At 38.9% G+C, this 144179-nt stretch overlaps 2 protein-coding genes across 9 annotated transcripts; both read right to left on the bottom strand.

The window, feature by feature from the left end:
- Positions 1–27413: 27413 nt before the first annotated feature.
- YAP1 (Yes1 associated transcriptional regulator) lies at positions 27414–116179 on the bottom strand. 3 transcript variants are annotated; one of them, XM_066544735.1, is made up of 9 exons: positions 115856–116179; positions 112689–112936; positions 66471–66586; positions 58098–58211; positions 45688–45869; positions 44127–44174; positions 36909–37039; positions 32808–32920; positions 27414–32203 (listed from the first exon to the last, which is right to left on the bottom strand). In XM_066544735.1, the coding sequence occupies exons 1-9, from the start codon at positions 116177–116179 to the stop codon at positions 31965–31967; spliced, it is 1515 nt and encodes a 504-aa protein (XP_066400832.1). In that variant the 3' UTR covers positions 27414–31964. The 3 variants fall into 3 exon arrangements, with proteins under 3 accessions (XP_066400832.1, XP_066400834.1, XP_066400835.1); XM_066544737.1 differs by lacking the exon at positions 44127–44174 and having other exon boundaries at positions 45676–45869; XM_066544738.1 differs by lacking the exon at positions 44127–44174.
- A 756-nt stretch (positions 116180–116935) lies between these two features.
- On the bottom strand, positions 116936–137950 carry CFAP300 (cilia and flagella associated protein 300). 6 transcript variants are annotated; one of them, XM_066570695.1, is made up of 9 exons: positions 137667–137774; positions 137333–137462; positions 137155–137236; positions 135920–136000; positions 135516–135588; positions 130097–130263; positions 127708–127880; positions 122283–122349; positions 116936–117315 (listed from the first exon to the last, which is right to left on the bottom strand). In XM_066570695.1, the coding sequence occupies exons 3-9, from the start codon at positions 137230–137232 to the stop codon at positions 117184–117186; spliced, it is 771 nt and encodes a 256-aa protein (XP_066426792.1). In that variant the 5' UTR covers positions 137233–137236; positions 137333–137462; positions 137667–137774; the 3' UTR covers positions 116936–117183. The 6 variants fall into 6 exon arrangements, with proteins under 6 accessions (XP_066426792.1, XP_066426774.1, XP_066426810.1 ...); XM_066570677.1 differs by lacking the exon at positions 137333–137462 and having other exon boundaries at positions 137667–137797; XM_066570713.1 differs by lacking the exon at positions 135920–136000.
- Between the last annotated feature and the right edge of the window lie 6229 nt (positions 137951–144179).

The following is a 144179-nucleotide window of genomic DNA, read 5'->3' as shown; positions in this document are numbered from 1 at the left end:
CTGAGAGAAGCTGAGCTTTCCATTTTTGTATTCTGCTGCACAGTACTACATTTTGAAAGAACAGAAGAGAAATAAGAGGAATCATAGTTGAACTGAAAATGGTTTCACTTTCACTTCTTAGGACTTACAGGAATAAATAAATTAAAAGTAATGTAGCATGCACTACTGAAAAAAAAAAGTTTCTTTTCGGCATTAAATTGTAATACTTTCATGAGAATATATTAGAGGAAAAACAGTGAAAACCGAAAAAGAGTGACGTGTCTTTGATAAGGGGTATTTTTTTATATTGATGTATTTTTATATTTGATTTGATATATTTTGATAGGGATACTAGCTTTATAAGCTAGTATTTTTTGGCCAGTAGCTCCAAATTGATTATGAACTTACATATCATGTTACATGGATACATGTAACAGGGAGGGGATTTGGGTGAGGAACAAGTGCCAATTGAGTGAATATAAATGGCTATTTATGACAAGGTTAGAAGACTGGGTTTGTAGAAGCTGGAATGTGCTGTCAAATTTTGACAGATTTGCTGTTGAATTGTTCAAAGAATTGAAAAGTTATTGGGGTGGAGCAGACAGACAGGTACTTTCTTATACAGAAAAAAAAACTAAAAAAGATTTCATAAATGAGATGCCAAAATCAGACTAAAATGACATGAGATGTCATTCTGAATACTCACTTGGTGGTTTTTAGTGGACTAGCTAGAAAAACTGCTCTGTTCCTGGTATACTTATTCAGAAGGACCACCTCAGACTCAGAAAACAGAGAGTATACTGACAGGGCTTAATTCAGCATCAACCAGTGGCTGCACTGACCTAAAATCCATCTATCCCAGTACCAGCCAGTACCAGACGTCCCTGGTATCAGCTAATCTCTTTCTGTAATGAAAACCGTCTCAGCCTTTAGTACAATAATCTGGGCCTATTATCTGAAGGTCAATGTTACTAATTGGGATAATCCAAAAGGTCACTCCAGTCCTTATGAACAAAGATTTTTTGGGAAAAAGAAGTTTGCATGCAAATTGAAACATTCTTGGGTCAGGAATTCAGAGTGGCAGTGAGCACAGCTGGCTTGAGAAACAGGAGTTAGATTCTGTGTTCATTACCCCACAGTGTTGCTGAGACAGAGGGTACAGTAGCCTTGGAGAAGCAAAGGGTCCTTTGTTTCTCTGCTGAGTTATTTCTAGCGAGAAAGACCTTTTTCCTCTGAAAAAGCACTGTCCTAAAAATCACTGAGATCAAAGAATGTGAAAAAGGCAGAGGTAAGATTCTTGTGCAAGACTCAAGAAACAGCACCCCTTCCTAAAACACGAAACAATAAGAACATGATTTGAACAAAAAGAAAAAGCCTGATAAAATGTGCTTGTACAGCATCTGGAAAATTAAGCTCCAGCCTTTGAGGCTTTAAGTCTCTACTTTAAAAATCATTGATGTCTTATGTTGACATGAGATGGATTTTATCCTGCTCTGAGAATAAAGTACATATTTAAAACAGACTAGACCATCAGTTCTGAGACACAAGGTGCTGTGCTCCCTTCAGGCTCTGGATTAGTGGAGATTAAATTACCATCTAAGGGCTGGCACAGAAGAAGTCTCAATATCAAATGTGTTCAAGCCTTAGGCACACAGCATAATTTCTAGCATCACCTGCATGTTGAGAAATACAAATGCAAGGGTCTGAATAAAGTACCAGTGTCTTGAGGCTTGATACTGGCCTCTTGCCACTTCCTTATGACTTCCTTAGTTTGATTTTAAGGAGAACTACTTTTTATCCTGTCTCAAAGCTCTTCCTAATAGAGTTTTGAATGTATATCTAGCTAGGAACATCTTTGTGTCTGAACTTTGTCAAACACAAACTGTAGGTCTCCAGAACACTGTCTCTTTCACTTGGCCACACAGTTATAAGCACAAAACAAGCTACTGTGAGAACATTTCCAAAATTAAGCAGGTTATCTTCCTTTGAAATTATACACAAAAGTTTGGCATTGGCCCAGGACTGTAGGAGTTTCTGGTTTTTGTGTTTCTGTTTTTCTTATGTGGAAACAATAGTGGTATTCATGCCTAGGCAGTTCATGAGGTTACAGCTTCTGAGGCTGTGTTTTTCAATACGCAGCATTCGCTATAAAAGATGCAGCATACTTCAGTGTTACCACAGTGACTTCCCTTCTGCTGGCTCCTGTGGAGTAATTTTAAAATGTATGTGTTTTAAAGTGAAACATTGCTTATACATACGAAGCTACTCAATCCTGCATCCAGACATGTAGGCCTGTAGGCCAAGACTTGGTAGACTGGAATACATGTACTTTGTTTTTGTGAGCGCTATTCTTTTGTTTCTTGTCCTTTCAAATCTCTTTCCCCCTCCAGTCAACTCCTTTCTACTCAATGCTAATCTCCTGCACACAGAAAATGAGTGCATTTATACAATATCCTGTTTGTCAAACGTTGTTTTGTCCCTTTAGTTATTACATACAAGCACTCTTCAGCTGACAAGTTGTCAGCTGCATTGTTCGCAGGTTGTCAGGCCTCCCACATTACAGTGTATTTGCCCAGCCTCAGAGAGAAAGACTATGGCTTTTTCATAGACAAAAATAAGCAAAAAAATTCATTGCAAACCAATTTCTTCTGTTCAATAAATAGTTGAACAAAAGACAAGTGTCTGCAAAGTGATGTGTGTTTGTCTTATGTAACATAACACTATGGCAGGCACTGCAGTGAGCTGGGGAAGGCAGACATGCCACAGCAGCTCTGATAAAAAAAAGATCTGCTGACCAACAAAACTCTGGTGAAACACCAAAAAAGGGTGCAGAATCTGAATGTCAGGAAAGAGAGGGACAAAGGTTACAATGATGCAATTGCCAAGAGAGAATCATCTAGTAAAATGTGTAAGGGCTATAAAATAGATATTTGTATCTGAGCTGGTCAGTCTTTACAGTCAAACGAAAAGAAGAACATGCCTTTAGGGTGCATTTTTGTATTAAATCCTAGAATAGACATTTCAAAGGGATTACATGCATCACCCCAAAGTGCATTTTTCTTTCTGTTGATTGCTAAGGAGGTGAGAGTTTTAAGGCACTAGGGAGGTTGTTCCAAGGTCTTGCATTTTTGTAACATCATTAGGAGGCAAACATAACTAAAATCAGAGGACAAGGGAAAATGATAAACGAGTCAATGGTTGTTCCAGATATGTCTTTTAGTGCATGGTTTATGTAGCAAAGGCAGGAACCCAACAGTTGTTCTCATGAACCAGACCTGTGATCTGCTGTCATTTCTAGGAACCACAGAAAATACAAGAAATTCTATAGCAGGAAATTATGAGTAAAGACAGCAGCTCTTCAGATACTTTTTGTTTCTGTCCCTTTTTCACTTTTTCAAAAACTTTTTTTCACCTGACAGAATTTAATTAAAAACTGCAGAAAAACAAAACTAAAATTCTTCCTTTTGAGGCATGAGATCAGAACAAGAGTTAGTTTGTTTTTGGTTTCTGTTTTAAAGCACTGTTTTGGAGTGGGGTTTTTTAGAAGCTAATCAGGAAAGGGTCATTGTTTTACTGGTGCAATTACATATAACGAGCTATGGCAATAACGTATTCCTAGGAGGACACTATCTGCAGGTGTCCTTTGGCAGGCCTCAGCTCATATAACACCAGCCCAGGAGGCCTAGGCTGGGCAGCCACCTGTACTGGTCCCAAAAAGCCTTATCTGAGCAGCAAGCACCTTCTCTTGGGTTGGCCTACAGTAAGGGCACTGTCCCATTGCCCCCACTGCCACATTTGAACATGAAAATCCAGGTACTCACCAGCCATAGCAGCTGCATTTCACATTGCAGCAGTTCAGCCATCTCATCCTCATTCTGTATGTTCAGCAGATAAAATAAAATGCAGGAAGTGACTGCTGCTGGGGCAGCCAGAGAGAAGAGAGGAGCACAGGATTAACAGCTAATTGGGAGAGTGGTCCTGCAAAAGAGCACAGCAGTGCATTTCACACATCAGAATTTTGGAAAGCTGAGCAGTCCAGAGGCGGGTTCAGGCACATAGAAACTTTTGACATACTTACAAAGTGTGGCATGGGGCCAAATTTCACAAACAAGTAGTCAAGATAATCAGAATTATCTGGCTGCTCCCACCAAGGGCTGTGCTTTCCAGAGTGTGATCTATCATGCAGTGTGTCAGTGGTATTTTATTGCCAAAGAGGCTTCAGTGGAATCCTCAGTGAGGTTTCAGATTGGTTTCTGGGAAATGAACTTTCCAGAGGGCAGGATATTTGACAGCATTACCCTCAAAATTTGTGGGAATTGCCTTTGAGTCTGAAGGGATGTGAGAGTTCATGGATTGAATATGGAATTCCCCAGTCCATGGAGCCAAGGACTCAGAGGAGCGATGCACATCACTGCTGCAGGGCTGGAGTGTTTCTATGGTGAATATCTGCCGTTCCAGCAGAAGTGTGTGCAGCAGGCACAGTCCATCCCTGAGGTTCCTTGGGGTAGCTGCAGTCACCCTAAGAGCTGCAGCCCACACACCTCAAAGGAAGGCTGTTGTGAAGAGAGGGAAGCAACACAGCCAAACTATCTCACCTTCCCCTTGACATTCCCCATCACCTCCTGCACCCAGCCACTGCTGAGCCCACAAGGCTGTGCTTCCCCATCTGTGCCCCAAAAGGGAGCTGCAAACAGCTGTCTCTGCCCCTCAAAGAGAACTTACAGGACCTTGTTGACTTGCAGCACAGGAGAAGCCAGGATTCAGGTAAAATCTGTGCTTCCTGGGCATCCTGTGAATTGGAAGAGATCCAGCGTGGGCAGAGCACAGACACTGGCACGGACTCAGTGTTACCCACATGCATCCAGTTCAAAGGACAACCAGGGCAGGTCATGTCCTGCCACGTGGCCACATTCCTGGAGCAGGAGGTGGTTCTTGGGCTTTTCACACAGAATTTGGTTAAGAGGTCTATGCAAATCAGCAGGTCATAGGCTGTGACTTAGGCAGTGAACCTCCAAGGCTGCTTCTGGTCATAGGAAGTTAATGAGGTAAAAATTAATATAAATAGAAAGAACAAAGTACAGCATTGTCTGCAAGGATTTAACCTCTGTGTGCCAAGTGCTGAGGACACGTGGAATTTTTTTATCATACCAGAGTTTAGAGGTCCTATTGCACTTTTCTATACAGAGCTCTGTTACGTGACTTCATAGAATTATAGAAAGGCTTAGGCTGGAAGGGATCTTAAAGATTATTTAGTTTCAGCCCCACTACCATGGGGAAGGACACCTTCCACTAGACCAGGTTGCTCCAACCACCACTAACCCAGCTTTGAATGCTGCCAGGGATGGGTCATCCACAACTTTTCTGGGCAACCTGTTTCAGTGTCTCACCATACTCACGGGAAAGAATTTGTTCCTAATGTCCAAGCCCACCTTCTATAGTCACATCACATGCCATAAAGGTTTTTCCTCAATAATTTTAACTTCAGATAATCCTCTCCTTCTTACTTGCCATTTTTCGAGTGTTGACTCTGAAAATTTTTTGGGTGTTGACTCTGTCAGCCACTTGCCATTTTTTGAGTGTTGACTCTGAAAATTAGGGCGAGGAAACATTCCTGGCAGTTCAAATGCCAATCCTTCTCATAGTGTGCTACTCTACACAGTGGGATCTCTGCTGAATGCTGAGATTTGGCTCAGCTACATGTTAGTTTAAAAGAAATTGAACCTGAAGGGAACTGGGTATCAAAGACTAAACTTCAGGAGTTTTTAATTTTTTTGTTTGTTTGTTTTAATCAGTTGGTTAGGAGAAAAAGAAAAAAAAATCCCCCCAATTCTGCCTAGCAGAGTCAATTCTTCTCTGTCAACTCTTTTTGAAAACAAAAGTAGTGACCATGCTTCATTCACTCTCTCTAAAATTAACACAAAATCCCAAATTAATTAAATTATGATAAACATTAGAGAAAAATATCATGCATTTGCTAATCTTATCCTATGTAATTAGGTATGACAAGTCTTACCTCTGTTCCATTGGAAACGTAGCAACGGGTACAAAGCAGAGACCCAGGGAGCTAATTTTGTTTCCTGACCTCGGATTTGCAGAGGTATCTTGCTAAAGCAGTGACTTGAACATCACACAGAGCACAGACAGTCTGCCTGCCACAGGATGAGGAAATGCCAAAAGGGGGCTGGTGGTGTTTTAGCACCACCGGGTGGACAAATAAGGGAAAAAAAGTTCATTTTTGAGACTGAATGCATGGGTGTCCTGGCAGGCAATAGTCCCACCTCGAAGCAGGAGCCCTGAGCAGTGTTCCAACCTCACCTGTGCTGTTCTTCTGATTGACAAGTATCTCAGGAAGTTCTCCCACATCCCTTCACCAAACTAGGCATTTCTGTCACACTGTATGTGATCCCACAGTCTGGAAAGTCTTCCCAGAAAACATCAGATTTGCAAATACAAACATAGTATCTGTAATAAATATGACCACAATAGAAAACAAACACAATCTATAATTTTTAATTCAGAATTTCAGTTACCTCAGAAATAGCTCAGATATTGCTCAGCTACTTCTCCAGTGTTTTCTGCCAGTTTTGTTTCTGCCTTGAAATCTGTGCCTGGTAGATAAATTCCTTTAAATCACAGGAAAAAACCCCGCTTTATGTAGTGTTTCAAAGTGCTTCTTACACCTTGACTGTTCTCTGGGCTTTTGGACAGTAATTGTTGTGGGTGGCTGGCCTTGGACAGCTTTGAATGCTGCTCACAGCAGATATATGAAGACATGTAGCAGCTGTAGCCAGGTAGGAACTGCTTTCCACTGGCACCAGATAAGACAGTTTGTTGAATTAAGTGGAAAAGCGCTCTCACCCTCCCACCTATATCCTATGTGCTTTACTGGCACACTTCCGCCGAAAGCTTTGGCTAGCTCTGTGCCCTGTGACTTATCTGTTATGGACCTGTTCTTTGGATTACACTGCAGCCCAGAGAGCCCTTTGTGCCACTCCAGGAAAGCACATGCTGTCTCTGTATGGGGCACTTACCTTTGGTTGACAAGAGCCAGGGAGGAAGTGAAAGCACGGGGCATTCTGGCAGCAGGACCCCCGCCCTGGCCCTGTGCCCCCTCACCAGGCTGGTGGAAAGCAGGCAGAAATGGCTCCTTTCCAAGAGGGGATCTTCAAGTTGATGCGGGAGACAAGGAGTTGCAAAGCTCCCAAAATGCATCCTATAAAAGGGTAACAGTTTGGTGACTGGTGAGTATCCTTTTGGGTACTTGACCTCAGTGCTGTAGCCAGGAGATCTCTCCTGGCAGCAGCTCCAGGGCATACTGCACACACCCTTTCTGCAAATTCCACATTTAACAGCACGTTTGCTACTTGCTTATCACACACAGCCCGCCTGCTTAAAATAGAAGCATTTGAGCTGACGCCTCAGGTCCTCTCAGCTTTGAATGAAGGAGGAAAAAAAATCCCCTTCAGGGATTCAAAGTGTACAAATTGTAGTTCTTGCTAATCTGTGTCATGTACTTCTCCTCTGTCCTGCTCACACAGCTCTGAGCGTCAAGTGAACCGCTCAGTCAGGTCAGGTAGATTTCTTTATAAGACATCAGAATACTTGAATCCAAAACAATGCAGCCAAAGACAACTAGTCATGTGCCTAAAGAAAGTGAGAAGGACTCTGACTAGTATTTTGTATGTCGAGGTAGTTTGGTGCAAGAAAATCCACCTCCTACCTACCTGCCACTGTACCATACCAGACATGGCATTTACATCTTCAGCCTCAGCACTCTATAATCCTTGGCTGCTTGACAGTCGAAGCATCTGTAGGAAGACTGGCAAATCGTGGCATTATTGCAAGTTATCTGCTACCCAGACATGTTGGTTGTACTCGTTTAACATTTCAGAGTAAGGAGGGAATTCACAGCAGCTCCTCTGCAGCCTGGGCACATGGGCTGTGCAGCAGGCTACCAGGCCAGGGGGGCTCAGCCTGGTGGCCCAGGTGCCAGGGCTGGCTCATCCTCTCAGCTGATGGCACACAAATGCAGCCACTAGAGCACCAGTCCTCACCTGCTCCTGGCCACTGCACAACTCAGGGGGCTGGAGACCTGAACACACTGGGACTCTGAAATTACTCAAAATCAGCAGGGATGGGCAATCAGTGTATTAGAGCCTGTGCAATATTCCCTATCACGACAACATCAACCACATTTTCTCTTCTGAAACAAATAAGTTGCAAAGAGCTGGGCTGAAGGGAAGCCTCTGAGCTATGGACTTAAGTAAAACAAGGCAATGAAATCCCTCAAAGGTAGTATTTTAACAAATATGTGTCCCTAGAACTTCTTGCCAGTTTATTCCAAGAAACTTCCCTACTCTTGCTTGGCTTTGCTTTAAAAGTTGGCATTTTTGGATCATTTGAGTCCTCCTAAATGTTGCCTACAGGGAAGGTGGGTGCCTAACATAGGGTCCAGCCTCCATTTGGAATAGGAAGATCCTTAAACATCTGACTCTCAACATCTGGGAGATCTATTATAGAGCTTTTTAGAAAGCACACTTGATCTTGGTTCTGGCTGGAGCAGAGGGCCTGGATTTTGTCTCTCCTCACCGCGCACTGCCCAGCTGTTTGTGTACCAGCTTTCTGTGTAAACAGGGCTGCTGCTGCCAGGTTCACTCAGCAGTTTCACAGGCCAGCATCTGTGACCTTGCAGTTCCCAGGCCTCCTTTGGAAGGAGGCTGATTAAAGAGGGAATTGTGCTCTCTCACAACTGTCCTGGTACCTCACAGAAATAGGAAAAGATATGAATGGACCACAAATGCATTTGAATACAATGACATTATTGTTCCTGCTCACCCAGCTGTGGCAATGACTTTGGAAAGCAAAGACTTTGTGCCCTGATTTTCACACTAGGAGTACAAGGGCTTTAAAAAGCACAGATAGAGTATATGAGTCAGGTCTCTCTTACCCCTCTTGCCACGTGGCTGGCACAAACCCTCAGGCTCTCTCACTTTCTGCAGAGCTGTGGCAACGTGTTTTATTTCCCAACTGAACTTCCATGGAAATGCAACCCAGAGACCTGGGCCTGACTTAACAGCACTCACCATTTCCCTGCCTCTTCCCTTCCTGGAGACCAACCAGCTTCTCACTCTGTCGCCCACCCCGACCATCTGATCCTCCCCAGGAGGCATCAGTAAGCAATTGACGTTCTCATTCTGAGCTTGTTTCTCACAAATGCCATTCCATAATGGGGTAACAGAAAACAAACATGGAAAGGAAACAGGACAAAACCCAGCCACAAGTTCTCACACCCCACACACTGTGCCACACTGCACCACATCCCTCTGGTCTGTGGTGCTACCTACCAAACCATCCGATTACATGCTCCTTTTCCAGAAGACAGTGAAGGAAGAAACCAGAAAGGCAAAGCATGTAAATAGAGGCTGAAATCATAGAACCCAGTTCTGATTTTCTGTCTTGGTCTCCTTTCTGACAATGTCTGCAAACATCTTCAGAGCAGGATCCAGCAGCTGTGCAAAGCAGTCACCTCATCAATGCAGTGTGCTCCCTTTGCTCCAAGTGAGCGGGAAAGGAGGTTTGCACTCACAGAAAACCCAGGGACTTGCATTGATTAGCACAGACTGAAGATTAGTTTAACAGCAAATAGTGTAAAGGAACATGCTACTGAAATGTAATTGGCTATTTTTGAATCAAACGTTCTTGTTCCACCATTGCAGCTGGTGGAAAGGTCCTCATCCCAACGGAGATGTCCATTTGTACCACAATGATTAAACTGCTGGGGTTACCCAGCATCTGGGTAGCTCCACATCACAAGGATTCATCACCATTAAGCAGGCATCAATGATTTAGGTAACTCCCAAGTTACCTTCACAGTTAATCTGAGAGCATTATAGATGCAAAACCTGGGGGCTCATATCTGGGGCTCAGTGTGAGAAGTACTTAGAGCTACCATAAAACAGTGCCTGGGTGTTGCTTTTTCATGAACATGATGGTCTAGTTGAGTAAACATCAATCCAGGGAAGCCCCACCTGTGTTATGCTAGATATCAGATCAGATAACAATGAATATGTCTCCTGGATTTGCAGCTGTGAAATGGCTGAATCCTTTCTACAACTGACTGGGCAGACTCAACCCTCTGGGAATCCAAAGTAGAGCTGGCTAACCAAGTTGTCCTGTAGATAGTTTATCCTGTGTCATTGGTGAGCAACAAATCTCCTAAATATGCCACTTGTATCTTATTTTTGAGCTTGTATCTGAAGATGATATAAAAGAGATTCAAACAGCATCGGTCGATGGGTGTTATAGACTATCAAGTTTTTTAGTTGCCTTTATCTGAAGCTCATTCATGTGCAAAATTGTAAGTCAATATTTCTTCCTTGCTTCTCACATGCAGATTTTTCTCAGCATTAGGAATTTTAAAAATCATTACAAAATAGGCAGGGACTGAAATGAAGCATTCATTAATATTTCTGATTTTGGGAAGAAACTGGATTTTACTAATAGTGCATCATTAAAATAGAGCTACTCTAATCTAAAATGTCCATGGCTTCCTCACTGATTTTTTGCCTTCTTCCTTTAAATAATAGTTCATGATCTGGAAGCAGCTTTACATAAATTGCCCAATGAAACTCAGTATCATAATTGCTAATGTAGTCAGGATCACATGAATTTGTAGATTTGCCTCCTTTTCATAACCCTTTTTTAAAATGAACCCCAAATATTCTCAGCTGAGTTAAGCAAACTTTTTCATCTTTCATCTTTTCAGAGATGAATATTAGCAGAATGAGGAGAAAAGAGCAAAAGACAAGAGATCTGAGATACAAATGCCACCCAAAGCTGGCATTTGAGAGCTGATAGGAGAGTACAAGGAGCTGCAGAGGAGGAAGAGCACCGCTGCGGGAAGTGATGAAGGGAAGCCAGTGATAGATGAAGGAGGATCAGAACCAGCCACTCCAAGACATGCATCCAATTCTTCAGGTTATATAAAATTATTTTTACCATTTATGCACTTCCCTCCTTTTCTGGGTGCTGCACATTGCAGATAGAGCTGGTAGCAGTGCTTGCAATTACCGCTGCCTGGCAGTTCTTGTTACGAGCTCCTGCTTTCAGTTGTTCGATGTTACCCATCCAGGCTGAAATGTCTTCTGCCAAGGCTTGGCCTCGGGCTGATTCTTTCCCTTTCCATTTTCTTTTGGGAGGAGGAAAGGGGAAGGCAGTTTCAGTAAAAATGGTTATGTAGTTTCCAGGGCAAGATTAGGCAACTGTTTATTTGAGCAAGAGCTTGAAATTTGGCAAAATGGGGGTAGGTCGCCCCAATGCCAGAAGATGTAGCCAAGTCATAAATGCATTTTCAAAAAGTCTCCAGTCATGTAGCTTAGCAGAGACTTGTCAGCTTGGCAGATGAATTTTCAGAGGGTTGTGTCAGCACAGGGCACAGTGGGTCCCCTGCCAATTTCCAGGCCCTCACAGGACTGTCCCCAGCAGACACAGATGATGCCTGCCTCCAGTGCAGCCACAGGCCCTGAGCAGGGCAGGAACTGCCTCTGCCCCTGCCTTGGGGGGCTCAAGGCTGGAGGTGGGTGTGAGCAGGGAAGTGGGGCTGAGGTACCAAGGTAAGAAGGCACTTGGATAACAAACCATGGAGAATCAGACTGTGATGAGACAAGGAACTGGAATGGTAACTACTAATGACCCAGCCTAGCAAAGAGCCCAGCACCTGAAGCAGGGTGACTGGTGGGACAAGGGGTGCAGGGTGGGCAGGAGGATGAGGAGGAAAGACATCTTGGTGATAGCTACCCTGTCTATTCCAGAGCCCAGAGCAGAGCTGAGGTCACCTCCAACAGAAATCTGGAAGCCAACTGGCATGGGTGATTTTTCCTGCTTGCTCACAGGGTCTTCTGCACTGGCTGAAAACCTGTAGGCTTTTAGGTCTAAAGCTTCAATTCTCCAGCAGAGAGATGGATTAGCACTTCTCATTGGAGCACCTCAGCTTGGGATCAGGGCAAACATCTCTGCCATCTGTCATGCCCACTCTCCCCTAATGCTGCAGAGGGGATGAGGAGTGAGAAGTGGTACAGAGCCAGACTCGCTGTCTGTGCTCCCTTCTTTGCTGCTGGGTGAGGAGAGAAGAGCAGCTGTCCCTCAGCTGGGCTGCACAGAGGTGACAAAAGGCCCTAAGGCCAGGCCCAGGCCTTGCTTCCAGCCCTGAAACACAGCACAGAGCAGTTATGGAGGAGCAATTGAAGAAAGGCCAGAAACCATGCCATTAACACTTTCCTTACTCCTGAGTCCTAATGATCTCTTTCTTCCTCAGCCAAGTCCACAGGCAGTGTTCTCTCACAACCTGCCCATCTCCTCGCCCCAATATTTTCAATCAAGATAAAGCTAAAACTCCGTCCCCATCACGCCAGCATGTCTTTGTTCTGCACCTTAGCATCTTCCCAATGCCACTGCCTCCAGTGACCATTATCCCTCAGGCCTCAGCCCCAGTATCATCTGAATATCCCAGCACCCTCCTGATAACTCAAATCCAGTGACAGCCTTCTGGACCCCTTCTGGCTCTTGCATTAAACCCTGTTACTCTGTAGCCTCCATACACACACACTTTAGTCATCCCCACATCCCCACTGACCCTGCTCCAACAACCCCCCATCCCTGCTGCTACCCAAGACTCCAAGGTCTAGTTCCCAGTGCCACCCTGAGCCCTTCTCCAGCCACCTCCTCCCCTTCATGCAGGGGGAGGTGGACACAGAGACCTCACCAGCAAAGCAGCACAACACTCATCTGACTTCTCTAGATACAGCCACTGTCCCCAGGGTTGGGGCTCCTGCCAGCTGACCTTGGACACCTGCATTCAGTCCATGGGTATCTGTTTCCTTCACAGTGATGAATGGAGATAGCTGGATACTTTTAGGGTACCACTGACCTACCTCACTTTAGATATTTACTTGGACTGCCCCAAAAGCCTCATTACCTCTTGAATCACTCTAGGTGGAGAGAAGAATTACCTCAGTTTAGATGTGCCTTTTGCTCATAACACAGTCAGGCACAGAAATGCCAGGGTGGTAAGTTACTGAAAAGCAGAAATAAGGAAAAGTTCCAGGAATGATTTCTCTACCAATTCCACCCTTGTTCCTAGATTCTTGGTGAGGTGTTTTTTAGAACACATTTAAGTGGTATCTTTTGTTAAGGTAAGTATGTTCCAGTTTGATCAGCTTGACCAGAAAAGTTGGTTGAAATTTATAGAGACTGGAGAATGGAGGAGACAGCAACATCATGCACTGGACAACTCCTGGTTGGGCTCATGTCTGTAATTCTCTTATCAGTTTTCTGTGTTGAAAATGATAGTGTAGGAATGGAAAGGCTTCAAGAAGGGATGCAAGGGCTTGTAGGATTGGGAACAATTTCACACAAGGAGTACTTGAATGAGCAACAGTATTTCTGCTCAAGAATAGGGAGAACTAAGGGAAAAAAGATGAAATATAAATAGGAATAAAGTGAACAGGAAATTACTCCTCACCCTTTCTCGTTACAAAAATAACCCCACTAAAATCAGACAACATCAAATGAAATTTGTAGAGAACAAGTTCAAGACAAGTAAGATACAATGGCTATTTTCACCAGAGTTCATCAGGCAAAGAGGTGTGTGGCTCCTTGCCACATGATGTAGTGAGTACTGAAATGCTCACCATCTGTCAGGAGAGCATTCAGAGCTCCTACACCTCACTCACAGTGTGCAGTGTGTGACAGTGCTCCTGTACTCTGGCCTTCAAACAGATGTGTGTGCTGTGTGACTCCCAGTGCTTCCAGCCTCTCTGCTCTTGGCCACAGCTGGCAAGGGAGTACCTGCCTCGGCAGAGCTTTGCCCTAGGCTTTTCTAGGAGAAAAAGATAGAATTTAAACATGAAAATTCAGAAATGAAAGCACAGTGCACAAATAAGTAGATAAATATATTTAAGATTTTTTTTCAGTTGATTCAAACAGTTGTTTTCAAAGTTTTCCAATAGGAAATCTGATTTTTTTTGGTGCGTGTGTATTGAAACAAGAAAATCTGAAGTAACATTGTCTTTCAAAAATTAGTCTCAGCTCCAAGATTCTTTTGCATAGCATAGGCTGGTTGCTCATTCACTGAATATTTTCATTATGTGTGTAGGGAAGTAAATTCGTAGCCATATTCACCTGAAGACTATATTACAATGAATAAGCATAAATAATGTATGTTTGAAGGCAAGATAGAATTGCCTGGCAGCCTTCAATCTGTCATTCCTTTGACTGCTAACTTGGCAATTTGTGTGGGACAAGTTATAAACCAAATACTCCTGAGGTAAAGCTTTCATTGCCTACACAGTGCTGAATGTATTTATTTTTTAATTCCATTCAGGTCCCAAGTGCTGTCAAAATGCTAGCGTTTTAGTCAATATGATTTTTCATACTGCAAAATCTTCTTTGTTTAGTTTAAAATGGAGCTGTTAAGTCTCTTGTGATGACTGGGGCAATGTTATTTTACAAAGATATCAAAAACTATTGAAACTTTTCAAGGTCTCCTGAAAGCTTCTACACAAGATAAAGTTGTTGAGCCTCCAGACTGTGAGTTGTCAGTCACAGTCTGGAGGCTGACTGAGAACCTTGTGATCTCTTGAGGTTTTCCTCTCTCTTCTCTTTAGTAGGGTGACATGGTGCCCAGAAAGAGCTGCTTGCTCCTTTGAACACTTTTACTGATGGTGATTCTACCACTTCCCCAGGCAGCCTGTTCCAATGCCTGACCACCCTTTCAGTGGAGAATTTTTCCCTAATATCCAATCTGACCCCCCTGAGGCCATTTCCCCTTGTCACTGGGTCCCTGTGAAAAAGCATCACCTGAAACTTAAGGCTCTGCAGGTTCCCCTCAAAGTGCCTCTGCAGCAACACTGAGTAGGGAAAACTCCTAATGGCATCTCAGCAGCACCCCACTGCCTTGGAGGAACAGTGTCCTCAATGCACATCACCCACTTTCCACTTTCCTCAATGCACATCGCCCAAGTTCCAAGGGACTTGCAAAGGCTTCTTCTCCCTTTATGAAGGGGCAGGCAGTGGTTTGCCTGCGTTGGCAGAGAAGAAAATCTCCTAATGCTCTCCAGCTCATTCCCTCCTTCTTCTTCAAATACAAGTGAAAGGGAGAATGAAGGAGGAAACTGAGCTTGCTTCTGGGGATGAAGCAGCTGAAGATCCAGTTAAAGCTGCCAGAGAGATTTCTTCTTTATTTACTACTGCAAAGCAGAATACAATTGCCAAGGATTCAGTTAATCTATCATCAAAAAATCAATTGACCTAGAAGGCTGATGCTTTTCTTTGTACCACTACAAATGACACATCCTTTTGCTGTTTCAACATTGGTGGCATGAAAGTTTAACAATTAACAAAAAAAGCTAAAGGAACCACATTAAATTTGTAAGTATGCACTGTGAACAACATAAAAATAGCTTAGGATGCTTGAATCGTTCCAAACCAAACACAACCTAAAAATAATGAAGTTAAATTTAACAGAAATCAAATATATTTAAGATCCAGGAAATGTTGAGCTAAAATAGAGTCACTTTGCTCTGACTCTAAAAAGTTATTTCAGGATCATAAACACTACTCAGTTTTTTACCAAGCTAGGATTTTCTTGAGGTTTCATCTATATATTTTCTTCTGTTTGAGATTCTGGCCTTTACAAATGTTTAGCATCAGGCATTCAAGAAGCTATTTAGCATTTAGAAATGGACTGTTATGTCTTGAGCATTTTTCAGGAGGCAAAGGATTGAGGACAAAGGAAATTCTCCAATTTAAGACATAACAATTTCAGAAGTTAAGCACTGCTCTGCATAAGAGAATTTTGCTTGAATAATGTTTTTTAAAGAAAACCAACAGACTGCCATTTACGTCACACTTCATAAAAACATCATTCAGTTGCATAACTAATGTAATCTATGATGAGAATCTCTTCTGATTTTCAAAACATCAACAAGCTGATACTCAGGTTGTATATTTGGGGTCCATGCTTATATCTTACCTTTTTTAAATGAGTGTGGTTCCTACCAACACTTATCCATAAAAAAGACTCAAAGCTTCTGAATTAAGTAACACTATGTAGGATACATTTCCTTTCTCTTTTTCTTCTTTTATGTAAGCAGCTGGTGCAAACTCCATCTCTTTAAAAATTAGTTGTCAAGTGTTTTTTTCTTTCCTGGGAGATAGTTTTTATTTATCTCAATTTTCCATAAAGTGGGTTGAGTTGCCATTCTGTTTGGGAGAAGGAGGGGAAAGACTACTGCTTCATATAGGACTGGCTGTATCAGTTTCAAATTCCTTTGGGTTGGAAAAAGTAGCAGAATTATACCAGGAGAAAAACTGAGAAGGGACAAAAAGCAAATTTTAAAACATCATTTATAATTTGTAGACTACTCATTTATTATGAAGGAGAAGAAGAGATGAAGTCCTAGGTTTCTGTGTCTGTCAGTGAAAAACTGAGATTCTCCTGGCTGGTAACACAGCAAAATTCATCCCAAGTTTGATGTTTATGAGCTCTCTCTCCCAGAAAACCAAAAACTAATCACATAAATATCACAAAATACAGAAAGTCAGCTTCAGCTGGAGACCAACAGCCCTCAGGCAGTTTCAACATCAAGAGTGTCACAAGGACCATCTCCCCTGCTGGAGTAACTTGGTGGCTTCTCCAAGCTGGTTAAGCCAAATCTCTCAGCACACACTTCCTAAAGCTATATGGATACATTAAAAAATTCCCTTGCTCAGAGATAGCACTGCCACAGAAGCCCAGCTTTTTGAGGGGATCCCTGTTGTTAGTGAATTTAATGGGTTAATCCCATCATCACAGGATTTTTCGTGGATGGGTGGACTTTGGAGGACTTGCTCAGGCAAGGATGCTGGTGCCTGAGTCACTGAACTACTGGAGATCCCAGACTTCTATGGGTAGCTCCCTGTGGTTTGGGGGGATGTGTGCTGAGAGAGGCACAGTGCACAGAAGGGGCTGTTGGAATATCTGACACCCCCTGGCAGGAACACAGATGGTTCAAACCAGATTGGACATTGTAGCATTTGGATCACTTTTCAATTCCTCCCAGATCTTTTAAAGGAAAGGTGGAATTTACCCTGTAAAGGGAAGGTTAAATCATGGAAGTATTCATCAAGGAAAACTGGATTCAGTTGTTGTTGTTGAAGGTCCTGCACACAGATCTGTGATTTACTGTAGGCTGGAAGCAACGTTTAGAGTTCCCTGTCAGAGCTCTTAATTATGTTGTGCAGAGCTCCAAGCTTATTTAAAGTTGCAGCAGACAAGTATGATTTGTGTGTTTAGGATCAGGGTGATTCACTCAGACACATGAAAACCCGTGGCCTGTACTGGCAGGGGGACAGCCCAAGGACAGCTCAAGGTCTGCTGAGGGTGGGCTCTGCTGGTATCAACTGTAGTTATTCTCTTGCTTTATTTAAAGGCAAAAAGAAGAAGCAATTTGAAGGTAGAAGTTTTAAAAGAATTACTATTATAAATCAGGGGAAAAAATCCAGCTAAATGGAGAAATCTCTTTTAGGGGCTGCATCTCCTACTGCCCCATCAGCTGTGTTTCATTTTTTTTTTTCCCCAGACAGAAAAACAAGATAGGATACCTAAATCAACAATCCCATTATTAACTTGCAATTTATGGCATAGCACAGCTGTCCAAAAGGATGCTGGATGACTGGCTCTGTTTACTTTTATCTGTCCACATTCTGGAATGATTCACTTAATTCAGTATTTCTTACGTTTTAACTGTGGTCATGCTTTGATAATTGAACTACACCCTGGGAACAGGATACATTTCTGACACCTGGCTATCACACCCTCCACTAAAAAAACACAGCAAGGGTGACATCATGATTTTTTTGGTAAATGATGTAGAGACTCCATACCTACTGAATGGATGAATCAAGCAATTCACCTTTCATCAAAAACTCTTTAAGATAGCTTTACAGGATTAGTAAACTTCATGGGAAATAACAGATGAAGGGTAAATGTGCCCTCATTTAAGTCAATTGCACTGGCTATGACTGCATCATTACTGGCACCTTTGCAACCACTTTTGTCAGTCCTGAGACTGACTACAGTTTCCTGTTCCCCTCTCCTGGCCAGACAGAATGGCATTAACAGGTCTGTATCAAACAGTGAATGCAGCTCAAAAACATCCCAGAATTTTCCAGGGTCCTAACTACCTGTGGTAACTTGCTTCTACACATGTGATTTGACTTGCTAGCATTTTGATCTTGCTTTTCATAAAAAAATCTATGCAGCTTCTAAAATATCGCCGAGTTCATGAACCCTCTGGTACAAATGAGAGATGAAAGCCTGGCCAGGGCAGTTTTCTGGCATCCCAGGGTTTCATGGCAGGTGTAATCATTGCTAAGTGCAACCAGATGACACTGTAGATGAGCTAGGCTCCCAGAGAAGGCACTTGCACTTTCAGAAAATATTTGGGGAGTTCTTAACCCTATATATTTTTTCGTAGATGCCTTTCAAGAATGACTTGTTAGCTTGTAACATGAAAGAAACCTTGAAATGTCTTGATAAAGCTAGTTACTTTCACAGTGATAAATTACCTATACCCGTTTCACCCATTAATACAGACATGTGAGGGGAGGAGGTTTGTCAGAAGTCTGTGCTCTGTTACAGTTCAGGGTTTGGTTTGTGATCCTGTGTAATACCCCAGCCCATCCACTCACAGTCAGAACTTCACTAGTCAGAAGTATCAAATGACTGGTTTTTCCTTTGCCCTTCCATAGAAAGCAAACTAGAAGAACTTGCTTGTACAAAATGGCTATATTATTAATATCTTATTTTCCATATCAGGCAATCAAGAGAATTACTGCATTTTGTACATCAGGCATCCTGATTGCTGGCATCAGCTGCAGTTAATAACCTCAGAAAGATGGCGTGGTGTCTTTTGTACAAGCTGGACACGTACGGTGCTAAGGAGGTCTCTGCTAACTGGACTCAAACACTACTTGAAGAGAACAAAGTGTTCCCAACCCTCTTTCCAAAAATAGAAAAGGGAGAGACAATACTCCTTAAGGCATTTGCCAAAATGATACGGGAGATGAACAAAAACCACTCCCAGCAATACTTCAAGCTCACCAGAATGCTGCTTTACCTATTCCAGTGCTGACACTGCCAATCCCGAACTCTCGGCAGTCCCATCCCACCTGTGCAGGGCAGCAAGCAAGAAACAGCAACATTATCTTGCCTGAATTTTGAAATAAAACATTTGAGAGGGAAAAAATGTGAGTGAACTTCTGTAGGAAGTGACAGGCTCTTTGATGGTATCACCTACGTAGGCATGCCTGGGCCTGAAACCCCACCTCTCACATGTTGTTGGCTGTACATTTAGGTCACTGAAGTACATCTCCAGGGAGGGGCTGTCTCCTGAAAGCTTCAAGATACATTGCTTCCTGTCTCCCTAATCAGCTGTGCAACAGGGTAAATTTAGAAACAAAAGGCAGCACAGCAGTGCTGGCAAATGCGTTAAATGCACATTAAAACCTGTTCTGGAGAAGTCAGAACAGGTTGTGCATGTCTTCAACTCAGGCTCTGAGCAAAATAATAAATGACTTGCATACATTTAGCACCTTTCATCCTGAGAGAGCCTGCAGTATTTTACATAATAGGAGTTATCACCTACCCACCCATGAGCAGGCACCTGTGGAAGGCAGGGCAGGCTGCACGGGCCAGATGGGGCACAAGCGTGGTGAAGAGGCAAGAGAAGATGATCATCTCTATTCAAGCACACAGGAGGAATTCAGGTGGGCACATGAAATAGTCAGGTTGGAATTTAGCCAGGAAAACAGTGTATGAAGCAGTGCTTGCTTGGCAGCAAGTACAGTGAATTATTTAATGACCGTGAGCCAAACACAGCATTTCATCTTAACTTACTGAAATTGCTCCCAAACATGTTTATATTCCACAAAGTTCTCTTTCAAGTCTTCTGAAGCTTATTTATTCAAGGGTAGAAGTGCAAATAGCAGAAAGCTACAAGGAAGACCTTCCTCAGTTGGGAAAAAAAGAAAAAAAATGCTGTATAATGAAAGTTTTGAGGTGAAGGGGGTGGGAAATATGCCACTCCCTTAAGGGAAATACATACCAGTAAACAAATGATGTGTAAGTCTGCAGGCCATCATTTTTACCACACTGCTCTACACCAGAGAACGTGCAAAAAAGACTGTTCCTTTAGAAAAGACCACACACTTCTTTGGCTGGATTTTTTCCCCTCTTACCCAGTTTGATGCTTTTGTTTTTGCCAAGACTGGTATCTGGGCTTAGCTTCAAGCTCATCAGTACTTCTCCCCTAGAGTTTCAGCCAAAAATACATCTTTTCCACAAAGGCTGGATGATTTTCAGGATGATTTTACTTCTCTGCAGGAGGTTTTTCTCCTACTAAGTGGGAGCTGTGCTCAATCTATTGTATCTTGGCCACACTCAAACTTGTCTTGCTGGTTTAATTCACAGACAAATTGCACACATGCAGTACATTTAGTCAGAAGACAGATAGCAATAAAGCACCCCTTACCACAGTGGAAACATTCTGTCCAGTTTATTAAAGCAGCTGACCTTATTTAAAGCATGCAAATATTTTCAGTAGAAGAACAGAGGAGGTACCAAACGACATCTTAAGCAGAGAAATAATCAAAGCTGGACAAATGGAAAGTTTTATCAACTTATTTAGCAAATAAGATTTTCTTTATGTAATTTTTTGCATTTTTGTGCTATCAGTATAATTGCAGGAGCGACAAGGGTTACTAGCTGATATAAGGAAAGGGCCCAATGATCTGAAACTCTAGGAACCTGCACTTTCTAACCTAGTCCTTGAGCTCTAGCAGTGGCCCCAGCTCTTTGGCTTGGTGCTGAGGAGTGGACCTCAGAGGTCAGCTCGATCTTTCAGCCACCCCAAGGCTGGGTCAGCTCCATCCCATTTCTGAGGGATGCTCATCAAACTTGTTCTTTGAATGCTGCCACAAGAGAGCTACTACAGCCTCCTCAGGCACTGCAACCAAACAGCCAGAAGAATAAGAGAAGGTTTTCCTAACCTAAAGTTACTTTACTTTCCTAACCTAAAGTTACTTTACTCCAATGTAACTTCTCACCCTTTACTCCATGGATAATAGATTCATCGTAGCACTTGCCTTTTACACAAAGTTCATCTTTTCCCATTTAGTCAGCTTTTCTCTAGAAAAACAGCCTAGCTACTCTGATCTTCCTCTCTCACATTTTCCTCATCATCACTGCTTGCCTCTGGACTATGTTCAGTGCCTGTCTTTCATCAAGTGCTGTACCCAAAAGCCTGACCAGCACTCCAGCTGCTCACTGATATGAACCAGTGCAGGATTCCCTTCTGCCTGTTCTATTGGCATTTGTGCATCCCATGAGAGCATAGAGAACATATACATTTATTTGTCAGTTAAATAACAGGTCAATAATTTTGTGTCAATCTCCTGAGCCACAAAAGCAATTTTATCTATTGAGCTAGTAGGTCCTAATTTAAGATTCCTGTAGCTGACTATTTAGTACATATGTGCATATCTGTCTCAATTGGTTTGTCTCCATTTTTTCTCCAAACACTTCATTGTCTGATCTTGTCTTATGGCACACTCAAAGCCCCTCTAAATTTTGTGTATTTCTAACTACGGTTCCCAAATATGTGCAAAGTATTAGTTCATATAAATGCATAAAATGTAAACATCTCATCTGAGATCTGAGTATTTGGATAACATAGAAAGTATACCATCCATTTTTACAGATGACACAATGAGAAAAAAAAAAACAAAAGAAAAGCCTAAGATAGTGCCCCTGGAGTCAGCTCTAGAAGCAGCCAGAGTACTGTTTGACTATTATGGGATATAAAAATCTCCTGTTTGTTTCAGTAGCAAGCTAGGCCCAGTACAAGCACAGCATGGAGTCCAAAGGGCTGATTCAAGATCTAAGGTCACATAATCATAGAATCATTATGGCTGGAAAAGACCTCCAAGATCACTGAGTCCAACCTTTGATTGAGCACCCCCTTGTCAACTAGACCATGGCACTGAGTGCTATGTCCAGCCATTTCTGGTACACCTCCATAGATAGTGCCTCCACTGCTTCCCTGGGTGCTGAGGGGGCACTCCATCCTCTCATCCAGATCATTGATAAATACATAAAACAGGTCTGGCCCCAGTACTGAGCCCTGGGGAGTGAGGGACTGAGTCCCACTTGTGACTGGCCCCCAGCTGGATGTGACTCCAGTCACCAACTCTGGTCCTCTCTGGGCTTGGCCATCCAGCCAGTTCTTCAGCAGCCAGCAAGGAGTGCACCTGTCCAAGCCGTGAGCAGCCAGCTCCTCCAGGAGAATGCTGTGGGAAATGGTTCAAAGGCTTTACCACAGCCCAGGCACACAACATCCACAGCCTTCCCCTCATCCACAGGCAGGTCAGGTCACCTGGTCATAAAAGGAGATTAGGTTGATCAAGCAGGACCTGCCTTTCCTAATCCCAGGCTTCCCAGACTTCTGGCTTCAAAAGTATCCTGAGTCTGCTTCAAATGCCTGGACATCTACTAGGCATTTTATATTCCAGTGCTGCTGCTCTAACAAAGACATACCTAGCAACAAAGTCAGAGCACAGAAGTAGCTACACTCAAGTGCAGAGTAAATCCATGTTAATACATTTTAAAACAGTCTAGGCCCACCCATGGAGGCATCTTAAATCTTTAAAACCAAAACAAAGCCCAGCAACTTCATGGGCTCTTGGGGATAGGGAAGTAATAAAAAAAAGTTCCCAATCTCTATTTAAAGAGAATAGCTCCAGCAAGTAGCACAGTGTGTGCTGTGTGTATCAGTGGAACATGGCACTCCATTGTATTAGGCACTCATTAGGGGTTAATCCTTGCTATGAGTAAACTCTTTGCTCTCTAATGTACCAGTTCGTGTCCTGATAGCCACACACACACCTCTCTTTGTGACTGTGCAGTGACAAAATGCACACATACTAAGGTGCAAAGCATGGATTATGCATTAAATGTGAAGGTAAACATCAGTGTAGACAAATCTGACCTGCAGCCAACCTCCCTTCTGTCCTAGCTTAAAAGCAAAACATGCTCTCTCATAGGGAGCAGAGACTGGCAACCCAACTTCTCTTACCCCAGCTCTTTGCTTTGAGGTTGTGTGCAAGGTGCCTTCAAGTCCCCAGAAGCTGACTACTCAAGACTGGTTTCTTGAGAGGCAGCACAATGGAATAACACGTGTTCATATTCTCTCATTATTCATTCTGGTTTTCTGATTGAAATGATTCTGTGTCACATCTAAAACCCTTACTTAAAAATAAGCAACAACCATGCAGACTTTGTAACTGGGATGACACTTTAACTGTTTTTTTTTCCTTGTGAAGCCTAGAACAAATATAATGCTCATGAGAAACTGAGTTGTCTTTAGGCAGGAAATTAGTGCTTATATATAGAATATCTATATATAGATACACACACATGTAACAATACTCTATGCCTGTATATATGTATAATGATGCAAGACTTCCCCCCCTTACATTCGTGATCATTCAATGTACTTCCACACCTAAAGGGTCACTCTGGCTTCCCAGAAGCAACAAGAAAGCTCAACCTAAAAAATAACTAAAAGCTTAAGGACTTAGGCACAAAAGTTTTCAGGAAAGGAAGAACTGGTGTACGTTAATGTGTCAGTGGTGACTGCACTCTTTTTCTACCAAACAGAAGGGAATTGAAGCTAACTGGTGAGCAGCATAGGAGGGCTAACTGGAGTCAGTTCACCCTTCCTATTGAGTGTTCACATGCCAGTAGAAAGCATCATTTGATATGCATGAATGTATGACCTTCCTATAATACATTTGTGAGTTTAAACTTGTAGAATCAGATGCATACCTTATTGCAAAGATTATATTCATATGTGGTGATGTCACTGAGTAGAAGCCCCAGAATAGCACAGCTTGAGAATGAATTAATAGGAAGCACTTAATGCTTAACCCTCAAAGCATTTTGCAAACATTAACATTTCAGTGCTCCCAGGACACAAGTAAAACCATGCACACAGCTTTCCTGGGAAATGGCAAAATGCCTCACCCAAAGGCTCAGCAGGAAGTCAGATGTGCCATTACAAGGAGGGAACTGTCTTTATCCAGGGCAGTGTGTACCCAGGTAGAGTGTACCTGACTACATTTTAAAAAACATCTTTACCTTGTTTCAGATGTCGCCAGTGCAATCACTTCAATAATGTGGTCATCTGTTAGATGTTAGTGACATTGAAAATAAAATGCAAGCAAATGTGAAGCGCCAAGACCACCAGATGTCTTCAAAGTGAGACATTTCCAAAAGGAGGTCAGAAACACAGCCCTCATGCTGCAGCAGTACATGCCTGCTTCCTTCCTTTTTTCATGAACCTCACCAGGCTCCATTACTTTCTTTTCAAGGTGATGATAAAGTAAAATCCACATATTGCAATGGCAAATTTCACCAGCAGAGATGACAGTTGTGAGGAACCTGAGCCTTACTGCAGTCATGGATCTTCATGTAAAACCAGCTTGGTTTCCAAACCATTGCTTGCATATGGATGAGAAGAACTTGGATGCAGATACTACTGTTTGGGTGAAAGATTTTCTAGCATTCTTGCCACTAAGCTGCAAAGAGAAATTTCTATTTCTTATAGGAATTATAACATTAGTATTAATTAGAAAAATCTATATCCACAGAAAGATGACCAGATCCTGAAAGGCTGTTCACAGGAACAAAGACCTTTAAAAGGAGAGCCATGTTTTAAGTGAAATACAAATATTTGAAAAATAAAGGAAGTCACAGTTTCACACACTGGCAAATACAAATCTAAATCCTAGTGCTCTAGAGCAGTTGCTTGAATCACCTGCAGGCAGGGATGAAGGGGGTGGCAGGTACAGGCTGCATTGATAGGGGGGCTTTAATCAGCCCAGCACCTGTCACCTTCTGTAGCACTTTTCCCAACCACAGACTGAATCTCACCTGTATGGCAAGAGCCATGCTGCCCCACAGGCTTTGCTTTTGCCAGCAACTTCTTGGACTACACAGCCACTGAAAACCACTTTCAGGCTGAACCCCTGGCTAAACCAGAAGGTACCTCACAGTTACTGCCATTTACTGTGAGATATCACCACCTAAGTCACACAATTTTTTAGCACTGTGGGTTTGGGATTTTGTCAAATACAAATACAACCAGTTACCTCGTTTCCACTGTAGACTCTGACAGTCCAGGATTGCAGCTGAACCTCTCCAAGGTCTCTGGGTCACACTTCAACAGCAGATGATGGGTATGAAAGGGTTACATCGCTGGGCAAAGCCTGAAAATGGCCCCTTGTCAGTCAAGAGAGCTGAGACAATTGTATTGCATACCTAACAATGAAACTGTGAAAGACTGAATTACTCAGCTTAAAAAACCCATCATGGCTAACATCAGGTTAAATGCTGGGTAGGAGTACTCCTACCCAGGAGGACTGTTGTCCCTGCTCCTGCTAGGACAGCTGGCTGCAGAAGTCAAAGCAATGACACAGCCAAACTTTTCCAACCTCAAAAAAGAAGAGGAATCCACCATGCTTCAAAAAAATCACGCTTGCCCATAACCATCCTGTACCAGAAGTTGGGCAGCATCACGTTTGGAGTCGGACTGTAATTCTGTGCTATATTACAGACTTCAAACATGATGGCAGCTGGATTTCAGAACTCTGCTCTCCCTGGGGACAAACTGCACTTAGTATTACAGTCCAGTCGATAGGTGTTAGGAAAGCAGAACTCACAGATGGTAAATACAATAAATAATTTAGGACACACTAGAGCAGCTCAGAATCGACATGTATGAGAGGAGGAGAAAGAGCATTTCAGGTGAGATTGAATGTAGCATTTATATGGAGCTTAGTTTGGTGTTGGAGAACAGTGAAAAAGAAGCCTCTTGGGCTGCTCCTGATCGCTCCCCTTAAAAAGAAACCTAAACCAAACAACCCCCTCCCGACCCAATCACACTTGCTAATAGACAGGAAAATCCCATAAAACCACTTTGCCTCTCATATTCTAAGTGGAGACAATTTAATATAGAAAATTCTATCATTAGAGTGACCAACTGTATTTCCACATAAAGAAAATAAAACCAGTCTGTGACAGCCTAGATCTATAGCATTCACTGTTACAACCTCTGCATTAAAGACAGAGTATGTCTGGAGAAGTAAAAACCACGAGTTTTCCACAAAATCTGTTAGGCAGCTTTGTCAGATGTGTCAGTATTTATGTGTTTCTCACTCAACATGCTCCCTCAGTGCCTGGAGAAGAACATATTGGCTGTTTTATTTAAGAGGCATTCAGCACTGGGTATGGTAGCTGGTACAAAGCTCTACCCTCTGTTCTAAAGACAATTTGATTTTTCAGTTTAAGAGCTGGATTCACCATTTCATGGCAACCAAGATCTCTCATCCTGTATCGACATCTTCCTATCTTGATGACATCTAAGTTTAGAGGGTGCTAACAGATAACCACTTCTTAATGCTAACAGATAAGCCCTGTTAGCATTAAGAAGTGGTGACAACAAAGATCAAGAAGCCCACCTTTACTCTTCAGAAGGAACATATACACTCTGGATGCTGATACTGTAAACAAAATCAGTGGCCCTGGTTTATCTCTGAATGAACCTCCAAAACAGGAGGTGCTATACAGATCATAGCCTTATTCTGTTGATGATCCAATATGAAAAATGCTTTCTTTGGCTGATAACTGGCACTTGCTTCCTTGGAAGCCTATTATTTCTGGCTTACTGAAACAAATACTTTTTATTTTTAACTAAGTGTTGAAAATATTTCAAAGAGAATTGCAAAGTGAGCCTGTAATACCTGGACCAAATATCCTGTTTTGCAGTAATACAGTCTATTTAGGGCTACCTCAGAAGGTCACTCATACTTCAACTACTGCAATATGTCACCACCTTATAAACGAGAGTGATATCAGCAAACAAAATTGGTACCTTATCATTCCCTGGTACTGGCCACCTACTCCCAGGTGGAAGGTGTGATGTTACATTTAAATTTAAAGGATTTGGGTGACTAAAGCTGGCTATGAACTCAGAAGTACAAGACAAACTGATAAATCCATCAAGGGCTGTACCCTTAACCAAGAAAACATACAAATTTGCTGAATTCCACAGGGTTAGGGCATTTGGTGCTGAGCCATAACAACTCTGGGACTGCTAAAATGCAAACAGCGTATGACTTTGGCCTTTCCAAATTGCACTACATTTAAAAAAATCCCATCTTTCAGACTGTTATACAGAAGGTCAAAATTAATGAAACCTGTCAAGATATTTTAAACTTAAATCTTCAGGCACTTTCAAGGTATATCATTACATATTTCACAATTCATAAGTCAAAACTTGGAAATGAAAATAGTGTGTCTTTATTGATAGTCTGCCACAAATTAATGCATAAACTTAAGAGTTAGCCAAAAATGTATCTGCCATCCGAACATGGCAAGCATTATCTGCAAAAAGTGGATGCTTTCTTCTAGTAGATACCCAGATGTTCTGTTACCAGGTCTCACTACAGTGCCATTTGCAATTAAAGTATTGTTTTACACAAGCTGCATGATGCTCACCAGAGTCACTGTCTCTTCATTCCTGCAAGCACACAGACATGTACACTTTAATGTTAAGCCTTTACTGAAGCCAGTGGAACTCATTTGTCTCTCAGGCGAGCTTGCACACCGTATTTGCAGAACTGGAGTTTACAACTACAAAAGCAATGACAAGGGGGACAAGAACAGACGCACTACAGTAGGCATTCCAACAATTCAATGCATCTATCTTACTGAAGGAAATCACATCTTTACATACTATTGAATGTTAAAAATGAACAAAGATGTTTAAGCACAAAGTATATATTTATACCAAATAAAACAACTGAAAAAGTATTACATAAAGAAAAATAATGTAACAGAATGTACTTAAGTACCTAGCTTACAGTCATGCTCATATCTAAAAATAACATTGTTAAGTAATATATATAATTTTGGACATAATTCTCTAACATACAACATGATTCTGTGATTCTAAATGTGGAGAGTACTTTTTCCATGATACAGAACACAAATTGTTTTATACAAGCACACCTGCTAATTTGTATAAAAAACATGCTTGTAAGTGAAAAGGTCACTGTAGTACTAATTTACCATGTAGTGTTAATCATGTTGAAATTGTCTCTTCTCCTTTTGCATTGGTGAGCGCCAACACTGAATGGTACAATATTTGATCCATATGGTTCACTGACACTGCAACCTGTTCCCAAGCAGCAGCCCTAGCCGGGTGTTAACAGTACAGCTCTGTACAGCTCCATCTGTCTGCATATAGTGTATTTAAAACTAACAGCTATTACAATTATTACAATGATTTCTGTTTCAATATATACATCAGTATAAAATACTACCAAAAACACTTTTGCATTTCAAACAATTTTAACCACTTCATCAAACAATGCATTTGTAGAATTAAAAAAAAAAATCCGAATTAATATTGATTGCCAACAGTACAGCATCTCTATGGTATGTTTCCTAATAAGTGAGAGAACGGAAATGTCTTAATTAAAATAAGTATCACAAAACATAATTAACGTTAGAGCTGTTCAAGGATTCCCAGTTTGTCAGTATCTACCCTAAGCCATGCTATCCAAATACAGTATAAGCCATTTAGTGTTTCTACAATGAGAATAAAACATTCAAATATTAAAGCTGTGACAAACACACAAAAGCAAGGAAAAACAATTTGTTCTGTACTCATTTCTGTTGTCGTGAGGTACAGCATGTCAGGACTTTGCACTCAGTGCATCAGATCTGGTTCTGTGCAAGGACTGGGGAATGAGATGCTGCAGAGAGGGACCTGGGGGTCCTGGTCTGTGGCAAGCTGAACATGAGCCAGCAGTGCCCTGGCAGCCAGGAGGGCCAACCCTGTCCTGGGGGCATCAGGCACAGCATGGCCAGCTGGGCAAGGGAGGGGATTGTCCTGCTCTGCTCTGCTCTGGGGCAGCCTCACCTCCAGTGCTGGGGGCAGCTCTGGGTGCCACAGCATAAAAAAGACATTAAACTACTGGAGAGTGTCCAAAGGAAGGTGAAGGGCCTTGAGGGGAAGCCACTCTTCATGGCTGAGGTCACTTGGTGTGTTCAGCCTGGAGGAGACAAGGGGAGACCTCATTGCAGCCTGCAGCTTCCTCATGAGAGAAGAGGAGGGACAAGTAAGATCTCTTCACTCTCAAGACCAGTGACAGACCCAAGGGACTGGCCTGAGGCTGAGTCAGGGGAGGTTTAGGTTGGATGTCAGGAAAAGGTTCTTCACCCAGAGGGTGGTTGGGCACTGGAACAGGCTCCCCAGGGAAGTGGTGACAGCACCAGCCTGACAGAGTTCAAGAAGCGTTTGGGCAGCACTCTCAGGCAGGTGGTGTGAAGCTTGCCTCTGTCTGGTGCAGGGGCAGGAGCTAGACTTGATAATTCTGATGGGTCCCTTCCAACTCAGCTTATTCTGTGATTCTCTATGTGCTATGATACCTGGATACAACTGTGGAAGACAGCTGAAATAAAATCAACTCTGAATTTCCTTGCTGTTGTGGTTTTATGTCAGATTGTTCAAGTTAGGAAAACTTAGTGTGTTTTTCTTTTCCTGAAGGGAGGGAGAGAGAGGAATTCATAATGAAATTTAAAAAATGCTACTAAAATCCCTACCTTGGACACAATAACACTGCTTTAGGAGCTACTGTGTCATTGCACAATATAAGTGGCCTATTAATCGCTGAATTATTGGTGTAGCAGAATACATATAATTGTGAATGTGTTTTAAAAATTATTAAAACTTGCCTGTATCCCATAACAAGCCATAAAATTTTGTGTTTTTCAAACACTAATACATTTATGTAAAGTATTAAATGTACATTTCTAGTGGCAAATTTCAAATCTCTGCCTCTGCTGCTTCAGTTTTTAAAATAGGATTTGGTTAAGAGTTTTCATTCTTTACATCATCCTAAACCAGAATTATTTCTGAAGCATAAAAGAAATCCAAACTGCAATAGTAATATCATGGGGTTTTTTATTTGTTTTGCTGATTTGTTCCTAGCTTAAAAAATAATCAGTGTCTTGAAAAAAAATGCAAAACAGTAAACCCCAAAAAAATCTCTCCTCAGAGAAGTCCCTGCTAACTGAGAGTTTTTTTCCAAAACTAAGTTTCACACTTACAGTATCTTTATAGTCATGTTATACACCCTTGAAAATAAAGGCTCACTGTTGAGAATGGTGACAGGCCCTTAATTATAGAGGTGTTAACTGGTGACACTATTTTTCATCAGAAAAAAACCCAAAAGCCCCACAAAAATTCTTAGCTTATATTGAAAGTTTGATTCACGCTCATTTTGTTCATTTAAAAATACTCTTTGGAAACTTGTGTCAACTCCTGCAGACAACTTAGTGATACATCTTTTCCTGTTAAAATAAAAATGATTCATATTCACCTCTACCCCATGCTAAGCTCTACTACTAATATACACTTCATTACCTGCTCATGTCACCATCTAACACATATCTTTACATTCTTCTATATATAGTGTCCAGGGCTTATTTTTCACCAAACAGAACTTGACAACTATTACACTTAGAAGTTTTCATCGAGAAGTTTTTTGGTGTTCTAGCCTTTTCATTGCAACACATAGTGATATTAATAGTTCAGAATTTTTGTCCCTGTTAACTTAAGAGAAACTTTTCATAATTTTTTTCCCCATTAAGGATTTTAAAATCTGAACTCACTCAGAGATCAAAACTGAAAACCAGAAGCGAGATTAGATGTAATTTTAAAATGGTTCTGCTACTTTAACCTGCACTTAAAATTTGTACACATGACAAAAGACTCTTAACTTTTACATTGCTGTAATCAGATTCTAATTCAACGTCTCACAAATACACATGAAAAATAAGCCACTGGTCATGAAATCTAATGATTACATTCAAAGCTAGCCTTTAAAAAATAAAAAAGTTACAGGCAAAACATACTGGTTTATGTACTCACTAGCTTATCAGGCTACAATAGGCATGGTTTAAGTATAAAAAAAAAGCAGACAATTTAGAATTAAATAAGACTGTGTGAAATCAGAAAAAAAACCCCTTAGATTTCACTATTAAAAAAACCACCCAGAACACCTATAATTACTTCCCATCCTACAGCTACAGTTAAACCAACTAACAAAAATAATCAAAGTATTTTTGAAAAATGGAAGTTAGGCTAGAGTATGTGGCAACAATCAAAGTTCATATATGTTTCTATGTAAAATGACTCATGATTTACTATAACATAAAATACAAACAAGAGCACTTTGTGGCTAATGCAAGAGCTACTAGTAGGAACACTTAATGCCAAACAGTCTCTTCAGCCCTCCTTTACGTCTTATCTCCAAATCAGTATTGACTTCTTTTGACCAGATACATCATTTTTGGCTTGTCACCCCAGTATGTCATGTTTTACCACTTGCCACAGGCAGCAGAAGACAACTAGCTGAGCAAACTACAAGCAGTGACATGCAGAAATTAACTCTCAAATCAGAGTACTTAGATAAAATGATACGCAAGCGCACACTAGGACAAAAGGAATGGCATTCGTCATCCAAAATAGGCTCATCATCCCTCCCCACCCCCCTCCAACAGTAGTTGCAACAGCAATAGAAAAAGATCAAGAAGATGTCTGTTCTTCAGAGTCAACTGTGAAAAAAAGTCAGCAATATATAACAGCAGCGATGGACAAGGAAGAGCAAACCCAAACAAACTTGCTGAGTATTTGTTCATTTACTTTTTCTGAACACAAGCCAAAGTGCATCACACTGGCTTGTTCTGAACTTCAGATACAGATGTCCTAATCTCCTTAGATCCTTCACAGATTTAGAATTCAGTCTCCCTGAGGCCCCTATAACCAAGTAAGAAAACTCTCTTTATCTAGCTTGGTGGCTGCCAAGACAGATTCCATGTCATTAAGGATGTCAGAGCTCAAAGCCTCTTGCAGACTTGGCATCAGTTCTTCTCCTTCTATATTCATTCCATCTCCTTCCAGTGTCCCAAGGTCCACATTTGTCCCTGGAATGGCTTCAAGGTAGTCTGGGAAACGGTTCTGATGGGATGGTATGTTACTTTGGCCGATACTGTCACCTAGTTATAACACAAAGATGGATATTAAGTATACTGGAAGTACCAAGCCTACAATTTATCAGGACAACTGGTTAAAGGTTAATCATGTACCTCTTGCATCATACAAGCAGTGTGACTCATAGAAATCCATCACAAAACCCCAAAGATAACTTGGCTGCATGCAGATGTACAAAGAACATGCCTTTGTTTCCAACTTGCACCTACTGACCCAAATCTTACAGATCTTTGATGGCATTTAGCACAATTCAATTTTGACACTTGAAGGAAAAAGACAATACTGAGTCAAATATAGTTTTGGAGTAGTATTAACAACTCTGGATGAGGTACTATTCTTAGCCCTGAACGACATTACTTCAAAAAGCAAACACACTTAAATTCCTTATAAAAACAGGAGTGATACTACTTACAAGCAATTTCCCCATCCTCCCAATACACTTGATTACAAATATATTTTTTCCTAAATCTAATGTTTCTATCAGAGAAATAGGGGAAATAGGAAAAAACAATGCAAAAATATCAGAGCTTTTCAGAACTGCTTGCTTTCATTGCAAATGGATACAAGTGTATTTGGAAAACATGCATTAAAAATGTACACAAACCAGACCTGTATCCATTTCATCAACACTGTTCAGGAAGTCATCTGGGGTTCTGGGTACACTGTAACTGCTCATGCTAAGTCCACTATCTGTGCTTTCATCTCTGGAGTGATATGTTCCACTGTAACAGAAGATAAGGAGGAAAAAAAGTGAGGGTAGAGCACTGAAAAAGAATAAAATAGATGCTTGTTTTCAACTAATTTATGGGCTTTGAAAACATTGCTACCATGAGAAATCCCCTATTCTAATAAAAAATTGAAGCATTTGTTTGCATGAGACACCTGGGTTTTATTTTATGCAGACCTTTTCCAATTAAAACTGTATTATTTACATTCAATTAAACTTAATGAGAACATATGTAAGCAGCTTTAAGAAATGGCCTACTTGTGTTGTGCATAATTTTAGTCTTTTCACACCCACCCAGCTAAAACCTTTCAAAGCATATCAGACAATCCATAATGATTATAAAAATAATAGGAATTATGGTGCACCCTTTTATGTTTCCATAAGGATAAAAAATACTTCTAAGTAATGTTCCCATGTTTAATCAACCACTGAAGTGTATTTTTAGGTCACTGCTGTTATAAATAGTTCGAACTCCTTTAGCAATTCTTCAATTGCTTCCCACTGCTGCATTATTGCTTGTTCAGTCACACATGTCAAGGCAAGAGAGCACCCAAATATAAATCAAACCCTGGTACAGAAGCCATCCTATAAACAAACCCTGCTCAGAATGATCTTGCTGACAGAACAGTTAACCAAACTGATGGCATGGGGCCTTACATGCCTTCACTTTCTTACTTGCCAGCGCAGCAAGCAAGAGCAAGAGAGCCACAGTGGAAAATGTGGGAAGGGGAGGGGAAGCAGGCCACTGTGTTGAGATTATATAGCCTGGTTTTGGCAGCAGGGGTCTGCAGGGATCACTGTGTGACACAGCAGGAGGAGCTGATTCCATGTCAGCCAGCTGCTTCCAGGTGTCTCCAAAGTGGTCCAGCTGCCCAAAGCTGAGCCCATCAGTGACAATGGTGGTACCTTTGTCATAACATATTTAAGAAGAGGGGAAAAATGCTGAACAGCAGATGGGAGAGAAGAGTGAGAATATGTAAGGGGAACAGCCTGCAGACCCCAGGGTTGGGGCAGAAGGAGGGGCAGGAGGTGCTCCAGGCACCAGAGCAGAGATTCCCCTGCAGCCCTTGGTGGACAGACCATGGTGAAGCGGCTATGCCCCTGCAGCCTGTGGAGATGCCAGGGGGAGCAGAGATCCACCTGCAGCCCGTGGAGGATCCATGCCAGAGCAGGGAGATGCCTGAAGGAGGCTGTGACCCCATTGCAAGTCTGTGCTGGAGCGGGCTGACAGCACCTGCAGCCCCATGGTGAGAGGAGCCCATGCTGGAGCAGCTTTGCTGGCAGGAGCTGTGGCCTGCATAAGCAGTTGTTGAAGGTCATCGTTACCTCCCTCCCCCTGCATCCTCTAATATTCAGTATTCACAAAATATTTTCAAAATCTGTATTTCTTCAGGTTATGTATTCCGAGATTCACTGAGAATCCTTACCGATTTTCCATCTGGCATCCTCAATGAACATCAACTTGATTTACTGTTCAAATTATCATTTGAAGACATACTAATCCTCCTCATGATGTACTTGTGAAGTATATAGTATATGCCTTTTTGTCAGGTATGAAGACCAAAAAAAATTATGAACAGCTATTCAACATCAGATGCCAGAAGAATGCCTTCAGCAGCTATGTATATAAATATATATATATTTGATTCCATGAAGGCAACAAGAAAGGAACCTAACATTTCTTTATAGATAAATCATAAATACTTCTCTTTTTTTAGACTGATTTAAGAACAGAATCACCAAACATTCGATACAATCCTAGTAATTAAACTTAAACAATTTAGAACTCCTGTGAACAAAAATCTGGTTTACTTTATGGGACAAAATACTAAAAACAGAACTGAGCCTATGCTGAACTAAATCACTCCAGTGAAGAAGGCTTTTTGGCTGTTGGTCTCACACTTGGAATATCCAGCACTTCTCTTCAAATTGCTCCTTAATACACATTTCCTTTCTTCAGCATGGATTTGTTCATTTAGTAGTCACACCACCCAAAATTACCACATGCAACTAAACAGCATTACCCAAAATAGAGTGGATTCTTCTTCAAATAATCATTGTTAAAATATGTGAATACAAAAGAAGAAATACCAATTTAGGAGTTAAACAGAGAACTACCATCACTACCAGTATAAATCTAATCGACAAAAATACATAAACAAGTGTGGCAAATCAAAAGGTGAAATAGTCTAATGAAGTCTGCATTGATGAATATCAAATTAAAAAAAAAATCCAATATACCATAATGATGGTAAGTACTGAAGACAGCAGGCAGATTTGATTATGCATTTTAAACCACTACTGAGCATTATCTCAAATTGCTCCAATGTAGTGATTCTCTGAGATTTTTTAATGCTTCTATTATATAGGCAGCAGAAAATATCAAACAACCTAAACTCTGAATAGATAACTCCGGGGCCTAAATTTAGTACTGTCTCATGAGGAACTTTATATACACCCTGTAAAGATAGAAAGGAGCATTTCTTAAAGTCTGAACTTTAAGTTAAGGAGTATCAACAAGACCTTTAGGTTATAGTCCGAAACTACTGGACTGCTTCCTGAGACAGCAATGCATATTCACAGAAATATCTCCTTTCTTAAAAATCCCTTTCCCACACCCATATGGCAGAATTAAGTGCGGTGCCACACATACACCTGCCTAGAAGGGGACAAATTTTCGGACCAAAACACAAATTAAGATAATCAACTCAAGCCAAATACAGATTTGCAGTATTTTGTATGGGGTAAGGGCTACATTAAAAAAAAAAAAAAAACTAAACCCAAACATATATGCAATCAGGCAAGCAGTATCTTTTTGCACTTTGCAGTAAATATCAATCTGCCATAAAATTACAGAATGCATATTTGCCCTTTTTCTAGCTTTGTTCTCTGTTTCTAGTTAATGGCAAAGATCCATCACTTTATATTTTATGTGTGTAGACTCACAATGGATAAACTGCATCAGTCCACTGCCATGGCCATTTGAAACCTAAAGATGCACTTCCTTCAGGTCAGAAGACAGGTTTTGAAGATGTGAGGACCTGTATGATGTACGATGGCACAGCGTTCCAGCAGTTCAAGCTAGAATTTTACTACACCACATTGATACCATCCCCTATCTACAGAGGCTTCCCATACAAGAGCAAGTCAGGTTTAAATTGTCTTGTCTCTTTTATTTCATAAGACAAAGCCAGCACAGTCAAGGCTCACCCAAGAACACCCTACAGGATGAATTCCATGTAGGATTATCCCTCCAAAAAACATCAAGTTTTCTAATCATAATTGTCTGTGTAGGAGATAAATCTTCCCAAAGGGATTACCCAAAATACAGATATCACTTATCTCAAGCTGCAGCAGTGTCTCTAAAGTTGTAATGTTTGGTGGAAAGCATTTGCAAGCTGAAATTTGAACAGTATTTCCAACAAAATAAACACTTCAAGTCAGAGGGATTTAGGAAAAAGTTTTATGAAAGACTAGTCTATATTGTAAGATTCTAAATCTTGAATGAAAATACCCACTTCAAAATAATACAGCATTTAAAATGAAACATGCCACTATTTGTAGACCTAACATTAGCAGAGTAAAAATACTGCTAAATACCTGAAGTGGAAGGGAGGGGTGAATGGAGAAACCTTAAAATGAACCTCAAGCTGTAATCCTAAATGTGCCTCACAGTTCATTTGATCTCACAGTGAGCTATTCACAAATTGAGTCAGTAATTCGAAATGACTGTTAGTCAACAGATTATGCAGAGGCAAACATGTTATGACTTTGAATAAAAACCTTCCTACAAGTCTGAACAGACTACTTCCTCCCACAGGAGACAGCTTTTAATCTTCAGCGTTTACTAGACTTGCCATTTAAGGAAAGATTCATTTACAGCTGTGGCTCTTGGCACGGACAGATGTTCAAAATAAACTATTACATGTACCAAACAGAATTTTAAATCAAATTTCTTTCCTCTAGTAACTATTTCTACAAACCTGTTAAGAAAGGGATCAGAACTATTTGTAGTCATTGTTCTCAGTTCCTGAGACATTCCAGGAGATGACACAGGGTTTTGAGATCCACCGTCTTGTTCCATTGTTGGAAGCTGGCTACGGAGAGCCAATTCCTAGAACAGCAGGAGAGGGAGAAAGAGAGATCGTGTTAGGCATTTGAATGCACTTTCTGGATACATAAACACATGACATTTTAAATAATTGATGCTTTTACTGCTTCCAGTTACAAGAGTTAAATGAAATGAAACTCAAGTTTCTGAGGACAAAGCAAGAATCTGTACTGGCTTCAATGAAAATGCAAGTTCCAGCAGCCATGATCACCATTACAGAGATTGCACTGTACATGTATTTATGAATATAAATATCTGTATGCTTACACAAAGATTTTCTAGTTCACTTCAGTATCTTTCTGCTAAGTTTATACTTAAACCAAGACAAGAATTGTTAATACTATCTGAGCCCTAATATAACCTGTATAGCTCTGCTAAATAGCATTTTATCCAGATTTCTTTTAAATTCTGATTTAGTTCCTAGCTTCCTTTGTACCTTTCTTGTTTCAGTCAGCAAACTTTCAAGTCTTTCCCTAAAAGTTTCCATTCATTCTTCCGGTTTGAGGCATGCACTTGAAATTTCTGACTGATCAAATCAGTGATTAGTTCCCTATGTAAATTCCAAAGCTCCTCAAATTCGGAGTAATTTCTTAGTAAGGCCTAGACACTGCACTTCTGAAGCTACAAACCTAATTGCATATAATTTTTACCCATCTGAATGTTCACCAGCTTGAATCAAACCATTCATTAAGCTTGTAATTACTAATTGATGAAAGCGTTAACATAAAATACATCACATTAAGGGCAGATGGAAATAAGCAACGTTTGATGTAATTTCCAGTGACCCCTCTCCCCTTTTTTAACAAGTAATCCACGAGTTACACATGTGAAAATACAGTCATTTTCTTCAAGCAACTCTATTCAAACATCATCAATGTCCCACCAAGACTGAGCTTTGTTATTGCAGAGACTGATAAATCTATTGACTATCCTGTCACCATTGCTGGTAGTATGTGATTTCCAGGCTGTGCCTGGGAAGATAATCTCAGGCAAAACCAATTCTGTCAATCTTGACAATACTTAATATTTCTCACTTTTAAAATGAGATCTTCATCCATTTTCAATGATAAGCTTAAGGACTACTATACTGTAGTCTCTTAGTATATAAAATTAACTTTGCCCCAATTCTTTTTCCAAGTGATTTCTTTCTAAGAAATTTAAGATTATTTCATTTTATTTCCAGCAGACTGTGTATTGAAGCTTCCCTGCTGACAGGTTTTTTTTTTCTTTTCTAATCTTCATATGCTTCACTCTTATTCCTGTGGATTACTATTCTACATATTCTTTTAGGCTTTATGTCTTGCACTAGAAAATTTTCTCACTACAGCTAATTAGATCTCTGCAGAAAGTGTACAAGCATACCATTGGTTTCTGTGTTCACCACACCCAATTACTACTTCAAGTAAACCTAGTCCTCTGCTCATCACCACTTATCTGGCCACTGTTCTAACAAACAGTAATAATGCTCCATCCCCATTTTCAGATCACAGGACATTAAACATCTTTTAATAATTTCTAAAGGCTTATCCACATGATTTTCAACTGGTTATGTAATAAAACCAAATGTAAAGCCTACATAATGACCTCTTACTTCACAACTAAGTTTGCAGCCATGTATCAGTGAGAAGTTACCTGATATACAGGTAGACTCATCCATATCTAAAAAAGAAAGAAAGAAGCGTTCTTTCCTGGAATTTCCCGAACACTGATCTGAAGAAGGCAGAAGGTCTTAGACCAGCTATCCCAGAGACAGCTCAAGAACTGCTCACCCATGTGCTGTGTCCTTTTCCCCTTCCCTCTTGGTTTGATCTGTATATTACATCTTTATTTCCTTGGGCTGCAGTCCCTGATTTGGATGAAGAGGAGGAGCCAAAAGTGCCAGCAGAGTGCAGAAGCAGCTTCATCACACACCAGTGCCACAAAGAGTGGTAACAAGGCAAAGTCTACATGGAGTCATTTCTGTATATGAACTAAAGTGACATTTTATCTCCTTTGTGTGGCCTTTCTGGAACTGGAACTGCCTCCTGATTCAATAGTTGTGAGGAAGAGAAGAAATCCAGATGTCCCCTTTTCAAGAGCTACTGACACCAGGAAAGAAAAAAACCCACAATTTTTCTTCTGTTACTATAAGAAAAAAAGTCAGTACAAAGCCACAAAAAACTCAGAAAATAGTGAAATTACCTTTGTATTTTTCTAAATCCTCAGAGTGTAGATTGAAGTTTCATCAATACATAAACTCAAATAGTACGGTAAAAATAAATGTAGCTCAAGACGCTAGCCAGCTAAAATAAAAAAAATCTCATTTCTCTAAAGGCCCACTATAGAGATGTATTAAATCAGGAGAGAGAATTATATTTTGCCTATTCTTTGGCATGTACTACGTAGTGAAACTAGTATTTTTAAAATTAGTACTGCTTTTATCTTTGTTTTAACATCGCTAAAAAATGGAAAACTGCAACTATTTTTAACTATTTATAAGTAGCATTACTGCTACTTTTACAGGAGTCAGAAGCACTTTCCCTTCAAAAGAATGTTATTACTCATCTAAGTAATAAATTTATGTCATTCTGGGAGTCTGAAAGAGAAAGGAATTACCAAAAAAGACAAGCTATTGAGAAACAAATACAGGGCAATTTTTAATAATTTTGTAAGACAAGCAGAGTTTCCTAAAGGCCTAAAGACTATTTTTCCTAAAAGGTATAAAAAATGGAAGCTGAAGTTGTGTTGCTAAAGAACAGTCTTTTCATTTCTCCTTCATTATAAACCTGTTTTGCAATAAAAAAACGTTGTAGGTTTTCTATACTTAAAAAAATGTATGGGAGTGTCCAAGTCTCTCCCAGCTCCAAAACAGAGCAATGTGAACTCAAGGCTTTTAATTCATGCTTTGAAATATGTGCTTTATTAGAACTATTTAAAGTCTGAAGGCAAAAATAAAACTATGACAAAATCCTGGCTTAGATTTCTATGAATTGATCGCATCCTATTTTTTAAGTATGTCAAACTTGTTTTAAGTACCTCTGGGAAAAGAAAAAAAAGTATCATTCCTATTGTTAGCACAAAAGCTGAATTTTAGTTATTACACACACCAAAACGATCTGTCATCTCCTTAAATAATTTTAAAAATAAGGTCAGCACTGTGTAATTTATCTGGCTGACCTCATGCACATTTTTTTTTCATAATTCCAGACAGATTAAGTTTTACATTAAGTTACAGGTCATTCACACCATGTTCAAATTAACTTTATATAACTACCCTTTTAAGAGCATTTTTATCTTCACTGGCTTTTGAGGAAAGGCAGATGACTTGTGCAACTCATTTATATTCTTACTGTATTAAACCTATGATATGCTACTCAATTTTCCTTGATATATCCTGATAATTGGTTTTGCAAATTTACTTTAAAAGTGCCAATTTTAACATTTCTGCCCCCAACCATCACCTGACTTTCAAATGATCCACAGGCTTTCCTGGGATGAGACAGAAGTTTTAGGGGAAAGAGAAGACCACAACACTTACGGGCAGACTTACAGCACAAGTTGCTTCTTCAGATTAAGTGCCTGCATTTTTGTGAGGGCCACAAAGTTACAGCACACAAAAGAAACAGGGAAGACACGGGGACTGATGGAAGACAAATGAACTCAGCAATGAGGAGTTGGGCAATTTGTGAGGGCTGAGCAGGAAATGGACCATTCACTGCTTCAGTCACAACAACCAGCACAGCCAGTGAATGCAGTTCTGATTTACTATACAGACTTTTAAACAAAGTATTTATCCATAAAGATCTACACACATGAGCAAGCAATACAATTATTTTGTTGATCTGTAAAGCTTAGAAACAAGCTAGAAACAAGCAGCAGATACAGGATCAGCAAGCATATACAGAGGAACTTATCTCATAAATATGTAGTATGCTGATCTTATTAGCAAATACTCTAATATTAGCAGCAAATAAATAAGAAATCTTCCATTCTCAGCACAAGAAAATAATCTGCACAACAACCAAGAATAATGCCATCAGTACCTCGACATTATTTGCCTCTATTTCTTTCCACAGCACACTGTAAGGGAAGAAATCTGTTATGTAACTTCCTGTTCAATTTTGTGACATATACAAAACTTGATTGACATCTGCTCTACATTAGAAATTGTTGACAATCAGATGCTAACTGCAGGAAAATGGAAAGAGAGCTAGTGGGGATGGAGTGAAAGTCAAGTCATGCAATCTCTTTATTAAGACAGACATTTTTAAGGTTTCACAAATAACTGATGATGATAAGCACAAGTAACTGAACAGATGCTTGGTGTTTTTAAATATCCTGGATGTATCAACAGTTCTTGCTGATAAACAGTAAGTCTGAAAGTTGTAATTTTTGCTACAGGTACCTTTGGCATTTTTAGAATTTCAGTAAAATACATCCTCATTCAAACAAGAAGAGTCTCTTACAGTGCTTTCTATAAAAAATTAAGCTGAGCAATTATTTGCTCTTTCCAGAAGGTAAGGCTTCCATACACAACACTTGGAATGTTAGTGTCACCACAGGATACTGCAGTTCCATGGCAGAGCAACCACAACCTGGCAGGAACACTATGGTTACCCAGTACCAAAAAAACCTGATCATAGATTTAAATACAACCACGGTACTGTATCCAGGCTACATAGGGAATAAATGTCAAGAAGGATCAGGATGTTGGGCTAGATGACCTCCACCAGTCCCTTCTAACCTAGTGATTGTGTGACATGAAAAGTTCAGATACAGTTAAAAGTTAAGGAACATTTCTCAGATGTTTTAATCCATCTATAGAAGAGATTTCATTGGATGCAAGCTTCAAGAATGCCAGTGTAACATAATTTCTTTACAAACAAAAGACCTTGGCAATCCCTCTCTAAAATAGACTTAGCTGTCCCAGAATTAAGAGCACTGGATATATGAAGATTTAATTTTTATTATTTCTTAAAAGAATATATAGAAGTTGGCAAGAGAAAAAATTACTCTGCCACCAAGCACAGCTTTATCATTAGGGAAGCAGGTAATTCCTCCAAACTTCATTAATTTTATTCAAAAAGAAATAAAGACCTGTCTGCAAGAAAAAGTTGAACAAATAAATTTTAATTCTTTCTTTACATTTTTCAGATTAACTAGGTCAGCTGTGATCTGATCAGATGTACAGACTGGGACATCAATAGCAGCAGCATCAGAGAAGACAGACTACATTTGCCTCAAGAAGCATTTAGAGAACCAGAACCCTGAAGCAGTTCTCTAAGCACTTTCTTCCACCTGTGGCTATTCATTACTTTACTGAGGTGATATGAAAACACAAAAAGTACATTTAGATGGTGTGACACGAATAGTCTAGTATTACAGGACTTTAAAGGTGACATGATTGTCCACTCTTCTACCCAACAGATCACTCACACACACCTTGACTCATTAGCAAGTGCAGACTAATAAAACTGATCCCAGGCAGGAGGTACAGTAGGAAGCAAGTTTAAATATAAATAGAATCCTGATTTTTGTATGACTCCTTTCATCAGTTTCCACTCCAAACAGAGCAGAGTGACCGGTACATATACATTTAATGAATTAGCAGTATTATCAGTCCCTTTGAGTTTTCGCTGTTTTGTAGGATTTAAAGCCATAATTTCAAGAAGTTCCAAAAACTGCATCTTGCAGAGTACAGTATGAAACTGATAACAAACTTCTCCATTTCCTGTATTTTTTTGAGTTGGCAACAGGAAGAAATTAGTGGAAGAGTGAACAATGACAGGGCTTCAGACACAGAAGAAAACACAGAATAGACTTTTGGCATTCTGTAAGAAAAACATCCCCTATGAATGACCTAATTATGCCAGAAGATAAGGTATTTTACTCCACTACTGTGGAGTAGTTCTCCTTTGTTTATTCTCTTGTATACCCATTATTCTTGAGGACTTTTTTTTCTCCTCCAGAATAGAATCTAATATTGATTGATAAGATCATTATGTGGCTAATGCTTTGTTAATTAATCAAATTACTACATCTCAATTAAAATGCTTCTGTTTGAGAGTGGCTCTGGTATTGCCAAACAAGAAAGTATTTATTCCAGGGTGTCAGCACTAAGGTCTGAGGTTTCTGTATCTCAGAACTAGTAACATACAAGGTTGTGGTACTCTTCAGAATGCAACAGTACATCAGTACTCATGGCTTCCAAACAGAGGATACTTTCATTTATTCTGTTTTTCTTGCCTAGTGCATACAGAGGTTTTTCTTAAAAAACAAAGAACAGTACAAGCTAATATAAATATTGGTACTAAGAATCAGTAGATTAAAATACTGTAAACATTAGTAGACATAAAGTTCTCTGAATATATCCATAAATCCACCCTTCCAGATATTCATTCTATGTTCAACTTCTTTAGCAACTGAAAGAAGACTACATTAAGCTGTTTATTATGCTTCACATTTTGAACAATTTTATTTTGGTCTGAGCTTTTCATAATTGTTGTTTCCTATACAGAAAATGTATGTGTGCAAGAGCCAGTTAAACGTCCAAATGGAAAAACTATACTGCATAGCAATTATTTTGTTCATCTAATCTATTAAGTAGTTCTGTTATACTATGCATGCTTAAAAATCATAACTATTTCAAGTGACTCTTCATTAACTGATAACAGATATCCTTCTCTAAGATCATACCTGCTTTAATGAACTGATAAGAACATTCATATGAACAGTACTTAAAAGTCACCAACTACTACCTTAGATAGTTTGCTTCAAACAAACATCTTGATGACATCAGGACTGGAACAGCAGTATCCTCAAGAATGCTAAACAAGAAGGCTGATTTCAATGTAAAAAAATGTGCAATGAATTCCTCATTTGCTCTTAAATATTGATATAAAGTTGTGGTAATGCAGCACTCCTAAAAACAGTGTTAGGGCTGTGACCAGAAAAGTGATTCAAAAATGTGCATGGCAGAGGCTGGTTTTTTGTTTGTTGTTTTTTTTTTTCTTCTTTTTTAGAATGTTTTCATGTAGCAAAAAGTTCCCTGCTAGCCTAATTTAATGCTTTCATTTTTCTAATTACGCTGAAACATCAGTTTAGAGCCTACCTGATGTTTTGGAGAATTTGCTGTGCTGGGATTGATATTCCGCAATGCCTAAGAGTAAAAATAAGATGGATAAAAATTACTTTAGCTGCACGGTTTACCTATGCAGGCTGTCTTATAAACACCATCTTGTAGTATCAAGCCCCCAAGACAGGCCAGATGAGACAGGATAAGGGAGTTAAGAACTGTGAAAATCATGACACAGTGAAACGAAACTCACAGATTTACCAAGGATGCATATTTGACAGACAAGCTTAACGACTAAGGAGACCAACATGAAGAGAATCGGTTGTCACCTGCTCCAAAGTTAGTCAGGTTCTCAATGACAACTGAGGCAAGAAGACAATTAGAAGGCCTACCTAGAAGCATGCTAGCACAGGGTAAAATGTCTGTTTGTGGATTAATTGCAAAGCAGAAAGAGCAGAAGCCCAGGTGCTTAAGCAGAGAGAAAGTCCTGATGCCACCTTTGCAATGTATTCTTACCTAGAGTACTATAAAAAGTAATGGCTGTAAAGATGACCCATCTTACACCAAGAGATGCTGAAGATTCCTACAAAATAGTCCTTGACTACAAAGGGGATAACGGAAGTCAGATTCCAGGACAGAATACTGCAGGTGATGAAGAAAGAGAAAAGCTGTCTTTGAAGACATTAAGATGTTATCCTCTTCTGATACAAGACCCATCACCCAAAGTGAAAAGGGAAAGATTTTAGAAGGTTTACCTCAAAGAAAAAATTAGTGCTTTTTCTGCCAGTGTCAAAAACCCAAAGAAATATCTTAAGTATCTAGCACAGATAGTTGTAACTATTAAAACACTCAGATTGAACAATCAAAGCAGAAGGCTTAGAGTCAAAAGGAGATCAAGCCCAAATTCCAATCCAGAGATTGCAAAGTCCAGCCCTACACTTTAATATTTGCTACAGCCATATCCATATAGTAGAAAACACTGAAAGGCATAGTTTGCAGCCTTATTATGAAGTTTGAAATTCTTCAGGATAAGAAAGCCACAGGTTCAAAATGCAGCACAAGTTATTCAATTATTTCATGCTCACTCTACTATTGAACAGGTAAGATTTTGGCAACAAGGCATCTCCTCAATGTATCTTATATAAGATAACTTTGAAAATACTTCAAAATCCTATAGACTGCAACAGGTTCTAAAACTGAAGACTTTCCTCCACTTTAAAGGGAGAACTAAAGTAATTGTGGGAAATAACTTTTTGCATGACTTGGAACTCAATGAATAAGAAATATATTATCAGGAGGAATATCCAATCATATCAACAGTCCACACTGTCATCTTTATAGTTTGTGAAGCCTGCTCTTAAAGAGTTTTGTTAGAGGGAGGAATGAGGGAGGAAAGCAAAATTCTTCAGTCTAAAAAAATCAAACACTTTCACCACCAAGCTGATATCATTAAGAGAATGAATTCAGACCTTTTTAGATCTCAAAGCTTTTTGTATGGTCACTGGTCTCTAGGACTCGCTGAAACAACAACTTGGAAAAATCAAAACATAACATACAAAAGAAATAGTGGAAGTAGGTGTCTAACCTGTGGCCTCACCTGCCGAAGCAGTTCTTGATGCTTCAGTCTCAGCCTTTCTTTCTCCATCTGTAGCTGCTGAAGTCTCATCTGTTGCTGCTGATTGGAGCTACTCCCTCCCATCACACCACCCTGGGGACTCTGAGGAGCCAGAGGAGGTGGCTGTTTGACTGGAGCACTTTGGCTGATTCGCTGATTCATGGCTAAGGAACCAAAACAATAAACATTTAAAAATAAATTCAAACAAATACATGCAAGGAAAGTAGTATTCATGAAAGGTATACATTAAAAAATATACAAAATTACAAGGCATGACAGTACAAAACATGCAGCTACATTAATATTCAGAGTGTGAAACATATGCTTATGCGTGAGCAATTGATGTGTGCAAAATTAACGCAACAGTCTCATGGTTAAGACCATGTACTTATTCTAAAAGCTTCTAAAAACAGTTTAATGGGCAAACTGGTGAAAAATTCAAAAGTGGTAGTAAAAAATATTTCAAGTTGAATTAGAAAAATCTCTCTTCCTTCTAATAAACTATTCTCACTACAGACACAAATAGTAAATAACTTGTTTTATTCATGTGGAATCACAGGTACATTTAACTTGAGAACACACAGAATGACAAAATGGATCATTTCACTTTTACCAAAAACAATTAAAGGCTACCTGTTGTGGTGCAAGGTCATGCAACCAGCATTCACATCCTTGTCACATCACTATTTTAGTGTTAGAGACTTCATTTAGAGCTTCTTGATATGCAAAATTACAGTTGGTACAGAAATGACAGATGAATTATACAGCCATAAATATGGACATCAACATAGAAAACATTTTGCTAGTGCTTAATTTTCTTTTATCCCCCAGAATTATGCATTGCATTTTTCCTGGGGAGCGGAGACTAAAAATGGAGCTTTGAAAGATAATGCACAATGAGAACCCATCCTCCCTTCCCCTATAAAAGCAAGGCCTAAGACAATTTTATTTTATAAAATAATACATAACTGGGACGCATGAGGCCTGATTTCTCCCTCACATGACACCAATATGGTTAAAGTCAACAGAGCACTAGAGTTGCCAGAGTGAAAGAGAGGGTGGGAAAAGCTAACTGTATTGCAAGGGCACTATTTTCAGGGGCTTTCAGCTTGGAATTAGCTCTCCATCTCCATCGTGTTCCCTGTAACAGACTGAATCTGTTAACACTCAGTATTCTGCAGAATGCATTTGCTGAAGCAATGATGGGAGAATGGCAGGGATTTTTTTTTTCTGGAAATGAGGATTATGGTTTACAGAAACTAAGAAAAAAAGAGAGAGGTTCTTTTAGGATGACAGGGTGAAGTGGGGAAAAAAAAATCTGCAGAATTAGTCTGAATTAATGTTTTCATCATATAGAGGATTCCTGGAATACTAACATTTCTAACTACCATAAGAAAGGAGAATTCTCTCATAAAAAATCTGTATAATCTTTTCACTGAAAAGCCCTTCAGCCTCCACTGTCTTTTGAGTGTTCAATTTAAGGTAACGTAGTGCTGTTCTTCTGTTCCAAGAAAGCCAACATATATTTATCACATAATACTAAACCAATTAGAGACCCAACCCTGCAGTCTACCCTTTCAACTAATCCACTGGTCCAGCACAGACTCAGTCTAATGGGCAGAAGGGTCATATTTTCATGAGTCCAGCCAACATAAAATGCTGTAAAATAATTTACAGTAATTTTAAACAGTATTTCATGCAGTTACTAGTTAAAGAGCTTCATACATATAATTGCTAATATGATAGAAGTTCCTGTAAGGTAAGTGAACCTGTGAAGTAGGATACAAACTGGATCCCAGTACCAAGTAGAAACAACTAGGGCTGCAGTTCAGTTCCAACCTACAAGTCTCATCCTGATGCAGCATGAAAAAAGAACAGTGGGAAAACGACATTCCTGTGGATCAAAGCCTAAAATCAAGCAGTTGATGTTACAAGACATCCAGCACCACTTCACCATCAGAACTGAACTTCAGGACAGAAGGTGACCAGAGCAAGCCAATTAACCAGCTTTGCCATGCATGCTGTGGTTTCTGGGCCAGTGGCAGGAAGAATAGCCCAAGACACTACCTAGAAACTGTTAAGCAAAAGTCCTAACACCATCAACAGCTGTCCTGTAAGGATGTGGGCAGTGAACATTTAACTACAAGCACCAGGAGCTCCACTGGGCAATATCTGCTGGAAGCTTGACAGCAATTACTCAACCTTCATTTATCAAAGTAGAAGCAAAGTTGAAGCTGGAGAAAACAACGCAAAAAGCAAGGCAGCCCATCTAGCAGCTTTAGATAAGCTAGACAAGATATTGCTGGAGTGGGGAATAGATCTCCTCCTTTCTCTCTTTTCAAATCTGGAACCAGGACCATGCCTTTTGCTCTGTATATCTTACTCTCTTTCACAGAATAAGCAGAAATGAAGTTAATAGGGGACAACAGAAAACAGCATTCTCCTGCTGTTAGTTAATTCTGCAACCCTATCCAAAGTCTGTGCTACCTCTCAGAAGTTCCAGGATCCAAACCTTGCTAATAAACAAGATGGAAGGTCAATTACAGTGTAAAGTCAAAAGGGAGAAAAATTCAAAAATTACAATCACCTGAAATGAGCACATTTAAGTTAAAAGCAAACTAGCTTGTAGAATTTAAGTACCCAAAGCTGAAAAATATCAATTTTCTTTTGGTTAAAACCACTCCCTTTATAGTCTAGTCCCCAGTTATATAATCATGGTTTCAGAGTCCTACCTCAATGCAGTTCACAGCCAAGTCATGTTACGGCTAACCTCATAAAAATTTAATAGTGTCTAACCTTAGTTAAACACTTCAGTGCAGTATCACTAACATTCCTTTAACATGTTATGAATTTGTTTTTCCTGCAGGCACCATACAAGTATCTCTTTTCCTCAAAGAGGCAGCTTTGTATTTCCTGCTCATGCCACTTTCTGCTCTTTTTATTTCTGACAGCTGCTTGTATTATTCCTGTTCTCTCTGACCACTGTTTGCCCCATTCTTCTCATCTACTGACTTTGCAACTTTAAGAAAGAAATCATGTTTCTCTGATGTTTTCCATTTTATTCCCTCATCCTAGATCCCCCAAATGTCTTCTAATGTCCATTTTGAAAGTTTTTCTAAGAAAAAGCATATCTAAAGCAGGAATATCGTGAGATATTGAGACTTTGGTGCATACTTAAAATTCATCAATAAATATTAGGGGATCACTTAATTATATGATTTGGTAATTATTTGGAAACTGAATCTAAAATTCCATTTTCTATATTATTATTATTATTAACACATCATTGAAAGGATGTTTCTGAACATTTTATTATTTCGGGAAAGTGCAAAAGACTTCTAATTGATAAAATTTTAAACTGTCCTCAGATTTTTTATATGAGCGAACTCTTTTTAGCTGTGAAATTCAACTAAAAGTCAGGATATTAGAAGATGCTGCTAACTGAATTTTACTGACTTAACATATCCAAGTGAAAAAACCACAACAATAGTATCAATGATTTTCATACACCTTGGTGATTACACAAGCATGCTATCTTCAAGGGAAACTCAAAGAAGAATGTAATTATCTATAATTTCCAACACAGTATTTAATGAAAAGGTGGGGGGGGGGGGGGGGAAACACATCTTGTTTCAAGTGACAGGAGAAAACAGAGGGTTTTAAAGCTTTTTGTTTTTGATTTGGGTTGAGGTACTTTTGCTTGCTTGTTTTGTTGGTGAGCTTTTTTATCTTTTTACATTCCCAATTCCCCATTACTTACCAGGACACAACTGCAGAAATCTGCACTCTAAAGAATATGTTTATTAATGTGATCTCAGATAGCAGATTTTATTTTTTCTATACCTCATGTATTTGTAATGATCCTGACATGCACAGCTCTTATCAAGTACTTCAAATTCAAAGGTGAAGAGCTTCATTTTATCTGTTAGCTAGGACTTATGAGTTTCTAATACATTTTGTTCCTTACCTTCCATGGCTATGGAAAGCATTTAAATAAGGGGCTCTGCACCCACACAGCGGAGGATGCAAAGACCTCACAGGCAGAGCAGGAACAAACAAGTCTTTGTTTCTAGAAGAGGGTGATTTGAGGGAGGAGGAGGGGCAAACAAGTTAAAAAACATGGGCAACTTAAGACAATAAAAAAGATCTTGTCCTAAAATACGGCTTCACAATCTGCAGAATACAGTCAACTGCAATTGCTGCAATATGTTTTTGAGAAAATTACTGGTCTTTAAATGCTACACATTAAATGTTCTACTGTCAGCAGCAGAAATGCCTCTTCTGTACTATACCGGACAATACCTGACAATTCCTGAAAAAAGTTTAGACTGCTGTTGACATACATGAAAAAAACCAAACAACCAAAACCCAAAAAAAAAAGGACGAAGAGAGAGAACCAATTACCAGGCATTGGTGTTAGAGAGAAAAGGCCAACAAATTTTCAACAACTCAAGCATAAAAGGCTAATTTCTCTCCCAAGTCCTCTGTCAGCTGAAAATCCCAAGTCCCAGGGCAGTGACAGTTTGCAATAACACAGCACCTCTCTCCTATGCAGAATTACATGCAGAGATTGCACCCTTAGTGATTAGGAGACACAGCTGAATGTTGTTGTTTTTTTCCTACTTATAATTCCACCCTTCAAAGCTAAACCCAATTTTAATCAGCCAATTCAGAGATACTATTTAGCTGAACAAACAACAACAAAAAAAGCTCAGGATGAGAGCACGCTATAGCTGAGTGTCCTTACTAATAAGAATCAATGTTTTCATTGGGGGAACTAGAGAACTTGTCCCCTTCAGCTGCATTTTGAAACTAGATATTTTGAAAATATTGTGCATAATTTTTGGCTGTAGTCAGGTTTTAACCTGGTGCTAGTTTGCAACACTTCAACAAAGGCAAAAGTCCTCTTTGATTACATTTAAAAGAGCAGTGAAGAAAAAAAAAATACCAGTAGGATCTGAAAGAGTCTCTGAAGTAATAAAAAACATGTTCCAAGGGGCTTTTAAAGAAAGGCTTTCTAAAACAATTTGTTGTTTAATCAGGATGTAAGTCATGTTTCTGCATTGTATTCTTTATAATATATTGCTATGTTACTCTAAGGAAATCCCACTCACAGTTTCATAATGCTGCTGTTATGAAACAACCTAAAAATTAGCACAATAAAATACTGCATTGCTTTCAGTCTCTGATTAATCTGACAATCCTGGATCTTAGAATATGGGGGAAACCACAAATAGACTGTTCTCTGGGCTCATTTTGCTGCTTTAAGTGTACAAACAAATCTTAGTGTCTTAGGCAAATAGAAATATTCACAGACTCCTGAGGTGAACTTTTCATTAAGCAAGATATATCCAATGAAAATACTATTACAGAATCATGTCCAAACTACAGACTGGTTACTCTCCACTTATCAAATAGTTTCATTCAAATTAAATTAGTATTTTTCTTTTTGTTTTAGTACCACTATCACACCTGCTGGTTAAAACAATATGAATTAAGTTCCTTTTTCTTTGATAAATCTGCCATTGTTTTTGAAGTGTTTCTGTATTGTCAAATGTGGATTTGACAATAAGACTCTACAGCATGCACAGACTCTTGAATTGTCAAATGTGGATTTGAGCATTAAGACTCTACAGCATGCACAGACTCTTGAATCACTGGTAACTGGAGTAAAAAGCTGTGTCAGTTCTTTTCCCCCCACAGCAGTAAACAGCAGTATTTATAAACCACTTTCACTCAATGTATGCCAGTTTCAGAAGAACCAAAATATTCTGGCCAGCCAGAAAAGCAAATATAAATTATATTCAGCAGTAAAGTAAGTAGCTTTTAGGAACTTCAGTGCACACATATAAAACAAAACTCTTTAAATAACAGGCTCTTATAATTCTCTTTTAACTCTCTACATAACTCTTTTTCACTTTTCTAAAAAAAAATCAATTTTAATTTTGGAAGGCTAAACAAGTTTTAAATTACTTTACTTACAGAACACAACTGACACTGTAACTATCAGCACTACAGAACTATATAAGACACAGTGCACTGGACAGATTATGAGAAGAAACCTGAACTAATGTTGTTTAAATTTAAATTTTATGTATGAAACACTGAAGACTACAGGAAGTGCAGGAATCTGAGCTAACCAAGGCCTCATATGCCTGTCCAATGACTCTCTGGCAAAATATATTTAATGAAAGCTAGTCCACATGTTAGACCAAAGTTTAATCAGCAAAGAGTCTACATAAGGCTATTAGCTGTGAACAGGTTCGCTGTTTAATCACCACATAATACTTCCTGGGTTAACTAACCAAAAGACAAGCTTCTTTACAATTTCTTATAAAATAATGTGATAACTTTTTAAAATGCAGGTTTCCTTTAATTTGAGTGGAACAAACCCTGTATATATGCATCTGCACATCTTCATCTTTTTTTTAATTTGTCATATGCCCATTAGAAATAATTAAACAGAAATCACAAAATCAAGTAAAAACTACTGCAAAAACAAAATCAACAGTATACTGTCAAGAAACACTTCTATATAAAAGAAACTACCATCATGTTTCAACACGACTGAATTCAAAGACAAAAAGCCTGATGTCTTTGAATTTAAGATCATATATGATTAGATATAGACTATATAATTACTGGGGGTACATATATTTAGATTACAGATAATGAATCATGTTCAAAATGATCCACCTTCAACTTTTAACACAGTATGCTCATTAACAGGAAAGTGCAAACTGCTGTGTTAGAAGGATATGAAGGAAAAAGTGTCCCTGTTAGCAGTGCAGTTTCCTTTCATTATCACAGCTGCTTAGCACAACACTGCAAGCATGCATTATTTTTACTGGCACCCAGACATCATTAGCAATAAATCTCCTTTCCCAAACAGGATTCAATTACTCTGAAAACAGAACAAACCACAAAACAGGTGTAAACTTACATAAACCTACTGTCCTGATAAATTCTTAAGAAAAGTGGGGGTTTCTCTCTCTTTCATAGTCTAGAAATATTCTATATAAAGTAGGTAACTGCATCCTGACACAACACTTGTGGACAGATTTAGTGATTTCTTCAGTGAACTTCAGTTAAGAGGTATAAATATATCCTGCTTTCAAACAAACCCAGATTTCACTTTCTGGTATAATCATACACAACAAATAATTATTTATTGTCATTACCATAAGGCAGCACCTGCCTTTTACAAAGGGATGCTTACCAGTGAAATTTCACCTGCCTCTGCAGATTTGCAGCAGGCTTTGACAGAAGTCACTGGTTCACTGAAAACTGATGCTGCTTCATCTGTAAACATTTCTGACACACATAGCAAAATACAGAAGTCTTTACCCCATCCTAAGTGATCTCCTGAAACTGTTCTTCTGGAAAAACAGAGACAGGCAAGTGAAAAAATCTAACACCACTGGACCTTTTTTAGATGGAGTCAAATCCTCCTTTGTTTTACAGGGTATATAAAGAGGATATGCCATTGCATTTGCAGACCAAAGCCACTTGTGGTCATGCTCTGCTTTTTGTGCAAAAAACTGAAGGCAGATCTGGAACTTAACAAGTCTTAAATGCTACTATGATCAGACACAAAGTCTGGGCTTTTTTTTTTTTTGACTAGACAAAGGCCAAACCCCAGTTTTCCAATCTAGAGCTCCAGTTCTATCCTGTCCAAAAATCTGCATCTTGAAAAGCATCTACAAACTAATTTGAAGGAATTTATTTTAAACAAAGTGCTAGATAGGTAAGGAATAAGAAAGCAACACTACGGAATACCTCCTTTTAATTTCTGATACTTAAAAATTAGCAGATGCTCTGAAGCTTAAGCTTTAATTGAATTTCAACCTTGTGTGTTTGCTTGTTTTTTCTTTAAACAGAAATGATAAATATATGTTTCAATTAAATGTACACTTTACTACAGTGTTTCTGAACAAGCTCTTTTTCACTTTTTCAAAGACAGTTTTTATACTACAAAAAAAAGGAAGCAGAAAAACCTGGTGTACCTTCTCTGTAATCATACTATCATCAACACTTTTATTTCATTTTCTAATTATGCAGTCAAGCAGCTACTGTACGGAGGGCCCCTATGGCACTTTTCCTAATGATATTAAACATTGTTTTGCCTTACTCTCCCCCTCATCCAAAATTCATGCAGAACTTCAAAGAACATTATCTCTAAGTGGGAGTGATAAAGTCGTGGCAGTGATTTCAACATGAGGTCACATATTTTGCTTCATATCCCATTATCACAGCTCCAAGAATTGGAAAACCAGAAGGAAAGAAACTGGGAGTGTGCAACATTGGTATGACCATAAGTTACAAGCCTTTAAAACCCAAGAAAACTCAAACAATATCTTGTTTTACTCCAATCCCTACAGACACTTGTCTGACTACTCTACTGGAGTAGTAAGGTCTCCACACCAAACTTAAACCAGCAGAAATCAACTGCCAGTTTTCCAGTGTTTTCCCACTTCAACTTCATCTTTGAATTTAATATATTAAGGACCCTCAAAGGCCAAAGTATTTAAGGTTGCATTTCAAAACAAAGTCCTATCATTGGCAAACATAAATAAGACTTAAAATCCCTTTAATGGTATTTGATACAAAAGCCAATTTTTGGAAACTTACAGCAAAAAACTAAACAATTTTAAACCTCAACTGGTTCTAGGAAATTTGATTTTATAGGAAAAACAGATGTTCTTCTACCTCACCGACTCCAGCCACTCCGAATTCATAGCTGACCTGCTTCCTAACCAGATGTCTGAATATCCAGAAAATGCATTATGTTATCTGAAAGGCTCAAAAATCCAGTAGGATTTGTGAAGAATGAACATTGTGACCAATGAACAACAGCAGAAAAGACAAAACAGTCCAAAAGACAAGTTCAACCCGATAGTCCAATTCCATTAAGGAAAAAAACCCTCTTCTAAATAAAATTAAAAACCAAGGCAATTTGAGGCCTCTTACTTAGAGGCCTGCAAAGGCACTGAGAAGGTAGGACAGCATGTTTTTACCAGATGCTCCATCAGACAAGAATCCCGCTGACACAAGCCCAAGGACCAACCCCCTCCCATCTCCCTACTCCTTTGATCCCATGTCATCATTATGACTGCCTGTGCTTGGGATCAGAAGACCCTCCTTTCATACTTAGTTCTTTCCTAGATATTAAAGTTTGTGAATTACCCTAACACAAAACTGTTTTAAAGTTGTATTTGTAGACTTGGAGGATGAAAGTCTGAGCCACAGGACTTCACTGACACTTAAATGGTGTAGCTGAAGACCTCTAACCCATTTCAAAGATGTTACACTTGAGTCTTGGAATGAAGTTCTTATCTTCAACTTGGAGCACTCAGGTTTGAGACCCAGCCTACCCTACAGCTATTCTGACAGAGGCTCTTTTTTGATGCATTATTTCTAAAAGCCTGGTCCAAGAAAGAATACATACTAATTACACTCCTTTATCTTTTGTTTAAAAGCATGAATGCTATACCAGAATGCTCCACACCAAGTCAGTCCACCTAAAATAATTTTTCCAACTGATTTTCCTTCCACTCACTCTTTTCTAGCCACAATAATGGAAAATTCCAAGCACTATTTAAAAAAGAGCTATATCCACACCTACTAGAGAAAATAAAGATGAATGCAAACCTTCCATCTGATGAGGAACATACAGAGACATAAAGGCTGTCTCCCTGGAAGCTGGGAATTCAGAAGCAATAAGGGCAAAAACTCTTCATACCTTCTGCTTCTGAATACTGGAACAGAGGAGTATGTTTGCACATACCATTGAACAGATTTGTTTTCCTCAATGGTTCTTACGATTGGTGAAAGTGGCAGAGAGAGACATTAATTCCTTCTTCATTTTCAATTAGCATTACCATTAGCATCACTGTAATAACCAAAAGCTTCAACAAGACAAAGATGAATTTATCCTGCTTCCGGAAGTATTAGTAGTCACAAATATTGAAAACCAAACACTTATATTAAAGCACAGTGATAAAAAAGGGTATGGTCATCCTCAGGGGAAAAATACAAACAGAAGTTTCAACCTATATTAAGCACAGAAAGGTAAACTTCTGAGTCATTCACATGCTATTTATTTAGGGTCACAGCACATATTTGTTGAGGATCTCCACATAGTAAATAAATGCAAGCTCAGTAATTTAACTCTGTCAAAGAGATTTTTTTTTTCTTGACTGGAGTGACTTAAGGAGGTCACAAGTAAGAAAGCAACAGGAATAGAATTTTGAATTTTCTTGGCTCAAATTATAAAAACATAAGCCACAATACAATGTGTACAACTTAGGTTTTCAAGGAAAACTCCTTCAAGCTCAACAGCAGCTAGCAGCTTGTCTCTATTTGCCGTCACTCTAGATCAGAAGAGCCCACATGCTTTTTTTTTTCCTTTCCTGCCCCTTTCAGTTACACTTGAGCTCTTTGACTGAAAAGGTCTGGAACAGATTAAAAGTTCGACCACAAAATAAAGAGCCTTGGCATGTACTCAAGCCTGTCTGGGATACACATACACAGTGGGCCCAAAAAGGGAAGCTATGCAGCAAGAAACCCTTAATCAGTCTTCTGGACATTTCTAACTTCTTTCAGTTTAACTGCACAGCCTTAACATTTGATATAGTTTCAGTACGCACAAGACAAGCAGCTTTTGCCCTTACAGTTGGACTACTCTATTTACCGGAATACAAAATAGTTGTGAAAAACAAGATTCATCTCACTCACAACCTCTGTCCATTAAGGCATTTTCCACACCCCTTTTTAATTTCAGTTAATCTTTAGAAATGACAAAGTAATGCATGTAAAGGAAAAAAAGATACCCTGCAAGATTACCTGAGTAAATGTAATTGCAAAAGGCAACAGTGATTTTCAAAATGACTGCTTCCTTTTCAGCCTTACTCACATACTAAGTAATTGTGAAGTTGCAAATTACCCACACACTCCTCTTGCAACGTGCAAACAGGTCGGTAGCTCTGGCTGGTGTTAAAGCCAGCATGGACATTTGCCAAAGCTGACACCCCACCTTTGGGCTCAAGTTGCATAGTGGTTCAACCTGTCTACAAACTGGTGAGCAGTTTATAAACAAAGCATGACAATCTGGTGCTCTCCATAAGTGTAAACGGATGTTGTAAGTAAGCACTCATGCCTACAAACCAAAATGCAGAATTTCTAGCAGACATTTCAGAAAACAAAACAGAACAGTGATTGTTGAGTTTTGTAGCTCTGTATTTATATGGCATTCATGGAGTTAATGCCTCTCCCAGAAGGGGCCCACAGTTGTTGTTAGGTCAACCCCTGTAAAGCTTCAAAGGTTTTGCATCCCCTCAGCCTGACCTACTCAGTGATCTGCACACTGTTTTCATTTAGCTGCACTGAGTCCAAAAGTAAAGCCTGAAAACCACAATGATCTCTTCTTTTTTTTTTTTTACTCCTACTGTTTTTCCATGGCTCTGGAAAAATAACTAAAATCCAAAGGAGTTGAAAATAGTAAGTTATTGGGAAAACAAATCAAGGGCAAGCTAATAAGGCTGACACCCACAGGTCATGGCTTTACAAAAAACCAGAAATTTTAACGCCATACTAAATACATCTTGGATAATCTATGAAAGTAGTTTAGAGTCTTCATATTATATGTGATTTCTATTCACAGTCATCAGTGCCAATACTTTATTGAAAAGCTTGCAGTTCTGCTCTTCATATAGATCAAAAATATAATTGAAAAAAATTACATAAAAGTTCTGTTTTGTTTAATTTCTCCATCCAGACTTTGTGATCGTTAAGTTACTATTTCTATTTCCAATATTAAATAGTCTTTATCCCACAAAAAGGTTATTTCCTTTTATAGTAGGAACAACAAAACTAATAATTCCTCATCATATTGTTTAATACAGAAAGTTTTGTCATGATAATCACTGTGACAAGCTGGAATTATAAGCTGGTATAAGTTTCAAGTGTATTTAAACAGCATGAACTATTATTTGACAATGCCCTCTTAAGATAGCACAAAGGAAAGTAAATATTTGTTTGGGAATTAAAAGATTATTCTGCAGTAAAGTTTTGCTAATTTAAAGGGACGAGTGAGCTTGACTGAAACCATCTCAATAAGTAATTTCTGAATGTCACCACTTTGGGGAACTGTATGGATCATGTGGCAAAATATCAACCCGTAGCATTAGAAACTTGGGTAACATACAGTCCTGGACGATATAAGCTAATAGTATTTATCTTAGAAAAAAAAAGAAAAAAGTTATTTAAATAAGGCCTCTACAACTCAAAATATATTTTAATCATACTATATAAAGTTTTCAAAATATGCCTGCAAAATTAAAGCTGAGTGAACTGAAGCAAATCAAGAATTCTGAATTGAGATGAACTTTTACCAAAGCGTGGGTCAAGCCTTGGGTCTAGCCAAGATGTGGTCTTGTTCTTATGGTTTATGTAGTAAATTTCTCCATCCTGGGTCATAGCTTGTTCCCATCCATCGGGGAGTGGGCCTGCAATATAGAAGGAAGGAGTTGATGGCGGGCTCTTGCTTGCTCCACCTGAAATTGATCTAAAAATATTTTAACATTCTACATATATAACAATATATGAAACAGAAGAGTTTCAAGCTCAATTCTGGGATTAAGGGCAAAGAAGTGCTGGGTGGGAAACCAAGGAACAGGAAACACTTCTATCATTTTAATTTAGGATTTGGACTTTAACTTTCAAGCTTGTTTGCCTTTCATATGCTTTTGACATATCATTTTGCTATACCATTCTAGTATGAAACCAGCAATAAGTCAAGCCTGCCAGAATGAAACCAGCACGTGCACCAGGAAAAAGAAGCATAGAATAATTCTACCTCTCACAGAAAAGTTCATCTAGTGATTAAGACACAGAGTAGCAGCAACAAGCTAACACTGAGGAGAGCCTGAAATGATCCTGTCTTTCACAAACAATTAAAAAAATAAGTGAACAAAACCAATTTCCTCTTTACTTCATACTCTAACTTTCGGTGAAAGCATTCAAAGCTTAAGCAGACAAAAATGCAAACCTGAAGAACAAGGCGGGCAAACAAGCAATGACACAGCAAAGGCAAGGAAACACCACGAGCAGTCACAAAGACACAGGGCTATGAACAGCAGTGCAATGTCTCCACAAGCAGAAAGGCACACACAGGAAAAACTACTTCTAGAAAATGGTCAAAGGGAAGTACATAATGATGTTGTAGAGTCCATAGTTGATGTCTGAACACAGCCGGAGGAATGGTTCCCATATGCTCCCATCAGCAGCTTTCAAGAAACTACCTTTCATTCCTATACAGATCTTAAACCCCTCGTTCCCATCTCTATATGATCACATACATTCACCAATACTTTGCTCAGACTAAAAACTATTTAAAAAAATATATATCTCATCTTATCTGGAAGATGCTTCACAAATACATGGTTTTGAATTTTTATGCTCACATTGACATGAACCTTTAAAAATGTCTAAATTAGATAGAGGATGATCTTCCCTGTATTTTAGATTTAAGTACAATCCTCAAATTATACAACAAAAGATTCACTACACATGTTAAGAATGTAAAGAAATTAGAACAAACCTGCTGTAGCAGCAAGCCATTGTATTTCAAGTTCTTCTACTCTTAGTCAGTGTAATACAATAGTAAAACAGCAGAAGCCATCTGGCTGTTAAACTTGGACTAACAGATTATTCCGTATAATGTAAGATACACTAAGTATACACAAATATCATTATTTCACACATGAGATTCAGGTATACCAAAAAATATGTGCCCATCCTGTAAATGTCTACTACATCCATCTTCGAACTACATTAGCTCTTGACTGTAACTTTGTCCCAAAGTCATGCTCCTGCTGAAGAAGTCAGTCTAAAGCTGGGAGAAGAGGTAGGGAGGATAGATTAGTTTGCTTAATCTCAAAAGATGTTCTTGGAGAAATGTCAAAATGAGTAAAAAAATAATTTAATTGCATTCCAGCAATATCCCAAGGCATAATCAGGACAAGACTTTCTTACTGTGGTCTTTGAAGATCCCTTGCAAACTACATTTCTAATTTAAATTTTCATTTTGGCTCAGAAAACAAAGCCCTTCTCTAACAACTTCACTACTCCATCATTAGTGCTACAGATGAATTTCAAGTGAGGAAAAACAGTGAACACTAGCTATTTTCTTCCCACCTCTACTGCTCTAAATATTGCCTACAAGTAACGAATACCTCAGTTTTATCAGAAGCTAGTGAACACAACAGGCAAGAAAGAGTGAAAATACTGCAAATGATGCTTAAAGCCTAAGATACTCACTGTAGAAAAGATTTTGATGGAGAAATGAGAGCTCCAGTGCAAAGAATGCTGTATTTTGTTACCATACCCGAAGACCAGCCAGCTAACCAGTGAGGTGTTTTTTTACATAGCTGGAGCACAGGAGCACAGCAACATGCCCCCCATCATCCAAATGCAGAAGTCAATGAAGAACCAAACCCACTCCTTTACTGCTGAGCCAGCATGCTAGCCATGCAGGCAGACCTCACTACCACTCTCCTCAGAGTCCTGCTAAGCCATACATGCCTTGGAGAAACCCAGCAAGAAATTCTTTGTGAACTGCAAAGCCAGAAAAACCCTCTTTGGCTTTAGGAAAAACAAAACCAGCCTTGGGGTGTCAGTCCTGCTGAGCACTGAAATCTCTACTGGTCCAGCATGTTCCTTTGTAGCAAGTATGAACAAAATGCCTTTGAAGAAGGCTGCCAGGAGCTGATCAGTCCATCCACCTGGTGGAATAATGCTACTTAAGAGATTCGGTGATCTGATGAGTACTAGATTACTACTAGAGACAAACCTGGACAAGATTCTCTTTCTAAATAAAATGCACAGCTGTGGAACAGGACAAAAAGGTCCATCCATCTGCTCACCTGGCTATCACAGCAGCAAGCCTTCCTTGCTAAGTGCTATAAATGACTGTAGAAGCAGAGCTTTTATCTCTGGAAACTTTTGGCATTAATAATGTAGCTTGCTTCCTTTGCACAACAAACTGCTCTCATGTTTCTGCTGTCATCGTTACATATTGAAAAGGCAGTTCAAAAATTGAAATTATTCTCTTCTGTAATTCCTGTTTGGTTTTGTGAGTAATCGTGGAACTAGAAGACATGTCTGATTTTCTAAAGGGTCACTTGACAAACTCTGTATTTGAGGCAACTACCAGAGGAAAGAACTAAACCCATGCTGAGGAACAGGAGACACATTCACCCAGGGCATCTAGGAAAAGTCCTTTGCAATTACATGCCCATTTGCCCCCAAAAGGCTGAATAGGAACAGAATTTTTAGCGTTAGATAACCTAGGTCACAACAGCTGAGTCCTATAGATTGCTGCTATTCAGACCTTCTCAGTAAAATTTCCATAGTTACTGTAGCTCATGTTGTATAGAAACAGCAATACTGGGTCTAACCAAAAGTCCAATTAGTCCAGACATCTAGCCTGGGGTGATGGACAGATCTTGTTGGCTGCTGAAAGTAGCCCATTTAGGGACTGTCACACACTCTATAAACTTTTAAATAAAGCACCAAATACATAAAGAGACCTAAAAGGTATAGAGGATATGAATAGTCACTTGGCCTCACAAGTATGTTGGGCACTGGAACAGGCTCCTCAGGGACATGGTCACAGCCTCAAACCTGACAGATCTCACGAAGTGTTTGGACAATGCTCTCAATGGTGTGACTCTTGGGGGTGCCCTACACAGGGCCAGGAGTTGGACTCGACGATCCTTGTAGGTCCTATCCAAATCAGGATATTCTGTGATTCTATCAGAAGTTATTCCTTGGGCCAGTTTCTGTCTGCTTACTAAGTGCCAAAATATCTCTCAAGTACTTCTCCAGTCTCCCCTCCAACTTTTGTAAATATTTAGCACAAACAATACCCCTGTGACATGGTCCCCCTACTAGTTCTGTTTGGTGCCTCCTATGACAGCTGAACCCTATCCCAACTGTAAGTTTAGAATTCTGTGAAATAATTTGCACAGGGAGATACAACCCTTCTAGGCAGGGAACTCAGCCTGCACTGTGGTACTTTTTGAGGACAAAGATACAAAAAATTAAATTCTAATTTCCAAATGTAAGCCAGCTTTCCAAAACTACTGGTAAGCCATACCTCTGTAACTAAATATTTATATAATGGTGTAACTTCATATAAATAACATGCAATTTTAAAAGCCTGTGTGCATGTCTCTTTGGTGCATGTCTCCACTTTTTGTGAGTGGTTTTTGGTTTTTTTTAACTTTCTCATATGCCATGGAACCTGGAATGCAAAGTAGAGCTTGCTGCTGGCAGATAGAAAGCAACTGGAAGAGTAACAAAAGCAAAAATGTAGTAGAGATTCAACCTATGCTGGGATAAGAAGTGAATCTTGCAAGACTCTACTGTTCCTAAAATTTATTTTTAAAATAAATGTAAACAAAGCCATATTTTATCAACAGGTCAATGCATATAAGAGGACATCTGTATCTATCTACCAACTGACTATGCATGGACAACCTAGGAACTAGAATACCTATGTTCAACCACAGGATTCACCTTCACCTCATACAAACACTGATCTCCAAGATTTTTCCCAATCTTTCTCCGTGAAAGCTGAACTTCTTCCCTTCAGTCATTGTGGTTCTTAAGCTTCCAAAAATTGTATCAAAGTCTACAACATTTACTTTAAGTACACCTTTATCCTGTCAAATTAGTATAAAAAGACACTATTTAAAAAGGGGTGGTTTTTGCAGATGAAGAAAGAAATTAACATTATTGTCATGCAGATACTTAGAAACTCGAGTTTCAGAAGAGATCATAGTGCTAACTGTACACAAAACAGAATTTTGTAATATGACTGGCTACACAGACACAATCTGCAACTGAAGTGAGCAAGAACCTACGAGAAGAGCTAGAACTTGTTTTAGTTATTGGTATATTCCTTCCTACCCACCTGTCCCCTGAGAGTTATGAATTCAAGTGTCCATTTCCTTACCAACATTTAACGTGGCACTACAGCCTTACCTTAAGAGACAATGGAATTACACTAGGTCTACAAACTTTCACTGGGAAACTCAATTCAAAATTGCCACATAAGAATGAAGACAAAAGAGGACAAAGACACAATCTGCTCCAAAGCTCATTATCGAAGGTCTATGTGCAAGCGGAAAAGGCTAAAGCATGCAGTCCTGTCAAGCCTGATTCAAGCATGATTCAGAAAGTAAAAGTATCTGAAGAACAGAAATACACTAATACAATTATACCATCTCTGTTGTATCAACTGTAATTGTATATGAAACAGCCACTGTTTATTTTCAAATGTATAACTTTACCTCAGTAGGAAATGTATAGGAGATGCTCCTAAGAATAGCATACCATTATTACTATCTTTTTGTTTGTTTGTTTTAAATCAAGGCAGAAGAAACTATGGTTTTCTGTTCTTTCTGTTTTCCTTTAAGGAAAAATGGTTAGAAACATAATGCAAAAAAATGAGAACAGTTACAATGGCTTTTTATATACATGTGGCATATTTACAAATAAGAGGCTTGTTTCCTTTCTACTACTGAAGATGCAATCCTATTTCACATGTTAACCAACAGATGCCATCTAACAGAGCACTGTGCTTCTTCCCTGCATACATATGGCCCAAACTATTTTAGTTGATTACTTGTAGCAACTAAGTTAAGAAAGACAGACATAAACCCCCTCACTTTTCACACACTGATGACTTCCTATAAAGGATGTAGCTAACTAACACTCATAGAATAACTCATTCACAAAAGTCATGCCTGGAACAGATAAAACTGGTTCAGATGTCCATTAACTTCCTTGAAGAAATCTAATTTGCAGCAAGATACCCAAGTGCCTCAAGAGACAGAATTTCTTATGACAGATAACCTTAAGATTGCAATCTCATGCTAAACTACATCTTCCCCATTTTTATATTTTAACAATCTTTTGACTTGCCCTCATCACGTCTTTCCTGAGTTCTTCTTCCCCTATTTATCCAAAAAGATAACAGGTTTATCTCCAATATGTACACATCAGCTTTCACAGTTCTCTTCTCTCTGCATCTTCAGTTTGTTTTCCTGTTCATAATTCTTGCTAATGTCAAGAACTTTAATTCTGACTAAATGGTTAAAGCTTCTAAAGGCTGTCACAACAGCTCCCAGAAATCTCTCCTATGTTTCAGCACAGTAACTTGACTTACAGGCTCCTGAGGCAGTACACTAGAACTTGGACAGTAACTTTAAGGGCTAAAATTAATGAGCATCATACAAGGTCTATACAGAAAGGAAAATATTCTCCTTTGTGGCATTTCAGACACTTTTTTGCAAGTCAGTGATCTCCAGCTGTCACAATACTTACACTCGTTTTTTCCCAATATCTTTCATGAAAGGCTCTCATGCACTAGGGTATGTTTCACTGCCAGCAATATTTCATAACAGGAAACTTCTGTCTTTAAGGCCTCAACTTGATTTCTCGAGGATGAATGCCCAAATTAGAACATTAAGTAGTCTTAAATCTGAGTGCCAACATCATGACTGTAAGTTCCACTGTGCTGAAGTGGTACATAGTTACTTGACTTTTCCATTTCTCTCAAAGATTATTTGAGAGGCTACCAAGGAAGCATAAGCTACCATGAACTCAGTAATAAAAAGTAACAAAGCTAGGTATAAGAGACTTTAGTAAAAACAAATAAACAGTCATAATTTAAAGTTTGTACATAAACATTTGCCAGATCAAGTATCAGAATCACATCCAATAAATGCAGATTTGGTATTATTTAATTCAAAGGAGACTTTTGTTAATAGCAAATAAGGGTAATAAGCAAGTGCATCCAAAGAGCCAGTTCCAAGTCATACTACCTCAACTGACTTAAGCTTAAAAAAACCTAACTCCACATAACATATGATGTAATCCAGTATACACAGGAGTTCTGAGTCCTTCATGCACTATTATCAGACTCAGAACACTTGGGGAAAAAAAGCTTCACGGGATTTTCAGTTGATATTCAACACAGTATCATCTGTGAAATTAAAAATAAATGTTCAATGAACTTGTATCCAAGTAAGTACTTTCTCAAATCACAAGACAACCCACTTGCACTTTTCAACTGTTCTTTACTGCATGAACAACAATATCTATGCAACCTCACTCTCTCACACAATTACATCAAGCAAATACATGTAAATGTTCTTTAAAAAATAATCCTTGTGTCCAGATTGCTAGCTTCTTTTCTATTTGTTACCACCCTGTTACAATTTAACAGTATTTTTTTTGCTAAGAACCCTTCATTTCTAAGTACATAAAGTGATTCCTATTTTACTATCAATATTTTTTCCTGTGAATTCTTGGTACAGTGGAAGGTTTGAGGAGTTATCTTAAAATATGTCAATATTGAAACAGCAAGCATCTAGTTTTAGCACAAATAAGCAAAAAGGCAGGACAGACCAAGGGAATTGTTTCCTTTCTCCTATTCTCCCTCCTTTAGAAGTGTCCCTACAAAAACATGCCACCTCTATTGCTGCAGGTTTCCTGGGATAAATTTACACAGAAAATAATCACACTGTTTTATTTTCACATCAGAGCCTGAGACCTTAATTGCTGTGAATCACGACTTCCTGAACTTGAACAGGACTCATTTGTTTCAGGATAATCCAGCCTCCTGGCCTAGCCAGCAAAAAGTTTGATTAACTTCCCCTCTAATACTCAGTCATGAACAGCACAGTTTGGTCACGCCTGTTAATCTTTTGGTATTGTCTGCAGCACATGAATTGCAGCATGAAACAAAGCTGTCTAAACAGACCACAAAAAGCAGCACCAGAGAATAACCCTTGGGAAGTACAGGAACAGCAGACACACACAAAATACAGTCAGACTGTGAGAAAATAAATATAACATGAACCTCAGTGACAGACAGGAGGTGACAAAGCCAGGGCAAGACCAAGCACTCAAACAAGCATGGTACCAAATTTATCTGCTTGCTCTCTGCATAATCAGATGAGAGAGGTCTGAAAACACACAGTAGATTCTATAGCAAGAACAAGAACATTTTACTGCTGTCTAGTGAGAGCCCTCCCGCACCCCTGCCCCCAGCCAGCTGAAAAACAATTCTATATTCCGGGAAAAGACAACAGACTTCCTCCAGTTAGAGCAATAATGACCATGATACTGGATTTTGGAAGTAAGAGAAACACGAGAGGAAAACAAAAACATCTCTGCTTCTAAACAAGACTTTCAAGGTATTTGCTTGATCCATTTAGGGAGGACAGGAAAAAATTTTATGTTCATATTAAATGTAGGAAATGTAAATAAATGGTGGTATAACATGTCTAGTCAGTGAGCAAATGGAAGCAGAAGAACGCTGTGGAGCACAAAAGCTTTAATGTAAGTTGATATTAATTGAATGGAAATTCTGGTCTTCATCAATTTAACAGCATTTTGTGGTCAGAAGAAAATAGAGAAAAATTCTGCTTCCTTACAACTTTGAACCATTCATTTGAAAAAATAAATACATAAATCAAAGAACAGTGTTCTTTTTATTGACAACATAAATATACAAATTCTCTTATTTCAACTACCAGCCTCTTGCTTGATGAATCAGGCATCAACAAATTTAAAGTTTCAAACCAGGATAAGTAGAAGAACATTTATTAAATCTAGACTCCCTCTTCCCTGATTAGAATAGCTTGTGGTTTACTTGTACGATCTTTTCCATAAATGCAAATTTTGCTTACCTGATGCTGAGTTCATGATGTTCTGCTGCACAGAAGGACTGGTGGGAGCTGTAACATTCATCTGGGAAAGCATAGCCTTCCTAGGATCTTGCCATGTTGTTGTTTGATCAATGTGACTAGGACAAAACAAAGCAAGAGTTAGGACAGTCATGCATTCACAACAATGACCTGCTAGCACAGAAAGTTTAACAACAAAAGGTTAAGTTTGCCAACAACAGCTACATTCAAAACCAAACAAGAACTTTTTGGATTCTCTCCAAGCATCATCACTGTATGTCAGATTCTCAAACCCTCGCCCTGGCCACCACCATTTTCCCAACCAACATTTGCTTCCTTCTCTCTTTGATCACTTATTTGCCATTTTTAAATGTGACTTCACAGATTTTCAAACCAAGCCAGTTATGTCTGGAATCTCAAGCACAGTCCAGTACCTCGGCATGATGAGTTCATATCCAGGGCCTAGGGAGTGGTAAGGAACTGGCTAGTATGTAATCATTAGTGTTCCCAAACTTTCTGTGCATAGACCACATCCTCAGATTATCGGGCAGACTACTCTCCTCCCCACTGACACCTGAACAATCCCTCTGTGGAAGCTGAAGTAACCAGTCACAGTAAAGCAGTAATATGAAAGGAATGTGCAGCTGCCTTTCAACTTCAAGCAAAAAGATGAGGACAGTAAGACTGTCAAGTAACCTACCCAGTCCTCTGCAAAAGTTTGGAAGCTTAGTTTCTCTGTTTTGAAAAATGGCAAGTACATTCACGACTGTCATTCATGGAAGTATTCAATTCAACAGAAATACAAAAGTGTAATGAATCATTATTTTTCTTTTGGAGTATATGATTAGCATGCTATGCTAATGAGCAACAGATGCAGTCTATTCATAACAAGCATCAATATTATCTTGATGCCATTAAGCAACACTGCTCTGAGACGTACATGGAGACAAAGATACAACTCCAAATGCACATGAACACTGACAACAAAATTTGTTATCTGATCATTTAGAACCGGTACAAATTAAAAATCATATTCAGATAGTATTGTTATAAATTAGAATCCAATGCATTATTAACTTGGTACCATTCATACTTTAAATAAATTATCCTTAAAATTATGCTCTTCTGGATTACATGGAATGCCCATTTTCATATTCTTCAGCAAAACCACAACAAGTAACAAATTCAGAAGAACCTAAGTGAAGCAGTAGTCAGCAAAATAATTACTTATGTCAAACTACTCACATTCTAATCCTCTGTTACAAGGTAGATGTACCACAAACTAGCCTTTAAAGAAGTTTTAAGATATGTACATTAACACTCTCTAACCATGCACATAAGCTATTTCTGACCAAAGAGTTACAGACACACCGCAGTAGCTCATTTAATACAGTATGTGCTGGTTTTGTCTGGGGTAGAGGTTATTTTCTTCACCATGGCTAGTACTGGGCTATGTTTTGGATGAATCTGGCCTCCCTCTGATCATCACACCAATAAATTATGTTTGATGGCTCGGGTTAAACCTTAACAAGATACTATTAAGCACACTGCATCTTTGGTAGCACAGGTTTTCAAATATTCAGCTTCACTGAGAAACATGCTACATACAGCAAGACTTCTTTATTTCTTTTTAAAGCCTATTTATTTATAAAACATAATGCAACATAGTAAAGACTGCCCTATATATACTAGACTATATATAAACCTTCATACTGGGGAACAATTTTTCACTTTTCTGCTGGTCAGTTTTGCAAAGCAATGAAAACAGGTAAAGATAATACAGATGTAAAAACACTGCAATGTAATGCTTCACAGACCGTGTGTTTAAATTACTGTACCAGCATGTGCTACTCCTCCCTTACATTTCTGATTTGTTATATTTGCTCAACTCAGTTCTGGCAATAGTGGAAACTGGGAAAACATGACTGTACCCATAATAACACATTCATCTATTTCTATTTAACTCTTATAAAAATCCATGTAACGCTACGAACTAATAAAATGCAAGGTACATAATTTATAGCCTTTGTTTTTATATGCTATTTGAGTGCAGTGCAAGAAATAGAAGGAAAAATGTTTTCTCCCTGCATTACAGAACCATTTCTACAGTTAACTGTAGTAACGCACTGAAACAACATTCATCAATTTTTCAAAACACATCAGAACATGGGACAGATGAATGGACTATGGAAGAAGCAGTTTTAGATGTACCTGCAATTTTGAGCACAAGGACAGCCGTATTGATTCCTCAAGACAGCTTAAGCATACCACACAACGTACAGTTAATGTTCATATGGAGTTGTTAACAAGGGTAGCTATTTTAGGCAGTAGCAGCTTCCAGCTTTTCCCTAGCTCAGTATCACTTGAGAAAAGTCAGCATGCTCCTTACGTGACCAGCTGAACTACAATCAGCAGTCTTAGAGCCAAGAGCCATGGAGAAAAATCTTCAAAGTAAGCAAGCTGATTATATTAATATCATACTGACTGTATGACTGGTTCAATAAGGCAAACTTTTTTCCCCTCCCACTCAGCTCAGTGCTTCATGACCTACATATCCATTTCCTCCATACCTTCCCTCAAAACTTTTCTCCTCAAACTCCATAAAATCACAGTCCTCATACTTTACCTGGTCCATATGCTCAGTGTTTTAGCACCCAAAACACTTCACAACAGATCAGTTCTTTCGTATAAATTCCAAATAATGCTCAGCTGATGGAATACAAAGTAGGCAAGCCCCCACTTATATGGATGAAATGTTTAAATAAATCCTAGTACTACATGGAGGAATATAGGAATTTATTTTGTTCCTGTTCACAGCACGTGGACCAGGGTAACTTACTATAAACACCATGTATTTTTAATTATCAAATTAAGTATTGAAACAGGACATTCTACACAAGTAAAGATCTTTCCCTCTGTTTTGAACAGCAGCACAGAAAAGGTCGCAATGGACATTACAAGAACTGACATCAACATTGCATTATCTTTCCCTGCATTAAGTAGATTTTTTTCTCATAGTAGCTGAATTTAATGAAAACTGCCCCAATCCTTACATTAAAGATCTTCAATTTTACATGAGGTTTACCATATCTCAATAAGCAACTAGTGTCAACACAAATAAAAGATTAAAAAATATCAGCAAATGATATGAAATCAATGTAACCTATAAATCAGCCAGTATATGTAGCATGTATTATCAAATTATAGCTTAAAATTCTACCTACTCAGGAATGAGAAACATAGCTCTGTACTGTGTGAACACAACAAAGTGAGTAAATATTCCTGGAATTAAGTCAACATCTCTAGGATAATCAAGCAATGTAAGACGTTTTATTTCACATAATGAATTCTCAAATATAACATCTATCTATCTGGCACTATTTATTATTGTTCATTTATGACATGGAGAAGCAAAACTTTAGTAAACTGGACAAGCAGAGTATAAACGAAGGAAATCAGACTGTACCATAAATGTAGGTCTGTGGTAACAGGCCTTAGAAAAACAGAACTAAAACACCCACCACATGCTAAGCATTTGTTAGCAAACTTATGTGAATTCTAGTATCAAGAAGAGTGACTGTTCCAAGACACACCACCCACCATCCTCCACCAAAAAAGACCTTCAAAGTGCTGTGCATTATGAAGAGCACAAACTGCATCTCCTCACCCATCTTCAACTTCTACAGCCAAATACAAATGATTTGCATTTTAACAAGAACAACTTAAAAGAAAAGAAAAATGTTCTAATTTTATGGACACAAAGAGAATTTCTGCAGTTACTAAGAATCAGAATTTAATTGAAAGAAATCTTTACTGGCATTAAACACTATCACATGCCTAAAGATTTGTCAGATTCAAATTCTAACCTAATTTTAGAGTTTAAGGTCTGGGTTTGTTGTAGTGGTGGTTTCTTTTTTTTTTTTTTTTTTTTTTTGAGGGAGAAGGGTGTTGAAGATTTTGGTTTGAATTTTTGTTTGTGTTTTTTTTATTTTAAAGTACATTGGAAAAGAAGTAGGATATCTAGAGATCTAAAAAAGAAAAGGAAATTTACTTTTTATTTTAAGAACCCTTTGGATCCCAGTAGACTAATAAAATAACACCATTCTAAAAACAAAGCCCTTGTACAAAGTGTAATATACCTTCCCATTCATTGTCCAGTTGCTGCACTAAAAAGACAAGTACTGTTTTGTTAAAAGCCATGCCAGAATCAAACTAACACAAAAAAGACACTCAAAGAATTACTTAAATTCTTCAAGAAAGGCTTTTCTAAGATGCTTTCAGTTTTGACATTCTGTAGTATGTACTGCAACTACAGTGTCCCCATTGGCAAGTGCATTTTCCAGGGTATGCTGAGAACTTCATTTGTGTAACAGAATTTCCAGTCATTACAAAATTATGTCTTTCTCACCCTTTCTGCCTTTATTAGCATAGAGTCACCCTATATATGCCACATCATTTATAATTAGAACTTCCCTTTCACAAAAACAGATCTTAGTATAGACATTATTAACATAAGCAGGTCAGAACTGCAAGACTATTTTACCGGCGTGTGCAATAGAAATGTAATGTTAGTAAGAAAAGCCAAAGAGAATGAACAGACATTCTAATCCTCAATACAGATGATCATACTGCATGACATTTCAGCAACAACAAAAAAAATAAGAGGTCTGATTGACACAAAAAAATAGGTAAGAATAAATAAACCATGGCTTCTCAGTACATTTGGATATGGCTCTTCCTGAAAGGACATTTCAAAAATTTAGTCTCAAACACACAGAAGGACAAGTTTTTCCTAAGTATAAAAGCATCACTCTAAAAAACTATGCAAACATCTCGCCATAATGTAGTGCTTGTGTTTTAACAATCTAGACAAGACTTATATTTTATGTCTGTGAGAAAGTTATTTTCAGTCTCTAGTGAACTTGAGATAACTAACCCTGGATTTTAGTTTTCAGATTTTTGGGACTGTTAAGAATTCACTGGAAATCACATTTTATGAAAAGCAAAACAGGAACACATACCACTGACCACATCATGACAGACCTCCCAAGGGTGTTGACATGGCATTGAGTACTTTTTGTTCTGGTGATAGCTAGGAACATCTTTGTGTAACATAAGCAAGTGCACAAATGAAACTAAACCTAATTATGCTCTATTTTCAGTGTGAAATTAAAACTTTTCACTAAATCCCAAATGTCAGCTGCTCCATTGACAAGCATGTCACCTATGATTCTTTTTACGTTAAATGAATGAGATATAGATTTTACTCTTTCATTTTTTCTTTGTTTTCCTAACCAACCAGCTTCTTTAATCCACATAATGCATCCCGTTCTGAAAGGTTTTCTCTTTTTATTTATATTTGTCTATTAACTTTAAGGACTAGTAAAGAGAAAGTGTCTCCTCATAAAAGCCAGAATTATTTTAGAGCTCTCATCAGTACATTTCAGCCCGTCAGGTCTTGATGTGTATACTGAAAGTTAGCTTTCCTGGTGATTGCAGGAGAAACTGTATATTTCTGCTCTTGAAACTATCACAAATTGTCAAAAAAAATCAACTAACCTCTTTACCAAATCTTATACAAACTTGTCCTGTGCAGAGGCAGTGTAGGGTACCTCCAAGATACCCACTTATCTATCATTTTAGCAGGCAGGGAAGAAATCAGAATATCTACTTCTGCAGAGGCCTGAGCTCTACAGCAGAATACCAGTGTGGTGGTCTGACCATAGGGCAGCTGTCAAAGTGGCAGTATCCACTAATTCAAAAATAGAACTGGATGTATTCTCCTAAGAAAGTGACAATAGCTGGAAGGCCTAGATCAGTTTGGCAGATGAGCTAGGTAAATTTTCCATAGCTGCATTTAGAAATGGGATGAAAAAGAGTGTTTTGAGTATAAGGAGCCTCGACATGAACTGGTCTAATTACCACTCTCAAAAACTGGAGTGCAGCATGCAGAGACTTTTGGGTTATGGCTGCTGATGATCTTAGGATATTTACACACAATGGAGTGGATTCAGCTTTGCCTGAGGACAGAAGGCGTGACATTCTTTGTGCATGCACCCTTTTTTATCCTATTCAGGGGATTTTCAGAATTGGAAAGGATTAAAACATGAATCTAAGTCTTCAGATATATGGGCCATTTTTAATTAGCATAGCTGACTTTGCAGGTGCTGTAACAAAATTACAGATTTATACTTTAAATACATAATTTGAGATTATTTCAATTCCAAGCAGCAATAGTACAGAGAAAAGCCTGAAGGGGAGATGAGACAGCTCATTACCTCTACCCTTAGTTCAGTCCTCCACAAACATTTCCCTGAATTTGCACCATTCTTAGACAAGGATACACTCTTAAACTGACTGTAAACCCTTTAAAGACTTTTCAACTGGCTTTGTAAAAAAAAAAAAAAAAAAAAAAAAAAATCCAACAATATCCAGCAAAAGAAAAGGCTGGTTACAGAGCAATGAAAATCCCATCTGCTGAGAGATTATATTCCACCCATTGCTGGGGAAAGCACTGTTTCTCCACTTGTGTAGTCCATTTATTTGCAATATTTCCTTAGGTTTCAGGACTGTTACAGCCTAATTTCTACAAAAGTACATGGCAGTAAAATTCAGAACTTCCTAATCTCAGTGTTTCCAAAAAGCATCAGGAAAAGCCCCTAAAATTTGCAACAGTTTATCTCTTAAGGATGGTAATGTCTCCAGGCATGGTCTAATTGCCTGAAAGAAACAGGAACATGGATACAATTTTCTGAATATTCCTGCAATACATAAAATGGCTGTATTTTTGAGTTTTCCTTATTCTTCCTTCTGCTTGGCAGCCTTAATGCATTACCTAAACAAAGCTTGTATTGGACTACTCCATCTACACCACTGATCCATGTTCTCACCAAACTGCACCACAGGCATATAATGCCAGAGAGTACACCAGTAAAATGACAACAGACATTTCTAACCTTCATTCAGCTTGCAGAAGCATAGCTTAAAATTGACATTCAAGTGCTCAGTGTGCAATCCTGTGGTGCCACAGCTGTGATTTCATTAATTGTGAAATAGAACAAAAAGAAAAAAGTAAGAGAATGGCGGGCACAAGCATCCTGTTGACCAGGTGGGAAGAGCCTGTCAGAGCTTAAGTTCCTTAACCTTAGTATGAAATAAAACCACATGCTATCCCATGAAATTACAGTCCTAGGCAGCAGAAATTCTTCCAGCAAATTAATGGTTTGAATCTGAACTAGAACAATGCAATAAGGGAAACTTAAATGCATCTGACAAAGTTTAATTCATCAAGAAACAGATTTTGCACACAGTCATTACTAGTCAGACAAGTTCTTCAACAAATCTCTCTGGAATTTATTCCTAAGGTGGTTGAATATTGCAAGATACTAAGAGGTACCAGAAATTCCAGAAAGCATGGCCCACAAAGCTGTGGACACTGATCCACAAAATAAAGAGCTTTTAGAGATACACAAAACACAGTATTTAGTATTAAGGTATTCAAAGGCAGCTTTCATTAGCACTGGCCTGCCTGCAGACAGTGCACAATACATACACCAAGGACTTAAAAACTAAGCTTCCTGTTCTGATTATAAACACCATGCTGTTTTGAAGCTGCAGAACAGCACTGTACTTCTTAGGAAGCATTCGCAGACAGGTCCTCACTTCAGAGTGTGTAATGCTAAAATGGATGTGAGGGCAGTAGGCAGCCTGACCACACATGCACGATTAAGAGGTGAATGCATGATATGATGTTCAAAGATTTGCCAAGGTAGCCCCACTTTTATTATAATGTGCTCTTGAAACAACTACCTTTTCTCAAAGCCAAAATGGAAGCAATAACATGCTTACTTTTGCACTTATTATTCTTTTCCTCCTGCCCCTTTTCCTGCCCTGTATTTAAGGACCTCATACAGAAAAGTAGGGCTGGCATCACAATGCTTACAAGTTTTAAAATTGATTCCCAGAAGTATTATTCTTGGATACCACTGTGGATTTCCCAAATAAAATAATTTTCCGAGTTTCAGGAACAAATAAGGAGTAAAAGGACATTTTCATTTCCAGAGCTTTTTCCATTACTTTGAAAACTGTAAGACATAGCAGTATTATAGAGAGTGAAAAGTCCTTGTTTTGCAGTCTTTTTACCAGTTCAATTAATTTCCAAAGTCTATAAAGGATTAAATGCTTTGATCACATTCTCTGTCATCAGATTTATTTGAACTTCCCCTCTCAGTTCCCCAGCAGAAAAAAAAAAGAGGCTACTTTTAATGGAAACCTCCCTTTCTTTCTACCCTACCCCCAAAGTTAAGAAGTTTGCTTTTTATAGCTAAGTCATTCAGCAAATGAAGAATTCATCTTTTTTTCTCTCCTTAATTTTCAATGAAAGAGATAAAGATACATCACCATGGAGGGCAAGTCTAAAGGAAGAACTGTCTCTGCTGCTATTTCAAGTGAAATTACGATATTTGTTTGACTTTACAGATACCCTCCTACACTCCTGCTTAGCAAATGCAGAAGGCCTCCCCAAGATGCCGTCTGTAACACTAAAGACAAGATTACACAAACACTAGCTTTCACATTTATTAAGGGAATGCAGATGATTTTCAGAAGTGATGGGCCACGGAATACTTTATCACTTTTGTGTACTTTTATCTCTGAGAGTCTATCTCATTTCTCTCTCTTAAAAGAAAGCAATAGGGAAATCAAATGCTTCTTTGCATGAAGAGAAGCCAGGCAATTTTACGCCCCTCTCAAAACACCCTGCTTTTGTTGCCTGAAGGTTTTCAAGTCAGAGAGGCTTGCCTAAGCATGCTGCAATAAAAGCTGCTATAGCCAGCTGCCTTAGTATCTATAGGGGGCTGTTCCTCGCAATCCTGTCAATTAACCCTGAGGCTAACCACCACTAAGGAAAACAAAATATGAAGATAAAAAAGATTCTTTAGGTTGTTTCCTTATTGCTCTAAGTAGGAAGTCTCAGAGGGCAGTGCAAACTGGTTGCTTTAGTGTTCAGACAATGATCACTCCCAGATGGCCTTGACAGGATGAGCTGACTCTTAGGGAACCATTAGGTAGGACCTACTGGAAATGAAGGCACAGCTTTCTGCTACAAAATGAACCTGTTTTTATTGCCATTAAAATCATTAATATTGACTTTTCTTTTTAACTTATGTTTCAGAGCTCACACTTCACACCTTAAGTTGATCATCTGTTCAGATGTTCTCGGTTTAACTCATAAAAATAGTCTTATGGACTATCGTTTCCCTCATTTGAGGGCTGCACTTTATTCATAAAATACCCAAGTCATCTGTTTCCTTCTTATGACTCTGTTTCAGGGAGAGCTTATTATTTTTACAATTCAGACAACCAACACGTGCTGCTGAGGTAGGAGGCAATTATTCCTATCCCTAAAGACTCTGCAGCATGCTAAGTAAAACAAAGAAGAGAATCTTCCAACAGCAAGTTGCTGCCTGAGTCAGTACTTGTAAGATACCTGCTCAGTCAACCCTAGGCAATCTTGTATACTGTTTTTGCCAGCAGAATATTCTTTTTCCTCCCCCACCCTTCAACCCCCTGAAGACAGATTTCACAAGTTGCAATCCACCAGAGGCAACAGATTTCTTGACCGCAGATACACCATATTGTCTGAAGGCTATGCTTTGAAAAGTTATTTTTATTTACACATTTAACCTAGAGTAGCAAAGAAAATACAGAGTAAAAGCCTGAGAAGAAACTAAACTACTTAGTGTATAATTTTAATTATCATTTAAATGTACAGTATTCTTAAATATAATAGCTATTACATTTATCTTTAAAAATGACCTTAAAATGTTTTTGACCTGAGGCTTTTAAAGTTGCAGGTTCTACATTTCTCTTCACCATTCAGAAAGAGTTTAAGAAGCATCAGTTTAAACAGTATTCAAAGGCCCATTGTAAAATAAGCAAAGGAAACGAAAACTAATTTTGAACTCAAATTTCACTGTATGTTTCAGAAGTTATAAACTGGAAATATTAATTTACTTTTTGGTTTATTATTAAGAATTTGGATATTCACAGAAATGGAAAGTTTGAAGGGATTACTGGAGGTCATCCAGTCCAACCGCCCTCCTTGAGCAAGTAACAGAGTTATAGCAGAGTCCAGGATCGAACAGAAACTAGAAGTTTGACTGTAAAATCAGCAGCAAAACAAACGATAGCTTTCTAGCAATTAAAGTCTTAATTTATTTCATTAAATCATCATAATAAATACCAATACCTCAGCATTTATGTATTTGATTTGTAGTAATTTAATTTACTTCCTGAGTATCTTCTGGAACAGAGGGAAATACAAATAGGGATGACAAAATATGCCAAGCACATGATTTTATCTAAAAGCATATCACTTACATTACTAACAGTTCTTAAAGTACTAACAGTTTAGTCTTTGCCAAAATTAGCAACTACCACGCTTTACTTATAAACATAGTGAAGTATTATTTAGAAGTTGTTCAACCCTTAGATACAAAGCAAAAATCACAGATATCCTAATTTCACCGAATTTCAGCAGAATTGTAAGTGTTGAGGTTGCAAATGAAGCCTATATAACTTAAAGTTATCACCTTATCTTAGTATAAATTAATCCCAAATTTATAATCCCTGCAGTCTTCATCTACTAGTTATGAAAATCAGCATTTGTCATTGGGGGAGTGGGATGTTGAAGGGATTGTGCTGCTGCCATGAGAGAGGGGGATAAACACTGTTTTTAATTATTGTCATACATTTTTAAAAAACATGTACTCACTAGACTCATATGTCTAGTATTTAAAATCATGCTTACTAGTAACAGGCCTCTCTAAAGAGATGAATACATCCTACTCAAGACAAGAGATCGGACTACAGGTCACATACTAATGATTACTACTAACTTCAGTCTCAGAAGACAATTGCGTGGGTTTTTTAATGGCTAACATCATTATAATCAAGCTTTCTTTCTAGCATTGCCCCTCCCCACTTTCTAACAGTTGAGTTTAGAGACCTCCCCAGCCCAAATTTTATGCTTGGATAATATAGTTTATTTTTCTTCAGGAAGTGAGATCAGTTCTCAATACAAGAACTCCCCTACAGTGTTTGCTCACCATTAGTCAGCACTTCCCTATGACCCATCCCTTTCCTCCACTCCCTTTCAGTTCCAAAAGCTGCCATTATCGGCTTCCAGCTTTTTAGGATTTTTGCCTGCAAATTCACAAACTATTTTAGAAATCCCCTGGAGGGTGAAGCAGCTTTTTTTCCTGTGAGTATTGTCACTTTGAACTCTTGGACAAACTGAGTTCCTTTAATCTCTTCTATAAAATAGACTTCCTATAGCCAAGTGTCTTATCACCATCCTATAGGACAACTTTTGTCCATCAGCTAGGCAGCCAAAATTGTTTTGAAACTTTCAATTAAATCAAAGTTCTAACTGCAAGCTCTGGAGGTTGTCTAGGTTTTGTCTATTTGCTTGGGTTTAGCTCATTCAGTCCTTAGCATATAAAATTCCAAAGACAAAACATATTTGTTTCACAACCCATGTTTGGAAAATATAATGCTCCTGATGTCAGAAGAGCAAATGTGCATATCACATATCAGTAATTTCAACACATGAGTAATAAGACACAGCTTTTCTGAAATTTAAGCAGTAGATTAGAGAACACAGTTAATGGAACCGTATTGATGCCAGTTTTATGCCAAGCTCCCAGGAAGCAAGCCTGTATAAAGGTTACCTGATACACACCTGCTGGGGCAAGGTGCCTAAACTGCACATGAACAATTACAACACTTAGTGATTCACTGTCACTGCAAACTGCAGCATATATCCACTCTTGTCCTTGAAACTCACTACTCTAAACTGTAATCTTCCGATCAGAGGATGCAAACAGTACCTGAAGGCAAAAGATGAAGGATATATAAAGAGGAGATTGAAATTCCCAATATATTTTTTAATTCATAATATTTCTTAGATATCCACACTTAGCTTGCTAAAATTGAACACCAAGCTAATATAATCCTTTTGGTCTGCCCCATTCCAATAATCTTTGATATTCCTATAAAATGTCTGAACTGTATTTATCAAGGTGAATCAATTGCTTCTAGTCACCATCAAAAGAAAGCTTATTGTAACAGATGTCTTTTTTTCCCACATAATTTTTACATTCTAAATTATGGAAGAAGAAAACAAACCACTCTGCTCTTCAGCTCCAAGTTTCTTAGTTTTGAACTAAGATGCTTGAATAAACCAAAAAGTAAACATTCACTTGGCTAATGCTTTCTAAGTTGTGGTTTAACACTTCATAGTTCCAGGTACTTACACAGCAACTTCCTTCCAGAATTTATCACTCAAGGTTCAGTAGCAAACATTCACTGTTTCATGTTATCTTAAAATTTATTTTGCAATCACTTCATTATCACTGCACAGGTCATAATTTTAAACTTTATCTCAAAACCTTTTAAAAGTAAACTGTACAGTAAAAAGAAAAAAATCTATTCCTAGATACTGTGATTCTAGTTGTATAAACTGGGACATTAAACATTCTGGTCACTCTTCTCTGACATCTTATTATCCTTTAAATATATTTTCAGAAATCTATTCCTTTAGAAAATTGTTACAAAATATTTATGTTCAAATGAGACCAGAAAGGACTGTTACATGTCTGACAACATAACCTGCTTCTTTACAAGCAATCTACTTACATTTTTATGTATATCAAGAACAACAAAATTTAAGAGTACACCAAGAGCAAAGAATATACTGTAGAAGACATATGAAAGAAAGTCAACCAAGCCCTGGAGTTGACTGGATGTATTTCAGAGTCCCATGTCTTCATGCTACATTTCTCCTCATCTCTGACTTGACTACTCATATACGCTGAGCTTGTCAGGATTGCAATCTTAAGTAACTTGCACTAGTCCTGTAATCTTGCAGTCTGTCTGGTAACTCTCCTACTCTACTACAGGGAACAGCTGCTTGGAAAGCAAGCATCACTCAAGCAGCCAAATATCCCCTTCTGTGCTAGAGCATGCATGGAGCTGGCTGGAAGCTGCAGCTGCCAACGCTGCTCCCACATGTGGGAGGAGCAGGGCCTGGGGCACTCTCGCCCCGCTCACAGAGCAGCCAAAACTGTTCTTTGCTGATTCTGCCCATGCAATCAGTGGGGGATTTGTCCCTTAAGTACAGTAACTGTAGTGAGACCATATCAGTGTCAGTACACAGAAGACAAATTAAATCTGCTGACAGACTCATGCTGCTACAATATACTTAGAAAATCATCTGAGATGAGGGATTTCAAATGAATCAATTTCCTGAATATCTTCATGAGATGTTATCTAGCACCTTATCTGAAAATCACTGGATATGTTAAAGTAAAAATGTCCCGCAGGTGAAAGCTGCTGAAGAGCAGTTTGCACTAAAATAAATCACAGCCATTAAAAATTAATTTGCGTCCTATCCAGAACTGTGCAAAGATCTAATAAACTGCTTAACTACTGAACACCGGTAGCTATTTTGTGAGATAATGACACTCAATTTCTGTACTTTCATAAAATTGAAGAGGACTACACTTCAAAACAGCAGATGTCGAAACATGGTTTACCTGATTCTGTAACTGCTATTTATTTATTTATTTATTTATTTATGGTCATGTAAAAAAACCAACATCACTGTGAACACTTCAGCACAGTACTGGAGGTGATTAATTAGGGAGTGGCAGACGAAAGGATGAAACATCAAAAGAAAGTGAATACTGTAAGCATAAAAGAAGAAACGTCTTGCAGAGGGATCTGGCAATCTTGCAATATCAACTTCTCCCAAGGAGTCAAGCTGCATGAAGAGATGCTGAAGTAGCCAAGGAAGGAGGTGAAAATCTGCAAATTTACAAACCACAGGAAGAATTCTTGCCAAGAATGAACCAACTGTTGAATCCACTGGACAGAAATATACTGGTCTGGGAGATTAAACCGGGAGGCAGACTCTCACCAGACTTCACCAGGAAGTACTGAATAAAAACATTATGAACCCTCTCCTAACTTGCAGGCAGAGGAAGAACACAGACCACTTCATCTCAGGTGGGAGAATGAACCCAATTTGTTGAGCAGAAAACTACCACAGATGAGCAACACAACTTATCAGAATACCAAGAGTAACAGAAGGACACAGAGGCATCTGTGTATCAGCAGCAGAAGAACAGTGAATGAACATAATGGAGAAGAAACACTAAAAGCTGATTTAAAATTCTCCCAATGTTAAGAACAGATTCGATTTTCAATCTGTACAAGCCAAAACATACTTGCAAAGCAAAACTACAATTCTTTCTTTAAGCATGTATCTGAAATTCACTGTAAGCATCAACTGAGAAATGAAAAAAACATAATCATCAAAAGCTGCAAAGCAGTAAGTTTTACAGTAAAAATATATGCCAGCTGCATATAAGAAATGATCGCTTCCCAATGTTAGACTTATTCTTTTAGCATTGTGCAATGCTCTTTTGAAAATACTGACCTCCCAGAAATAAAAAAGAAAAGTTTCCTCACTCTCACATTGCAAATTATTAGATTAAATGCTTTTAGTTCACCATAACTGGTAAAAACCAAGATTTTCCCTTAGTTTTGAACTGAAGGGTTTTCTAAATATGCAACAAATATTCCAGTATCCTGTAGAAATGTGCACATACTCTATATAAGGTGGTAACACTGTTCTCAGCACAGAGAATGCCAGTACTGACTTAGCAGTTTTTTGCACAAAGCTGCCCATTTGCTCCTTGCTCTCCTTGTTTTTGCTTTGCTGATCAAAGGAGTTGCCAAGTTTTTTCTTTACCATTACAAGCCAGGAAAAATGGCTCTCCTCAGAGAGGCCCCTTGTGAAGGTCACAAAGGTTAGCTCCACGAGACCTGGAGTCTGCTCTGATGCTGGAGCGATTGGCTGGCTTCCCTGCAGTTAACCTGCATTTCCCCTCCTTCACAATACTGCACTGGTTATGGAAACTAAATATGAAAGAACTTGGTGGGGGAGGAAAGAATTTCTATGGAGACACATTCTAAAACACTCCCAAGTTCTACTTGTTTTAGCAGCCTGAAAACCTAGCATTCGAAAACAGTTGATTTCTTTCTGGAGAACTCAAAAATTTCAGCCTGCAAGCCTCTCTATTTTGAAAGGAAAATCCAAAAATTTTGGGGTTTTTTGGCATTCAAATACATAGACACTACTCTGCCTTGGTCAGGAAAAAGTTTAAGATGTTTCCTTGCCCCATCTCTGGACTTAAACAAGAGGAACCCACATGTCACACCATCTTAATGAAGACTAAAATGAAGCCAACTAATCCAGATTCAGATTTGTAGCACTTTCCAGCTCCAGAGCAATATCACACCCAAGACACTTTTTTACTTCTAGGTCCTAAAGTTAAGTCATGAAGACATTTTGAGATACAAAACAATCATTGTGTTTTAGATGGCTGATTAAATACACTTCCCATTTTTCATAAATTCAAACCTACCAATCCCCAGGTAGCCACAATTATTCAGGTTTTTCTTATACATAAAAAATTTAACCCATAGTGTATACACTGAAAGCTCTAAGCCACTTCAAAGCATCTACTTCCAGAAAACTGATTCAGTGTTGCTCCGAGTAGGGGAAAGTAGTACAAATTTTGTATCTTGAAGAATCAACTTTCTGAGGCCTCATATTTTGGGGACACAATTTCATACCACTTTACAAATAAAACTTTGATTCTTAGCGTTGCTCAAAAAGCTTTCTTACCACCCCGAAAGTCAAGCCAGGCTCTTTCCTCTCTATATAACTATAGGTGTGAAGTTCTGTCTGCAGTGCCATCACCCATATGTTTGGACACATGAAGCCAATTAGAATTCAGCCAATGTGTCTGATGCTGAATCTACCTCTGCAGCTGTTTTGAGTTCATTATGTTACCAGGAGTCAAAACTACTTCCAGAATAGTCAAGATGTACAGCCCCACTAACTAGGTATTTCAAGCTGTTTAAGTACTCTCAAGATTTAACAATACCTAGTAAGAGAGAGGCTCATACTACAGTTTTATCTTCCTAGGTGGAATCAATAGGCTCCCTCTTCTTAACCAGTTGCCTCTGTTCACAAAACATTAAGGAAAACAAACTTCTCTATTGGGATGCAACAACAAAATACTGAGAATGCCAGAATCCTAAGCTGAAAACAATAAAACATATAATTAAAGAAGGAATATTATAGTTCATATAAAAGCACAGAAATGGAAGTGGGATTTTGACCTTGTTCACCTGTAAAAAGATGTAACAAAAGTAGAGACACCTCACGAGGTCTCCAGAACTACTTCAACAAGTCTAAATGTAGATGTAAGGAGAAATCCATACAATAGCCATATTGTAATAAAAAGCAAAAAGTGTATACTTTAGGAAAAAAGTGTATACTGTAGGAAAGAGCTGCATCTGATCATCATCAATATTTACTGGAGAAACTTTTAAAGAGGTACAAAAACACAATACCAAATTCCTTTTCTCCTCATTTGCAGGAGAGCTTTTACCACCAACACTTGTCATTTTTTGTCAGCAGGTATAATGAGGCATAGCACACTTCTGACAAAAAGCTTTATCAAACTTCTCAAGCCTCTTTAGGGATGGGCCACAAAGGTCAGCACACTTAACACCTACCAAACCCAAGCCTTCCTCCATTCTCATACAATTGTTGGGTACACAATGTGCTGGCCCGCAGAAAGCACAGACACCAGATCACCTGAGACATTTGCAACACCAAAACATTGAAAGTTCGCTTAACTTTCGAACTTGCCATGACAATAAAACCCCAGAGGAGAAAGAATTGGGTCAAGAGTCCATAACACATGCTATTTTGCTACCAGGCAGATCTTTGACCCTCTCAGTACAGAACAGAAATTCTTATCCTTCTGACTGATGTTGCTATGCAGACAAGAAGCCTCCCATGGTACATGTTGTGGAAACATTAAGGCATTTCTCCTGCTTTTGTCATTCAGACAATACAAGGCAAAACCCCCTTCTTATACCACCACCTACCCACACCACACCAGGGGGCTCTGCTGGTGTAATCACATTTTTTGACAAGTATTACTTAATGATTATATTAACCCATTCCTATCTAAGGAACTAAATTTATTATCTGAAAAGTGTGAGGCAACATCAGCTTTCTGCAGCTCCTGCTCTTACAGCCCCCACAGTTAAGAAGAAAGAAAAAGCTTTGGTCTAAAATATCTAAATATCCAAAAGTAAAAAGCCAACAGTAGACACTGATAAATGAACAAAAAACCCTCACCATAAGCAGCAGCAAGACAGGGATACCACTCAAATCTGTAACGGGAAAAGGCTAAAGTGTAGGACTACAGTTTTGTAAGTTTTTGTGTTAAAGGTTCAGATTGCTGTAATGCTTTTATAATGACACAACTGGGCCAAGGAATAGATGCACTGTAACCAGCCTCTTTCTGCTGTATGTAATACAGGAAGGACATCCAAGACTATTTTGGTAAGCAACCCCCTTCAAAAACATACTTTATGAAAATGCTGAGTAATTCCCTGATACAAGACTCAACCAATATAAGAATCTTTGGAGTGGTTGTAGGACCAAGTGTCTTACATCAGTCCTGCAACCGTAGAGAAGAAATATGCTCAGACCTATCATCTTTTTTGAGCAAGTTACAGAAAAATTACTACTTACACCTATCTTTCTTAAAATTTGAATTGAAAAGAGCTTCATGTATGGCAAAAAGCTTAAATGTTTCATTTAACCTATGTTTCATTTTATTTTATAACTTACAATGTAATCAAGAGGTCAATAAGCTTATAATTTCCAAATTAACAAAACAAACCTCCATAAATTGACATATAACATTAAAGGAAAAGAATACAGACATAAATGGGGATGAAGATCAAAATAATTCCATTTTATGTTTTCCACCTGAGTAATACAGATGTCTCAAATCATGAATATGACACATGACTTCCAAAGTTAGGTTTTTACCTTAAAATTTGACAGGCCTTATTTTTTAATTTAGCCTATAAACACCAGTAAACCTCTGCTGTTAGTGCAACTTCCAAGATTTTTATACCAGAGCAACTGGACCAAAGCAATCTTTACTATAATTTCATTGTTCATACCAGACATATATCCATAGAGGTAAACCTCATCTACTAAAAAATTAAAACCCCTTTGTTCCTGATATTTTAAATACAAAGTTTTAAGAGAATGCAGAGGTTTTCCAATAGGAAAGGGGAGCAGGACTAAGAACACAACAAAAACATACATGCCAAAATGTTTGCTATAAGATAGCTTAGCCCAGTGTCTCCAAACTTCCTTACCACAAATACAGGAAGAAGAAAAGGATGTGCTAGAGATGAACTAAGCATTATTTTACTCCTTAATTTTTTTTTTATTAATGGTCCAAAATACATGTTCCTCACCCCACTGGACTGTCTTTCACATCACTTGGGTTATACACACCCCTACACCCCATACTGTCTGAAAGATCAATGTCATCCTTGTGAAATGCACTCAGTTTCAGAACTTGGTCTTTTAAATCTAAGTTGAACAACTTACATTGAAAGGCTGACAGTAGCTATACTTTAAATCAAGGCTAAAATCATACATGCTTTCATCGTAACAGACTTTTGTTTTTAACGGGGATCACATTTGTTACATTCTACCAAAAGTTTTTGAGACTTGTAGAAGTGTAGGGAGGAGACAAGACAAAGCTTGTCATTTAACAGCATTTAACAGTGCAAAATACTGTTTTGTAAGAAGTTACATTGCTTCAATTTTCCAACTGGGGGATCCATTTAGGCACATTACAAATATTACCTGAAATTATAAGTCTAGAATGACAGCTACTAGAATTTCTGTTGCCTGTTTTCATAAATGCAAAGATAAATCTAATCTGAGATTCATGCTGAAGGAGATTCAGTCTGAATTAATTCTCCACCAAATACAGCAGGATTGGGAGAGGGAGTGAAAGAAGGAAAAAAGATTTTTTCTAGTACAAAGTTGAGTCCAAATCCAGAAGACAAAAATCATAAGCAGCAATGAAACCAGGCCTGATGCAAAAGGCACCATCCACTACAAAGACAAGATTCCTCTATTTGCTGCTTGCTGCAGACAAGAAACCTTTTAGTTTGCCATGATTTTAACATCAGTTTACATCCAGAAGGTGACTAGATAGTGACCGATCACCTCCTGAAAACTATTACTTCAGAGGATGATGACTTTAGCTTGAAGGATGATGCTCTATTAAGAAAACAGCTATGATAATTTACAGAAATACTTACTTGTTCTAAACACTATTACTTTTTGCTAGATCAAACAATCAGGTGGTGTATTCAAGCTACTGAGAAGCGGGACAGGTTCAGCAATACTCTTAGTGATTTCTGAGCCATTGGGCCACAAGGTTCCATTTCCACATATGGATAAACAGAAAAAAACAAATAAAAATCATGTGCCCAGAAAAGTCAGGAAGACAGACAACACTTGGAGAAAATCAGCCTTACATTGATCCAACACTCCCTAGGCATATAATATTAGCACCTCAAGACAGTCATCAGAAAGCCTGAAATTCTTTGTGAGTACAATTGCCTAAAAAACCCTAGTAAAGCGGCAGGGGAAATTATGGCCCACTTTCTAAGCTTACATTGGTTATGAGAGAGTGCTATTTACAATGTCACATGCTGGAACTTGTTCCCAAGCTAGCTAAACCTACACGCTTAATTGACTCAACAGACAATGCTGCATTGTTAAGACTAATCTCTTCCTACAGGCTACAGTTTCCAAACCATGAAAGTTTTTATACATTTTAATTTTTTTCAGCAGTTCTGAAATCAGAAAACTTCAAAATACACATGCACATACAGACACACAGTATAATAGCGACTATCACTAAAATTCACATATCCATATGCAAACTGAGTCATCAAAAACTCCAAGTACTTTAAAGAACACAGGAGCCAGCGGGTTTTTAAAGCTCCTATTTCAGACATCCAAGATGGAAAGGACCAAGGAAGAAAAGCCTGGGAGCGTGTTCATGTCAGCATGGAGCAGCAGGCCTCACATCACACTAGATTTTGACTAGGCCACCTTATAAAGTTTTTGTTTCAAGTTACTTCCCAAGAGTAAGGTTTTGGGAACTTCTAATTAGTTTAAAGTCTGACAAGTTCACAATTAAAAACCAATTTAAACAAAAATTACTGAATGCTGCAGACAGACTAGATTGCAGACAACCTTAGTTTTGCACAGTAAACAAATTTTATTAAGTAATTCAGCCATGAAAAGAAACTCCAGTTTTTAAATATTTGTATACCAACTATCAAAATAACTGCTGAATTCTGGAATTTAAGTGATTCAATTAATTTGAATCAGCAAATTTATTTGAATATATTATTGAAATTTAAATTATATTTGAAACAGCAAATTGGTTCAATCACTTTTATAACCAGCTTCAGAAAACTGAATTTTGATATCTTAGGATCCATCAAGATATTTTGATTTTAAAATACTCCTTCTGACTCCACCCTACCCTGAAACTGATGAAAATAAACAACGTAGAGAACACTACTAAATCTTAAAATTTCTCGAATAGCTTTAGGAAAAAATAATAAATAAATTGGAAAATTAATAAAACTATGCCTTCTCAAACTACTGCCAAATGTAAGTGATTAGCAGAACTGAAGTCTTCATAACATCACCAAGCAACTCTGAGAAGAGTACTTGAGTTGTTTAAGTCAATCATGATCAGCTGCTCTAAATGCCTATAAACACACACCTAACAGTTACCAACATACAGAGACTAAAAGTCCAGATAAACATTAAAAGGCATCAGTGTACACATGTACTTTTATTTCTCTGTACAGACCTGCTGTTTAATGAGTTCACCTTTGAAAATTTTATAGTTACATAATGAAGATTTGTATTTGAACTCCCTCTTTTTGTTGCTAGTATCTCAACAGGATAGCACTCAACAACCAAAACAATCATCCTCATTAAACAACACTGCTCCACTGAAAAGACAGCCTCCAAAAGGATATATTTACATATATGCAATGTTTCTCGAATAATATGACAGCAGGAATGACATGCTGAGTGAGCACTGCTGATAAAACCTGGTTTAGATAGTCTCCCATGTCTCATGTTTCATTGACTCAAGCTGAAAACAGCCTTCTAAAACATTGGAGGGATAAATTAACAACCATCACGGCTTTCCTCTATAATGCATCTCCTAATTTTTCCACACCAAGAAGCCATCAGGTTTATACTGTAGGAGAATAAAACACCTTTGCAAAAACAATGTATGATTGATTCCCTTTAATCTGAAGGGGTTTTTAGGCTGAAGGGCATCTGGTCCCACTTGTTTCACTTTTTTCTGATCTTCACAAAAACACCATTATTCAAGCTGACTGTAAAAATTAAAAGAAAAAGATGTAGATAGAAAATTGCTAAATTACTTAAAGCATAAAAAATGGACTCCAAAAAGTCAAACCATGTTGGAAAGATGCTCTTTCAATTGCCACAGGGTCTAATGATATTTTGACAAGACTGCAATTATGCTTCTGTTATAAGAAGAGATCTTGTTCTCCACGTCTTGCCAGGATAATACTGCTTTTAATTAATGCTTTTGTTGTGAAGTGTTCCCTCAGGCAGTAATAACTTTTATAATAATTTCAGTATGCAGCATGTATTTCCCCACACCGTTTACTCAAAACTTCTCATCATTTGGCCTCACGGATAATGCCCAGGCCCTTGCTTCCCAGAAGGCTTCAAAACATGGCTAACCCCTGCCATGCTGAGCAAGACACTGTTAAAACACGTCTTCGCACAATTGTTTCCTCTGCTTCCCTCAGGAAGAAAGAAACATTACATGCCTATCAGACTGGCACAACCACAAGAGAACCAAATTTCCTTACAAATATAAGTGCCAGTATCACTTTCAGGAAGCAGCACACGTCTTTCTTCTTTTCAAGTAGTTAATGCACACCTTTTGTGTACATTTTAAAAAGAGTTGAAACCATTGCCAAAGTGTCATAAGATGCTGATCTTCAATTCCATTTACTGATCATTAAAACTGGGTAAAACAATACAAGTGCAACTTTTCTTCTTAAAATCCACTGTATAACCCACCTCTCAAACTTGTAAAGTTATGCTAAAGGAAGTTCCAGACCAGAATTTCAGTGAACAGGCCATTACTGAAGCTGTGGAACTACAGACAAGTATTTATCCGAAGCTTGAGATAAGTACAGTAATGGGTGGGACATATTATGAAATCCCTGTCAAGAAAACTAGGCCTCAATTTAATCCACTCACTGCCTCTTTCTACCACAAACAGCTGTGAAGTAACTTGTTTTTGGTTAAATGCTACTAATTAATAAAACATGACTGTCTAAGTCCACAAGAAGGTGAGAAGTTTCAAACTAATTTCTATACGTCAATTAAAATTGGCTTTACAAGGTGTTTTGATAGATTATATTGACTTGTTAAGTCAATAAACACGCTGCAGGGACTCATTTTTACCTGTCATATGTTCTCTGACCATTTTCAATAAAAGAAATTAAAATATTAAATCTCACTTTCACTGAAATATTCAAACTTTGTGCCTTTTCTTTCCTTAATTTAAGTGGTCTCTGTATTTTAGCAGGTTCAGTTCTATAAAGTTTGAGGAGACAGTATGTTCAAAAGCAACAGTACATTTATACCTTCAACATAGGGAAGAATTAATATTACAGTTGCAAACAAAATGACAAACATTATTTCCAATTATTTTTCGTTACTTTTTATTTCTTTAATAAAACAACTCCAGTATTCTGCCTGATCTCTAAAAAGCAAAATTAATTTCAGAATTCTGTCCCCATTTCAGGCACAAACAGCTTCTCCTGCATGGTCTTTGCATGAATTTACTGGAAGTCAACATTTAAGTAGACCACTGTTTGTTAAGAATAAACGTACATATTGTCAGCGGCAAAACTGAAGGATTACATCATCCTTTGGCCTTTATCAAGAATGTCAAACTAGGTGACAGATGCCTCTAGTGCTTCCAAATTGCCTTGCAGTAGCTGGAAAGTGCACCTATCTGGAAGGACATCACTTGAATTTTTTAGCCAGGTTGGATTTGTGTGATTAGTCTAAAATCTGATGAACTAGCAAAACCAACAAGTTTTGTGATTGTCATTCACAAAAGCAACCAGTAAAAGACTTCTGAGGTTTTCAATGTAACAAAAAATGAAGTTATTTAGTAGGAACTCCATTTAACACACATAAAACCACTCACACAAAAAATAGAACTGTGATTATGTAATTATTTTTAGACTCAAACCTACCACAACATTGAGCTTTTGCAATCTTAACTGCCAATTTCTTTCACACTGCTGACATATTTGCCCAGAAAATAACTACTGATAGACTTAATCAGAGGTCAAATCCAAACCAATAATAAACACAGGCTTTCTTTATAAATGGCTGAATTGCCCCAATCAGTAGAGATCGCCTGGTTGCCTCTGAACAGCAGGCTATAGCATCCATTTAAGAAATTATGCTTTTGACCCCAAATTATCCTTCTTTTATCCTCCCTTTTCTTTCAGAGGAAGCCTTACTGCTTCCTTACTGCCTTACTCTATTCCCAACGCTTCTCATAATAAAGCAAAACATAATCTTGGAATTAAAATGGACTCACCAAACAGAAGCAGATTGAATAAAGAGTGGAAATCCTAGACCTCTGGTGATCAATACTATTAATACCAAATCATTAACTAAAGAAGGCAGTATCCAACCTCTAGAAATCTGTAGATTGTCTTCAATTAATCCTACAATCAAAAGGCTCGTACTATGAAATAGAGAAATATTACAAAAGGAAATCAAAGTAATTCATTTTTACTGTCTCTCTTCTGTAGTTACTGGGTGACATTACCACCAATGGCATATCTAGTGCTACTAGAAACAAAAAACAGCTTACAACCAAAGTGTAAAAAAAGTGTGTAACTCAGAACTGAGATTTGTTTCTTTCTGATTTTGTCACACTGGCTAAGCTGCATAGTTACTATGTAAAGACTATTAAAAATCACATGAAATCACTTCAAATACAAAAATTTCCAGAATCAGAACTACCACCTTTAGATCTCAGGCACACTTGATAATTTCTACTTTGAGAGAAATTTCGGGCTATACAAAGTCCTTGACTGAATTTACACAAAATACTTAACAGTGTTGTGCTTTTTTTGTTCCAAGGATGTGTCAGCCATTGAAGTTCTGTATTGAGCGCTGAGAATTTCAATGGCACTTATTTCTTAAAACATGCTTTTGTGTTACAAGTCTGACTTCTGCTTAAAATCAAATTGCATGTATTTTGATCTGTGTATCTGACTATATACATATGGGAGAATAAAAGGTTCACAGATGAGTTGAATAGATCTTTCTGTAATGAAACATACACTGAAACTATTTGCTGGATCCTCATATAGTATGAAAGTTAATTAAAGCATTCAAAGTTTACTTTAGTTTTACACAGCACAGCAGTTAAATCAAGCTGGTCAGCTGGAAGAACAAGTCACAAATCAAAAAGGAGCCATGTGTAGCAAGGAACAGGGTCATTTTTTATTCTGATGTTCGAGATGAACTGCAACTGCAGTAACTATTTACATAAGGAACAAGAGATTTTAGAAAAGGATTGAACTTAAGAAAATTTATAAAATACTACTGTTTACTAACACTTTTAAATGTTTAGTAAAATATCTGAAGAAAATACTACAGGCTTGAATTCTGTGTTAGTATCAGTTCTTCCAAGAATAAACCATGACAAATTCCTTTAGTAGCAGACCTGTATCTATTGGCTTCTTGAGGTCAGGATGAAGGCACTTGAGACCATGGCTCATGTTTGGACTCAGGCGTTTATTATTTCTTATCAGAGAAACAGCCTCACAACTATGAGTTCTGCACCCTTTCATTACAAAGGCACAAAATGGCTAACTATCTCTTGTGACAAGGTCTTTTAAGACTAAACTTTCCAATTAAGAAATGACACCTAGATTATTTTCCCTTTTAAGCCAATAACTGATCCCTCAAAGCCTGCAATGCGGACTTTTCTGTCTAATTACAAAACATCACCCAAACCCATGAAGAAGAAGGAAGAAGAAGGTAAAGAAGAACAACCTGCCTCCTCCCTAAAACCTCCATCTTGCTTCATATTTATTTCTATATTCTAAAACATCAAACTCTAAGTTTTCCACTCTGTGATATTACACACTTCTAACCAACTATACATCCATAATCCCAGTGCTATTAATAAATTTTGGAAGCCTTCTCCACAGCCTCAGGTCAAATGCAGTGCTCTCTTGCAAGTCTGTGCCTTTCAGCACCGAAAGTTTAAAATTCTCAGCATCCAGGGTTCCAACATGTACATACATGTTTCTTCTTTTCTTGTTTCCCTACATCAATTCCTGTTGGTCTGACACTCAGTACTCTTCATCACCCTGTTTAGCCTATGGCAACAAAACAGCCACATGTATTTTGAGAGAAAAAGAAACTGCAGCAAAAACCCAACCCATCCCTCCTCTTAGGCGTCCATATCAAGCCTAACTTTATGATAGGACATAAAGCAGTAGCATGCTAATTTTGTCACTAAAAAGCATAACAGATTGTACTGTATAAGCTTGCAATTGTAATTTCAAACTGTCATTATTACTTACAAGTGAGCTAAATCATTAACTCTTTTATTGCTTCTGTTGGACAGCTTTTCTTTAACATGAAAAAGAAATGAAGAAATGCCAAAACTGCATTATTTTTATGTTCCTTTCTATTTCTATCTCCCTCTAAACCCACCCTCACATTACCTGCTGTATGAATTTGAACCTTGCCCAACATTTCGATTTTGCTGGTAAGTGCACTTCAAGAACTTGCAACATGTCAAGGAACAAAAAAAAACCCCAACATGTTAAGCAACAAAAACTCCAACCAAGAAACAAGAGTGTGGTGTGGATACACTTATGAACAAATTTATGCATTTACCCTTCTTAATAAAGCTTGCATTCTGTGATTTATTCTACTGAAACAGACCTTCAGAACATCCAAGACTTTTGCTTGCACAGGTGTACTTACAACAAAAAGCTTTTGAGAACAGCAAATACTTGTTCTGATTTTACCTGGACTAAGAGCAGTCAGAGTTGCAACAGACCTACTTAAAAGTTGAGCTGCTAAGTACAATAGTTACAGCATTAACTATCCTGCTTGGATCTAGTACAATTCACAGTATTTATCAACACCTCACTTTAGAGCTAAACCACTCAGCTTTTGTTAAAAAAAAAAAATTCCCCCTCCATTTTATTTTTAGCACACTTAGATCAAGTTATTACTGAGTACAATTTTATGCCAACAAGGCAGATATTCTGGTAGGAGTCTGTTATAGACCACCCAACCAGGATGAAGAGGCAGATGAAATATTCTGTAAGCAGCTGGGAGAAGTCTCACCATCTCTAGCCCTTATTCTCATGGGAGACTTAGACTTACCAGATGTCTGCTGGAAGTACAACACAGCAGAGAGGAAACAGTCCAGGATATTCCTGGAGTCTGCAAGAGACTTCCCTTACAGAGCTGGTGAGGGAGCCAGCTAGGGAAAGTGTCCCCTTAGACCAGCTGTTTGTGAGCTGAGGAGGACTGGTGGATGGTCAGAGGCCATCTTGGTCACGGCACTCACAAAATGAGTTTTCAGTTCTCAAAACAACAACAGGCATCAGCGGTACTGCCACCATGGACTTATGGAAGGCAGATTTTGGCCTGTTTAGGAGCCTGATTGAGAAAGTCGCTTTGGAGGGCATCCTATAGGGCAAAGGAATTCAGGAAGGCTGGACATTCTTCAGGAAGGAAGTATGAAAGGTATGGGAACAGGCCATCCCCATCTGGTAAAAAGACAAGCTGTTGAGGAAGACTGGCCTGGCTGAACAGACAGACCTGGCCAGAAGTAATGATAAAAAGAGTTTGTGATCTTTGGGACAAGAGGCAGGCAACTCATGAGGACTACAAAGATGTCATAGATTATACAAGGAGAAAATTAGGACCAAAGCACAACTACAACTTAAATTGATCACTGCTGCTCAGGGTGATAAAAAAATGTTTCTATGAATTTTGCATTGGCAACAAAAGGAGAGCTAAGGAGAATCTCCATTCTTTACTAGAAACAGGGACAAGCATAGTGACTAAGGATGATGAAATGCCTTATTGCTTTCATTGCGTCAGCTCCTCTTCATAGTAAGACCAGTTGTTCTCAGAGTACCCAGCCCCATAAGCCAGAAGAGTGGGATGGGGAACAGAATGAAACTCCCATAATCCAACAAGAAACAGTCAACAAGCTGCTACACCACAGAGACACGTCTCCGTGGGGTCAAATGGGATCCAACCAAGAGTCCTGAGGGAGGTGGTGGAAATGACACTTTCCATCATTTACCAGCAGCCCTGGGAACTAGTGAGGTCCTAGTTGACTAAAGGTCAGTAAATGTGATTCCCATTTATGAGAAGTGACAGAGGAGCTGTGAGAGTAGAGGCCTGTCAGCCTAACCTCAGTGCTGGGAAGGCCATGGAACAGATCACCTTGAGTGCCACCACTCAGCTCATGCAGGACAACCTGGGGATCAGGCCCAGCCAGCATAGGTTTGTGAAAGGCAGGTCCTGCCTGACCAACCCGATCTCTTTATGTGACCAGGTGACCCTCAATGGATGACAGAAAGGCCGTGGATTTCATCTAGGCGGATTTTAGTAAAGCCTTTGGCACCATTTCCCACAGCATTCTCCTGGAGAAGCTGGGTGCTCGTGGCTTGCAGGGCTACATCGTTCATGGGATAAAAACTGCTGGGATGTCTGAGTCCAGAGAGGAGTTGTGAATGGAGTCATGTCCAGCTGGTATGCAGTCACAAGTGGGGGGAGCCCAAGGGCTCAGTATTGGAGCCAGCCCTATTTAATGTCTTTTCTGATGATGTGGATTAGAAGATCAAGTGTCCACTCAGCAAGTTCACAGATGACACCGAGTTGAGTGGGAATGTTGATCTGCTGGTGACTCTGCAGGGCAGTCTGGACAGGCTGGATCAATGATGAAAGTTGGTCAATGCCAACTGTTGAGGTTCAACAAGGCCAAGTGCTGGGTCCTGCACCTGGGTCATTGCAACCCCAAGCAGTGCTACAGGCTGGGGGCAGTGGCTGGAAAATTGCTCACTAGAAAAGGACCTGGGGATGTTCATCAACGGCAGCTGAACATGAACCGGCAGCTGAACATGAACCAGCAATGTGCCAAGAAGGCCGATGGCATCCTGGCCTGGATCAGCCAGGTGTGGCCAGCAGGAGCAGGGCAGTGACCGTCCCCCTGTAGCCAGCACTGCTGAGGCCACAGCTCCAATGCTGTGCTCAGTTCTGGGCCCCTCAGTGCAAGAGAGACATTGAGGGGCTGGAGCGTGTCCAGGGAAGGGCAACGGAGCTGGGGAAGAGTCTGGAACAGAAATCCTATGAGGAGTGGCTGAGGGAGCTGTGGTTGTTTAGCCAGGAGAAAAGGCAACTCAGGGAGAAGCTCATCACTCTCTACAACTGCCTGAAAGGAAAGGAGAGTGTAGCTGTGGGGGGGGGGGGGGGGGGGCTGAGGGGGGAGGGGGTCAGCCTCTTCTCCCAGGTAACAAGGGACAGAACAAGATGAAATGGCCACATGTTGGGCCAGGGAAGTTTATGTTGGGTATCGGGAAAAATTTATTCACTGAAAAGGCTGTCAAACACTGGAACAGGCTGAACCACTTCCAGGGAAGTGGTGGAATCACCATCCCTGGAGGTATTTAAAAGACATGGACATATGGCACTTTGTGATGGTGAACACAGTGGTGTCAGGTTAGCAATTCGGCTCCATGACCTCCTCCTTTCCAACTTCAACGATTCCAGGATTAAAAGTCACTCGTAGATCAGTCATTAATTTAGCTCAATATGTTTCTTTTCATGGTAACTTTCTAATACCACCTACACAAAATGTACACTGTTAAAAAACTAAAATTAATATTCTGTTCCCTCAATGAAAGTTAACTACTGTAACATTATTCATTTTTTGCAGATTTTGGATCCTGTTAATGGCTTGAACAGGCTGAAACTTGGTTGAGCACTTGTAGGCTCAAAAATCAACACTTATATACAGTCACAAAAATCCAAGTTGTCTTCCTCCCAGCACTCCTCCAAAAACCCACACCATTTCAGATCTTCCAGTTAAGCTAGAAGTTTTGGATTGTGATAAATTACAAGGAAACAGAACATTCTATACAAAGGCAACAAAATCTTATTTCAGCTTCATTAGTACATCATCTTTGATAGCACATATCATGTGAGCTAACAGCTCAATTCAATGTTCAAGTTTTTTAACTAAAGGAAAAGAAAAACCCCAAACCAAAAACCTCAAAACCACAAACCAAAAACAAAAAAAGGAAAAAAATCCAACCACAAAACCACCACACACCCTTTACTGACTTCAGCTGAATTTAGTTCACACATCAAATCTGTAACTGCAGCAAAGCCAAGTTTATGCATATTGTTAAAATATCAGACCTCAATGAATTAGCAACAGAACGCATACTGGATCACAACAAAGCACAATACTTATCAAGCATCAAAGTATGCCTTTTTTTGGGATTGTCCTTTTATTTTTAGTTGCCAGTCCTAAGTAACTAAGATGTGTATTGATGAGATTGGAAGAACCATTGTGCCACCCTAGTCCAGTTTCAGTGACGAAAGGTGGTAACTCTACACAGATGGCTGCAATAAACCTTGAAGTTTACAAGCCAGACAAACATGATTGTTTTTTAATTTTTCTTCTCTATACAGCTCACTAAAAACTCCTTTTCCCCATTATTTTTCGCTGTTTGCCAAGTTCATATTAAGCTAAATATTAATGCATGTGTTTATTTAGTAAAAAGAAACCAAAACTACCAAGAATGACCCCTAAAACCCCCATATAAACTAAAGAATTATACAAATTTATCTGTATTATTTCCTTTGTCCCCCACTGATATACCACATACTGGACCAGAAGACTAACATTTTCAGATAGGCACCAAAGTAGACAGTCTTACACCCTGTTTCAGGCTACTCCATTCAGTGAGACCTGTGATTCTATAAACAGAGCAAGAATGCCAATTCCACAAACAGAAGATTATGATCACATACCTACAGGAGCGTGCACAAGGGGGATTGGGGTTTTTTAATGGTTTTTGAACCAAATATCTCAAAATACAATTTAAAAAGTGAAATTTTGTACACTTTTAAAACTCACTTCTTGAGGACTGTAGTCAATCAACTTTCTGCATTTTAGATTTAGGATTGTTATATTTTTTGAGCATCACCATAGATGAAATGATGTGCATAAAGATTAACAGAAAAACCTAAAGGGCCCCTTTTCTGGAGGTTCCTAACAGAATCTGGATTCAAGCGAGACAAGAATAAACATTATGCCTTATTACTCAATTATTCTTGCAATGACTGTGTTTAATACCCACAGTGAACTTAATATAAAGAAGAGTATCAGAAGAAAACTGCTTAGAAGCTTTAGTCAAAAATTTACAAGTAACATTTCAATAAAGCCTTCAAATTTTATGTTATTTCTCCTGTACACGTAGGTTTATGTTCAGCCAAGAGTAAGTTCATTAAAATATTGTTTGATTGCATCATAGGGTAAAAGAGTAAAAACAGCATCAGTTGAACCTAAGGTATATTTACTGCAGACAAAACAAAAGTATCAAATGCCCACTAAAGCTGCCTGGAACAAGGCAATATATAATTTACTAATTTGTCTACAGGAAATGTGATTTTGAATTGCAGAGAATAGTATTGACAGTAAATGTAAAAAATAAGCAAACTATACAACAAAAAACTGATGCACACTTCCCCCAAAAAACCCCAAACTAAAATCCATAAACTACCACACAACCAAGAAACTCCTCTAAACTTCAATCTCATTCAGTACATCCCAAGCGTAAACAAAATACTTCATGGAATAGAGGCTTGTTTTGACAAAAAAGTACAACTAGATTCTGATGTCAGATGGAATGATGCCACATGCATCTATCTTTAGTGCCATCACTGATTTGCTTAATTAACTCTTGGGAAGCATCTACCTTGCTTCCTCCTCTGAGCAGCCACACCATGACCAGATAAGAGAATGAGTTTAGCTGAAAACATATAATCACAGAAAAAGCTGATATATGGCTTATAACATAACTCCACAACAACTATGCATAGCTTCAGCTACAAAACCCAGAAAGACTGCTTCAAATGAAATCTGTAAACAAAGCTTGCTTTCACCCTTCAAACTCCACCTCTTCCAACATCCTTAACCTCATTAGGCTCTGCTGTCTTCCCTTACTCACATCCCATCTGCCATGGCAAGTTCAACAACCGAAAGAGAAAAATTAAGACTGACTGTAGCACCAAGAACTGGGGAGTACCACTGCTGACAAAAGACCATCCCTAGGTACCAGTGTGATGAGCTCACATTACAGCCACACTTTGGAATCAGATGAGAAGTCAGCGTCTTAGACTCCTTTCCAAAATCCAACTACATTATAAGACATGCTTCCCCAATGGAAATAAGCTTCTCTCTGTTTCTATCTAGTTTCCTCTTCTCAGTTCTAGCTTGCTCAGAAACCCATAATTACAGTACACCAAGAGTACAAATATAGAGGATGATTTCATAGACAAGGAGCAATTTCTTCTATTTTGAATAGGATTCCCTGCTATTATGAATTAGCACTCACCATATACATTTAAGAAACGTTGTCATATACTGACTGAAATGTAATTACTGTATTACACATCCAGTAACCTGTCAGAGCTTCATGAAATTTAAAAGAAATTGCATAAATATGATCACAACTGTAAGCAACAACCAAGAAAACTGATGTATGTTAACCAGGTATTCCAGTAAGGCAGATCCCTGGATGAATTACTGACTACATACCACACTGTAGAGTACAGCACAGTCATTTGGAGAGCTTACTCAATGTAAGAAGGTCATGGAATATCATAACACAGGACTAACTTAAGTATATGAAACAGACCTCAAAAATGTAGTAGGCTGACCCTGGTAGGTCACCAAGTGCCCACCAAAGCTGCGCTACCTCTCCTCTCCTCAGCTGGAGAGAAAATATAACAAAAGGCTCGTGGGTTGAGGTAAGGACAGAGAGAGATCACTCACCAGTTACAGTCACACACAAAACGTGATGCAGGGAAACAAGTTTAATTTATTGCCAGTCAAACCAGAGTGGGATAATGAGAAATAAAAACAAAATCTAAAAGTTGCCTTTACCCCACACCTCCTTCTTGCTGAGCTCAGTTTGACTTCTGATTTCTGTACTTTCTCCCTGACATCAGTGCAGGGGGCAGGGAATGGGGGCTGCCATCAGTTCATCACACACTGTCTACTCAGGGGAAGGGCCCCTGCTCTAGTGTGGGGTCTCTCCCATGGGATGCAGCCCTTCACTAACAGCTCCAACATGAGGTCCACCCATAGGCTGCAGACTGCTCCTGTGTGGGTCCTCCCCACAGCATGGGGCTCCCTTCAGGAACAGGCTGCTCCAGTGTGGATGCCCCATGGGCTCACAAGTTCTGCCAGCAAACCTGCTCCAGTATAGGCTTCTTTCTCCATGGTGCCACAGGTGCTGCCAAAAGCCTGTTACAGTGTGGGCTTCCCATGGGGTCACAGCCTCCTTCAGGCATCCACTTGGTCTGGCATGTGGTCCTGCAGGGGATGCAGGTGAATCTCTGCATCCCCATGGACTCCAGGGGCTGCAGGGGCACAGCTACCTCACCATGTGCTGCAGCAGGAGCTGCAGGGGAATCTCACCTCCAGAGGCTGGAGCACCCCTGCCCCTCCTTCTGCAATGACCTCAGTGTCTACAGGGCTGTTCCTCTCACATACTCTCACTCCTCTCCTCAGCTATTGCTGTTCTGCAGCAGTATTTTTCCCTTCTTCTTAAATACATTATTCCAGAAGGATTACCTCTGTACTGATGGCCTTGGCCTTTGCCAGCTTCTTAGAGCCAGATGGCAGTGGCCCTGTGAGACATGGAGGAAGCTTCTAGTAGCTTCCCTATAGCCCCCCCCCCCCCCCCCCGCTATCAAAAGCCTGTTATGCAAACCCAGTATAGCAACTTCCTTAATTGCTTTTTTTAATCATAAGAAAATTCCATCTAAAGAATAAACTTTTTTTTTTTGCTAATAGAGAAACTTCAGCCCCTTTACAAAATCTACATTAGATATTTTCCTATCTAGATATAGGATATATATATAGGATATATATTTTCTATTAGATATAGGAGCTACATTAGATATTTTCCTATTCTGCAGAGAAATCATCTTATGGAGGATCATTTTAATAGGAGGAAGGGAGGATGAGGTATCTCCAGCATTGGATGTTTTCCAGACTTGGCTCAACAAGTCACTTCTGACCTGATTAAGCTTTAGCAACATTTGTGTGCTTTCAGCAGAATGGTTGGATGGATGACCAACCTTCACTAAGTACTAGATTAGATAGATAATACTAATGACACTAATGGCTATGGTTGTGAACTTCAGGAGGAAAACAGAAAAAACCCAAACCATGTCTAGATTACTTGTTGATTCATGGTTCTTTGTACTTCCAGTCAACTTGAGAGCCAAACAATGCTGAGCTGTCTATGCAGAAAAAATCAACCTTTACTGCTGTGAGAAGAAAGCTTCCCCTGAGCTAATTACTCAGATGTTTTTCAGACTCAAACAACTGTTTCTTATTATTTATTTACTAATTGCTACATTTGAAACAACATATTCAAATCACAAAATCAGTTACAGATGGTTGACAATCTTTAAAGAAATCACAACTCTAAAGAGCCAAATACTTCTCTTTTGGTTACTGAACTGTTGTGCTATGCAGACATACTGTATGACAGAGCAAAATATGGTATAAGCATCTGGCATTCAGATACTACGAAGTAAAGCATGGTATAGGCAGAAAATTTAGTAGAATATCAAATGACAGTTTCAAAGCATGGTTGAGACTGACATTGTTCAGCATCACTGAAACTGAGTATATGAAGAAACATAAGCCATCTTCCAAATACACTGCCACTGCTCACTTCTTTAATCACATTTCCATTAAATTCAAGACCTACATACACTGAGTAGGTTCAGTAAATCTAGTAGATCATTTAGTACATGTGTCACATCATCCACAAAATATTTTGTTCTAGAAATGGATCTTGCTTGGGTATTTTAAAGCACATACACATCATTTTATCAAACCAGCATACTTCCATTTGGAGGAAGCAGCTCCCAAATACCAGCCAGATGCAAGTGCAGATGACCTTTCTCTTTCGAGGTGAATGCACCAACGGAAGTATTTGCATCCCAGCGTTTATACAGAAGGCTCCCCCCCTTCTGCTGACACAGCAATCACAGTGGGCTTCAGAGGTAAACACAGTAAGTTTCAGAAACCAATGACTACACAATCTAATTAGGAACAGCAAGTATTCTTGGTTTTTATTCAAACAAACAAAAGGTAGCTACAGGATGCAGATAGGTCCTGATATGACACGAAGAAACATTTACCAGTAGGAAAGTACAAAGCAAGCACATGGCACGAGGAAGGAGGAATCAGCAGCTCTTGCACCAGAGGTGGGACTCTTGCTAACTTCCACAGGGGCCTATACACCAGAATCTATCCAAAAGAAAGCAGCAGCACCACCATAGTTCCCCAATGATACAAATTTACTTTTGGTCAACTGCTAACTGCAAAGAAATGGGGAGAAAAAACAGGTATAAAGAGTAAAAGGACAAGGACAAGTAAAAGGACAAATGGGTACTTTTTAGATGGAAGGCTCAGAATGGTGAATGCTGGAAAACATTCCTAACCCTTCACTTGAAAAATAACATAAACTAGAAAATGCATGAGTTCAGGATATGAAAAAAAAGGATGGCAGGGTTAACTCAAAAAAAGTTTCTATTCCAAGAAGATCCTGCAGATATTCAAATTTCAAAAGAAGTAGTTTCCAGAGAAAATGACAGCAATCTTAAATAGAACTAGAAATATGTACCAACTGTTCATTGTCACATTTAAAGTAAGAACTGAGCACCACTGAAAGCAGCTAATGGGGGCCAAGCTTAGTAGAGATGGAAGATGTTTCTTCATGCAGTGGACAGACAACCAGTGAGACAGACTCCCTGCCAAAGCAAGCAGCCAGTGCTAAAGGGGGCTTCAGGCGCAGACAACACAAGTCTTGGAGGACAGTCAGAAGCCAGCAGAGTTCTCAGAGAAGAGTATTTGCTTGAAGAGCAAAGAGATACGCTTGTCCTGCTTAGTCTTTGCAAGAAATTTGCTCCTGACCACTACTAGCAACAAGACACTTACCTGGACAGGCACCTGGACTCGGTTTGTATAAATGGGGGAAGTTTCAAGTGATGCTGTTAACAAGCTCTCTTACAAAAGCAATGTCAGCAGGGCCCAGCAGTCACTAGGTTTTAAAATTGAACATCTTGGACATCTCAAACATCTCAAGAACAGCAAGAGGAGAACAGCATAGCTACTTCTACTGCATCCCTACTGCCAGTACTTCTAGTTTTTATCTCCACTTCTATCACGTATCATCTTCTGATTTTTTTCCTTCACCTGATAATTTTAAGTATAGTTTAGATGTGTTACTCAGAAAGATACCTCTATTATAAACAACACAACACTATCATCTGATTCTGCGTTGCAGCCTTGCTGTAGGATCTACCAGCACTAATCTAAAATGCTGGGCATCAACACGAGCTAAAGAGCCTAATAGATTTGACAAATAAATATTTTATTCTTGGGCAGAAATATTGCTTCAAATGGTATGCAAGATTTATACTAACCTAAATGAAAACCTACTAGTCTTAATGAAGTGCAAATGAAAGGACTGTGGTATAAAGCACAGTGTGACAGCACCAGTTGCTACTGCACTGCAAGCTGTTTATATTAATTTAATATAACTCTTTGGTGTTTGCTTACAAGAATTTGCATCTTCTTTACTCTTCTGCAGCTTGCAGAACAGACAAGATTTTTAGCTGGCAGTCAGGAACTGAATTGCATCCTATACAAGAGAAGAACACCTTTTATCTAAAGTGTATCTTGCAGTTTGACTAGATGAAGAGAGACAGTACGTGCATAAATACCTGCATACAGTAGTTGAGGCTGGAAAGTTTTAATCAACAGTGGGCACGTAACTGAATGGTAGCACTCAGTTTTTATATACTTCAGTAAAGTATTCTAAGGTCTCATAAGTTCATGTCCCAGCTGCAGGTAAGGGCTATAATGATCAAATATATTTATCAGGAGAAATCAGAAAGAAGTCATATAAGCTAGTTAAGAAGTAAAAGCACCATGCATCAGCGAAATTGTAGGTCTACTTATACCTTCACCTTTGTCTTTCACATAAAGAATTTTACAAAGTTATAGGAAAATTATGCAAAGAGCCTGCATCCAAATTATGGCAAAGTAAAAAGCATCAACACCAGAATCACCTGTATTTCAAATAAATTCTATACAAACACACATGCACAAAACAAGAGCTGAACTGTTTGTTGTGAATATAAAAGACTTCTTCCCATAAACTGATTTATATAAATGTTATCCATGACAAAAGCCAGCAATTTTCACTTTATTGCCACTCCCTCAATTATGTGGTAAATTACTTGTTACCTTAGCTTGGAAACCACTTAAAATCCCCCTTAGGTTTCAGAGAGCAAGCATTTTGAGGCCATTTTAAAAAGGTCAAGTTTGCCACAGACAGGAGCCTACACTTCTACTCCAACAAGATTGCGGAGCAAAGGAATCAGTTACAGTTCATCCACAATCTCTGAGTTGCTCACCATCACAGCATACACAGGATTCAAACTGTAGCTGTCAGCAGAAGCTACACAAATAGTTGCACCAGAGAAAACAAAGGCATCCCCCTTCTGCTTCCCTGCTCCCTACTCCAACACAACACTAAAACGAAAAGTTGGAAAATGGGTGAGGCTGATTGATTCTTTTTTCCTGAGTATATTACCACATAAAACTGAAATTTAGTTCATTAAGAAAACAATGAACTCTCCAACTTCCTCAACAAATTTGCATAACACAAAGCTGATCATGTCAGGACCTGTCTGACAGCGTAATAAAAAATGGGGACAACTTTGAATTACAAACAATTTTTAAAAGCATGCAATTAAGACTTCCTTTGACCTTATTAACAAGGATGCTAAAATGTTAATTCTTAACTAACTGTTTATGCTAAGGTCTGTTTCACATTTTCTCTTCCTTATGCCTAACCAATGTCTAAATTACCAGGATATTGTTAAAAATCCAATAGATCTCTTTCCTGTTATTAGTCATTACAGGAAAAATAAAAAGACAAAGCCAAACCCTCACAATCATAATGATTAACAGTTCTAACACTACAAATCTGGAAGTTCCTGCCCTCTGTGACTTACTAATTATTTGGTCCCAAAATCTTAGGTCTGCTTAGTTTTAGAATTAAAATCTCATAAAAAGTGAAAACATGAAATACCAGTTATGAAAGAGAATGCTTACTTCAGTTCAAATGTTATACTCACTGGCCAGAAGTAAGTGATATACATGGTCAGAAATTAAATGTGCATGTGTTTAGAGGCCGAAGGTATAAAAATGAAGCACAGGTCCATGCTGATGATAATATAATTCTGTCAAAAGCAGCATAACAAAAAGCTCTCAAAAGTCTATCCACACATAAACTAGGACACAGGCAATTTTAGCTTAGTCAGGTACTTGTGTACAAATCCATGTACCCACAGAATCTGCTATGAAATGTTTTCACTGAAAAAACAGTGAAACAGTATTTAAAATATTTCACTCTTAAATGAGTACAATTCATCATGACCCAAAAACCATCACTGAAGTCAATGGACACCTAAAATCCAGTTACAGCACAGTATTACTTTTTTCTGCAAATATGTTTTCCTTATATTTATAAAAACAGTCTCTAAAGACGACATAGAACACACTTCAAAGCAACTTTGTCACAGCCTTTAATGCATCAGGTTACACCTTTTTAAGGATATATATTTCATATCCTTGACTCATGAAAAGCTGGCTGCTCTGGGAGTGACAAAAATTTTGCAAATAAAAATCACTACTGAATTATTTGTTCATTGGACATTTAGGTCTATTAATCATATCAACTACACTAACAGCAACACAGGAAGACATTTCTCTTTTACTGTATTTTTCACCATTCTAAAGAGACTATATGAAATGTTGCAATCACAGTAATTGTTGAGGACTTGCCAACCAAGCTTTTCAAATAAGTACAATGAATTAGAAAAAATAACTGAGAAGTAAGATCCAAAAAGAAAATATACCTGTGAGTTGCATTTATTTCCTTTAATCAAAGAATTCAATTTTGCCTGCAAACCCAAGATTCTCTCCTTTCAGATGCTTTATTCAACCATAGATGTCTAACTTGATAACATATCAAGTAAAAGCAAAAAAGTTTACTTGCAACAAGGGAATCAGAAAGGTAAAGGCAACCTTGAAGCTGTAACACGGTTTAAAACAAATCTGTGTAGTGCAGACAGACTTCCAACAAAGCTCTCAACAAATCAGAACTCACTGGAGATAAACTAGCAATAGTTAATGACCTTTACTTGACTTTCCTATAAAACAATTCAGCAGAAAAAAACCTGGCTTCACAACCTCGGTGTAATAATCAGTAACTACACTGAACCCCTAACACTGATCTAAGTTACCAAACAGCATGTCAGAGACTCAACAAAAGAGATCTGGTCTTTCACTGTGACGCAGCAAAGCCTCGTTAGCAAAATTAAAGCGAAGTCCAAGACTGTTTTCAAGACAGCTTTGTCTCCTTAGCAACTGACATGACCGACAGGCAGCATACTGGTAAAAGTCTTACTTTACAAGGCAGCTTTGTATTATTACTTTGACTTAACCAGTAATTTAGAATACTTGCCTGAAACACAGCCTGAAGTAACTTAGCTAAAAGCCAAATAAAACAGCAACAGAGTGAATCCCAGAAAACAGACTCCAAGAAGCACTTCAGGAGGCCATGAAACAGCGACACAGCTTAGTCACGCCTTACAAAAACTTTTGTTCTCCAAATAAAACTCCAGTTTTATTTCGCAAAAAGCAACTATGAGGTACCGTTTTCACATTAAAACCAAATTTCCCCCATGCTGTAAATGCCTATTCGAGTGCTTAACAAAAAATACAGTTCATCTGGTAAATTTCCCGAAAGAGCGTGACATCAAAATCAGATGCAGCAAACTGTTTGGGGGACAGTGTCCAGCCAGTACCTGGCATCTATCTATTAACTTTCCAATACAACATTCTTCCAAGAATTTTTTTCACATCATGCTAACCCCCCCATGCTGTTAAATTTCCCCTAGACACAATTCTGTCATTCTCTGGGGCCAACTACATGGTACTTTGGCCAAATCTTAGGGGCACCTACCAGAGGACTGCTACTCACAGAAATCTCCCATAAATTTCCTGCATTCAAGCAAGTGAAATTTTCTTTATAATTTACATGAGAAACTGAGTCAGGTAAATAACAGCATTTACATAATCACTCACAGCTTGTTGTCATGGGGAGAGGGAAAAAAAAAAAGAAAAAAACCACACCTTAAAAAAGGAATATTTACTCAAATAGCAAAAGACAGCAAGTTCCACCCACCATTATTGAGTTTGACTGCACAAGTATATGAGAAGTGTACAAACAATAAATGCAAGTATGTTGGAATGTATAAAAACACAAGGACACAAATTAATATGAGAACTGAGCAGCTATCAGTTTTAAAAGGTTAAACTAAATTTAATCTAATTGCATCCTCTGAATTTGTTTCCAGCTATGAAGATAAACACATGCAGTGCTCTGGCCACATATAAAAAGACAACGAACATCCCTAGTTTTGGATGACAGATCTCTGTTGCTGTTTACCTCATTTTTGTTTTTCTTTTCTTTGGTTGGTTGCAGAGGAGAAGTGTCTAGTCTTAATCAAGATTGCCTGTAACTAAGACTAGTTTTAAGAGTTAATCTTGTACCTCAGCCCTGAGCAACACCTCTTGCTCTCCTGGGCATCACCCGCTTAAGCGCCTGCATCCAGTGCTTATGTTCCATTCATACAGGAAAACTTTTGCTGCCTTTGAGAGCAAGAAGAACTCTGCTTTACTTTTACATGTGACTTAATTTAGGTCCTGATGTTAAATATTTCAGCACTCTCAGTGCTAATAAGTTACTTTCTCTGAGGGTTTAGTCTAAAACCAGACAGAATTAAAAATCCAATTTGCTTGCTGTGTCAGCTTTTAAAAATTTGCAGCTGTTGTGTCACAATTGCAGGGGGAAATTGAGCAAAGTATAAATGGTGGCTTTACATTTTGAATTTTAAAGCTACTGTTATTTTTTCATTTCCAGAAGGAGAAAGATAAGAGATTAAGAGATGAATCTTTTAAAAGTTGGTATGATTTTACCCAAACATGCCACCAATCAGTTCAACAGCATTTACACATTAGAAGCTTCTTGCAGAAACATGATGTAGTAGTGCTCAGTCTTACCTCAGGGGAATTTTCAAATTAAGATGCTTTTATTATTTTACTGCTTTCTATCATGCAGGAATTTCCATCATGTAACTGAAGGGTTAAGACTATCCTGTGCTACAAGCCAGATGACTACTAAAAACCCCACTACTGTAATTCTTTGCCATCTTCCGCATACAGGGAAAAAAAAGCAAAAGGATAAAAATCCAGAAGACACTCATCTAATTTTATATCAAATTCTTGTTTGTCTTTAGAAGTCAAGACCTCAGAAAACAGAAGTAGTTCCACAGCAGTGCAATTACACTCATAGAGCTTAATGCTACAATTCTAACTCAAATTTAACCAGAAGAAATATTTAATATGTAGATTTGCAGAAGCATCTTTTTCTAAACATGAAATTCTGATTAAACCTGTATTCAAATACTCTTCTTATTACTAATCAGAGATACTTTAGTACTTTAATTATAAAAGACTGGTTAAGACTTAGTCACAATTACAGCTTTCAACACAATAAAAAAATTTCAGATAGCCAGTAAGATAAAACTGATCTCAAATTTGATTCAGGAGATAGGAAAGTAGTGCTACAAAGCAGTACAAGATACCTAAAGCGCATAATCCCAAAATCAGATACTACAACACACAAAGACTATTTTTATGAGAGATATGTGAAAGACAAAAACCCATGGGAAGAAGAAAGGTTCAGATCAACAACTAATTAAAAAAAAATCCTCAGAGAGGATTTAATTATTAACTTCCAACTAGGTGCCACAGATGCTGTATTTTCCCCAGTTCTATGTTCTTCCGAAGATAATAAATGTCAATATGCTTATAAATTAAAAATACCCTATTTGTGAAAACCATGAGGTATGTTTTTGGTTTACCTGAAATCATATCTCAAGTGCTTTTTGGAATTGTCTTAAAATCACCTTGGTACAGCAGGGTACTGAATGCATGGATAATGTTGTTTCATCAAACAGAAGGAAATGTGTGCCACTGCTTTCTCTGATGCCCAGTCTCGGTGCTAATGCAAATGAGGCACGTTTGCCCTTAATTCTTCCTCAGCCCTTTCAAAGATATTGAAATGTTCAGTAGAACTGTGAATTCAAAAAAATTTGTGTTATTTTCTTTCTTAGGACTCTTCAAAGTAAGAGGTAGAAGGAAGAATACACACTTAGTAGTACTGTGACTGTCTTCCCTTAAATTGTCAAAAACATACTACAGCAAGCTTTCCTTTGGAAGTGTTTTAACTAATGTTTTTCCTTGATACTAATGATACTTGTGATACTAATTTCACTGTGTCGAAATGTTCTGAAACTGACAGTGTCCCCGGTACCATTTTTTCATGGCTTTTTCTAGGGAGATCTTTGATCTTTTGAGTATTCTCCTAAACAGTCAAATCATCAATATAAAAATGCAACTGACTTGACATATTACAAATAGAATTTAGCAACTAAAGATCTTCAGAAGTGGAGAAGCCCATCAAAGCAGTGGCTACAGTTTTGGCTTCCAACAATGCTGCTATTTTACTGACCAGCTTGCTTGAACTATAGAACTACAAGCATAAGAAGTCATATTGATGACTCTGAATACACACTTCACTAAATTAAGGTATTCAATAAAATATGCAGCTGTGGCTGCTGCTTTTCCAATGAACATCTTTTGTCCTTGAAAACTAGGATTACTTTGGTGGGAAGACCAAGGGGAGCAGAGGAAATTGGTGTAGTGGGTAGTACCAGTCAGGGGTAAAAACAGGATGCAAGAGAAATTTAACATCATCACTGGATATTTTTTATGTGTGACATAAGGAAATTTAAAAAAGACAAAACCAAAAATCGTAGCAATAAACTTCCCTGTTGTCTTAACACTAGTTGGTTTTGTAACACCCAAAACCATACCTCCATATGGAGCACGTGAGAAATGTGTAACAGCAATCTTTTTTTTCTGCCAGATGGATAAACACCTCAAAAACACCCACAAATACTAATGAAAACCACCTTGGCCTCCTTCAGGAAGTCATTCAACACTTCACAGAAAAAATAGGAAGTTGTTGATAAACTGCTTGCAAGAACTACTTCCTGTAGGAAAAATAATTACAAGACTTGTTTGCTGGACAATCAGTTAACTTTTCCTCACACTACAACAACAGAAGAAGTATTACACAAGCTCTGTAAGAATTAAAAGCATAACTCTAATTTAAAATGATACAAGAGTAATTCTAAAACTGAGCAAAATTTGTTTATTCTTTCTGCAAGCTGCTGTCTGCTATTCCCATTGCACATTATCTTTTGCCTCGAGAGCGATTCCCTATCTTTCTGCACAGTTCACCGAAATGTCAAGCAGCAGCTGGCTAACAGGAAGTGGTTAAAAAGCAATGCAATTGACATCACCACACAAACCAAGCTCGGCTTCTTTACTGTATGTTTAAGAATGGGCTACATCAGTGAGAGATGACTCAGATGTGACCACTTACTAACCAGCAAGTCTTAACTTATGAGCTCCACTGAAGGAGCAGTATCACTAAAAAATAGTTTTACCAGCTGTACAGTAAGCAGGCCTTAACCCACTGCTCAAAATCATCACTAAGGGAAAATGAAACTCAGCATTACTACCCATAACAGTGAGATGAATGCTAATATGTGGAATTCTGGCAAATCATATGTTGGGCATTCATACATAAGGGGGTCTATTTATCCAGATGACAGTCTAATTTACAAGAATAGTTCTGGTTCAAACCCTATAGTACTGTCCTCACCTTCTTTTAATGTGTATGGCTACATGGGGTGTGTGTGTATAAAATATCTGGCCAAACAACTCTGTGCATCTATCTCTATAAATACACACACAGATGATTAAGTATTTTCTCTCCCATATACACTATTTTCATTTCTTTGCACAAATTACTGTGTTTGCAGTGCTTGACCCACTGATTAGTGGAAGTGACTGTAATTCCAGAGTGTATTAAGTATGGTACTCAATTTTGTATTATTCTCTTTGTACTGTAGCATATTATAATAACTGTAACCATAGGGCTTACTGACATCTGGAAAGAATCTAATATTGTTACCTATTCTGCAAAGATGTTTTTAGAGCCTGATTACCAGACTGTTCATGGAGCTAGTGGAAACAAGGAGTGATGCAGCCAATGAAGAAAAAAAGCTGAATACTTGAAGAGACACTAAAAATCTGCATATGGTAGAAGGAACCACATTAAAGGTGATTTAGAATCAGAAATCTTAGTACACACATTTCAAGCAAATGTTTAAGGTATAACCAGGCAAGATGAGAACTTTAGCAGGCTTGTAGGTGTGAACTAGAACTTTCCACTCATCACTGAAAAAAACCTTTAGTATAAAACTTGCTACTCAAAACTAGTCTTAAATTTCTTTAGGCTTCCTTTACAGACAGAGCAAATGTTGTGCTAGTACTTTAAATGCTTTTTACAAATCTCAAAAAACTCCAATGAAGTTGGTGGATCTTACCTGCATATATATTAAGCAACCTTTTATGAACAAATGTTCTTCAAGTGTGAACAGAGCTGTCCTCATTAGACTCTCCCATACCAGAGTATCACCCAAGGAAAGCCAAAAGGAAACAGCCCATTACACTGTTTAAAATCTCCCAAGGTCAGCATGTGACCCAGCAGGGAGAGGTTCAAAAAGCACAGCCTTTATTTTTTTTCCTAACAACCTGGTTTGTTTCCACTCCTTTCCCCTTCAAGACACATCCTTCACAGCTAGCAGCTCTTTCAATCATTTACTTTGGATGTCTGCTTGAGAACAAACGATCTTGCTCATGCAGATGAGTTTGCCAGACTTGTGTGTACTTTCCAGTCTCAGGCTCTTTATTGTTCTTGCTGAAACCTGACCCTTTGAAATGGATACCAGGACACCAAGAAAGGACAAAAAAACTTGCAAAAGAAAAAGGAAAGATTTTTGTGGTAATAATCAAACTGCAGAAAAAGCTTTCCAAGAATAAATCTTTCACTCTAATTTCACCTGAATGAGCAAAATTTAAAAAAATTCATTGGAAGAGCAGGAAGACATTTTTTGTCTCTTGAACTCTTTCATCTTCTGTAAAATTGACAGTGCTATCAAGAACAATTACTTGTGGCAGTAAAACTTTAAAATCAAATATCTATTTTTCATGCTTCATAAGGTGCTCTTTAAGAGCTCTCACTAACACAGTCAAAACAAAAGTTTGCTTTTCATTTCAAAACTCATTCTGTTCTCTTCTCAAGGTTCAATGAGCTACACTTCTCAAATGGCATAAATTACACAGTTCAAAAAAAACCTTCTACTTGTGTCTGATGAAGAGCTCATATTCTAGAGCACACTGATCTGTTAAACTTCACCAAAGAAAATATCACATCTTCAAAATCTGCAGCTAATGCTTATTTTCACATTTCTAATAGAGAATGATTGTTCTCAAAAGGGAACCTCCAGGCTCAAAAAATTTCAGACAACTACTGCACCCTCTTTTTGGGTGCAGTAAGAGTAAAAGAAAAGGCTAATTTCTCTGTATGGAAATATCACAGCTACAGGAACAAGAAACATTTTTAAGAAGTTCTGCAAGTTCAATTTTCATTGCACACAATGTAAATTTGTTATTATTTTTGAAGCCACAAGCTCAACTATTTCAATCAGATGCAGCTATTAATCACAGTGTTTGAGAGGGAAAGGTAGTAATAAATACATTTTTCTTGGCTGAAACAAGTTTTCCATAAGTAACACTGCATTACCTCTCGCCACCCTGCAAATGACATATAATGGGTTATTTGGAGACTTGCTGTTAAATAAAAAAATCAAGTATAGTCAAAGTATTTGAGGGCAAGTTATGGTCTTGGTGGGCACATTTTCAGAATGAAGGACAAGTCCCTGCTGTTTTTGAAAACTGCACAGAATAAAAGAAAGTGCTTCCTGATGGATTGGGTGTCAAATGGATGGCACGTCTAACTTTCTTCAGCTATGGAAAAGGTGATACTAATTTCACTGTGTGGAAAAGTTACAGCTCTAGGAAGATGAAACAATGTTAGAAATTCTGAAATTTCCTCTTCATTGCCAGGAATGTAGATGAGTTAATTTACAAACACAAACACAGTAATCAAACACATATGTTAATTACCTCAGGAAGAAAGAGTAGGCAAAAAACATTTTAGTTGTGTATTTAAACAATTGTCTTTAATCAAAATATTAGAAGTCCTGACATACTGTCACTACAACACTCTCTAAAGTTAACTCTGTGTTTTTACATCTGTATTATTAAAATGAGGTAAAATGTATCTTGACCTGCATGACAACTCTAACAATATTCAGCAAATCCAAAAGTCTCATTGTTCAAGAACAACTATGCTAATTTCACTGATTTTTTTAGTACACAATATAATGGGTAACATTCTTTAGATAAGATTAAGATAGGACAAATATTCACAGACTACCCTACAGTTTTCAGAAACAGCAGAGTTGATATGTGAGAAATACTGAAGTGGTAGGGTCCTCTACTTAAAATCCCAAGCATGTTTTTAAAAATACATATTCTAAACACAATGAAATTTACTGACATTCTAAGATGGTAAAAACGTATATATCCCAACAACAAAAAAAAAAAAAAGAGCCAAACATACAGCTAATTGAAAAGAAATTTTACTTACTTAAGAAAGTATCTCTGTCCAGATGGTGTCTTAGCCATCTCCCAACCTGGTGGCAAAGGTACATCATCAGGGATCTCAAAAGAAGACTGGCGGAGGTGTTGAGAAGATGGAGCTCCAGGTCCAGTCACTACTCCAGAGGGTGTAAGTGTCCCTGGAGAAACAGCTCCCAGCTGCAGTGATGCTGGAGAGGAATGAGCCCGGACATGCTGTGGGGTCAGGGCTCCTGCTGTCCCGGCATCAGTGCTGGCCTGCCAGGAGTGAAATTATTTTTATTAAGATTCCTACATTTCAGTAGAAGTGCAGCTGTCAGAAGACATTTAACTTTAAATGAACGTTTCAGTAGAGATTCATAGCTCAGTTGTTCTAAAGTTCTGCTTATTTTCCAGTTGTAACTGTTCAACAAGCCTCCATGTAGTTTGGTTAAAAACCCCTGTGCAAGTCAAGAAATATTAAGTGTACGTGTTGAGAGCCCTTAGTTTTATTTTGAAACTAAAGTTCTTACTCCTAACACAGGGTTAAGAACAGACCTGCCTGCAGTCAGCAGATCTCATGCAGTGCATTGAGTGGTTTGTTACTGGACTACACCCACTCCCTACCATCACACCCACTTTCTGCTGGAGGAGTTAATTTCCCACTGTCCTTTTCAAGTGGGGGTGTGGGGATTCAAGTAGATGCACACGCCACACACCATCCCACCCCCCAGACCGTAGGGGTTTAAAAGATCACACAAAGAGAAAAGCAATAGTGAAATGCCAACTGGCAGCAGCGAGTTCCAATGGAGGAAGACTCATTAATTCAACCATTAAAAAACCTAAACAAGAAGACCGAACATAACATTTCCTAATAACTTGAACTTTTGAGGGTATAAAGAGTCTGTCCATGCTTGATCCAAAGCAAAGCTTCAGCAAACAGTTGAACCAGTCAACCAGAAATGACTCACAAACCCATTCACTGGAGTCACCACTCATAAGTACACAGAAAGTCCTTGCCAGTACTAAATACACATCCAACATGGAAAAGGCAGCTCTGAAAACCTGGTTAAAGTAAAATTGGCTTTTAAAAATATATTTACCAATTAACTGGTTTCATAGACAGACCAGAACAATATTGACACCTATAATGAGATGCATGTATCAGTCCCTGTCACACCTCTCTACACAAGGTATTACACCATAAGAGGCCCCACTTACACACTCTTACACATCTGCTTCACTCCATCTGTATGCAAGCACACATGAAGTTCCATGTATTCAACTGGAAACAAATCAGTTTGCACTTACATCCAGACAAAAGAGTGGATTTGCAATATTTAAATTCCTGGGAATCACAGATTTATATTCCGTTTTTTTCTTTAAACTGAATGTTTATGTGGCACAATTAAACAGAAAGGAAAAAATGAAAACAATCCACAATGAAGCAAATTATTCTCTCTTGCTTTAGCTAGATTTCAAGTTAATGTTTTAGGAACCACTGAGTGGTATACAAGGAACAGTGATCCAACTAAATATGCTTTACAGACAAAATTAACATACACAAGGAATATAAAGCTAAGCCTAAAAGTACAACCGAAAGTTGTACTTTTAGTGCATTTCAATGCACTAAATGCACTTTTAGTGCATTTCAAACATGGTAGCTATTTAACTGCAGTTACTGTATTTAACAAGACATAGCACCAAGTGTTAGATGAATGTCTACCCATTCAGATTTGTACACAATGGAACTGCAATGAGATCTGCGCAAGCTGGGAGAACACTATACAGGAACCCCTTATTCCTTGCTGGATTTCAGTATGTTATTAAACGTCTGCAACTCAGAAGCTAGCAAAACTACAGAAGCAGATCAGCTCCACCCCTTCCAATTTTCTTTTCAGTATTCCTATATGAAGGCCAGACTGCTTTTTCGAGTATTTGGAAAATGAATTAACTCCTAGGCTGGGAGAGTACGTGCCAAGGTTCAGCCTGGAATGAACTTCTGAAGTCAAGTTATAAAACGTTCAAAACAGAAGTTTAATAATGGAAATGTTGACAGGCCCTTAACAACATGGGTACCAGGCACCAGTACACAGTGAGTTTCACCCTTACTGGCTACACAGATAAAGTGACAATAGCCAATAATAAAATTTATTTTATAGCTTAGCAACTAAGTTCATTACTTAATAACACTTGACTAGATATGCACAGTCTCCATCCAAAACGTTGGTTAACAGCAGTAGCTTCCCCTCGTATTCACACCAGCACTTAGGTCTTGGTACAAAAGTCCCTCTGCTTAAACACCAAAAGCACCCGGAGGCCGAGCGCCGACCCTGCCCCGCATACCCCACCCCGTTCCTCCTTGGCCCTGCCCCCGCATCGCCCCTTCCCCCCGGCGCTGCCCCGCCCCTTCCCAGCCCTGCCCCGCATCCCTCCCCCGCTCCCTGCGCGGCCCGGCCCGCATCGCTCCCTCCCCCGGCCCGGCACGGCCGAGGCCCCACGGCTCCGAGCCCCGCTCCCAGGCTGCCGCCGCTGCCCGGGATGCGGCGCTGCGCCCGGCGGACCCTGGACGCCGTCGGACCTGGCGTCTGGCTCGGGAATTAACTTCGGATGTGCGTGCCTGTGTATGTGGGGGGGTTAATCCTACTCAACCCAGCGCCGTGCTGAAATGGTGGAAAAGTCACATCCATATTTACTCTCTGACGGGGCGAGGGGGTGTAGGTTTGGCACCACTTCATCGACCCCTTCCACAGAGGGCAGGGAATTGGACCGCAAAGCGACATTCCAAGCGAAGTGTTTTCACCCAAGTTTTAGGGGCTCACCCCCGCTGTCGCCCTCCCGGTGAGGCCGAGATAGCCAAGGAGCGGATGTGGAGTTCGAGGCCCCACTAGAGACCGGGACGGGGCCAGCGCTCGCTCGCCCTCCCACCGCGGTCCCGGCCCCGGCGGCGTCTCGGGGCGCGGGAGGCGGCCCTGCCCCAGGGGAAGAACAAATAAAGGGGTGTGGGGGCGGCAGAGAGCGCCCCGACAGCCCCGGCCGGGCGCCCCCCGCCCGCTCGGCCCCGCGGATTCCCGCCCCGGCCCCCTCCCCCACACGCCTCCCCCGGGAGGAGCTCGGCGGCGGGGAGGGGGAGCACGGCCCGGCCGGGCCGCCCCCCGCCCGCCCGCGGCGCGGGCCCCTGCCTACCCTCCCCCTCACCTGGCGGGAGTGGGCCTTGGGCTCGGGCGGCTTGAAGAAGGAGTCGGGCAGTTTCCGCAGTCGCATGGGCAGCGTGTGTGGCACGTTGGCGCCCTTGGGGTTCATCACTGCGTTAAACAGCGCCTCCAAGTCGGTCTCCGAGTCGCCCCGCACATGGACGATCTGGTGCCCCGCCGGAGGGGGCCCCGCACCCGGGGGCTGCGCCGCGCCGGCCGGGGCCCCCGACACCGGGCCAGGGGGCTGCGGCGGCGGCTGCTGCTGCTGCGAGGCCGGGGGCTGCGCTGCCTGCGGCGGCTGCTGCGTTTGAGGCTGCCCAGGATCCATGGCTCCGTCGGGACCCCCCGGCGCTTCCCTGGCGGGGCTCGGCGGCTCAGAGCCCGGATTCCCAGTCCCGCATGCCCCGCTCCCCGGGCCGCGGGCTCGTCCTGCTGTCGCCGGTGCTTCTCACCCCTCGGTCGGGAAGCCGACCCGCCCGCGGCAACTGGCAAAACAACTCTGGCCGTGCGGCGCTTCCCCGAGCCCGGCCCAGCCCGGCCGGCGCCTCTGTCCCGGCGGCGGAAACTAACTCACACAACACACCAAACAAAAGTTCGCAGTTACGCCCGCCCGAATCACTCTCCGCCGCCGGCTCCGCCCCTCCTGAGCCCGCCCGCACCGTATCCGAGCGAGGCAGCCCGTGCTCGCAGCGCTCCTGCGCGCGCCCGCCCGCGCCGCCTCCCGCCCGGGGCGCTGCGCGGCCCCCCCGGACCCCGCTCCGCCCGCGGGCCCGGCCGGCACCGCACCGCCCCCCGCTCCGCGCCCGCCCGCGCCTCTCCCGCCCGCCTGCTGCCGCCAACCAGAACTTTTTTTTTGTCCCTAACTTCTATCCCAACTTCCAGGAGGCCGCTCCGCGATGGGGTGGGGAGGGGTGGCCGCGCTTCCCTGCCCCCGGCCCGGAGGGGGCATTGGCCCGGGACCCCTCCCGCCCGACCCCTCCCGCGCTTTCTCCAGGTTCCGCAGAGCTTTCACCGACTGCAGAGCCTCCCCTGCAGTTACGCGTCGCGGGTCTGTAAAGCTGGCTCATAAAAATGACGAGACCTCTAGAGAAATACTTTTTATTAGATAAAACGGGTGAGGGAATGGGGGAAAAGGCCAAGAAAACAGCTTCAAGAACTATAAATACCGGAAAACTTTTGTCACATAGTAACATCTGAGTGAACGGGAAGCACTTCCGAGCACGTAATCAAGGAGTAGAACTTTCCTCGTCAGAAAACTATGCAATGTCTACCTGAACCCAACAGAAAGAAGGCAACCTCCACTATAAAACTGGGGACCAGACGGGTTTATAACTAGTTTGTAAATAGGCTTCCACCGAAACAGTGATACAGAATATTCACGTGTCGCTTGCACGGATCCACAATCAAGTAGGCAAAAGTCTGTTGGTGGCTTTTGCTTGAAGGGTAACACAGGCCATTAGCATCCTGAGAGGAAGAAAAAAACCAAAACAGTATTAGGGACAATAGGGATATCTATAAGTGAATTTATAAAATCTGAAGTTAATAATTTTGTTCCAGTTGTAACTGTTCATTGCACAGCAAAATAGAACAAATACACCACAGTTTATTTAAACGGTATATGTTCCCATGAGGGTCCCAACACTACAAAATGCACCGTGATTCTGGCTGGATGTATCAAATAACCTTGAGGTAAATGTAATATTAATATAAAATATAAAATTAAACATGTAATCATGTGTTTACACAATTAGAGCCTAAAATACAAATGATTAAATATAAAACAGCCCATCATGTTTCCTTTGAAGGAGAAAAATAATCACTTACTCTATATTAATACATAAAGCTGTTCCATCCATAATTTTTTTTCACTTAACATTTGCTAATGCATCTGTTCAGGTTGCAATATTTGCATTTAAGCAAAATGCTTATTACAGATCACATTAACAACTTTGGACTATTATTGGAAACATTTTGTGTGCCACTCCTCAGAAAGGGTTTGAAGGGATTCTGAACACCTATCTGCAAAATCCTGGTTCTGAAAAAAATACATTCAGCTGACAATCAGCAGGGGAACTGGGCTCTTCACTTTAACATCCTACGTCTGCACATGTCAATAAAAGCTTCAGTGTTGACAGAGCAGCACAGCTGGACACACTTCAAATCCAGTAGGGATCCAGGAACTAGATGGAGGGATTTTTAAAGCGTTGGGTTTTTTTATTTAGTTGGGTTTTTTTATTTAGTCAGTGTGGTAATTGAACACCTGAAAGAGTAGCTGACACTTCCTTTCTTTTAAAACATGTAACAGTTTCCTCCTGCTCCCCAACACCTTTGTACAACAGTTGAAGAGATGTTCTGTTACACTTTTCCTGCTTGAGGAATTGCTACATTGCATATATTGTTCATTTCCTCCAGGAAAATTTTAAACTCACAGACTACAGACTATTCCAGATTTTACATCTCTTGCATTCTTCTGTTGAACTTGTCTTCCTTTGCATAAAATAATCTTTTTTTGGACCAAGGAAACATGAAAACTGTAACTCAGTGGTTAAGTCAGTCAGCTGAGAAGGAAAAGAGCTGGGTCCCCATTTCTACACCAAGGACCATTTGTGTATTTAATCCTTTAGCTTTTACTGGCACCCCATTTTCTCCTGCCGTTTTGAAGAGAATTAATCCATTATTAGATGTTCTGGAGTCTTCCTTTGAGGGATTATTCAAACCCCTAAATCTTAAATTAAGCTAAGCACCTCATAAAAGCACGGTTTTAGACAGGTAGAGATTTGATAATGTTTATTCCCAGAATTTTCCAATGGTAGTCAAATGCCACAAGCTAGAAACAGCATTCTATTTTTAAGTGGCACAGCATACAAACTCTGTAGCTCCAATTGTAAGGTACCTAACTTTCTTCAGGTGTTTTCTAATGATACACGTGTAACAAACACTGGAGAGCAGTAAGGAGAGCAAATTTTAAGATTTTATAGTGCTCAGCATCAAAAGGCCTTTGGAATTTGATCCAAAAATAACCTAAGCTCATGCATGTAACTGAAGAAAAAAAAGTAAAAGACAAGATCAACATCAAGATGTGATTGGTAGTTAAACTCTTCTCCCATTGCTACCAAGGATCCCACTCCTGCAGTCTGTGTGGAATTGATGGATGGCAGTTGAGGTTTTGACTGTTTAGAGGCAGTGTGAGCCCACTAAAAATTTGTTCAACAACTCAAGAACAAAAACAATGTAAGTTCTGGCGATGAGGCATTTCAAGCAATATACCTAACTTGGTATCAGGAAAATAATCAATATAACCTAATTAAATGAAAAGGTTCTTAATTTTAATTAGCAAAAGAGGTCATAAAACCCCTAAAATGCTTGAGCATAAAGGCTCTGATATTTACATTCATGCATGTATACAAGAATCATACCAATTCCATCTGCAGTGTGGACTTTGGTTCACACATGCAGGGGGTGTAATGATTGATTTACTGATGTTAGAGTAGGATCATTTTATTTTTTCTTTGTAGCAACACAGCTGATGATTTAAGAATACATATGCATAGCATAAAAGAGAAATGAAAATACTGCTGAACATTTTCAAAACTGCATAATGTAATTGACAATTTTTTAAAATACTTATTGAATAAACTTTGCATTATTCTGATTTCTAAAACTGCCACAGTTTGGGTTCAGGTAAAGAAAGTTCTAAAATAACAGTGAGCACTCCAATACTTAAGCTGTAAAAGTATTTCATTATATGCAAGGCTCCAAAGCTCTCAAGGGTATTTGGAGTTCAGCAGAGTACTTTGTCACCAGATCTAAAATTATTTCTCTTGTGATACCCAGGTCTATCAGGTTTTGACACTCAAGAGCTCTACAGACATTTGTAAAAAAGACCTCAACAAATTAGAGGGTTGGACAATCACCAACCATATGGAGTTCAACAAGAGAAAGTTCTGGATTCTGCACCTGGGATGGGGCAGCCCTGGACATAGAGACAGACTGAGGAATGAGATGCTGCAGAGCAGTGCTGCAGAGAGGGACCTGAGGGTCCTGGTCAATGACAAGTTGAACATGAGCCAGCAGTGCCCTGGCAGCCAGGAGGGCCAACCTTGTCCTGGGGAGCATCAGGCACAGCAGGGCCAGCTGGGCAAGGGAGGGGATTGTCCTGCTCTGCTCTGCTCTGGGGCAGCCTCACCTCCAGTGCTGGGGGCAGTTCTGGGTGCCACAACATAAAAAAGACATTAAACTATGGGAGAGGGTCCAAAGGAGGGCAATGAGGATGGTGAAGGGCCTTGAGGGGAAATCGTATGAGGAGTGGCTGTGGTCGCTTGCTCTCTTCAGCTTGGAGGAGACTGAGGGGAGACCCCACTGCAGTCTGCAGCTTCCTTGTGAGGGGAAGAGGAGGGGCAGGCACTGATCTCTGCTCTGTGCTGACCAGTGACAGACCCAAGGGAATGGCCTGAAGCTGAGTCAGGGGAGGTTTAGATTAGACAGCAGGAAAAGGTTCTTCACCCAGACGGTGGTTGGGCACTGGAACAGGCTCCCCAGGGAAGTGGTCACAGCACCAGCCTGACAGAGGTCAAGAAATGTTTGGACAACACTCTCAGGCACATGGTGTGACTCCTGGGGATGGTGTTTGCAGGGCCAGGAGTTGGACTTGAGCAAGCCTGTGGGTCCCATCTAACTCAGAACATTCTGTGATTGTGTGAACTATAACTTAGAACTTTGAAATATTTACATTTCTAATAGTGTGCTTTTTCAGATACTGTTTTAAAATTGTGTTCAGCCACACAACTCACTTTTACAAGACCAGCTTTTTAAAATCCATTTATTTTAAAATTATTTATCTATTTACATCAGGCTAGGAGGGTATGTCCTTTCCTTCCAGATATAAACCAAGAAAACTTGGCTTAAAACTGTCAGCTCAACATAAGGATTATAATAACACTCTACAGTTATTTATCAAATGAACTCAGAAGCTAACTCCACTGCAGAAATGTAGTTATTCCTTAAGAGAAACTTTTCATCACAAACATAAGATATTTGTGCTCCAGTAAGTGTCCTTCCTGTAAGTGCCATGTGGAATGGAGTAGTTTTGATCCACACAACCATCAGTGTAGACACACTGTTTAAGCCTTTCTGTTTTCTGAGAGAAAATTCTTCAGCATGTTCTTTAATAGAAACTGTAATTTCAGAGTTCTTCTCCACCCCACAAATTTTCAGATTGTGCAGTAATGCCCAATTTTCCTCCAAGGATACGAGGATAGCCTGCTCTGCATTAACACTGGATCTTCTTTTGTCCATCTATTTTGTTTACAAAATTTGCTGAAGTTTGGCTGGGATTTTGTTTGTTTGTTGTTTTTTTCTTTGTAGTACTGATGATATTTAATGTATGGCCAACACAGTTAGGGGACCTCTTTAATGTCCATCTCCCTAAACACAGAAATCTGCACAGTTCCCATCAATGCATTTGATTTAGAGGTGTGAAAGGAGCAGTAATAACAGGAGAACATCCAGTTACCAGGGTTTTGCCTTTTTATTTTTATTACAGTTTGCAACTTAGCAGAAAGATAAATTTTGATACACCCATAAAGTGTTTATTTTCAAAAGCCTTTTATGAATCATACATAGTACTTAAAAGATGATGACCAACAGATGAACAACTGGACTATTGGCAACCTGCAGGGAAGTTTGTGCAGTCTGAAATGACATCAGCTGCTGCTGTTGAAAGTCAGTACATTATCTGACATTTAATTATAACATATTCTGGTTACTCAAAAAGAATTTGAAGTAGTTCATCCTACTGTAACAACTTAAATGACAGATATACTGAATCTAGTAAACATGCCAGTTCTCAAACTTATCTTGATGGTAAATGTATGGTTTTGCAAGGGAAACAGATAGGAACGAGACTTGACAAGGGAGGGGAAAAGAGGTTAGGAGTCATCTCACTACCCCAGCCTTTATGTATACTAAACTTCCTTGCAGTCTTTACAGAACTAGATACAATATAAGCTATTCACAAAGCTCTAGCATCATTTCAAAAAACAGAACTATAGGAAGTCAAGAGTGCATCCTTGATCCTTACTGTTAACTCAAGTTTTATTATTATCTAAACCCTTCTTTTTTTTTTTTTCATTAACTAGTTTCTGGATGACTATTATGACTTCCACTGTAATCCAGTAAACCTGTTTCTGTTTACCTATTTTTAGTGAGCTACCAAATAAAACTTTAGCTGGTGGTTACTAATGAAGAGTTAGTAAAGAAGATGAGAAACAGGATAAGATCAGAGAAAGAGTTCATAAATAAAAAAAGTGACAACTATGGGAAAATAACCCATTACAGTGGAATATTATATTTTCTTTGTGTAAAAGTAAATTAATTATTTTCATGTTATGTATATTACTGTAAAATCCCATATAAAAATTATCAATACTTACATATGCAGACACTCTGAAGACTGTAGAAATAATATGTATTTCTCTTGTTTCAGGGTTCTTTTGAACGCTGAAATACAGGGGTACAATACATACTTATCATATATCATAAGTACTGATAATTAGACTGTTTAATTTATTAAATTCATTTTAAACATATGCACTGTATCCTTGCTCAAATTTTATGAAGGTCAAATTTATAGCTAAAATTCAATTTATGTCATAGTGAGCAGGAAAAGTTATGTGGCCATTGTTAGTTAACATGCTTATTATGATATTTTACTGAAAATATTGAATAAATCTAGTAATCTGACTTGGTTTCACTGTTCTCAGCTACTAAAGCACAGCAATATTACCCAGACCTAGATGATTCCAAATATAGAGTTTTCATTTTGATAGATATGAAAAATTATGCAGCTAAACATTTCATAAAAATCTTTTTCACATATTCTTTGAGAAAGAAACCTGCAAAGTGAAATGCATATTAATACAGACTACAAGAAGTAGCAGCAGTACTGGTGAAGAAATACATTCTTTAGCTCATTTTTAATTAGTACATAATTATAGTTTAGGTTTATTTTTTCTCCTTTGGAATTTTGTATATGTAGTCAGCTACGCAACTTGGGATGGGATTAGTTCTGAGCTTTTCTATTTCTAGACTGTTGTGAAGATTGCCATTTCTTTCATCAGATTTACTAATAACACTGAATATTATTGCAAAGAATCCAGGTATCTCAACCTATTTAAAGTATTTTAATATATCATTTTTCCTCAAGTCTGCTTTAAGTGATTCTTACATTTCTTCAGAAATTAGATAAAGCAACTGCTATTAATTTATCTCATGTTGCAGATTCCCACTTACATTAACTCACTGTGGAACAGCTGAGGCTTAAAACTTCCATATTTACACGCTTCCAAGAAATGCATATCTCAAAACCTGCCGTGTCACAAATAGGTTCCATTCCCAAGAAAGGTCCCAGTATAGACAAGTTAAAAGAGGATGTGTTGAAACACAGCCCAGCTGGACGCCACACCAGGTCCAAGCTGTGACAGCAGTCCCCTGTTACCAGTGCTTTGGCAAAGTTTCTTTTTGTAAGAACAAAGGAGCCCCAAATCAACCAACAGCACCTTTGTTGATTCAATCTCTGCAGCCAATAAAAGAGATTGACTCTCCAATTAACTGATTTCATCTGTAGAGTAATGACACAGTCATGTTCCAACCTATACTATGAGGCTGATCTTCCCTGTGGTCAGTCAGTAATGAGGCTTTCTCAGAACTTTTTGTTGCATCTGACATGTTGACATACTCAACGGTGGATGAAGACAGCATTGCTGAAATCAGTAGTGACCCCAGTTGTGTGCCTTCCCACCCCTCCAGAGATGATTGCCTTCCCAGCAGGACAGCTCAGCTACCTCATGACTCAGCATCTGAACCACTGCAGTTTACAGACCAGTGCATTAAGCCAAACTAACCCAGATGTCACTTTATGCTGACACACCAGGCTGTAACTGCAGCAGTTCAGAAATTCTTCACCCATCTCTGTGGAAAGAGTGATAACTTTCAGAACAAGACATAGAGGATTAGTGACATTATTGCCTTCTACCATGTATCACCACCCCCAAAATCAACAGTTGTATTTAAATCACTCTGACTTCAGATTCTTCTGTCAGAAAACTATGCTATCAATTTCTGGTTTCTTAATTTTCATTATATATATATATATTATATATATATATATATATATATATATATATATATATTTTTTTTTTTTTTTTAGGGTACCAAAGTAAGAGTTGACAAAGAATAAGTCTTCCTATTTATTCCATGACCTTGAGAAATTTTCCCCTTGTGGTTAGCTTCCTGTAAGTAATTTTTCAAAATGTTTATTTTCAGTACTTTGGTTATTTTTTAAGGCAAAAATTTGTGTCTGTTAAAATCAGATGAGATTCTTCCTTTGCTGACTTGAAAGAAAACCAGGAAGTTGCCTTTGACAAACTTATTTTCTCTATTTCTTTTTTTCCCCTGAAAGCTTTTAGAAAAAACCTTGTCCTTTTGAAGAGGATAGTATTTCCTTAAAAATAATGTTAATAGTCCCATGTTCTTTCAAATTGTTAACTTCTAAACTATTCATTGGATATGGTAGTTCATAATTTTAATGTGCATCTATTCTCTTTTTATGAAAAGCAAACATCCTCATGGTCGCTCTATTCACTTTGGGCTTTATTTATATTCTAACCTTACTGGCAATATTTTACTAGGCTTTCCAAACAATAAAAGAACAACGTAATGCTTTCACATACATTCATTCATTATGGGGAAAAGGGCATGGAGATGGAGATTAAGAAAGGAGAAGAAAACAATCACTACTACATGCTACAGCAGCTGTCACCATGGAGAGACAGTCAGAAAAATCAGGGGTTAAGTACAGAGGACAAGATTTATCAACAGAGATTCATAGATTATATTTTAATTAATGAGTTTTTGTTATGTAAATATATCCTTTAAATCAAAATACTACAACAAGGGATAGTGATTTGAAATTATTTAGGTTATACAGGACACAACACTAAACACTAGAATTTTGGATGGATTCAACTGATCATGGATTAATTACCGATGGGATAGTAACAGACTATCAGTAATAGACAAGTTGTGCATTACTTTTTTAGTAAGAATATATCACTCTTTTTGCAAAGAAAAAATGTCTGCCATTTTAGCTGTATTTGGAAGTTCCTAGCTTGTAAAATATCTAGAGTTGTTAATTTCAAAAAAATTATTGCATTCTCTCATAATACAGCAATGCACATAGAAATGCTTTAATAAAATGAAACCTCAAAGCTTTTGACACTATTTTGAATGCTACTGCCTTGGAGTTAGAACTCAGGTATGGCCAGGAAAAAAAGTTGTAATAAAGGTAAGTAGGGAAAAGCTCATTAACAGGTCTGCTGCTCCCTGCAGTAAAGGCACTTATGTGGAACTCTTCATGCCAAGGCTCTTGCCCATGAGGAATACTGTAACAGGACTAAACGGTGGCAGTTTATACATCCATAAGCTTACTGTTATTCGACTGAATTCATCTGTGGCAGCTAATTTTTCAATGCACATCATCAGCCAGCAGATAATAATTATTGAAGTATCCATTTTTTTTTTTTTACCAAGCCGTCTGATCCTCAAACATAAAAGTTAAACCTTAAGGACAGTACAGTTTACAGATTTTTTAATACTGTCAAAAGTTTTTAATATCACTTTATAAAGAGTAGAAAGTGTCCAATGCAACTGTAATCCAAGATATAATGAAAACACACAGAGGATAACAGTGTAAAAAAAGAATTTAAACAAAACTTGGTATTTAATAGGAATTTGAGGGTGAACTTTTCGGTAAGGAAAATTTAAGAGATTACTACTATAATCAGCAATCTTTTACTGAAAATAAGAGGCTATAAGAAAGTAATTTTAATTGCTTTATTTTCTGGTGTAATTTGTGCAAGAATGAAGTAACAGAGTGGCCAGAAATTAGAAATTAAGTCAAGACTGTCATTAGCGTCCCTATTCAGAGCCTGTCACTGCCTTTTTCTTTCTTAACACAGTGGAAATAAAACAGAAGCATAATTTTGGATAAACTGGGAGCAGGGGGAAATGAAACCAAGGAAAAGGCAACTGTGATTTGGAAGAGGGAGGAAAGGTCTGAAATCTCAGGATTAAAAGCTTTTCTCATGGGACTGACAAAGAACTCAATACCAAAGGAGAAAGATAAAAGATTCAGTGAAATGGTAAGTTTCGTTTTCAGCTGCTAACCAGTGCTAACACCAGCTCCTCTGGCAGTGAGAAACCAGCAGACATTTACAGGCAACAGAGAAACACATGGTAGACAAATTCAGAAGATCAGTTACATCCCTTGAAAACTTGGGAGGACAGAAAGCAATCTGCCAACTCGCAAAAAAACCCAAAAAAACCCAAAAAAAACCAAAAAAACTCAAACAGCACAGGAATATACACTTGAAATATTTTCTCCTAAATATTTTATAAAGGACAGAAACTGCACACAAGAGGAAAATAGAAAAGGCTAATAGGGAACAGGTTGAGGATACAGAAAAGATAAACTTTGAAAGCAGGATGAAATTGTGGGAGGATCTTGGCAGAGGCTTTTTTTCTGTTTTAAGTAATAAGAACTATTTCACATCCCTATCAAATTTTACAGCATGAAAAGGAAAAAGAATGGAAAGACATTTAAGGATAGGAAGGTAAAGAAAATGAGTGGCTTAGAACAGAACTTGAACATGTTTAGGATAAAACAACTCCACAGCAAAGGGGAGCAGTAAAGTGAAGGAACCGATTGCATTTGCACTTTGTCCTAGTTTAATTCAACAACAGAAGAGCAGAAACAGCTGCAGTCAATGCAGAGTCACCTATGGCCCAGCACTGAAGGAACAAGCAGCTTGATTCAAGTGCAGAATGAACAATATAAAAGAAAATGGCAGGGTAGAGTTAAACACTGATGGATCCTTTTATGTCAGATGCTGTGTTTCTGAAGAACCCACTTGATTCTCATCTATGTATGAGATGAATATACCAAAACTACTCAAACTAACAAAAATGTTAATAGTATCTTTTACAATCTTTATATTCCCATTAGCTTAACTAAGAATGAGTCTGTATAACCAATAACTGCATTCCATTTCCCAGCAACCAGAACATACAAGTTTTGTCAATCAGAGAAGTCAGCATATGGATATATCAAAGCAGGGAGAAAGTTGTGGTTTTAGTCTGAATCTAAACCTCTGATCAATTACCTCTAATCTCAGTGGAAAAAAACCCCTCACATAAAGTTCCAAACAATTCCATACACCAAACCTGGTAAAAAAAAGTGTGTTAGTTCACACTGTCATAACAGCAAGATTCTATCACCCTTAGCTTTACACTGTGAGAAGTGTATTTGCAGAACTAGGAAGACCAAAATCCAACTGTATTAAAAAAATTTTAAAATTAGCAGGGTTAAAAAATATATGGAACTGAAAGTTTCAGCTAATTATTTCAATTTTTAAATCCTAAATTAAAAGCAGTCTAATTGAAAGTAGCCCAAGATCATACAGGCAAGACTTAATTGTTGAAGTTTTATCAATGGCAGTGGGAACAGTCTGTTTACAGTACTATTCCATGTTTTCAGCAGATGATTATGGAAAAAAAGTATCTTTAAATTGGGAATGAATTGAATCAGTAGGACTGATGCAATTAAAATTGCTTATATTTTTGCCACAGAACTACTGCCATTGTTCCACGGCATTTTGATTGTTGGACGCAAATAAGCTTGCAAGTGGATTAAATAACAGCCCCATTTTTGAAGCAGTAATGTACAATAAATTTACACAAATCAACACTGTCTATGGATAGTACATGTACACATTTGTACAAAAAGTGAGTAACACTTACCTCACCAAGTCTTTATAAAAAGCTTTTGTAGTTTCTAAGTATGGGTCAACTACATCTTCATACTGGCAAAGAGTTCCTCCAATGCAAAAATGCTTAAAAAGACAGAACAGAAATTCCTCACGATCCAATTGAGTGAATAAATCATAATGGTCCGAATCCTCCAGAAGCAAGACCTTGTGGAACAAGGAAAAAACACGGAAGTCAAATTGATAAAAATCTATTTAGGATTCAGTTTATAAATAATGCAGCTAGTATGGTGTATGGTACACAGAAGTTATGTCCATGTAAAATATGTGAATGAGGGATGGAAATACATATTTCCCAATCCTTCTTCCATTGATGCAATTTGGCTCAAAATTTTTACATATAATATAAAGCAGAATCACGGTCAGATTTATGCCCAAAAGACATAAAGGAATATTTTTCAAGTCTTGTTATTTCACTGGTTAATTATCTGTCATGCTAGTGAAACAAGCAATCTGAAAATAATCTACCTATATTTGATATGTCAATTGCTGTTAATCAATGGGGTAACTGTTTTTGATAACATTTGCTTTTTCATTTTTAAATTGACACAGTTATTTCACATTTGTAAAGGAATTCTAGGATCTCCCAGAGGAGATCACTCAAACTCCCATCATTCTTTATTGCCGACTCCAGTGAGCCCTGATCTGTAGCCTGGATTAGCCAGACATGCATCCAGCTGCCTCCATGCGTGTCACCTGCCTTTTGCTGAGATATTATGTGAACACAGAGGACTTGCTAGATTAGTGTCAATATTCATGTAAATGTGGATAGGAATTGTAACTCACAGTGGCTGTAAGACATTTTGAGTCCTGTCAGCCAAACTGCAGATGCCAACCCAGGCAAAGTGGTCAAAATTAGACATGAGCCCACTGCTCTCTGGCCCTCTTTATAACAAAACTACACAACCTGAGTAAAAAGGGGTCAGGGCAACAACTGTTCTGGATGGCCACCTCATACATATCCCAACCTCCTTGGCTGAAACAAGAGAAGACATGGCAGGTAGGAAAGAAACGTGGAGTCTTGCAGCCAAAGGCTACCCTCTGACACCAGGAGACAGTTTGGTGCCCCCTACAGTCTTCTGTCCTAGAGCCCTGACTAATTAATTTGAAATTCTGAAGTCATTCCTAGATTTTGACTTATTCTTTCTGCTCTCTTAGTTCTTAGGAGTAGGAATCACCTTTGTTTCAAACCAATGTTAAACCCTCAACTTGCAAATGCTGACACACACATCACTTCCACAGGAAGGAAACTGGGAAGACACTGAAACCCCAACAATCTCTAATTTTAAATGTTGCCTCTAACCCTCCTACATACAGTATATTTAATTTTTAGAAAACATTTCACATGTACACAACTTATAGATAAATACACAGTATTTTGAACTGCTAGGCTACAAACTACATCTGAAATTCAAACATGAGCTTGAGTTCTCACCTTTTCCCAGAACTTTACAAGACAGACCAGTATTTCAGGCCACATCCTGTAACCAGTGTCACTGGTTCAAATACATTGCCTTCAAAGGATTTGCCAAGTGCAAATGAGTGCAACTCTATAATTATTTAGTACTTATGTTGATTATATATACAAGGAAGAGCGAAATCCAGTTCTCCCACACTATGCTTTGCTAATGCTACACAAACATAAGTTTAAAAAATGGTTTTAGCTTATGAAGTCAAAAGAAACACAGTAAAGACATACACTGATTAAAAGGGTGCCACTGTTAGAGATTCTTTTTCAGATAATCTGCTTTCTGACACTTCCACTAGAGTATAACAAACAGTTTCACATTGCAGGCCTGTTCAGGAATTGTATTTAGTCATTTTCCAGTATTATACTGAAAAATTTCCTCTTCCATAGTTCCTCTTGCTTTGGAGAAAATGTATTAAGACAGCTTTCTTTAAATGCCTTCAGATATGATATGATCAGCATTCCTGTCCAGGAATGCTTCAGGATGTAGCTATTGAATACATTCAATTTCATCCACTACCTGGAAGGCTGGGTGAACCTACAGCTCTGAGTATCACAGCACCTTCTTTTGGACCTGACCCTTTGTTTCCCCCTACTCAGCAAACGAGCAGCTGCATTTCCCCACACACGCTCCAGCACTGACTGCCTGAGACACAGGTGGGTAGAAGAAAGCTTTACCTTTTTCTTCCACCCAAAAATGAAAGAGGGCTCACCTGGAAAACAAGTAATTGCTTTTATATATTCAGGCAATGTAGTGCCTCAGTTGTTCGTAAACCATGGCTACTGATGCCTGGTTTTACCACTGTCAGAAAAAAAAAACAACCTGAAAAATGTGTCCTTATAGCACCTAATAGAGTAGCAAAACTTATAATAAATTATTCATTACCATACTGACCTTCCTTAATTCATCAGAGATAAGAATATCATCATGATAGTCATCATAACATTTCACAATAGTTCCAGTTTCTCTAACAATTCCTTCAGAGTACAGCCGATCAAAAAATGACATGGAAATCTGTGTACAGGGTACCACTGTAGCTTCAATTTTTGTCACTTTGGAACCTGAAAGATACAGGAAGCTGGTTGCATGTTTCACGTTTTTAAAAAAAACACACATCATGTAAGTATGACAGCCACAGAGTCCCTCAAAAAAAAAAAAAAAAACCCAAAAAAAAAGCCAAACAAAGCTAAGAAGGAAATAAGTGTAAAGAAAACATTAAATTCATCTGAATACTACTTTCCATTAAGGCTCATGTGTCTGCTCCCCCTGTTGGTAAATACCATCAACCGAAACTGGGATAGATGGAACACCGTGTGAACCCAGCAATGCATTAGATCACACCCTTAGAAAATCATATTCCACAGCTTAAGCCTTAAAGCATAGGAGGACATATGCCAAATTTGGCATGATGAAGTACGGAAGTCAATAGCTGCTAACAGCACCCCACAAAGTAAAAACCAAAATTAACATGGCCTCGAAGAATTTTTGATTTGGTAAGTACTATATTGAACTTTTAAAAAAGTTATTTTGTAGCCACTGTAGGTTTTATTAGGCAGCTATTTCAGAAGATGAAAGAGGTACTATCAGCACTTCCTGCATGAATCTGGAGTATCACCTCTGTAATCATTAAATGCAGAATATATTTTTCTATCATTTCTTTCCCTCTGCTTGCAGATCATCCAAGCTGGATCCTGTTGCTCACAGACATCTAGTGCCATTTGAGATGCCTGCCCTACAGTATTTTCCTTAAAGAGTTATCAGTCCATAAGGGCACATATCTTCTCTATATACAGTGTTACATCTACAAATCTGTCTGCATGGTGTTGGATAACTTATGGCATCTCAAAAAGCATTAGGCCCCATGTTTACGAAGCTTTGGATTCAGCCCAGTTCTGTCTGCTCTCTGCAGTCCAAGTGTTCAGCCCAAATGTTAGAACATGTTCTCCACCCATCTCCAGGTGTGCCTGAACGACCTTCAAAGCGCTTCTGAACAGGAGAGGGGAGGAGAGCACGAGTGAGCATTCAGCACAAGGGCACTGTGTCTCAGCAGAGAGAATATTCACAACATTCCAGCTGTCCATGAGTTTATTCTTATCTCTTCTCCTCTGTAGGGTCCCTTGATGGGAGACTGGCCAGCAACATCACAGTATCTAAAGGCTTTTTACCATACAATTAAAGATAAAATTCAGTGCTATCCTGACAAACTGACCTAAAGGATCACTAAGCAATACTCTTCAGGAAATGTACAAATTTGCCTCTACATGACAGTATTTCAGGACCAGAAACATGCCAGAAAGGGATGCATGAACCATGGTGCTTCCAAGAGCACCTATGATTTCATTTTAATCCTAGTATTTGTAAGCACAGCATAAAGTAAATTTTCTCTTGCCCACACCTGCAGAAAACCTTGAGATTTCTGCCATATACTATTACATAGAGACTACTTATTCATAGGTTAAGTAGGGCTGGCATTTTAATACCTAAGCCTGGGTAAACTGGACCACCCAACCAATCAATACCAGGAAAAAAAATAAAGAGAAATTATAAATTGATAGCTTGAAAATATGCCTACTTAAGCTAAAATAGTAACAGGAAATATTAATATTATTTTATTGGACCATTGTGATCTCAAGAAAATCTGTTAAAGAAAAAAGCACAGCATTTAATTGCTTGGCTTCCTGTCTACCAACAATGGTTATGAAAAAAGGCACTTTTTGTTAAAGAATAAAAGGTTTAGTGCCTTCACCAACCTGTACAGATAGTGACTACAAAATAATCATATTACATAACCAAGAACAAGTCAGAAAAATCATCAGAATTACAGCTTTACAACCTATGCAAAAAACCCAAACTGATTTATATTTATTTATTTGTACTTCCTCCCACCCCCTTACTTCCAGTTTCCTCTAGTTCTCCAGCTCCCTTTCACAGGTATTGAATTTTTATTTTATAAGGGATTTATTATGAGACAAATCAGCTTTCATCACATTAATTATTTTAAAATTAACATTAAAACCTGAGTTGACTAACAAACATCAGATCCTAAGTGACTTGAGAGAAGTGAAAGATCCAATTACTGAGCTAAAAGGATAGGAAATTTAGATATTTATAGGCTTTCAGTTATAAGGATTTTATTGGTGGAAGGGAAGGAGACTTCTGCTCTGAAAAAAGGTTTCATGAAAACTTTAATAATGAAAAAAAAATCAAGAGCTTTGTAATTTATTCAGTAGTTCAGAAAACCAAACTACACATGGAAAAGTTTAAATACACTGGAAGGTCCTACTCACTATTTGAGAGGTGAGATTTGTAATTCAAAATTTCCTGGACAAGAATGATAGGTTTTAATAACACTATAAAAGTAAGCAGTGAAAAAGGAAGAAGAAATGCCTTGACAACTCTACAAGTGGAAAACAAAGAGCTGAGAAATCCTGAAACAGCTTAAGCTTATTATAACAGCCAGCTCTGGAATATCTATAAAGTGCTCCCAGAATACTTTAAAATTAACATATCACATATCTAGTAAACCATGGATTGGGTATATTTAGAATTCCTCCAAAATCTAAGAAAGTTTTTTATGTCAGAAGAATATCTTGTAACTTACTATTTACAAAACAGTTTATATGTAATGCAAGTTCAGTCCTCAGTATTAAAAAAAATATGGTATTTCAAAAGTAAAAGGTGTAGGTTGATGATTTATGGTTTCATATGACATCTAAAATTCTTTGCAAATTATAACCTATAATAGCAGCTTAAAAATTGCTGATTTAATATTCCAGATTTTAAAATCCCATTCTAAAGACAGAAGTTGTTGAAGATTTAAGCACATATGGCAACTCAAGAATCCTTTTTTAGGCAAATCCTAATATTTTATTTGCACAAATAGATGGTAACTGTACGCCTTTGAAGATAAATTTTCAAGTGTTAATTGAGCTTAAGCAGATACAGTCCTGCCTCCCTAAGACTGCTGACAGGTGCAAGGACAGCAATGTATCCAGGGAAAAATGACTATTTAGTTCTCATTGCAGCTATTTAAAAAACACAAGACTCAATACATAAATGGATATGCATCAAATTTGCTCCTTTTGCTGCTTCTATTTTTGAATTATCAGAGTAACAGATGGATAGGTGGCTTAAAGTACATCAGAAATATCCAATACTCTGCCATGCAGCCAGAACAAGGTGAAAAAATATCCCTATTAGGAAAATTGCCCCACAGGCAAAAAAGTTTGGTGTGAGACTAGGTCATTAAGTATCTTTCTGATCAGAGGAAGCAGGCTAGAGTGTATCATTTACCTAAAATGTTTTATTTCAAGCAATGTTGAAGCTGAAGTCCTTGAAACAATGTATTATTGTGGAATTCAACCACGACAAAAATCATAAGTAAAAAGGTGGGAGGAGACTATAGCCTTAAAAAAGAAAAAAATTATTATGAAAACAAACACTACTGCAATGTTTTATTAATTTCCTTTAAAATGCTGACATCTTTCTGCGGGTCCATAAATACTTTCTGCCCAGTCTCATGGAGGGCAGGGGTAGGGAATTTTCTGTGGATCTATCTAAACCCCCCTATATTATGCATTCAAATTATCTCCCCCATTAAAAAAACCAACCAAACAAAAAAACCCTAACATTTTTGTTTGTAACAGAATAAATGTAGTATTTGAATCAATGCAGACTATGTATTTTCTTCAGATTTTCCAAAGGGCAAAATAAGCATGTTTCCAGTATTTTTTACCAACAGATATGTTGTTTTAAAGTTACTCCACAGTGATAAGCAAATGGTATATCTGGATTAATGTATCAGTGCACCCGAAGAAGAAAATACTAGAAGATCATTTTTACCTCCTCCCACTCACAGCTAATTCTTACTATATTTTCAAAAAATGCACATGAAGACTAAGTATAGAAAAATGTGCCAACATTCCTCACCAAAAATAGGCAAAGAATGGGAAGATGAAATTTTAAGAGCAAACAGGGTATACCAGCTGTTCAGGATATAGAAAGGGAACCCTTCCAGTCCTTGGGACAAAATGCTTCACTTCTGTGCGGAGGAAGATTGAGCAGAACCAAGAGTTAAGCTGGGTTACTTGGCAAGAGACCCTCCACTCTTAACACAAGGTATGTAACCTGCTGACCTCCACTACAGGGACTGTCAAGTTGCAGACTAGACAGATAGCCTAAAACAAATCCTGTCTAAAGCAAGAAAAGGTTTACTACTGGCTTAAAATTCATCTATTTTCTTTCTGCTTGCCAGAGAAAGAGGTACCTGAAGGGGTACTTGACAGATTTTTTGCATTTTATATATATTTCAATTGTTTTAACAGTTGGGTGAAGTGTTTGGAAAATGGATTTTTGCTGACAAAAAAGTGGCAATGTCTAGTGTCATTGTATATAGTGGGAAAAACCTATGCCAATTCCAGAGAGCTGAAAAGGAAAAGTAAGAAAATTCCCAAAGCTCTGTTAAACATTTACACACAGTAATATTTGTAGACAAACCAAAAGAAACAAGGGCTTCCCACTACCCTCTTCTAAGATACTCCTGTTAGGGAAAATCATTTTGGCAATATCAGAGATCACATTATGCATAAAACACCATTACCTTATCACAAGCAATTGCCATGAATTTTTGAGTGCAATTTCAAAGTGGAGCCACAAATTTGCTGTTTGCTTTTGGCATTCCTGCTTTAGTGTTTCATCTGCATCTCCAGACCTAATGGAGTGTGTCCAGAAGTTTCTGATTTGGCAAAAAAGTTGAAGTGACCCTCATGGCATGGTTGCAAGCAGAGCAACCTGTCCCATGGGGCTCTTCTGTGCCTCCATCACCACGGCTGTACAGACAGCAGATTTACACGAGCTCGGGGTGTGCTCTACCAGTCCTCTGCTCTCAATTTTTATTTGTAACAGAGCAATCATCTCAGATCTCTCCCAAGTCAGGCTGCAAGTTTGCCCTTCTCTAACATTTGCAAATGTTATCTGCATAAGGTACTATTGTAATTCCACAAATAACGCAGTTGTTTATGTCTGGATACATGATCAAGTCAACTGGATGCTACAAACCCATTTATAAACAGCTTCAGGTGCTTGATTTTTGGAACGATGCAGGGGTCAAAAGAAAAATAGGCATTAATGGTGACAATTTAGTTATTTTATTCTAGAAGTAGAATCTCTCCCTATTACTTTGTAAAAGAAATAATTCTTTAAGAGATTTCAACTAGCTGAAAGCATACATTTATGAACTGCCATTATGGTAAATTAGAGCAAAATCATTAAAATACAGACTTTTTTTTTTAAGATTAATTTATTCTAAATTTACCCAAAGTAGTCCATTGTCCTGAAGCTGACAGCAACTTTAAACTGGAGTTCACACTTTGATCATTAAAAAATGCCTATAATATTAAAATAAGAGAATACAAGTTAATGAAATGAAACAGAAAATCATCATTTATAGTGCCTTGGATACTTTCAATCCAAATTATAAGGCTCCAATTAGTAATTAGATCCCATATGATCTACGACTTTGTGTACTAAATATCACACTACCAAATCTATCAGTTTGTAACTCAGTGTAGCCAGTGTCTTTTATACATAGAAGATCTCTTCAGGTGCATATTTTTATATGTAGTATTAAATTTTTATAATAAAACAGTTTTAGTCCAAGAACACACAAAAATGTATGAAATTCATGGAGGTACAAAAAACTGAAGATGAAAGTTTTACCTCTGCATACGATGTCCTTGAAGTTAAAAATGAAATGCCACGTATGATTTTAAAATTCACTCTTTTTAAATAAATTTGAAGCTTGGAGAAATGTAGAGATACACAAAAATTATTAAACAGATACAGAGTAAGATCTGAAGAATTCAACTTATTGATTTATCAATTAAAAGAAGGAGACATCCATAGTAATGTTGATAGCTGACAAGTTTCCATGATAGATAAACCAACTAAGAAAACCCACACTTACAGAGTGAATAATCACTAAAGAAACTGTGAAGAAAATTAAATTATGGATCTTTCAGTTTCTGGATCACTAAATTTCTTTATCACCCCTCTGGGATACAGAGAGATCAGATATTACATGTAATGGTCCTTTTTTCCCCAATTACTTCACAGCTCGTCAGATTTCATAACTTCACAGCAATATCTTTACGTTTTTAATTCAAAAGAGACAAACATTGAGGGGGTAAATGGGTATTCTGTAAACTTCAATAATTTGAAATGTTTATCAGTGGAAGATGAAATAAATATTGGTGCATCTCTGTGTGAATTTCTTTAAGATATAAAGAGGCTGAATTCTTTATCCAGGATAACAATATAAAGTAGACATATAAAATATCAAAGAGTTGTTTTTAAAACAACAGATGTAAAAATCACATAGTTCTTAAAACCACAGGTTCTGTCTGCAAACAGATGAAGAGATTTGACTTTGCAGATGACAGAAATGGAGGACACAAAATCAGCAAGTGATTTGAGTCTCAAAAAGCTGGGAGTTCAAAATTCTAGTATAAAGCAATGGCATTCAATAAATTTCAAAAGTTATATTTCCAGATACGTGGTGCACATGCACATCTAATTGCACTGTGAATTTACTGTGAGAAATTTACTGATAGGTGTGAGCGTGTACTCTGTTTGAAGTCTCACACTAGGTGGACTTCCCAACACGAAACCCTGCAGCCAACATCAGCATCCAGTTCAGATTTCCATTCTTGGGAATCCTGAAAGGCTAAATTGTTCCCTCTTAAAGCAGAGTAACACTAGTACAGACTGAAATGTTTTTACTGGACAGTACAGTTAACCCACAAATCAGAGACTTGAGCACCACACCTAAATCACCTCCTTTCAAGGAGTCATGAGCAGGCCAATAGCATTCAACACTGCTAATGTTGAATATAATTTCATGGTGGGGGGCGGGGGGGGGGGATCAACTTAAAATACAAAGGATTTAGAACTACCATAAGAAACTCATCCTTTTGATAGGGCTTAAACTGCTGGTCAAAACTGAACGCTTGTGCTGTGATCCTGCCTTGCATGGACCTGAAATGGAAAAATGAGATTAAATATTCTGAAGGCATACATAATGCCCTATTCTGACCGATTATACTTTGTTTTTTCACCCCCATTCTCACTTACAAGCGCCTCCAACCCTTCGTTGGAGGGCTCGGGCTGCGCTGGAGCCCCGCTGCGAAGCTGAAATAGATCTCGGCTCGCTGTGGGAGGCCAGGACACACGCCTCACACCTCAGAAAGCGCAATTTGCCTGCCTGGAAAATACCAGGGGGACTTCAAATTTAGGGGTTGGGAGAATAAATGAAAAAAAAAAATTAAAAATAAGAAAAAGAGAGGCGGACCCGCCGCCACCGGAGCGGGCGTCCCGTGGGCGCGGCAATGGCTTCAGCCCTCAGCACGGCCCGCCTGTTCCCCGCCGCCCCCAGACAGAGGCATCCCGCAGCGGGCGCTCCCCCCACCATTTGAGGAGTCGGTCCGCGATGTCCCTGTCCTGCAGGCAGGAGAAGGTTTTCTGCGGCAGCGCTCGGAACACGACCTGCCCAGCTCCGCGCCCGCCCTCCGCGGACATCTTGCCGCGGCCCGGCCGTTGCCGCGGAGACGGCGCCGCTCCGGCGCGGAGCCCGGCCCCGCTCCCCAGCGTTCCGCCGCCCGTGAGGGCCGGCCGACTCGGCTGTCCCCCTTCTCTTCGTTGTTTGCTTACAAAATCCCTTAATTCAAAACCAACCTTCTCCCCTCTCCCCTCTTTCCCTGTCTCTGCTCCAGGAAAACTCAGGCTTGCCCAGCAGGCCGAGGCAGGGGCTGCCATTGCTGCCTTCGCCGAGGCCAGCCCAGCGCCAAAGCACCAAAACGAAACGGGAAAGGCCAAAGTTATGAATTATGAGCTTCTGGGGAATCAGGGCTGCTGCTTGCTTCCCAGGATGCAAAGCCATTTGGGAACAGCAAAGCCGTGCTTTCAAACTCTTCCCAGTCGAAATTAAAGGAAAGACCATTGTTATTTCAGGAAATTATTTCCTCAAGTTTAGTAAAGCAAGGGACACCTTGCACAGGTTGGGGAATTTCCTGCCCTTTGCAGGGAAAGCAGTGGGAATTTAAGGCTGCTGCACATCTCATGCTATTTCCTTCAGCAGCCTGCCCCCTCCAAATCTTGTGCTTGCTTAGCCACAAATTTCCAAAACTGTAATTTTCCCATTAATCTATTGCTCAGGCTTAGCAGCGTTCCCACGTCTAAGAAGTTTGGCAGTGATTTTGTTGGTCTCTAATTATTAAAAAAAAAAATTTAATTAAAAAAAATTAAAAATTAAGCTGGCCCACATCTTTGATTAGAAGTCAAAACTGCCAGCACACATCACCTGGTCTCATCGGCCTCTAAAAGGCTCTCAAAGATTTAACTTGTTAAACATTCATCAAACAGGCTTATACCAAAGGAATTCAGAAGAAATTGACATCATAAACCTGTTAAGAAGCCCTGTGTTAACACAGTTTCAGTAGAATTAATTGCTCACCACATACTCACTAGATTTTCTAACAGTGCAGTGGGCTGCAGTTCAGCAGACCAAGTTGCTGTATAGCAGCTATGTATGTGAGATTTAAGGAGCTATTCCCCTATATTTTCTCCATTCTGTTTTCTCCAAGCATTTTGCAACACAGTTCTGTGGTTTTTTTCCCTGATAAATTTTGCTCACACCTAAGCAATAAGGGAAAATAAAGCTATATACTTCAAGATGTTCAAATGGTTAAAGATTTTTTTAGTGGTAACTCAGGAGGGGATAAAGAAAAAGTGTGCCTTTCTTCTCAGTGTTTAAATATAATGTAAAGTGGTAGCATGTGATACAAATTATTATAACCTTCTTCTCAACTAGTCTCCACCTACTCCAGCACTAGCCCGTCAGTTAAATTCCTCTCGCCACTAATATTATTAGCCGGTGATTAAATAGCCAAAGTGAAAGAACTGGTTTGGGCAGGGAGTGATGTGTAGCAACAACTACCAAACACATAAATTCCTAATTTCAAGTTGTGTGGACTCAAATGCAGTATTTAAAAACAAAACAAATAAAAGACTGAAACTTTAGGTCTTTATGGAAAAAATCCTACTGACTTTAGTGAGGATTTTATCTGATTAAAGTGTTGAATCAACTAGCATATGTTCAAAACCCCACAGAAATTTAGAGTGTTTAAACACTCTGATGAATCAGGAGTAAGGAAATGAGCAAGGACTTCAGGACTGGCCCAGAGGGATCAGGACAGGAAACTCTAAACTATGGAATTAATTTCTTTAATGTTGTGCCATTTACCTATCATAGATTATGATTCAGTAGTTCCAGTTTAAGCAGTACACAATAATAAAAGCTAAATTGGGACTTTCAGTTTAAACACTGACCTCAGTACCCTCTGATGTCATGAACTACAGCCACGTTCACGGCTCTTGAAGAAAGTCAGGCACAGTGCTCGTTTAAACACAGACATTGAAACTGGTTTTTTTTAAATGTTGAGGATTTTATCATCTCACAGAAGACATTTGGAGGGTGGAAAATGTATCTTTCTGCTGTCTGAAGAAAAAATGAAGTCTGGTTAGTATATACTGTTAAGCAATAGTAGTCACTCCCTTTTAAGCAGATGAATTTTCAGCACTGTTTGTTTTTAACTTATTTTCTTATATGTGATTGTCAAGAGTTTTACACTGCTGAATAAACTGCAGGCCTTAAGTGCAAAGCAAACAAACCAGCCTTTCCATGGCAAACAAAAATCAAATTACAGAGGACCAGCCCTGTTGTACCTCTGCAAAGTGCATCAGTCTTTAAGGCAAAGGTCAGCTGGTGACAGAGGAGCAGCCTGTTCCAGTTGGGGTGGTAGTGGAGAACCTGAATGGCAGCACCTCCCTCCCTCCCTCCTGCAGAAGTCTTCAGCATTGCTGAGGGATAGTTAAGCCATGTGAATTAGCCAAATGGAAGAGGAAAGGGGTAATTATCAGTCTGTATATTAATCTGTGAAATAAATTAGTCTTTCCAGTGTTAAAATACTGTGGGATGAGTCTGATGGAGAGTGAATTAAAGTTCAGCTCCTGCATCCAGTCTGTAATGAGAACTAGAAACACCCAGCATAGAAGGCACTGTACATTAGAGTAAAGTTCAGCTACTGCAGAGGATTTAGGGGGTATCAATGTCCAATTCTAGGCACTTACACTGATAAAAGAGGTTCAAGTCTATGAGAGACAGAGGCCAATTAGAAGCCAAATAAAAATGTATCTAAAACAGTGATTAGAAGTCTGTGGTATACCTGAATTTCTCCCTTTCTCCACCACCACTCCAAAGATTACTCTTCAATAATTCAAGATTGCAAGGCAGGAGTCATTGTCTGCTCCAGAGTCAGACTGGATCCTCAGGTGAGGGCAGGAATTAGTGCCTCTGCTTGCTCTGCTTTTTTTCTTTTAAAAGACAAGCAACTGAAAGCATCACCCAGGAAGAGGAAGCTCAGGATTTTACCATCTTTCAGCCTGAGGAAGTCCAAGCTCAAAGCTTTTATATCTCAAGTGCCTCAACCACTAGGGCTGTTGTCACATCCTGAGTTAACTTGCTGCTGTCCTAGCAAGTGTATTTCGGGATGAGTATCAGGACCCTACAGACTCAGCAGCCACTTTTTGCTAGTAGTAGGCCTGCTGCACTCAAGGCTAAGTCTACTGTGACCTTGGATCAGACAGCTGGGTGGGACAGAGGTCTAAAGCACCTCAATGGGACCCTAATCCTCTTGGCTTGGGAGCTGCATTTCAGCCCCAGCTGTTGGCCCAGCTTCTTGTTGGAGCTGCATGGACAGCATGTTTGTGCCTGGCCATAAACCCACCAGTCCTGGGCCTGACCTCAGATTCAACCTGTCTCATCCCTTTAGACTGGTCTGATGATCTGGACTTATGGTTGAACATGGTCACTGTTGCCAGACCTGCTTTGCTGGTTAGGGTGCTGTGGGATGGAGCTGTGTCAGGGAGGGCACTGCCCTACCAACTTCACTGTCACCCTTGGCTGCCAGCTCAGCTGATTTTACAGAGCAATCCCCTCTTGCAGCTGTCTGACACTCAGTGTGTGGTTAAAAGATTGTTATATATATGGCAGATTTGTCCATATTGTCTGTCTTAGTTTAATCAGCTTCATATATCTGAGTGACTGCTCCATTAATAACCTCTGCTTCCAAAGGGTGTGGGGTATATTGCTTTATACATGCACTATAGCCTATTAATTCAAAACAAATGTATATATCTAACATGTCATGTATAGATCTAAAATATGGATAGCTTACAATTTGCATCTTAAAAAGTATTTAGAAATACGTAATAAAGAAAATATGTGAGGTTTAATACCTACAGTAATAGGTATAATAATAGAATATAATAATGTGAGGTTAGGTGTCAAAGCAGCAAGCATTGCAACATCTAGATTTTCTTTGGTCTTCAAGAAAGAGACATGAGATGCTAGAGATGCACAGTTAGAGTTATAATGAGGCCTGAGAAACTCAACACAGTGTGTGTGGAAACCATCCAGGCCTATTTCCCCTTCTCCAAGAGGGAAAGGAAGAGGATTCTCACATTTAAGTCTCATCTTTCAATTACAATTTATATACTGTCCTGGAGATTCACTGCCTTCTTCAAAGGCTGGTGTCTAAACACTTTCTCTGAATCAGATATGGGCTGCTGCTGCTTTTAAAACAAGCAGAAGAAAAAAAAGAGTTTCTAAGCTGATAATCCTCTTTTCAAGCAATACATAAGTTTGTCATATACACAACAACTGAGATACCCAGTTTCAAATTCACCTTATGCTTTGAGAGTTCAGCAGTATACCCCATTTCTTCTAGACCTACAAGCCAAAAATATACTTGTGTACACAGTTTTCCTGCACAGTTGACATACAAAAGCTTACAAGGTGTCTGGTTGTTGTGGCTCAGAAACTGCTTCTCTGTGTAGAAAATAATTTTTTACTGTAGTAGTTGGAAAACATAAACATGAATTTGTATCTGTAATTTCGTGGTTAAAGATTTTATGAAGGAGGGAATCACTCTGGGGCCTGTTTGAGTTCCAAAAGATTCTTTATTACTTGGATTTAGGCCTGCAAATTCTTCAGAAATCCTATTTTTAAATGTTTTTTACTTATTCTGGCTATTTTTTCCCTTATTATTTGTGTAGCCATACTTCAAGGAGTTCTGTTACAAATTCCTTTAAAGCATAACAGTTTATCTCCCTGTATATGCCTCAGCATAGCAGAACCAGGCTACCAGATGTGCTGTTTTTCTCTGGGTGTTTTTAGGAGTGACTGAAGGTCTCGGTGCTGGAAGTTTGATTCAGTTGCTTGAGCTTTTTGTCTGCCACTCAAAGAGGCGGGAACATCTTCATGGGCCTGTCAGACGTGGCACAACACCTAGAGGAGGCCTGTACTTCTCCAGACTGGTGGCTGGAGGCCAGCTGGGAATTCTAAATGGCAGTAGACTTAGAGGTGAGAGCTGACACCTGGAGGTATGTTTCAGGTTCAGAGACATAATTTTAGGTATCTACTTGTAGGTCTTTATAGGTCAGATAAGCTTCCATTATCATCAAGGGAGATCAAGATCTCAATTTAATTGCCGAGAGAGGCATTTCAGATGCCCAAGGTAGTTTTCAGATTGCCCCAGATACCTCTTTTCTGGTTTTCTGGAATGGCAGCTAGAGGCTCAGTCGACTCTAAAGTAGTGGTGCATCTGCCAGTTCCAGAAAGGCCAGACCCTTCTTTGTCTCAGATGGGACTAGGTGACTGTGTGCAGGCACCTGAACTGGGTTCCAAGTCAGTACTGTGCTTAGAGTGAACAGATTTATTCAGTTGGTGAGATGAATAAATCTCCATAAGGTGAGCTCAAAACATCCTAAACTCCATAACTGAACAACAAAATTGAAAGCACAACTGTCTCTTCTATTGTAAAATTACTCACTATCCTTCTGGGCTCTGTACACCTTACTCTCCACCTATACTCTCGATAAAGCATCTGAGACTATTACCTTCCCACCAGTATTTTGTACATCCCAATTTAGCCCCTCTCCTCCAAGAGTAAATTACAACAATCTACAGGATCCTGTCTTTCTCCCTCCCTTCCTTCCTCCCAACTCTCTCACATTGTACCCCGCCTTGGGTTACTTTGTTCCTTTTACCCACACTGACCCTCAGAGTTCTTTGAATCCTATGCTGCTCTCTATGCCATGGCTTTAAGGTCTCACTCATATGACCTTCACTTTGTGTACCAAAGCCAGGGAGTTGTTGATTTTCCTTATAAAGAGAGGGCAGAAATACATCACCACTATCTTTTCCCCACTTTTTCTTCTCTGAAAAGAGGACACAATATTAGTCCTATATTTAAACATCTTCTTTTAGCATATTTTGTATCAGACTGCTGAAGTACAGATGGTTCTAAGCAGTTCACTAATGTATATTCCTTGAGTGCTTATTCTGTTAATTATTCACCTTAATATTTCTTGGCTCTTCTTACTGAATGGGACTTCACAGGATTTCCATTTTTGGGGTATCAAATACAAAATTCAGTCAGTAACTGAGGGTTTTACGGAGTGTAATACTGCATTTGAGGAGTTTATTAAAGGTTTCAAGTAGGGAAAAGGAAGGCTTCATTCAGAAGCAAACTGTGTTTGCTTATCCAGCAGGATGTATTTACTAATAATGTTGAGGTGACTTTGGAGGTGCATGTGTTAAAATGAGCAATGGACAAGCAAAGGTTTGCCTGCAATATTGATTTTACATTGAGAGGGATGATCATGACAAATCTAAATGCAATTTGACAAAAATAGGTTGAAGTTAGGATATTTAGGACCCACAGAGACCTTGATTTCTCTCCTACATGTATATGAACATGTGTCATGTATGTGAGCTACCCATCAATACATTTCACTTTGAACATTTTGCCTAGTGAAAATTCAGGATGTCTACAGCTGATATAACAGTCAGGAGCTATAA

Source organism: Molothrus aeneus, chromosome 2, assembly GCF_037042795.1.
Source record: "Molothrus aeneus isolate 106 chromosome 2, BPBGC_Maene_1.0, whole genome shotgun sequence".
Taxonomy (NCBI): domain Eukaryota; kingdom Metazoa; phylum Chordata; class Aves; order Passeriformes; family Icteridae; genus Molothrus; species Molothrus aeneus.
This window is presented reverse-complemented; position numbering and strand designations above follow the sequence as displayed.

Bases quoted from the DNA above. Each gene is read 5' to 3' on its own strand.
- CFAP300 (XM_066570677.1), bottom strand. From the start codon at position 137,776: ATGTCCGCGGAGGGCGGGCGCGGAGCTGGGCAGGTCGTGTTCCGAGCG. The intron at 130,264-135,515 runs GTAAATTTAGAA...TGTATCTTTCAG, and splicing joins AGGACAATGGACTACTTTGG to GTTCCAAAGTGACAAAAATT. The intron at 127,881-130,096 runs GTCAGTATGGTA...TTGTTCCACAAG, and splicing joins TCTCTGATGAATTAAGGAAG to GTCTTGCTTCTGGAGGATTC.
- YAP1 (XM_066544735.1), bottom strand. From the start codon at position 116,179: ATGGATCCTGGGCAGCCTCAAACGCAGCAGCCGCCGCAGGCAGCGCAG. The intron at 58,212-66,470 runs GTAAGCAAAATT...TCTATATTGCAG, and splicing joins CATCATGAACTCAGCATCAG to GCCCACTCCCCGATGGATGG. The intron at 44,175-45,687 runs GTGAGGCCACAG...TTTTACTCTTAG, and splicing joins ATCAAGAACTGCTTCGGCAG to GCATTGCGGAATATCAATCC.